The following is a 144179-nucleotide window of genomic DNA, read 5'->3' on the forward strand; positions in this document are numbered from 1 at the left end:
CTTACAACCCAAGACGCACCAGAGAGAGCTAACTTTCTGTGCCAAGAGAAACCAATATTGCATTTAACTTCATTTCTGAAGGGAGGTTGCCAAGTTGTTGCCTGCAAAGGTGATGTCAGAGTGCCATTCAGGTTTAAAGATTGTGCCACATTCCACTCTTTGGTCGCTTCCCCAGCTTTCTGCGCTAACAAATTAGACTCTTGATGATATCCATTAAAGAGAAATGAATTCCTATTTTTCCACAAGTACCACAGGATCCAAGCAAAGTCCGATTTAAAATCATCAGGGAGAGGGACACATCGTTTTAAACTAAGGAGATAATGCAAATTTGCGAATATTGCATTTCCAAAACCCAACACTAGCAATGGTACATTAGATAATGCCCATACCTGTCTTGCAAAAGGACAGAGAAATAATATGTGGTTAATTGACTCACAATCCTCATCACAAAACATACAACCATCAAAAACTCTGAGCCCTTTAGAACGTAATCTATCAAAAACTGGCAGAGCACCTTTGAGAGCTTTCCATAGAAAGAGTTTAATTTTAGGTACTGTTTGTACCTCCCATACAGCTTGAAAGACAGGATTTCTCGATGGCAAAGCATTCTCCTCTTTTAGTCTTATTTTATGCACCTGTCGATACATCAGATCATACCTAGATTTAGCAGAGTAAAGGCCATTTTTTGTTTCCCCCCAACAATAAGCATCCGAAGAACCTATTCTAGGCTTAATGGCTTTAATGAGATTAATCTCAGAATGATGAAACAAAGATCTTAAGAGATTGTCATCCCACTCTCCAGTCAAACGATTAAAAAGATCAGCCACCTTGAGATTGATGTTCATGAGAGAATGAATACCCAAAGGTCTTTTTGGTGAAGATTCATATAACCAGTTGTCTATCCAGACAAAAGTGCTATCTCCATTTCCTATGATTCTCTTGAGACCTTTGCTAAGCAGATTTTTACCAAACTGCAGGCTCCTCCAAGCATAGGATGGTCTTTTACCTGTTGGAGCTGATAAGTACGAGGATGAAACAAAATATCTGCTCTTGAAGAATCTTGAAAACAGACAATCCGGATCATGTAGAAGGCGCCAAGCCTGATTTGCAAGAAGAGACTGGTTGAAAATTGCTAAATCTTTGAAGCCTAAACCTCCTAAAGCCTTGGGAAGGGTTAGCTGATCATAGCTTATCCAATGAATCTTATTCTGAGACTGAGAATTACTCCACCAATAGTTCATCATTACTGAAATCAGTTTAGTAATGGTTCCTTTTGGGAGCTTGAAACACGACATCGCATATACAGGTAAGGCCATAGCTACAGATTTGAGTAATACGTCTTTACCTCCCTGTGATAAATTCTTTGCATACCATCCTGTTAATCTTGATTGAAGTCTATCATTTATGAAGCCTAATAATTGTTTCTTCGATCCACTTACACACTCCGGAAGCCCCAAATACTTCCCAGTGCCTCCTTCTAGCTCAATTTATGTTCGCAGCTTGATCCAATTCCATAAGTTTTTATCTGTTTTGGTTCCAAAGGTGATAGCCGATTTCTGTTTGTTTATCACTTGTCCAGACATCGATTCATATGTCTCTAAAAAATTCATCACCTCATCACATTGCTCTTTATTCATTTTGCAGATGAAGAGACTATCATCAGCAAATAATAAATGAGTTATTGCTGGCCCAGAGGGATGGAATTGTATTCCAGAGATTTTACCTTCACTTTCTGCTTGTTTGAAGAGATGGATCAAGGCTTCTGTGCACAAGACAAAAAGAAAGGGAGAAAGAGGGTCACCTTGACGAATGCCTCTATGGGGTTTGAAATCACCAAAAGCCTGTCCATTTATGATCACAGAATAACTCACAGAAGTTACACAACCCATTATCCATGTTATCCAGCTGTTTTGAAATCCTAAGGCTGGAAGCATTTCTTGTAGAAAATTCCATTCGAGTCTATCATACGCTTTAGACATGTCTGTTTTAATCAACATAGCAGACTGAGAGAAGACTGGATGAGTATGGAGACTATGGACAACCTCATGAGCGATCAGAACATTATCTAAAATAGATCTTTCTGCAACAAAGGCAGCCTGGGTTGGAGACACTATGGAAGGTAGATGTTTCTTCAATCTGTTGACCAGGATTTTCGAAACTATCTTATAGATCACTGCACAGAGACTAATCAGCCTAAGATCAGACATCTTGGTAGGAGCTTTGACTTTTGGTATTAAACATAAGTGAGTATGATTCCAGTTCTTGGGCATACAGCCAGTGGCAAAAAACAATAACACCTCAGAAATCACTTGATCTTTTATAACCGACCAGTACTTTTTGAAGAAAAAGCCTGTAAGACCATCAGGTCCTGGAGCACTTTCACTTTTAATGGAGAAGACAGCATGCCTAATCTCATCAATAGTTACCTGTTTAGAAAATCTTGGTTTATATTCTCCGTGACTCGAGGCTGGAAATTTCTTAAGTGTATCGGAGTCTGTAGTGGTTGGGAAGACTTGAAGAGATCTATGAAGTAATTCACTGCAATCTCACTTTTCCTACCGTCTAAACAATGATCTTCTCCTGTTTCATCTACGAGGTAAGGTAGTGCATTTTTCACTCTGACAGATTTAACCGATGCTTGAAAAAACTTCGTGTTTCTATCTCCATCAAGGAGCCATTTTTCATGGCTTTTGAAAGCAGGGATTGCGAAAGTCAAGCTGAGCAGACAATTCCTGTCTTAGTCTTTTAATTCGATTCTGCGAACTTGACCAAAACTTCATTTTCCAAACACTAATGTCTTTGCTGCACTTGTTGACCCTTGTTAGTAAAGAAGATTCACTATCAGTGCTATCTTTATGCCATGCTTTCTGGATAACCGCTAAGAAGGAGGGGTCATCAGCCCAACGTTTATCAAACCAAAACTTTCGAAGGTATAAAGGCTTCTCACTGCTAAATTTGATCAAGACAGGTTTATGATCAGACCCCAACTTTTCAAGGAACCATTGGTGAACATTCGGGAAACTAGAGAACCAAGCAGGATTACCAAAACCTCTATCCAATTTGCACTGAATCCACTGCTTATTTCTAACACCCCCCCCCCCCCCCAAGTAAAACCATTGCCTGAACTACCAATCTCTGTCATGTCACAAGTTTTCAGCATAGTTCTAAACAGATGGAATGAACTTAGATCACGCAAAGGCCCACCCTTCTTTTCATCATTAGACAGAATAGCATTAAAATCCCCTACCATACACCATGCATCTGTCCTTAACATACCAATACTGATGATTTTATCCCAAACAAAAGGTCGCAAGCTAGTATCTGGGTTTCCATAAACACTAGGCCTGGGCACTAATACCCGTTACCCGTACTCGACCTGTTACTCGGCTCGTACCCGTCTCGAAAAGAAGGGTACCCGCAGCTTTAGGGTCGAGTAAAGGGTATTATAATTATATTACCCGTGAGTAAGGGACGAGTATAGGGTATTAGTTTAGTTTTCAATACCCGTCCCGTTACTCGGCCCTTTACCCGTTTTGCTACTCGACCCGTAAATACCCGTTAATATTTGGTATTATTATTATTATTTATTATTAATTTATAGAGTTAAAGTTAAAACCTAAGTTCAACTTAGCCTAAATGAATTAATATATTATTTTTATTTTCAAAATTTATAATTTTATAATTTTTGGAACTATATATTGCATAAATTTATGAATTTTTCTTTTTCGAGTTTCAGAATATAAAATTATTATTGCGATTATTGACAATTTTTTTATCGGGTACTCGTTTTTCCGGGTAATAATAAAGGGTCGGGTATTTAAAGGGTCAACTATTTTTTACCGGGTACCCGTTTTTCCGAGTACCCGTTATTTAAGGGTCGAGTATGAGTAAAATTTTTCTATTACCCGTTAGGGTCGGGACGAGTAAAGGGTCTGAGAAAATTCAAGGGTACCCGTCCCGTGCCCAGCACTAATAAACACTAGAAAGAAACCAAGACTTTGTTCTTGAAGAAATTTTCATATCTACAAGATTTTTATCCACAAAAAGGAAGTCAACCTCTAAGGTCTCATCCCAAAAAAATTGCTAGACCACCACTGAGACCTAAAGGTTCCACTGTTCTAAGATGATGATATCCTAACCACCCTTTAACTTTTTTAATATAAGGCTCCATGTCTTCGTCTCCATGAGGAAAAGTATATCAGGGAAATGTTCTTTTCTCATTTCCCTGAGGTTTGTAATTGTCCAAGGGTTCCTCAGCCCTTGGCAATTCCAGCTAAGGACGCCTTACTAATTCAGCGGCAGTTCACTAGGAACTACCGTGATTGGATGCAGCTGAGAAAGCTTGATCTCTTCCTGTCTTTTGAATTGTTCTGAGGTCAGTGGAGCAGCTTCTGAGACAATCACTAAAGACCCTAGGATAATTTTCTTATTTTTTCCTTTTCGATCCTTTGAGTTCTTTAAACTAGACCTTGGCCTTTTACAAGTAACTACAACTGGAGGGGAAGACTTTGAAGAACTAGCCACTAAACTACCTCTGTGAAAGGTAGATAAAGGGCTAAAGAGAGATGTACCTGGATCCGACTCCATAGGCAGATTTGCAGAGTTATTTATCACCAAGATTTGAGGGTCAAGATTGGTTCTTGGATCAACTGATGCCTGAACTGAAGGGGAATTACCAAGTGTGCCCAGAGGTTCCAAAACCTTGTTGTTTGCAATATCTATATTGGGAGGAACAGAGCTTTCACCAATCGGTTGTATAAGAAAAGGGCAGTGAGATCTCTCATGCGTCATCCTTTGACAGTGAAAACAACGCTTTCTAATTCTTTCATAATCAATTCCAACAGCAACCATTGATCCATTTGGTAGCTGTAGCTCCTTTGAATTTCTAATTTTCTTGGAGATGTCTAGTAGAACCCTGACCCTAACATAATCATTGCTTTGTGTTTCCTCATCATCAAAAGGGAAATCAAGGATACGACCTTCCGATTCAGCAATCGTTGAGATAGTATCTTTCATATAGTGATTTACCGGGATATTACGCATCCTAATCCATACCGGAAGAAACTTCAAGTAATCCGGGGGAGGATTTTCAACCCATTTTTCCATGACCACTCCCCAATCATCTTGCGTCCAAACTCCTGTTTTCAGAATCGCATCCATATCTTCTTCATATTTAAAGATAAATTGAAACCGATCCCTTGATAAAGCCACCCCTTTAATCCGATCATACAAGCGCCAAATCCTGGGCATCTCTATAATCCACTTGGACATCTTTTGATAATCAGGATTTAAAAACCTACCGAGAAGGCTTCGTTGATTTCTTGCAGAAGAGCTGAATTTAGGTTGATCAGAGATGACTACAGGATGATCTTCTTTTTCTTCAATTGTCATTTCCTGAAGGCACCTATCCAACTGAAAATCCTTATCCGAATCCATACATGCAGAGTAGACTTACTAATTGTAACACAGAGGAAAATTTACTGAAACCGGACTGAAAAAATTGAAATCTCCGGTGATGGCTCTGCTCAGATGAACAATCCAAGAAAGAAGTTCTTAAACCCAGAAGGAATTGGGGCTGCAGCGGTGAAACGGCAGAAAAAAACGGTGAAAGAAGCAACGGTCGAAAAACCAGATAAAAAAGAGAAAAGAGAATTTAGATATTTTTTAGATATTTCTTTTTGTGAAATTACGAGATGATCTTGTAATATGGTTATATATTACTTATTTTTGCTACATGTTTTATTTTAATAAACATAAAATAATTAACAGAATATTTATTATTATGTTAAATTATACATAATGAATTTGACCAGGTAGGTTTAATTTATACTGGATATGTGAAATTCACATCAAATATGTACTCATCCTGACACCTAAACATATGCAGAACGAATATCTAGTGACATGTGTTATGTACTTATGTCTAACATTAAAGATAAAATCGTAATTATTATTTAATATTCAAAGATAATCCTCACCTTTAATATATTCCTATTGATGCACACTATATACTTGACAATAAGAATTAAGATATACTACTATTTTTGCATGTTAATTTTGTTCAGCAAAAGAGAATCGTGAAGTAAACATTTTTTTTTTTCCAGAAAGTCTTCTTTTATATATAACAACAGTGAAAGTACTGCAGGGTTACAAAAATATTACAACTGTGGAAAAACTCCACAAACATTCTGATTATGTTTTGTTACTCTCCATTTAGTAAAGAATACTAAGCATCGTGTTCGTGTGATAGCCTTACGTTGATGTGCGTTGTCATCTAAAAATCTTAACACTCCTCCTCATCCACTTATTTTAAATTGAGAACATTTTTATTCCAAAAATAAATAATTGTTACTTTATTACGCAATATGTTATCCTTTGATGTTTAGTGCATTTGACCAGAGAGCGGATAATCAGAATTCGTATGACACTTGCCAAGGTTTTGCATTCAAAATTTTGTCAAACACAATATTGTAAGCTGCAAAAATGAAAAAAAAAATAATAATAGCAAAATATGATAATGGTGGTGAAAATAGTAAAAATATAATTTGTTACCACCAGTTGGAAGAAAATTGAAAAGTTTATATAATTTTTTTCAATGTGAAATCCTTAAAATTTTGAATTTTTTAAATATAATATTTCTCAGCATCCAAAAAAAAAAATTTGTCTTAAAAAAAACAACCTTAGATATTTCATCATTCGTGAGTGATATGGTTATGGTTGAAAACAAATTTTTGTCTCCGTCTTCTTTTCTTCTATACTATAAAATAATTTGTTTTTTTTACAACAAAAACTAGATTGCTTCAAACAAGCCAATGTGAGAGAACATTGTTTACATAGGTAATCAAACGCGGTTCAAACCGAACACGTCGGATCATTTTGTCTGCATTGCCATTCTGAGTATGGGGAATTAACACCAAAGCAAAAGAGGTAAACTTCTTCTTATCAAGCTGAATCTCGTCCAAATAAGGCTTGAACAATGGACACTCGAAGGGCGAAGACACTATCTTCACCAAATTGGAGCAGTCTATAAGAAAAACGATATCCTTATTGTCCATCCCACTCATATATCTCATCGCCCAGACTAGTGTTTCAACCTCGACATTTAGCGGAGTAAGGCTTCATTAGATTGCCAGCCCCCATTGTTAGAGCCTCCCCCGCCGGTGGAGAACAATACCAACCTCTACCTGCAAATGGATCAGTCGCTTTTCAAGAACCATCTACAAAACACGAATAACTCGTGTTATGTCGACCTAACACCCGGTCACCCCCTCTTCCATGGGATATATCTAAGACACCCTGCACAGTTTCACCCATATCCTCCATTTGTGCTAAAAGCTAACAAATCGGTATTACAGTCATCCAAGCATCGAAAACCCAACTCCCCGTCTCCCTTACTACAACACAATTTATCACACGCCACCCAATGTAGCCCCCGTGATTGCCTAGAAGAACTCCACCAAAAATTAGAGATCGCACTGGTTAATTTGCGTGTTACCATCTTCAGAAGACGGAAAAATGACATAACATAAGTAGGAACTGCCGAAGCCACCGACTTAATCATAACCTCCTTCCCGCCCTTCAATAACAGTCTAGCAGACTACCCATTAACCCTTGTTTGCAAAATTTCTTGGACAAAAGAGAAAATCTTTGTTTTAGAGCCGCCAAAACTCTCAGGTATACCCAAGTAGGAACTCATACCACCCAGATTCATAATCCCCAACATTCCTTTTAAATTCTCTTTGAGAGCATTATCAATTGTATGACCAAATCGAACAGATGATTTCTGAAAATTGATCTATTGGCCGGAAACCCGTTCGTATCGTTTAAGAATACCTAGAACAACCTCACATTGTTCCTTTGTGGCCCGAAAAAAAAGACTATCATCCGCAAATAAAAACTGTGATATCGCAGGACATGCTGTAGACACCTTTTATTTCGGTAATAAGCTTTGCCGCCTCCGCCTTCCGAAAATTTCCATCAATACTTTCGTGCGGAGAATAAAAAGGTAAGGTGATAAGGGATTGTCTTGTCAAAGCCTCGGTGGGGTATTATTAAGTTGCAGGGTTGACCGTTAATTAAAATTTTATATTGGACCGACATAACACACCACATAATCCAAGATATCCAATTTTCACAAAAACCAAACTTGCATAACAAGTGTTCAATGAATGGCCACTCCACTCTATCATATGCTTTACTCATATGCGTTTTGATAGCCATAAAACTTCCCCCTTACAAGAGGAGTTAGTACGAAGCCAATGAAACATTTGCTGTGCAATCAAGATATTATTAGAAATTAAACGCCCCTCAACAAAGGCCGTTTGTGTTCTCGAGACCAAAGACGACAACACGGTGCCAGTGCGAAGTCTTTGACATAAGACCTTTGAAATAATTATATACCCAACATTACACAAACTTATGGACCTTAAATCCATCATTCCTAGTGGATCCACTTTAGGAATCAGACAAATATTTGTCATATTCAATTTTTTATCAAAAGCACCATCCTCTAGAAAAGAGTTCACCATGACTTAATATTACCCCACACCTTCTGAAAGAACAGGACTATCATGCCGTTCGAACCTAGAACCTTGTCCGAATGCATCATAAAAAGCGTTTCTTTAATCTCATTCTCTGTAACAGGTTATGTTAAAAAGACATTAGACTCCCCAGAAATCAATGTCTGAACCTCACTTAGTGTAAGTTTAGAAGTAAAGAAGTATAAGAAGATTCAAGTATGGAACAAAAGAGTTTGAATGTCGTTGAGTATGGTTGCGAGAAAGAGAGAGTGTAAGAGAGAAGTATAGAAGAAGAAAAGAACTTCTTACTCAAAATAGAACATGGTTACAAACTACATATAGACATGTGAACTAATGGAATATTCCTATACAAGATTCTAAATGTAATTAAGACATGAAAGGGACATGTCTCTTTCTTAACAACACATGTGACTTCTACTTCTCCCACTTGCTTGCATCTCTAACGGTTGGAATAGAAGGATCTAGAGACTTTGATTCTTCATGAGACTTGTGGGACACTAAGCGGGCTTCTCTCTTCCAAATGGCTTGATCGTACGGACGGCCCGACTAAGATCGTACGGACGGCCCGATGAGACTTATACGGACAAGGTTGTACGGACAAGTGTGATCAATCTCAATTTATACTTAGTGTCTCTTCAAAATCCAATCGGTCCAAAGAAGTAAATAAACTTTGAAAATAAGATACCGTAGTACGTTGGATATCGTCCTCCTCCGTCGACCATCTACCATGGTCATCATGAAGACTAATAATATGATTCATGGCGCGTTGTTACTTTGTCTGAGCATGAAAATAGTCGGTGTAAATGAATTGTTTTTTTTTTCTTGTTTTTAATAATATTATAAAATAATATAAATTACCAAAATTAATATCTAGTATCATCATTTATAAAAATGTTAAATATCTATTTTTTTGTAATAATTCAATAACCTATCTAAAATCATCTAATTTTCAATAATTAAAAAATACAGAAATTCTTCAAAATTTTACGAATTTACAAATCACATAAAGGAAAACTCGGTGAAGTCAAAAAAAAAAAAAATGACAAAAATAAATAAATAAAGGAAAACTCGGTATAACCGGTTCGATAACTATACATAAGCTTCTTCTATTAACAAAACAGCACAATACAAGTTCGCTCGCATACGCTCTCATCAAAGCTCTCAGAAAGGTTAGGGTTTTCATCTTTATCAATTCAACGCTTTCGCTATTAAATTACTTGGAAATTTCTTAATCGAGTTTCGTGATCATCTTCTTCTTCTTAGGTTTCTCGATCTGTTTGGTTGCTTTACACATCTGTAACTATGGCGACAGAACCGAAGGCGGCGACTGCTGAAGTTGTCAAGGTGGATCTGTTCGAGGACGACGATGAGTTCGAGGAATTCGAAATCAACGAAGGTGAAGTTTTATTTTATTTTCACTCGCTGCTTCTTTGATTTTGAAATTTATGGATGTAGTTAGGAATTGATTGGTGATTAGGTTTTGGTGTTAGATGTAAAGCTTCATATGGCTACGATTTCTTTTGATCAAGTTTTGATTTGAACAGATTATGCTTTGCAAGTCCTCAGATTTAACCTAATAGTTGTAATTGATAAAAGATGGTTCGCTACTGTTATGAAGTTTAGTAGTTCTGATTGTGAAAACAAATCTGTTTGATGTATATGATTATGCTATGATGATGAAGCTACAATCTCTCATAAACTCTACTGATAAAAGACCAGTTCTATCAGCTACTAATTGGTTATTAGGTTTAGTATTAATTGGGAATTGGGAATTGGGAATTTTTTGGGGGCTTTGAGTAGCTTGGAGAGAGTTTGGATCCTCTAGAATTTAGCTGAGGCTACGGCTATTTTGATTTTGGTTTCGGGATTCCTTTTGATTCTGCACTATGTCTTGTGTTACTTGATGATCAGGTTCTGAGTTTTAGTTGAGTCTTCAGATTTAACTAATAGTTGTATTGAAAGAACTGATAAAGGAAGTCTCTATTGTTTTTGTATGAGTTGCGTAATTCTGATGTTGAATGGACCTACTTAAGCGTCATTTTTTATGGTCTCAAGTCAAATATGTAATGGATATTTTCTTATGTTTGGCAGATTGGCTGGAGAAAGAGGAAGTGAAGGAAGTTAGCCAACAGTGGGAAGATGACTGGGATGATGATGATGTCAGTGACGACTTCTCGCGTCAGTTAAGGAAGGAGCTTGAGAATGGTGGTGAGAAGAAATGAGGTCTGAAGAAAGAATGTGAAAAGGGCAGGTCTCCACATTTTGGAAATCTCGTCTTTTTGTTATGATCCAGTACTCAGTTTGAATTGCATCCTTGGTTTATAGTGGCATGTATCAGTATTGGATTCTCCTTTTACTTTGCACCTTTTAACTCTCCCTTGAATGCAAATTTCTTATCTTTGATGATGATATTCTTGAACTGGTAAGAAGATTCTATTTTAGTAATCGCTATCCTTTCACAAAACACCTGTCGAGTAGAGCATTTCTCATAAAATCATCTTCTCAATAAATCCCGAGCATAAAAGACATTCAAAATGACAAATTAGACCACAAAAGAATCCTTCATACTTTGTTTTGACAGGAACCTTAAATCTTTATCCATCAACAGAGATCTATAAACATCACAAAATAACGGTAGAGAAAAAAATCACATAGACATGGTTGTTGTATGTCACATGAAAGAAACAATGGAGAACCACTATTGTTTCTTTCTAACACTCATCGTCTCCTTCGTCGTCATGGCATGCTCTTGTGTAGGATCGATCGATCAAGGATACAATTTTTAAGAGTGATCACAGAGAGTATCCCCCAGTTCCTGTCTTAAATGGTCTTTGGAAATTTTCTAGATTTCTCAGTTCAATCATTAAACACAAGGGTAGCTAGAACGGGAAGATATATTCGTGACAAAGTTGTCGGCGATACTTTAATGTAAATATGGTGTATGATATCTTGGGTGCTCATAGTGCTTACAATTGCTTTATTTCTGTTACGGAGATATGTACTTGTTTTTGAAACTGAAGAGTGTCTTTTGAAAGCTTTTTTCATTGATAGAGTGAAACCGTTTCACCTCTGTTTCCTCTCCAACCATCTTTCCAAAAGTGGTGTGGGGTTGCATTGATTCGGATTCATAAAGTGATAAGAGATAAGAAGGCATCGTATTCCCATAATTGGAGATTACTCATTGTGGTTGAAGTGGTAGCAGTTGTCAAGAGCTATATTAAAGTCTTCTTCCGTTTTGTATTGGAGTGGAACTCTGCCCTTACCCTAACTCAGATTCGACTATACTGAATAACTAGGTGATACCCGTGCTACAGCACCGGATTATATATTTTGTTAGTTATTTTTTTTTGTAATTTGTATTTTTGTAATATAGTTTTTTATTTTGATTTATTTTCTTTATTTATATAGTGTTTATTTGTATATTTGGGGTTATACAGTAAATTAGAAATCCTAATAGAGTAAGTAGTTTGTAAAATGTAGTTTTTCACGGAAACAGACACACCACAATAGTAGATAGTACGTAGTTTTGTAAGAGAATAGACACTCCGCAATATCGGATAGTAGTTTTGTAAGAGGATAGACACACTCTGCTTCCATGGCTTAATTTATAGTTTGATAAAAACACATGTTTTAACGGATTTAACTCAAAAAAATTTTATATTTTAAATTTTTAAGAATTAAAATATTAATATTACTTAAATATTTTATAGATTTTAAATATATTATAATATTTTAAACTTTCGACGGAGTTCAAATATTTATAATAATTTAAACATTCTATAAAAATTTAAATATTTATAATATCTTAAACTTTTTAAAAAACGTAAATATATTATAATATATTATAATATGTTTACTTTTTAAAAGTTTAAATATTTTCAAATATAGAACCAAATTAAACTATTAAATTTGGATACCTGATAAATCAAGCTTCCTGCTCATTTATACTCTAAACATTTTAGTCACATATTTATAGTGATTATGAACCATATTCCAAAATATTTAGTCGATGTGGGATATACAGTACACTTTTTCTGTAAATTAGTTTACAACTTTACATATATATAATTTCTGCGTTTTTAATTCTTTCTATCTATACTACTCACAATTAATTACTATAGTTTTGTTAAGGAAATATTATAATATCGGAAATCAAGCAATTTAGTCAGATTTGGTAACTTGAATATTCGTTTTTAAAGATTTTAACTGAATCACTAAATATTCCTTTTAAAAGATTATCTGTTAAGATCAATCTCGATAATTAAGGAAATATCCGAATTTTTGGTAATTAAAATTTATGGTTTTCATTTAAATACCTTAAAGGAAAATGAAATCAGAGTGTTTGCCTATAACGAATAACTCTGTTTGGGATCTTAAATAACTAATCTTGAATGAAATAATATACTGGATCCGAAAAATATTATTCTGAAGTACAAACAGATCCGCGGGTTTTTTTCCTTCTGTAGTCGGATATGTAAGGATTCGCGTCCCGACCCGGCAATTTTTTAAGTGATCGACCGAAGGCATTTTCGTCATTTAAAGAAATCAAAACTATAGGTTAATTAGATTAAATTTTGTGATTCTCTAATCATTTTTAATGAAAAACCTATCAAAACCAATTCATGGTCCATTTTTACTCTAGAGAGTACTTCTGCTTTAATAGTATAGATATATTATGCTCTAACTTTGGCTGGGAGATTACTTGCCCAAAACAGTAGAAGATCTGGTCATCCATTTGTTTATACTGAAAAAGCTATCTCAAGACAAAATCGGGAGACACCAAAAGATGAATATCATAACATTCTAGAGGTATCAGAAGCAAACATCTTTACAAACAAAATATTATCAAGTTCATCAAGACAAATGTGGACGATACAAGAATACAAAACAAATGCCGATCTCTTTTATTACCGAACCAAACAAAAAACATCCTACACTCAAGCAACCACCAACCGAGGAAAGAGAGGTGGCAGATCTGCTTCACAAACAAAGTTCCAAGAATCCACGAAGTATTGGTTCCCGAGGCTACATACCGCACAAATAAGTTGATCGATAAGCAAGTAGCTGGAAATTTTTGACAATTGGTATTTGTTCCTCATTCTGCTCTGGACTGACCAGCTCGAGAAGATAAGATAATGCCTACAATGAGGCCGTAAAGAGCAAGTGCTTCTGCAAAGATGAGGATAAGAATCATCCCGACAAAGAGTTTAGGCTGTTGAGCATTTGCCCTGAGAGAAATTTCAAAACCAGACAAGTCAAGATACCACATTAATTCAAACATTCAATACAAAAAGGATTATAGCTGCAAGAGAAAAAAACCTAACGCCCGCATCTCCGACAATACCAATGGCCATACCAGCTGAGAGACCAGCAAGACCACAAGCAAGACCAGAGGAAAGGTGTGCATAGCCATCAAAGAGGTAATAAGACTTAGCCTTGGGATTGATACCGGTACTGATGATAACAGCAATAATGAGTCCATAAATACCCAAAACACCAGCCATAACCACAGGGACAATAGACTTCATAACCAATTCAGGTCTCATCACTCCCATAGAAGCCACACCAACACCACTCTTGGCTGTCCCATAAGCAGCTCCCATACCTATAATATAAACCCAATCCAATGAAATTTCAGGCTACAACCAAATACGATCCCTCCAAGTTTCAGGGAATGTAAACAAATCAATACCTAAATCCAGATTCTGATCTAAAAAAGTTAATTTCCTCAGAATTGAGAGCCATATAGGAGGACTATGTTACACATTCTTACACATTACACAGATGATGATGCAATAGCATTGTTCATTTGTTTGAATCATAATTTGATCGAACCGCTAAGAATCACTAATCCATCAATCAATTAGGCCAACGATCTCATACATATAGGTCTGTAACTAGAGAGAAATCATCTGAATCTCATAATGGTTTCCAGTAAACAGGAACATGCTCAGATTAAACGGAATTTGATAACGAATTGAGAAAGAGAAGCAAAATGCTTACAGGAGAAGACGAGAGCGGCTGCAGCGCCAAGGAAGCCGAAGAACGGAGCAGTTTCATCGCCGCTGAACGTAGACATCTCAAAAACTTGGATCGGATCGAGAGAGAGAGAAAGATATTTGGAATTTTGCAGCGACCTCTCTGTGTTTTTTTTTGTTTTCGTTTTTTTTTTTTTTGGATTTTTCAGATGAGTGGAAGGGAACCACGTACAGTAGTACCTTTGTTGTAACACGTTGCAATTGTAATTGGGCCGGGTCTTAACCGTGCTGAAATAAATGCCTTTTTTGCTTTTCACATTAAAAAAATAATATATGAAAAAATAATAAATCAAAACCAATTTTGTGACTATATTAATTAATATTTTGCAATTTTATGAATAGAAAAAAGCTTCCAAATAAAAAAAATTTCTAAACAAAATCTAAATCTACTTTCAAATTTTATATTTTATATTTTATATTTTATATTTTATATTTTATATTTTATATTTTATATTTTGAAAGAGAAGAAATAGTATATAAAAGGTAAGTAATGGTAAGAGACGTAGAGTGGTAGACAAATTAATTTAAGTAGGAATGAGAAATTAACAAGACTGAAAGTAAGAAGAATTGCATAAATTAAAGTAATTTTTAATTTAGAAGATTTAATACGGCTTTCGGAGGAGGTATTAAACTTGTATTTTAGGAGATTTTAGAGTATTCTTAAAATAACTTGTTATTCAATTGATGATTTTTAAAAAATTTCTAAAATTCTATGTTATTCAATTTGGAAACTATATAAATCATTTAAAATAATTTACAATCTCTTGTTATTCAATCAATGATTTACAAAACTTACTTAAAATCTACTGTTATTCAAAATATCACAATTTTTTAAAAAATGTTACTTTGAATGATTCTACAAGACTTTTGTTTTTTTTAGTTGAAAAATATGATTAACAAATCATATCTCCTGAGATAGAATTTTAAAGGATTTCATAAAAAAAAACAGTCAATACAACACATAGATAAACTCTTCCATCGATCCGACAACTCTAATCACCACCGATGACCAGCTTCTTATCCACCTGTCCTCTGTACAATCCTCCGATTCCTATATTATCCAAATCCTCCGATTTGGGGATTTATACTAGTTCAGTATAATTTGGGTTGCAAATAATTTTATAGCTTTGTTTAATCCAAAATCGAACAATGAACCTCTCTTTGCGTTATTACTAGTTCAGTATAATTTGGGTCACAAATTTTTTTATCGATTTGTTTAATAGCTTTGTAGCCTTTGTTTAATCCGAAGATTGAATCTTTTGTTTAATCCAAGATTGAAATTGATAATGATCTCTAGCTGTGAATATAGTAATGTTTTAATTTCTTCACGAACGCCATCAACTCTACTATATTCACAAGTTTTATTCAACTTTGTTTGATTTTTATCTCCCATCTACGTTTCTGCAACTTATATGTGATCTGAATTTTTTTTTCTTTCTCTGATCTCATAGGAAACTCAACGTTGGGTTGGATTAATAGGAAGCTGGTAGTGGTAAGTTCATCAATTCATTCGCAGCCCAAATCAACCTGGAATCTCTCTTTGAAGTTATGTCCTTCATCTCTTGCACCTTCACAAACACATATAAGCGATTGTATAGAATTTTTTTCTTTTTTTCTTTTTTTGTGTTTAAATATTTTAAAATCACAAATTTTACTAATAAAATCTTATAGAATTTCATAGAATCACATTTCATTTTCCTTTTTTTTTAATAGAAAAACTCTAAAACACAATTAAATCTCCTAAAATCTTTCAAAATTCTAAAATATTAAAATCCTATGAAATCTTAAAAAAAACAAATTGAATACCCCCTCAAAGTCTTTTTATTTTTGCGAAAAGAGTAAGTGCTTTTGTTAACTGACTTAATTCATTGACTCAAAAGATAACCGTAAAGTTGACTCGTAAATTAAGTAAAGTACAATAGAACCTCTACAAATTAATACTCTTTAAATTAATAATATCTATAAATTAATAAATTTCTCCGGTCCCAAGTTGGGACTAATGTAATTTTGGACATTATTCGATAATATAATAAAATAATATTTTTTTTGAAACTTCTTTATAAATATATGGTCCCATCAATAATATAAATTAATAATTATATAAAATTATATAATATATGTATATATATACACATTAATTTTTATTGGAATTTATTTTCAATATTTTTACTATATAAAAATTTTTGAGTGCTATCTTCAAAACATGATAATTGTTAGTTTCATTGTAATTGATTTTATAAAAATATTAGTTATAAAGATTAAATCTTATTTTTAATATTTTTTTACCTAATTAGAAAAATCTCTCTATAAATTAATAATTCTTAATTTATCGATAAATTAAAACCTCTATAAATTAATAAAATTTCATGGTCCCGACTTTATTAATTTATAGAGGTTTTACTGTATGTATGGATATGCTTGCTAATTGCAAGTTGCCTTTTTATGTAATAATCCTTATCAAGTCCCCATTTTGCATTTAAGTGAAATCTTATCACGAAAAGTAGTAAGACATTTTGCATTGCACCAAAAAAATAATAATAATCGCACCAGAAAAGTAGTAAGACATTTTGCATTTTTCATGAAAGTCTTGAGAAGAAGATGATAAGCCTATGCAAGTGTATACCAGAAGGAAGAACAGAGGATTTGCAGCACGTGCGGACGAGGAAGGAGACACGTGCGAGTAAATTAGATTGTCATATATAAGCTTGAGTTGTAAATAGCATTCGTTATGTTGTTTGTTGTGAGAAAAACGAGACATTGTGAGTCTTTGTTGGAGAGAATTATGTCTAGCTGCGTCTAGAGTTCTCTGGTTACATTCTGTTAGGATTTGTACATTCATTCTTTCACAGATAATAAAAAGAGAGTCTTTTTCTTATCAAATGGTGCGTTCGTGATCGAGATCGAAGTTATCGCAGGAAATTAGGGTTTCAAATTGGGGATTTGTGGGAAGAATCGAAGAATCAAGAAACGACGATGGTTACATCAATTGGGTTATCACCGGTGCGAGAACTCTCGGAGGAGGAACAACATGACGCGTCTTTAGCTGACGTCTATGATAAATTGGGCGAGGTGCGAAGCTTTGGAAGCAAGATGAAGGATCGAATTGAAACGATAGGTTCACAAATGGGGTCAAAGATCGAATCTTTGGGAAACGAATTGAGGATTCGCGATCAGAAATTGGAAGATCTTGGAAGGAAGCTGGATCTCGTCTTGAGTTATTTACCTGGAATTGTGACGGTTCGCGAAGTGGGTGGCTCAAGTCAATCGGTTCCATCACGACACCAAGATAACAATAACCAGGTACGTTTTTCACCCTTGGAACCATGCCGTAGCAATATTAGGCCAGGGTTACGTGAGAACTTGGTGAAGAATGTAGAAATGGCTGTATTTGATGGAGCTGGAGTGTATGGCTGGGTTGCTCGGGTTGAGCAATTTTTTTGTTTGGGAGGTTATAACGACGAAGAGAAATTAGCTTTGGTGTCAGTGAGTCTTAGCAGAGAAGCTTTAAGTTGGTACAACTGGGTGGTAAACACAAGGCAGTTCGACTGTTGGACGCAGTTTAAGTCAGCCTTGATGTTGCATTTCGGGAACTTGAAGATAAGAGGTCCAAGCCAAAGTCTCTTTTGTATACAACAAACATGTTCAATAGCAGATTACATCCAGAGGTTTGAGGATTTATATTCCCAAGTATCGGGCCTTGATGAACAGAAGTTAGAAGGCATATTCATCAACGGTTTGACTCAAGAAATACAGGAACTGGTGCATATGCAAAAGCCTCGCAATTTGCCAGAAATGGTGGCTGAAGCTAGAGCGATGGAGTCAAGTATTATGCGGAGAGTGGTTAAGAAGGAGTTGTTGTTGGCTAATAAGGAGAATAAGGAGTCATATAATCAGGATTATAGAGGAAACTCTCAGTACAATACTAATTCTTGGAAGATAAAGACCATTGCCGCTGATACAGTACAACCCTTGGAAAAACCAATGCCAAGAATTGATCAACGGCCAAGAAAACACAACACCAATGCAGAGTTAGATGAGAAGAGAAGAAAAGGACTTTGTTTCAAATGTGATGGGCCTTGGTCAAAGGATCATAAATGTCCAAACAGAGAGTTGAGAGTAATGACGGTGTTTAATGGGTTTGAGGTAGAAGTTTTGGATGATAACTGAGAAGAAGAAGTGTTTGCAGAACGTATGGGCGAATGCATGTCGTTATCCTTTCAATCCTTCAGGGGAATATCTGGACCCTCAACTACTAAAGTGAGAGGATCAGTGGGTAAAGACAACATTGTGATCATGCTAGACAGCAGTGCAACACAAAATTACATATCACCTGCTGCTGCAAAGAAGTTGAAGCTGAAGTGTAGAGAAGACCCTAACCTGAATGTGACTTTAGGAACGGGTATAGTGGTGAATGGGTTAGGAGTTTGTGAGAAAGTTACCTTCTCTGTTCAAAATTTGGAGTTTACAACAGATTTTATTGTATTGGAGTTGGGACAGATTAATGTCATCCTTGGAGTTTATTGGCTGAGAACATTGGAAGATTGCGGAGTTAATTGGGAGAAGAATGAGATGTCTTTTATCCACAATGGTCAGATGGTATCTATAAGAGGAGAATCTGACCTACTCATCTCAAAAATGTCATTAAAGTTGTTATCGAGTGGATACAAAATTCAGAAGAAGGGTGTAGAACTGGCATTGTATAATCATCAGTTGATTCAACCGTCTATTGATCAACTCGATATGGGGACCCAAGCGGTTTTAAACTCGTTTGAAGATGTATTTGAGGTTCCTTCCGGATTACCGCCACTTAGAGGAAGAGAACATGCAATCACTTTACTGCCAGGGCATAACACCATTAGTGTGAGACCTTATAAGTACCCTCATGCGCAGAAAGAGATCATGGAGAAGATGGTCAAGGAGATGTTAGATTCGAGAATCATCAGACCCAGTCACAGTCCTTTCTCAAGTCTAGTGTTGCTAGTGAAGAAGAAGGACAATAGTTGGAGGTTTTGCATTGATTATAGAGCATTAAACAGGGTGACAAAGCCTAATAAGTTTCCAATTCCCATGATAGATCAGCTCTTGGATGAGTTAAATGGAGCCATTGTGTTTTCAAAACTAGACCTTCGAGCAGGCTACCATCAGATCATAATGAGGGAACAAGATATTGAAAAGACTGCTTTCAAGACTCACGATGGCCAATACGAATTCTTAGTCATGTCTTTTAGACTAACGAATGCTCCAGCAACTTTCCAGTCTCTAATGAATGAAATTTTTAGGCCATATCTACGGAGATTTGTTTTGGTATTCTTTGATGATATATTGGTCTATAGCAACTCACTCGAAGAACACCAGGAACACCTGAAAGTCGTGATGCAGATCTTAAGGGAGAGTAGACTGTTTGCGAATAAAAAAAAGTGTTCTTTTGCTCAGAAGCAGATTGAATATTTGGGTCATATCATCTCTAGAGAAGGGGTATCTACTGACCCAGTTAAAACACAGGCGATGACAAGATGGGTCACACCAAAGTCAGTTAAAGAATTGAAAGGGTTTCTGGGGCTCACAGGATATTACATGCGTTTTATCAGAGGTTATGGAGTTTTGGCAAAACCTCTAACCAATTTATTGAGGAAAGATAGCTTCGAGTGGACTCCGGAAGCACATAAGGCTTTCGACAAACTCAAACTTGCTATGTCCACAACTCCTGTTTTATCACTGCCAAAATTTGAAGAAACCTTTGTAGTAGAGGCAGATGCATCAGGGTTTGGATTGGGTGCAATATTGATGCAAAGCAGAAAGCCAATCGCATATTTTAGCCACGGATTGACTGCTAAAGAACAATTGAAGCTAGTGTATGAAAGAGAACTTATGGCTATTGTGTTATCGGTTCAGAAGTGGAAGCACTATCTCTTTGGCAGACATTTCGTAGTTCACACTGATCAGAAAAACTTAAAATTTCTACTGGAGCAGAGAGAAGTAACCATGGATTATCAGAAATGGCTCATTAACCTTTTGAACTATGATTTCAAGATATCATATAAACCTGGTGTAGAGAACAAAGCATCTGATGGATTATCGAGAATGGTGCAACCCCAGGGCGTGTTACTATCTCAGTTATTAATGGCTCTGACTATTCCATCAGCTCTCCAACTCCAGGATATATATGAGGCGATTGACAAGGATGAGAAGATACAGAAGGAGATTCAAACATGTTTGGAGAAGAAAAATGAGAATAAGAAGTTTTCAGTGAGGGAGGGCAGGCTGTGGTTTAAAAACAGATTGGTCATCCCAAAGAACTCAAGTTCAATCCCTTTAATTTTGGAGGAGTGTCATAGCGGTGTGGTTGGTGGTCACTCAGGGGTATTAAAAACGGTTAAGAGGGTACAACAATCGTTTCATTGGGATGGTCTGTTTAACGATACACAAAAGTTTGTAGCAGAGTGTGAAACTTGCCAGAGACACAAGTATTCTACATTGTCTCCTGCGGGCCTTTTACAACCTTTACCAATACCACAAAACGTATGGGAAGACATTACAATGGACTTTATCGAAGGTTTACCGACATTACAGGGAAAAAATGTCATTTTGGTCATCGTGGATAGACTGAGTAAATACGGTCACTTCCTGAGTCTGAAACATCCTTTTGAAGCCGCGAATGTTGCCAAATTGTTTGTGAAAGAGGTGGTGAAACTTCACAGTTATCCAGCTACCATCGTATCGGACAGGGGAAGCACATTCTTAAGCAAATTTTGGAAAGATGCTTTCAAACTTTCAGGTACCAAACTCAAATATAGCACGGCGTTTTACCCACAAACCGATGGTCAAACAGAGGTGTTGAACCGGAGTCTAGAAACGTACCTGAGATGTTTTGCGTCAGCACACCCTAAGACGTGGCACCAATATCTGTCGTGGGCTGAGCTGTGGTACAACTCTTCTTATCACACATCGTTGAAAGCAACACCATTTCGTATCTTGTATGGGAGGGATCCTCCGGCTATTTGCGTTTTGAGGAACAGTCAACTAAGATCTTGGAGTTAGAACAGATGATGAAGGAACGTGATCTAATGCTTTCTTAGATTAAGAAGCATCTTACGCATGCACATCAGCTGATGAAAAACAACGCAGATAAGCACCGAAGGGACGTGGAGTTTGACGTGGGAACATGGGTTTTCCTGAAGCTACGACCGTACAGGCAACAGTCAGTAACCAAGAGGGCTTGTCAAAAACTAGCAGCTAAATACTTCGGTCCATATGAGATATTGGAGAGAATTGGGAAAGCAGCTTATCGTCTTAAGCTTCCGGATGGCTCAAAGATTCACCCGGTGTTTCACGTATCTCAACTCAAGAAAGTGTTAGGAGAGCACCATCAGGTTATTTCACCTCCTGATCTTTTCAATTAAGCAGAGGAGATAATTCTTGAGCCAGAGGAGGTGTTGGAAACCCGATACAATGCTAATGGAACGTTGGAAGCTTTGGTTCGTTGGAAGAGTCTACCAGAGTGTGAGAATTCTTGGGAACTATTCAAAGAATTGAAGAAGCAGTTTCCGAGTTTGGCGCTTGAGGACAAGCTTCATTTCGAAGGAGGGGGGGGTATTGATAAGCCTATTAAAGTGTATACTAGAAGGAAGAACAGAGGATTTGCAGCACGTGCGGACGAGGAGGGAGACACGTGCGAGTGAATTAGATTGTCATATATAAGCTTGAGTTGTAAATAGCATTCGTTATGTTGTTTGTTGTGAGAAAAACGAGACATTGTAAGTCTTCGTTGGAAAGAATTATGTCTAGCTGTGTCTAGAGTTCTCTGGTTACATTCTGTTACGATTTGTACATTCATTCTTTCACAGATAATAAAAAGAAAGTATTTTTCTTATCAGAAGACCACCTAAAAGTCTTATACCCGAGACCGAGAGATTCTCAAGACGGTACCATATCAAAAGGAGTTTTACACTTGACGAACTAACCCGATGGTAAAAACTTCTTGCTCTGGAAACTAATTAGAGGTAAGACAACTGATGTAACAATCCAAATTTTTTTAAACAAATAAGCATCAAACAAGTTAAAACCCGCATACAAGTGTTACGGTTAAAGCACTTGGATAAATCCTCTAGAATTTAGCCTAGCTTACGGCTATTTGAATTTTGGTTTCCGGATTCTTTTTGATTCTGCACTATATCTTGTTACTTGATGATCAGGTTCTGATTTTAATTGAGTCTTCAGATTTAACTAAAAGTTGTATTGAATGAATAGGTAAAGTCAAATATGTCATGATGTTCTTTTATGTTTGGCAGATTGGCTGGAGAAAGAGGAAGTGAAGGAAGTTAGCCAACAGTGATCTTGTCTAGGAACGATGGAGCAATCATTGATAGAGGACGACTTAATTGCTTTCAAGTATCTCTAGTGGAAGAGTGAAAACGTTTCACCTCCGTTTCCTCCAACCATGGCTTTAAACGTTTAGATACTTAAAACGGTTTCTTCTTCCAGAAGTGTTGTGGGGTTGCTTTGATTCGGATTCATAAAGTGATAAGAGTTACGAAGGAATCCTATTCATCTAGTTGGAGAATGAATACTCATCATGTGGTTCAAATGGTAACAGTTGTCTAAAGCTAAAGTAGGGTCTTCTGTGTGTATAAATAATGTTTTGTTCAGTAGAAAAATCTATCTCAGGAAAAATTTGAAAGACACCAAAAGATGAATCTATAACACTCAAGATTGGTATCAGAAGCAACCTTCTTTACAAACAAAATAATATCAAGTTCATCAACACAAATGCGGACAATACAAGAATACAAAACAGCTGCCAAGCTCTTTTTTATTACCGAACCATACAAATAACATCCTATACTCAAACAACCATCAACCAAGGAACTAGAGGTGGCAGATCTACTTCCCAAACAAAGTTCCAAGAATCCATGAAATATCCACGAAATATCGGTTCCTGATGCTACATACCGCACAAATAAGTAAGTAGCTGGAGAAGACGAGAGCGGCTGCAGCGCCAAGGAAGCCGAAGAACGGAGCAGTTTCATCGCCGCTGAACGTAGACATCTTCTCAGATCTCAAAAACTTGGATTCAAATCTCTCTCTGTGAGAGATTTGGAATTTTGCAGCGATACACCTCTCTCTGTGATTTTTTTTTTGTTTTTGGATTTTTTTTCAGATGAGTGGAAGAGATCGACGCAGTCGGTTGGGAATATAGTTCTTGTACACGTTGTAACTGGGCCGGGTCTTTACCGTGTTGAATTTAAAGCCCTTTTTGCTTTTCACAATAGTATATGTAAGTTGTTTTGAGAAAAGAAAAGATTTAAGTATTTAACTATATATCAAAAGTCAAAATATATGTTTTTTTTTCCAACATGGCAACATATGTTGTTGTCCAAAAAAAAAAAAAAAAAGGCAACATATGTTGTTTAATGTTGATTGATAAGCCGTATAATGTCTCTAACACTACGGAAGCTGAAGTCGGAGGAGCACGTGAACAGTTTGTTGTATAAACTCTTTGTTTGTCATTGTAGAAGGATTATGTTGTTTGTGAGTAAAAGCAGAGTCGCGTGTGACTTCTAACTTCTAAGAGAGTGAGAGAGTTTTGCTCTAGCTGTGTCTCGAGACTCTTACGGTTACAGATTGTATTGTTACATTTCTAAAGATAATAAAGAGTTTACAGTTTCTTCTTATCATTGATACGGAACCCATTGTCATTAGAGTTTACAATAATAATTGTCTCTGTTTTACACTATAAATATGAACGTATTGGTTCATATTGAAATACACTTCTTCTCTACAATGAAAGATTGAAAGTAAAATCACGCTCTATTATTTCGTTTTCTTTAGATTTTCCATATTTATTTCCATATTTATTTATCATTTGCTACTTGTTGAAATATCTTCCAGATAAAAAGTTGTTGTGACAACGTACGAAGATCTCTAAGGAGTTGAGCGAAGAAGTGACGATCGAGTACACTCATGCAATCATAAACTCATAAGAGATAAAAATTAATCAAAGGTTTTGTTGAGATATGATCCAACTTGAAACAGGAAGTTGTAGTGAATCAGAAGCTTGTCAAAGTTTGTTTAACATGTGCCTGTTTAGTCTGTCAGAAACTGGACCATATATTTGTGTGAAGCCCATACAGGAACCGACTATGTATTAGGTATAAATACATAAAGTCAAATAGATGAAAAAATAAGAGAGAGAGCAAAAAGAGTTGCGCCGAACCCTAGTTCAGGCGGTTCTGAAAAGGTGAACAGAGCTAGAGAGAGATGTAGATTCTCGGTCTATTTAGGCTCAATCTCTTGTTATTCTTTTTTCATATGTTGTTCTTGTGAGACTCGATCTAGGATGTTAGACGAGTACGAGAGGTATGTTGTAACCATAAAACATATGTAACTCTTGATCTATAATGGATGTTGAGGACTCTGTTTTCTCCCTAGACGTAGCTGCTGATGCAGTGAACTGGGTTACCAAATTTCTGTGTTCTCTGTTTATGTGTTCTCTCTATTTCCGTGTTTAAAGCTTGAGTCAGATCCATCAATCAATACTTGATTGAATCCAAAGTTGTTGTATCGATTTACAACAAGTGGTATCAGAGCCTCAGGTTCTTGAGGAGCAAGCTTTGTGAGAAAGCTTCCAGATCTGTGAAGGAAAGTGATAGCTTTATATCGATATGTAGTTGGCAGAGAGAAGGTGATACAATAACATGAAAGAAGAAGATGGTGGCTGTTCTGGGTTTCAGAACATGGATGTTGGAGGAAGGAAGATTCACTGCAGCAGATCCAATAATATCAGAAGATGTCAAGTTTATGAACTCTAAAGGATCTACAGCTTGTCTCCTCCAATGACTCGAGAGTTGAACATCAATGTGAGTTCTGGATCAAGCAATTCACTGGTGATGATGTTGATATCAATTATATGATATATTTCGAGGCTGGTACAAGAATGCTCATCCATAGAGTTTGTTCTTGATTTAAGGTTGTGCAACCAACTGGAGATTAATTTGAGGTGGAGTTAACCTCTACTTGCTTTAGGCTCAAATATTGAAGACGTCAAGTCTGTATCCTCTACAGTCATGATATATCATGGTTTTTGTGGTTTTTAACCATGATATAAAGAGTCTTTTAGTGTCTTTTAATTTGTTTTCTAGGATGTTTTTGAGTCTTTACAGGTTTTCTAGGATTTTGACATGAAAGGAGCAAAGTGGAGCAATTTGGATCGTTTTGGAGCATAAATCTCAGATCAAAGCATGGGCATCGATCGACACCAAGATAGGAGGCATCGATCGACACTCATCTCTGCCGACTCAAGACCCAAGTTTTGGAAAATTTACAAATCTGCCCCAAAGTTTTCCATATTTTCAACATAAGTCCCTGACGTGTTTTAGGACATATAAATAATGTTTTTAGGTTTTTCAAACCCTTAAGTTTTATTCTAGAAAGTTTTATTTTTCTGCAACCCTTTGAGATTTTGAGAGCTTTTGGGAGAGAGATCTGAACTGCTTTGAGAGAAGAATTCTTGAACTCCCTCTTTACTCTTTTAATTTCAATTGCTTATTATTCAGAAAGATGTTTTGTTCTTCATTGATTATGTCTGAGTAGTTTGCTTGTTAGGTTTAGGGTTTTTCACAGGGATTTTATGAATTATTAGATCTGTTTATTTAGGATTCTTTATCTATCTAGATCTTCATCTTAGGTTGTTCTTCATATTAATTCTTGATTGGCCATCTAGAATTAATACTCTAGGAAAATAAATTGATATGAGAATATAATTAATTTTCCTGATAAAACCTTTTGATGAGCAAAAATATTTTTTGCAAAGAGATTTGATTTAATAATTTTGTGAGCAATCTAAACCTGATTTTATTGCTGATTTATTACCTAGAATTTTACAAAGAGATTTGGATTTTCTGGTTTTAAATTTAGATATTATTTGCAGTGAGAACTGATTTAATTTACAAAAGTGTTTAGAGTTCTAGATCTGTTCTTAATTGTTTGAATCCTAATTTATTGATTGATTTAATAATTCATAATTTCCTGAGAAATTCCCTAGGCCTAGCTTTTTGATCTTCTGAATTTACAACAGCTTTATTTAATATTTTGCATTGCTATTTTTAATTCAATTTAATCTGTTTAGCATAATTATAAAACTCTATAATTTATTGTGTAGTCTTGAGTCCTTGTGGAATTCGACCCCTAAGTACTGCATTGACCTCTTAATTTGAGAGAGTAGCTCTAGGGTTAATTTGAGCATATCAAGTCACAAGGTCAAAGTGTGATGTTCTGAAGAGTTGTTTCTACATGTATGTTGTATTAAGATGAACACACCAATCCTTGGTCATATATGTTTATATGTCGTTTTGTATAGTTTAAGAAGTTTCCTTTTGTTGATCTCTTTGTATTCATATAAATAGATTGTAACTAGGTCAATATTTTTTAAGGAATGAGAATATCTCCTTCTCCTTTATTCTAACCTAGCCGCTCTCTCTTTCTCTCTTTTTCTCGTGATCAATCTATCTCATTCTCTATTCTTCTCATACTCATCTGTTTGTAATTCTTACATGGTATCAGAGCAGTAACGCTCCTATTCTACAAAATCTTAGTTTGTTTTCTTTTTACTCCACACCAAATTCAGTTTGAAAATCTTTCATGGATCTAAGCCAAACGTTAATCATTTCGGTTACACTCAAGCGTGGAAACTACTTGCTATGGGCAAGGACTACAAAGACAGTGTTGTGTGGCCGTGGACTTTGGAAGCACATTGAGAAGAATGAAGCTACAAAGGAGATAACGACTACACAAGAAGGAAAGGAGATCGTGGCTTGTGATGGTGACAAATGGTTCCAAGAGAATCAAAGTGTCTTAGCTTTTATCCAAAACTCCTTGGATGCTCCGATCCTCGAGTCGTATTCTTACTGCAAGACAGCTAAGGATCTTTGGGATACCTTGAAAAATGTGTTTGGAAATGACTCAAACCTCAGCCGTGTATTTGAGATTAAGAGAGCCATCAACAACCTTAATCAAGAAGAGATGGAGTTCACCAAACATTTTGGGAAATTCAGATCTCTTTGGGCAGAGTTAGAGATGTTAAGACCTAACTCAGTGGATCCAGTGATCCTAAACGAACGTCGTGAGCAAGATAAAGTGTTTGGTCTTCTCTTGACGTTAAACTCATCTTACAATGATCTCATCAAACATATCCTCCGTTTAGAAAAACTTCCAAGTCTCGAAGATGTGTGTGACCAAATTCAAAAAGAGCATGGCTCGATTCGTCTGTTTGGAGCTAAAGGAGATCTTATCACCGCCAACAAAGCAGAAGTTGCTGTAGCGAACAAGGTTTACTACAAAAATGATGGGAAGAACCGTGTCATATGTGACCATTGTAAGAAACCGGGTCACTTCAAGGATAAATGTTGGAATCTTCATCCTCACCTCCGACCAAGAAGTGTTAATCCAAAGGCAAACCAAACATGTGGATATGGTGAAGGTCAAGCTCAGGTGACGACTCAAACCACTGGAGGTAATGGAGTAGCACTAGCAGCCTCCTCAGAGCTGGTGAGGAGGTCCGATCTCGATGCTCTCATCAAGGCTCTAAAAAAGTCTTCTGGTAACGCTTATCTCACTCTTAATGCTATGAAACCTCTTATTGTGGATTCTGGAGGTTCTCACCATATGATTAGTGATTCTAAGCTAATTAGTGATATCAAACCCACTTTAGGGAATGTGATCATAGCAAATGGAGATAAGATACCGATTAAGGGAATTGGAAATTTAAATTTGTTTGATAGAACCTCTAAAGCGTTTTACATGCCTAGCTTCACTTCGAATTTGTTATCTGTTAAGAAGGTGACTAATGATCTTAATTGTTATGCAATCTTTGGTCCTAATAATGTGTATTTTCAGGATATTGAAACAAGTAAAGTTCTTGGCAAAGGAAGCACCACTTCGAATTTGTTATCTGTTAAGAAGGTGACTAATGATCTTAATTGTTATGCAATCTTTGGTCCTAATAATGTGTATTTTCAGGATATTGAAACAAGTAAAGTTCTTGGCAAAGGAAGCACTAAAGATGATCTTTATGTGCTTGAGGATTCGAATCTCACCACTGCTTTATCTTCTTGCTTTAAGTCAATAATCAATGAGGCAAATGGTTCAATTTGGCATGCTAGACTTGGTCATCCACAATTTCGTGCATTGCATTTAGTTTTACCTAGTTTTTCTTTTTAAAATAATGATTGTGAAGCTTGCATCCTTGGTAAACATTGCAAAACAGTTTTTCCCAACTCTTCTACTATGTATGAGCATTGTTTTGATTTAATTCATTATGATGTTTGGATATCACCATGCTTGTCTCGTGAAAATTAGAAATATTTTCACTTTTATTGATGATAAATAGAAATACACTTGGTTAACTTTGCTTCCATCTAAGGATCGAGTTCTTGAAGCTTTTCTAAACTTTCAGAATTATGTGACTAACCAATTTAATGCTAAGATAAAGATTTTTAGATCAGATAATGGTGGGGAGTACACAAGTCATCTGTTCAAACAACATCTGGCCAAACATGGCAAACAAGTTGCCCCTATACGCCTTAACAAAACGGTGTAGCTGAAAGGAAGAATAGACATCTTATGGAGGTTGCCCGGTCCATGATGTTTCACTCAAATGTACCAAAGAAATTCAGCGGAGATGCAGTCGTCACAGCATGCTATCTGATCAATCGAACCCAACAAAAATACTGGGTGATATCTCTCCATTTGAAGTGCTTAACAAGATTAAACCATCTATTAATCACTTACGTGTGTTTGGCTGTGTATGTTATATCCTAAAACCAGGTGAACAACGTGACAAACTCGATGCTAAGAGTGTCAAGAGCATGTTTATTGGATATTCAACTACACAAAAGAGATATAAATGCTATGAACCAGAAGCTAGAAGAGTCTTGGTCTCAAGGAATGTAAAATTCTTAGACTCCAAGGGGTTCTATGATGAAAAGAACTGGGAAACTTGAAAGATCTCTCTTGTTCTCAAACTGACAGAGCAAACAACCTTCGAATCCTTATAGAGAGGCTTGGAGTTGCTGATTACCAGCCCCAACCGTCACCTATCATCAGTAAATCGCCGAGAGCCTCTAACAACAAACTGATTGAGCTACATCATCCTGAATCAACAACTGAAGATGTGAGTAGTTCAGCAGCAGAACCTCCTCGACAACATCAAGACGAGGATGGAATTAACAATAACCGTGAGGAAACTCTAAACTCACTTGGTACTAATAACAGTGAGGATCGTACATCAGATGATGACCTTACCATAGAAGGAGAAGAAGCCGAAACAGAAGAGGATCCACATCAAGTGGTGGAGACCGATATTATCACACTCCGCAGAAGTGAACGTCCCAAGAAAAATAATCGAGTTTACTACAATAGTCAGGCTGTGACTCATCCTATATAAGCAGTCTGCACTCTTGCACACCTTCATGTCGAACAACAAGTCTTTCTTACTCAAATCGATTCCACAAAGTTATGAGAAAGTTAAAGAACACAAAGTTTGGAGGGATGCTGTGGGAGATGAAACTGACGCAATGGTCAAGAATCATACATGGGATGGAGCTGATTTACCAAAGGGAAAGAAAGCTGTGACATCTCGGTGGATCTTTACTATAAAGTACAAGAGTGATGGGGGGATAGAACGATATAAAGCCAGACTTGTAGCTAGAGGATTTACCCAAACCTATGGAAAAGACTATCTCGAGACATTCGCACCAGTAGCCAAACTTCATACGGTAAGAGTAGTTATGTCACTAGCTGTTAACCTCTCTTGGGAATTGTGGCATATGGATGTGAAGAATGCGTTCCTACAAGGAGAACTAGAGGATGATGTGTATATGAGACCACCACCGGGTCTTGAAGACACTGTTGGACCTAGAAAGGTGTTCAAACTCAAGAAAGCCACCTACGGCTTAAAATAATCTCCAAGGGTCTGGTATCCCCATTGATGTGAGATTTCACTGATTTGATTGTATTGAGATTATAAATAGATAGTTCTCGAGCAGAGGTTGGATCGGTATGTTATTCACCAAGTTTATTAGTGTCACTCCCAACAGTTTTTTTTAGCATAGGTTAGATTTACTATTTTTAGCCAACCTTGGTCCAATTCTTGTCAATGCTAGGCAGGATAGGAGACTTGGCACAATACGTTTCATTCTACTACACTCTTTTCAGCTATCATTTGGTGCTATATTTAGTGTGTATAGAAATGATATGTGGCATTGATATGTGTATAGAAATGATATGCGTATAGAAATGCTACATTTGGCACAATATGTTTCATTCTACTGGTCTTTAGAAATGATATCTTCTATATTTAGTGTGTATAACTTCCAAGTGAATTAAGATGTTAATCTTTTGCCGGACAAACTTATTTTTCATCTGTGAGAGGTCCAAATACCGTTGTTTTTAGCTTTTACTTTACATCCTCGTTAAAAAAAAGATCAATAAAAAAAAGAAACAAATACAACAAATCAAAACCGCAAAATGAATCATTCACAAAACAATTCACAAATAAGATGCTAAAGATATAATGAATCTCTAATTCAACACAAACATACAAAACAACACATAATAAAAAGAAAAAAAAACATACACACAATAATTAAAATTACAAAAAAAAAATACACAAAATCCTCCCTGCTGCGTAGCGTGGGTACTATCCTAGTACCCTTAAAATTACTGCCATCAAAATACCCTTAAAATTTACAGTTAAGGTAATGACATTTTGATGTTTTAATTAAAGTGTGGACGAAACCTTACGTCATTATATTAATTATATTGACTTTATAATAAAACGAATGATTCAGTTTGGGCTGTAATCAATACAATAAAAGAAGAATGTGTTGCTCTCCTTGCGTGACACATCAGTCTTAACATTGAAGTTGGTGTTGACACATCAGTTAAAATGACTAACCAATCAAAATATAACATTAATACAAATCAACTTTTTCTTTGCCTACATAGACACATAATTATCTATGATTCAGAGTTAAATGTTAAATGTATAAACTAAAAAAATACAAAACGTGATTTATCTATTAAAATCAATATTTTAACGTTTAATATTTATAGTTCAGTTTATTTCGCTAACATTTATTTAATTAATTCCGCAATTGATCTAACATAGTAAATATGCTGAAATATATATTTCCAAAATCGTCTAGAAGAAAGTCGATAAAATATTGACTACTTCGGCCGAACTTCACGTGGCAGTCCCATCGCCTTGACCTGCATAACAGGAACTCCAAAGCCTGAGAAATGTGGCTTCCCAAATGATTATACCGAGCAATATTCCACAGTTTAGAATGCACAACCATACATTATGTGCACTAATACTCAAGGTCTATGCAGAACATTACTCTCATGATCAAAGCGACATCAATCAACACTACACTAAAACAAACTTGTAATAACCGAAAGGTTAAAATATAAACAAACTTGGAGTTAAAATCGATTCTCAATGTTAAGATCGATTTCTTCTACTTCCAGTATCGATATCCCACCTCTCTTCGCAGTGCCGGCTTAACAGGGAGGGCGGGCAGTGCGACCGCTCCGGGTACATAGATTAAAGAGGCATATACGTATCAGAAAAGGGGCACAAATTTTTTTTTCTGTAAGTTAAAGAGGCACAAAAAATATATTTTTAATTTAAAGGGGCACAAAAAAAAAATTTGTAAGCTAAAAATGGGCACAAAAAAAAATTATATGAACCAAAAAGACTTTAAAAAAAAATCAGTAAGTTTTTCTATAGGTTAAGGGGCATTTTTTTTTTTGCCCAAGGGCACGTAATATGTTTAAGCCGGCACTGTCTCTTCGGCAAAGTTCTGACTTATAAATAAGAATAAACCCTTATATGTAAAGGTTATGACTTCCACTATCGGTTTTGATCTGGTCTTTAATATATATGTTTTTGTTCTATGTAGCACACAACACGTGTGGGATCAGAACCATGAATAAAACTGAAGAGGAACAAAGGATGATGATAAGAAACTGAAAAAACTCAAGTTCCGGTGGCGCAGCGGAAACTCTAAATTTGGTGATTCGTTAAAATAGAGGTTGATTGATTGGTGATGACGAAGAGTTGATTAACGGTGGAGAAGTAACGACGGAAGCACGATGAAGAAGAAGAATAAGCCATTGTGTTATTCATAGCTCTCTCTCTCTTGGCCCTGTGTATGCTTAAGTAGTTTTCTTCAAAAAGTTTTCGATTCTCACAGGACAGGGTTTAGCGATTCTGACTTCTCGTCGTGAAAGTAAAAGAAGAGATTCCAGAATTTTCTTAAGTAAGCAAAATCAGTAAACAAAAGCCATTGTTCATGAAGATATTGCCTATCCATCAAATTGGGTTAAGTTGGTTTTATGATTTTAATCTCTTTTGATCATGTACGATTGTTGATTTTTAGATAGTGTAGTCATTTGTAGTTAGAAGCGTTGATGAGACCATGTTCTCGCATGAGCTTTCTAATGACCAAACTCTTTAAGACCCTCATTAGTAAATAGCTCATTGAAGGTTTTGTTGTAGTTGTTGTTTGACGATTTGCTATATGCTATTAATTTTGCCTTTGATATAATGTTTTTATTTTCATGTTTCTTCAAAGAGTGTAATGTGGATATATTGGATTAGAAGGTAGCTACTTTAAGCTTAGTTAGGAGTGTATCAACAAAGGAAACATAAACACCTTATATGATCTTGGTAAAAATAAACTTCGTTTGTTGTATTGATGTTTGTGATGCTTTGCCATTCGAATCATGGATTTTGTATTCATTTGTGTATTGATCAATGTTTTGTATTGGTAAACTTGTTCACAAACACAACAAGAAGTGTGTCAGTTTTGTTATAAGAAACAGAAACAAAAAAGTTCCCCGAGTGACAATCCCTTAAGTATATTATCAACTCTGTTTTGTTCAGTTGCTACTCTCAGCCTTTGTCTCTTGGATCGATTGTTGTGTAGGGTTCTGAGTGAAAGCTTGTAGAAACGCATGAAAATGAAACTTGGAGAATAAGCTCTTTTCGTGATATTATTACATCTCACTTTTACAATTACATTGTTATTTTGTATTTAAAGAGAAGACTCTTAAATGATAATAGAACATGTGTCCTCTAACTCATGATTCCAAAATATATCAAATTAAGTTTGTCTAACTCATGATTCTAACTCATGTAAACGCTAGCATACATTAGAGTTAAGCCAAATTATACAATTAAATTTACCTGATTTAAATGTAAACGTTTATAATAACAAATACTATGGAATTACAAAGGGAAAAATGTCATTAAAATCCCCAAGTCTACATTTTCGTTGATTTAAAGCCCGAACTCTTCTTTTAGAGGAAAAAAACACCAATTATTTGTTGACTTCCAAATAAATCGCAAACTCTCGTTGACTTAGCCTTTTGAGGCACAACTTTAAGTGATCGAACGAAGAAATTAAACGGGCTTAATTATCCGTTAACGAGATCCGTTAATAGCAAAACGACGCTGTTTATAACACCCTAAAACTCCCAAATTGAGAAATCGATTTTCAATTTCCCTAATTCACAAACCCTAATCGATCTAACCCTAATCAAACATGATATCTTCGATGACGAGAAGATTCCAGATCTCTTTTTGTTATACACTGGAAGAACTGTCGACCAAGGTTCTCTTCAGTTCTCCATGTAAAGATCGTTACACCGGCTCCACAAACAAACTTCAATGGCACTCCACGGTCGAACGAAGCTACAACTGATGTCTCTGAGCTAGAACTCATCTCGTTAACTCGAAGAAGAAGAGAGAAATCGAAGAAGAAAAGAGAAATTGAACAAGAAAAGATAAATTGAGATCGATTAGGGTTTGTGAATTGGGGAAATGAGAATCGATTTCTTAATTTGGGGGTTTTAAGGTGTTATAAACAGTGTCGTTTTGCTATTAACGGATAATTAACCCCGATTAATCTCTCCGTTTGACCACTTAACGTTGTGCCTCAAAAGGCTAAGTCAACGAGAGTTTGCGATTTATTTGGAAGTCAACAAATAATTGGTGTTTTTTTCCTCCAAAAGCAGAGTTCAGGTTTTAAATCAACGAAAATGTAGACTTGGGGATTTTAATGACATTTTTCCTGAATTACAAATCATTGTTGGCTTAATTTTTATATTTCAGTCTATTTCTATATCTTACCATTGTGTAAATCATAGTTTTCATGATTAATATAATTTCAGAAAACTAAATCATATTTTTAATATCAAATATATTTAAAAATGTATTAAAAAAATCCCGCGGCATCTCGCGGGTCTAACCTAGTAATATTTTAAAACGTTGTATATCGTTGTCATACGTTGTTTCCCTTTTATTAATGAACTCAAAGTTTATCATATACTATACTATACCCTGTTTTCCGAATCACCTCGATCGATTTTTTACTCTTTATTATTATGTATATAAATATTCATTTGTTTACAATTATTATTAGCCAAAATATTACTAGATTAAGCCCGCGTATTAATGCGGATATAAGAAAAATATATGAAATTTTAAGTTGTATTCAAAATATTAATTTTATTTTATTTGTTTTTTTTTTTAAACCGGATTTAAAGTTTACACACATCTTGCAATATAATTTCTTTGTATATTATTACATATATTATTACATGATGATAAAATTAGATTTTAATTCTATGCACTCCATCCCAATGAGTAAATTTATAATTTTCATATCAAAAAATGTGCATTGTATCAAATTTATACCTTACTTAATATTTTATAAAAACTAAAAATTAATAAAACATAATTCTCAAAAAAAAAACCTGAAAACTAATTTTATCTCATATTTGAAAAAAGTAACAATATCTTAAATATATTTGTTTCATATTTTGTAATCTCATAAGTAATAGTTTTACTACTTGTCCAACATTATTATAAATTAATCAAAAATTCAAAAACGTTATTATGAGAAATTTTTTTTTTATGTAAAGGTGAGTAAATAACAGTTAAGTGCCAAATGGAAATGTGAAAATAGTTACATTATGTTAATCACTAATTTTAACACATTATACCTTTTCATATTTTAATCACTTTTATGTATAAATTTATTTTTACTATATGATTATAATAAATAATAATTGCAATTAAATTGCTAATATTTTACTTATTAATTGCACATATTTTCCTATTGAAATTAGTAATTTAATAATAGATTGAAGCCATAGAACTCAAGATCCAAGTTGTGAAGAGTAATCTACAAGAAATCTACAAGGAAGCAAATAACCCCAGCTTAGCAGACAAAGCGTTCATAGCCATCACCGATCCGTTGATTTCAAAGATGGAGGACATTATCATCAGAACTACAGACGTCGAACATTTTCTTCATCGTATTAGGACGCTGGGCCCTTTTGTGGACGAAGATTTTGAGAACTCAAGAGTTTATCTGGATGAAAGACTAAAGGCCTATGCTGCTGTAACGGAAAGGATGCAAGCAAAAAAGGAAGAAGAAGCAAGGAACGATACTGGACGAAGTAACGCATGATGAAGATGACGACGATTCATTCAATATAGTGTGTTTAAGGTAATATACAGTTTCAACGCAGAAGGACGGTGCGTTTTACTTTGGGTGCGAAAAAGGGCGATTTAGGGATTTTTTGCTTTCTCTGCAAGTTTGATGCCGCCGGAGGCTATCCCGCCGGTGGTGGACGGTTCTCCTACGCTTGATGGCTCTACGAGGATGGTAGAGATTGAGGAGGGGGAGCTACCGTTGGTCTGTGATGGTATTAAGGAGGTGAGACAGAAGGTGAGGTTAGTGGAGAGATTTCGACAGAAGCGGGTTTGGGGGATAAAGTCACAAAGGCGGAGAATGGGAGGGGTGGTAGTACTGTGGTGGGGGGGGGGGATCGTACAAAACAAAAGCGATCATGGGTTTCTATGGTAAAGGACCCGGTGGGAATGGAGAAAGTGGATCTGGAGGTTGAGGATGTCGATGGCATGCCCACTGTTCGGTTTCCAGACAGTGTGTTCGAGGATGCTAAGCCCTTATGGGATGATTTTCTGATTGGAAAGTTCTTAGATAAGTCTCCGTCTGTAGGTGGTATTCATGCTCTTGTCAACAAGATTTGGACACTTGGGGATCCTAAAATCAAGATTGAGGTGTTTGTGGTGGATAACTACACAGTAAGATTTCGAATTAAGGATGTGCGTACTCGCGAGAGGGTTTTGCGACGTGGTATGTGGAATCTTTGTGGAGTACCAGTGGTACTTACTAAATGGAGTCCAATTGTGGATACAACACAAGAGGCTCTAACAAAGGTTCCCCTTTGGGTCATAGTGAAGAATATTCCACCAAAGTATTTCTCATGGAAGGTGTTAAGTGCAATTACTAGTCCACTAGGAGTGCCACAGAAGTTGCATCCTGATATAGAGGCATGTAGATCTTTTGAGGAGGCAAAGGTTTTTGTAGAGGTCAACTTAACCAAGAATCTACTGAAACATATGTCTTTTAAATCATGGAAGGGTGGTGATACTATAGTGGAATTTGTTTATCCTTGGTTACCTCCAAGATGCATTGATTGTGCAAAATGGGGTCACTTTAACAAGGATTTTTTAGCCAAAAAGAAGGATGAAGAGATTGTGAAGGCACCAACAGTCGAAGGGAATCTCAATAGTTTGAAGGTCGCTGCTTCGATCATACCGCAGGTAGTGCAAGAGGTTGGTCAACCGGCTTCTTCCACTGATTTCTCTATACCGGATACATAACAGGACTGATGTACGTCGACTAAGGGGGTTCGTAGTCCCCAAAAGCGTTTAGATATGTGTATGAAAGACATCTCACAACTATCTAACTCCTTTTCCTGTCTTAGTGACAAGGAGGAACAGGATGATGATGTTGTGCTTCCTGCTTTGGAACAGAGCACTAGTGATCAAGGAGGTACCGTGTCTAACACATTACCTGTGGAGGTTGCGTTACGACCATCCCTTCCCCGTGCTTCAAAATACGGACATAAGTTCCTCTCGCAAACTAGTTCGCAGAGTACTAGGCCTCCACCTAGTAATTTCCCAACTCGTAAAACTTTCAAAAATCTCTGATGTTTGGTATTTTCTGGAACATCAGAGGGTTTAACAGGCGGGAGAAGCATAGGGTGGTGCGAGAGTGGATGGCTCGTCGTAATTTTGATTTTGATTGCTTGTTAGAGACAAAAGTAAAAGAGCATCATGCTGATAGAGTTGTTGATTCAGTTTTTGCCAACTGGTCTTTCATGTCAAACTATGAAGAGCATAGATTGGGCAGAATTTGGCTAGTTTGGAAGAATAATGTATGTATTACTCCGATTTGCAAGACATCACAGCTGATTACTGAAGATGTAACATTTGCTCAAAAGGGGAACTACTTCAGAAGAACAGAGCACTGATTCAAGAACAGAACATCAGGATGTTTATGTCGGTATTTAACAATCTAGAAGACTTACACAAGAGTAGAAGGTGCAAGAAGCTTCTAGAAGAACAAAGAGTTTCATGTTTACAATAGGAATGTAAACATGAAAGAGGGAAATTTCCTAGATCATAAAGAAAAAGGAAATTGTCCAAATCCTATTAGGATTAGAATAGGCGAAGGTCTAGTTCTATAAATAGGGTGCAAAGGCCGATTGTAAGCCTGAGCACAAACAAGAGAAAGTTAACCTAGCTATTAAGTTTTAGTCCTTAAGAAAAGAGCTAAGAACTTAGAGAGAGCGTGAAGTTTCTTTAAAGAGAGTTTTGAGAGATTAGAAAATTGTTTAGAACAAACTTGTAAACAGATTTTCTATTAATCAAAAGAGAGTTTAAAGAAATCTTTATTTCATTGTTCAGATCATAAGTTCTCACACTTTCAATTGGTATCAGAGCGGCACTTGTTCAGAATATTACGGGTGAGATTCTGCGGACAAGATGGAGAGCTACGGAGATCTGTTCAACAACAATAAAGTCATCATGGATGATGGAAACTATGGGTTTTGGAAGTCAAGGATCAAATCCATCATAGGAGGTATTGATCGTCTTGCTTGGAAGGCTGTTCTAGAAAAGTGGGAGGAACCAACGATCAAAGATGAATCAGGCGAGCGAATTCCAAAACCTGAGGCAGACTGGACTGATAACGAACAAAAGAGATCAAAATACAACTCAAGGGCTTTAAGTGCAATTCATTGCAGTGTTGGGAGAAAACAGTTTGAGTTGATTCAAGGGTGTGAAACTGCTAAAGAAGCATGGGATATCCTTCAAATTCATTATGAAGGTACAACTAAAGTGCAGAGTTCAAGAAAGGATATGTTGGCTTCTAGATTTGAGAATCTAAAGATGGAAGAACATGAATCGATCTCAGATTTTAGTTCAAAGTTGAGTGCTCTAGCACAAGAAGCCTTAACTCTTGGGAAGACGTATAAGGATCAAAAGTTAGTCAAAAAGTTTCTAAGGTGTCTTCCATCTAGGTTCATGGGATACAAAACAGCTTTAACGGTCTCACAAGATTTAGATAATCTCAGTTTTGGTGAAGTAGTAGGAATGCTACAGGCACACGAGATGGAACTTAATGGGATTAAGAAACCAAAAGGAATAGCTCTAGCAGCAAGCAAAGACCTACCTGATCAAGGAGAAGAAGATGCTGTGAGTCTGTTGGTAAGAAGATTTGATCGAGCTCTGAGAAGGATAGAACAAGGTCAAGGTCAAAAGAAGAACAATTCATTCAAGAAGACAAGTGAAGAAAAAAAGGCTGATATGCAGTGTCATGAATGTAAGGGATATGGTCATTTTATTCGAGAGTGTCCAACAATCAAGTTACGAGATGCCAAGTGCACAATCTGTAAAGGAACTGGACACACACATGAGGAATGTGTGAGTAACTCTAAATTCAAGAAAGAAAAATCTATGATTAGCATTGAGAATGAGTCAGATAGTGATAGCAGCAGCGAAGAAGAACTCATTAATTTAGTAGCTATGGTGGGAATCACTGAATTTGAGAATGGGGAAGAAGTAACTGACTCAGAATCAGAAGGAGAAGAAGTTCTTGACATTGTTCAGAGTTACAAAGAAGTGCGAAATACACTTATTTCGCTAGAAAAAGAAAATCAAGGTTTGATTACTGAAAAACTTCGTTTAGAAGCACTTGTTATGTCATTACAGAATGAATTGGTGGATGAGAAAAAGCTGGCTAAAGATTCGCTAGATCTGATGAAAGAGAAGTTGTTCTTATCTGCAAAAGCAGACAAGCTTGAAGAAGAGCTACTTAAAGAAAGAAAAAAATCTACAAAACTACAATCTGAATTAGATCAACAATATAGGAAGATTCATATGTTCGCAGGAACAAAGCAGCTTGACAAAATTTTGAGCTATGGGAGAACTGAGAAAACTCATAGAGGATTGGGATTTACTGAGAACAAGGGAGCTAAATCACAGACAACCAAGTTCGTATCTGCTGGAGCCTATCAGTCTGAGAAGGAGACATCTTATGGTGTTTCTAATGGATCTTTGAGGTGTTATTTTTGTGGGAAAATCGGTCACTACAAACGTTTTTGTTACAAATATTGGCAGAAGGTCTGTACCTTAAAGCAACAAGGAAGATTCTTCTGGAATGGAATTAGAAGACAAGTTTGGATGAAGAAAGCTGACCTATATCAATCGGGATCAATGGTAGCTTCTGGATCTGGGTTTAGATGCAATATGGCCATGATTACTGAAGAACAAGAAGAAACGGAACCAATGTGCGATATGGCTATGATCACTGAAGAACAAGAAGACACAGAGCCTTGGTTCTTTGATAGCGGCTGCTCAAGACATATGACTGGAACCAAGAGTAATCTACAGAAGTTTAAGAAATTGAAAGGAGGTACAGTAACATTTGGAGATGGAAATCATGGTTTCATACAAGGCAAAGGTACAACACGTGATACAGAGCTTCCACAATTGGTGAATGTCTATCTAGTTCAAGGATTACATGCAAATTTAATAAGCATTAGTCAACTCTGTGATGAAGGATTGTCAGTTCTATTCACAAAAATTGATTGCAAATCACTGGATGAGTCGGGTAATGTCAAGTTATACGGTGTAAGATCTGGGAATAATTGTTACATGTGGGAAAAACATTCAATCAAATGCTACAGTGCTCGAGCAAGTATAGATCTATGGCATCAACGACTTGGACACATGAATACAAGAAACCTTGCTACTCTTGTGAATAAAGAGATAATTCGACGAGTACCTAAGCTTAAAGGAGAAGATAATATGGTGTGTGGACCTTTTAACCAGGGAAAGCAAGTCAAAATTCAGCACAAAAAGGTTCCAGATGTCCAGTCAAAATCAGCTCTAGAACTGGTTCACATGGATTTAATGGGACCAATGCAAGTGGAAAGCCTAGCAGGAAAGAAATATGTGTTTGTTTTAGTTGATGATTACTACAGATACACTTGGGTTCGTTTTATTCGTGAGAAGTCAGACACAATCGACAGCTTCAAGATTTTAGCTTTACAGCTACTCAATGAACGAGGAGGAATCAAGAAAATTCGAAGTGATCATGGTGGAGAATTTCAAAATGAGGCTATAAAGGAGTTTTGTGAACAGCATGGGATTGCACATCAATTCTCAGCACCAAGGACACCACAACAGAATGGAGTAGTAGAAAGGAAGAATAGAACTCTTCAGGAAATGGCAAGAGCAATGATACATGGAAATCAAGTTCCTAAGAAATTCTGGGCTGAAGCATTGAACACTGCCTGTTATATAATTAATAGAGTTTATGTCCGAAGAGATACTACAAAAACACCATATGAGTATGGAGAGGCAAAACACCAAATCTGAGTTACTTCCATGTGTTTGAATGCAAATGCTATATCTTAAATGACAAGGATTATCTTGGCAAATTCGACTCCAGAAGTGATGAAGGCATGTTTTTGGGTTATGCGGAGAGTAGTACAGCATTCAGAGTCTATAACAGGCGTACATGTTTAATCATGGAGTCAGTAAATGTAGTCTTTGATGATCAATCTGTTGCTGTACAAGGTGATGATTCAGACAGTGATTCAGAACAGGTAAGCATCACTCAAGCCCACAATGAAGTTTCTGAGTTGGATAGTTCTGTTACAAAACCAGAAGAAGTGCAACGAGTTCATAAGAATCATTCTTCATCTGATGTTATTGGGGACTTAATTGAGAAAATGAAGACTCGAGGAGTGCAGATTGATTTTAAGAAGATGAGAAGTTACTTTACAACTCTAGAAACTGTATCTATGAGTGTTTTGTGTCCATGATCGAACCAAAGAACCATATAGAAGCTGTTCAAGATGATTTTTGGATTATAGCCATGGAAGAAGAACTGGAACAGTTTGAGCGTAATGATGTTTGGAAACTGGTTCGTAGACCAATAGATGTGAATATCATTGGTACTAAGTGGATTTTCAAAAACAAAATAGATGAGAGTGGTGTTGTTGTTCGCAATAAAGAAAGATTAGTTGCACAAGGTTATACTCAGATCGAAGGTGTAGATTTTGAAGAAACTTTTGCACCAGTAGCAAGGCTTGAGTCAATAAGACTGTTTTTAGGAATGGCGTGCATTCTAAATTTTAAGGTGTTTCAGATGGATGTGAAGAGTGCTTTCTTAAATGGGATCTTGCAAGAAGAAGTATATGTTGAACAACCCAAAGGTTTTGAAGATCCAATTAGGCATGAGTATGTGTATAAGCTAAAGAAAGCTCTTTATGGATTGAAGCAAGCTCCAAGAGCTTGGTATGAGAGGCTGACCAGATTTCTTATGGAACAGAACTATATTAGAGGGAGTGTGGACAAGACTCTGTTTATCTTGGAACAAGATGATGACATTATGATGGTTCAAATTTATGTTGATGACATTATCTTTGGAAGCACTTCAAAAGAGTTGGTGGATAGGTTTGTGAGTCGTATGACACAAGAATTTGAAATGAGTCTTGTTGGAGAATTGAATTATTTTCTTGGGTTGCAGATTACTCAGTCAGATCAAGGCATTTTTATTTCACAAAGTACTTATGCTAGACAACTTCTTAAGAAGTTTCAGATGGATAAGTGCAAAGAAGCTGTGATACCTATGAGTACTTCATTGAAATTGTCCAAAGATGTTGATGGTAAGGATGTAGATGTCAAGCAATACAGAGGAATGATTGGGAGCTTACTATATCTTACAGCTAGTAGACCAGATTTGAGTTTTAGTGTGGGTATATGTGCAAGATATCAGTCAAAACCAAAACAGTCTCATCTTGAAGCAGTTAAGAGAATTATCAAGTATGTCAAAGGAACTGTTGAGTTTGGGATTTGGTACTCTAAAGGTTCGAATAAAGGATTGGTTGGTTACTGTGATGCAGATTATGCAGGAAATGTAACAGATCGAAAGAGTACAAGTGGAGGTTGTTTCTTTCTAGGCAATAATTTAATAGCCTGGTTGAGTAAGAAACAAAATTCAGTGTCTCTGTCTACAGCTGAATCAGAATATATAGCTATGGGGAGTTGTTGTACTCAGTTGTTGTGGATGAAGCAGATGTCAGCTGATTATGGTATGGATTCAGGGGAGCTACAAGTATATTGTGATAACAAAAGTGCAATTGATATCTCTAAGAATCCAGTTCAACATTCAAGAACCAAGCACATTGATGTGAGACATCATTTTATCAGAGAACTGGTTGAGAGAAAGCAAGTTCAGATTGATCATGTTGATACTGAAGATCAGTTAGCTGATATATTCACAAAAGCTTTAGATTTTAATCGATTTGCAACATTGAGGAACTCAATTGGGGTGTGTGAGATGTGATTTTGGGTTGAAGCTGGTCGAGGACAAGTATAAAGAATTTCTGGTTTTAGAAATAATTAGTTAAGTAAACCGATTCTATTTGCGGTTTATTTGGGTTTTAATTTTTAGGTTAAAAAGAGGTTTGGTGGTTGTCATCGGGTGTATCGAAAAAGAAGAAAGGAAAAAAAAAACTTGTGTGTATTTTTCTTTGGTTGTATCGAGCGATTGAGAAATTTCAAGAGAGGATGGTGAGAGCAACTCGACAAGGTTTAGTGAGAGGAGGCAACAAATCAAAAGTGATTCGAGATAATGGTGGTTGTAATCGACCACACCTAGTTGATGACTCGAGTAGTAATGAGGATCAAATTCATGATGAATCCGGTGATGATGTTCAACTCAATTCGGTAGAAGGGGAAGATTCCACAGAGAGCAAATCGGAACCAGTTCTTGATGATAAAGAAGTTTCCGACTAATGTGTTTGTCTCAAGAGCTGCTCAAGTCAGGTATTCTCAGCTTATAACTAGAGAATTTACAGCAGAAAGGAATATAGATTTCTCACAACCGGATGAATTTGGGATTCGTGATAAAATCATGGAGTTGGGATTACAAGAGTCAGTTCAAGGGTTATCGTTGTATGTCAAGGAAGTGATATGTGAGTTTTATGCCAATTTACCAAACGAAAAGGCCAAAGATGGGGTTAAGGTGTTCGTTAGAGGGCAGTGGTATGAATTCTCTCCTATGTTGATCAATGAGGCATTTAATCTAGAATATATGACTTTAGATGAGAACAAAGCTAGTAATGCGGTTGATAAGCTGAGTAAGAATGAGCTTGCAGTAGCTTTAAGTGGAAAAGATAAGTTGCCTTGGTCAAAGTTGAAAGTTAAGAATCTTCCTGGAGATGTTGCAGCTCTTTTGATGTTCGCAGCTTTTAACTGGGTTCCATCTGGTCATCCGCATCATCCCTCAGTCAAGCGTGCTCAAGTTGTGTATAAGATGATCAAAGGTATTCGTTTTGATCTCGGACAGCTGATTTATGATCAAATTATGAATATGAAGTGGAGTGATCCTTCGAGGCGTGTAATTTTTCCCCGGACAATTTTTGGCACTCTTAAGATTCAGGATGGTCTGCTTGAGTGGTCAAATGCAGAAGAAGAAGTTACAGCCAAGTTCTACACTAAAGATATTCGAACTGGACTTGCTTATGGGGTTAAACACGGGTTGCTCATTGAGGATGGACATCCTATACCAGTTCAGGATGAACAAACAGATGAGGGATTTTCGTCAGCATCTGAGGTAATTCAGTTGGGTAGCATTCGTGTGCCACATTTAGGTCAAGCAGATGAGGAGAGTTCATATGCAGCTTTGGTCGATACTTCACAGGCTCTTCAGCGACTCACGGAAGTAGTCCAGAGGCTCATACAGAATCATCCACTTTCCAAGATGATTTGAGTTGTTTTTAACTATTGTATTCTCAAGCAGGGGGAGATGGTGAAGAAGCTGGTCTGAGATTCTGGGGGAGCTTAGCTGGTCTGAGATTCTTGGGGAGCTTTGAGCTGATCTGAGATTCTCAAGTGTTCAACTGTTTACAAACTTAGGAAGTTTTTTTTTTTTTTTTGTTTCGGAGATCATTTTGGTTGGATATTTTGACTATGGCTTAATGATTGTTTGGGGTTTATGTTATGAACGATTGACTATGGTTTAAAGCTGTTTGTTTTTTTAAGCCAAATTTATTATGCTTGAGAAACACAAAGTTAAAAAGGAGGAGATTGAAGATGTAACATTTGCTCAAAAGGTGAACTACTTCAGAAGAACAGAGTACTGATTCAAGAACAGAACATCAGGATGTTTATGTCGGTATTTAACAATCTAGAAGACTTACACAAGAGTAGAAGGTGCAAGAAGCTTCTAGAAGAATAAAGAGTTTCATGTTTACAATAGGAATGTAAACATGAAAGAGGGAAATTTCCTAGATTATAAAGAAAAAGGAAATTGTCCAAATCCTATTAGGATTAGAATAGGCGAAGGTCTAGTTCTATAAATAGGGTGCAAAGGCCGATTGTAAGCCTGAGCACAAACAAGAGAAAGTTAACCTAGCTATTAAGTTTTAGTCCTTAAGAAAAGAGCTAAGAACTTAGAAAGAGCGTGAGGTTTCTTTAAAGAGAGTTTTGAGAGATTAGAAAATTGTTTAGAACAAACTTGTAAACAGATTTTCTATTAATCAAAAGAGAGTTTAAAGAAATCTTTATTTCATTGTTCAGATCATAAGTTCTCACACTTTCAATTACAGTTGCAGTATGTATTGAGGGGAAGCGGGATTTTTTTGCTACTTTCGTTTATGCGTCGAACTTAGTTGCAGAGCCAAAGGAGCTTTGGAGTGATCTGCGACATCATTACTCGTCTCCGCTCTTCCATAGTAAAGCTTGGCTGATTTTTTGGGATATCAATGAGATATTGGAGAATGAGGACCACTCTCTTTATGACTCTTCTCCTTTTGTTCCAGCGGGCATGAGGGATTTTCAGGATCTTGTCAATGATTGCGAATTTGTTGATATGAGTTATCTGGGGAAATGTTTCACCTGGTGTAACAAACGGCAGGAGGGGGTCATTTTTAAGAAACTGGATCGCATGTTAGTTAACCAGGAGTGGTTACAACAGTTTGGTCAGTCTTACTCGGTTTTTGAACCAGGCGGGTGTTTGGATCACTTACGATGCCGGCTTTATATTTCTGCGGTAACACCGCCGGTGAAGAAGCCGTTTAAGTTTATTAATGTAGTAACGCAACTTCTCGATTTTCATACGCAACTAGCTGACCGATGGAGAGCCTCACCACCTCTGTTTCATTCAACATCTGCAATGCATCGGTTTTCCAAATCACTTAAGGAGCTCAAACCTTGTCTTCAAGTCATGGGGAAGCAATTGGTAGGGAACATTTCTAAACGCACCAAGGAAGCATATGACTTTCTTTGTGACTTGCAGGGGAGAACTATGACTAATCCGTCTCCGCAGGCAATACGTGACGAAGTAGAAGCATATGCTAAGTGGAGGAGATTGACTGATATTGAAGAGCGTTATCTGCAACAAAAAGCCAAATTGCACTGGCTGAAGGTTGGAGATCAGAACAACAAAGCCTTTTATGCTTCTGCAAAGCTGCAAGAACAAAGAAACAATATCAATGACATTCACTGTGAGGATGGGAGAGTGGTTATGGATCATAACCATATAAAAAATGAAGCTGTGAGATACTTCACTGATTTTCTCACCTATTCTCCTTCTGAGTATGTTGAATGGTCTACTGAGGCTTTGGCGGGCATTTTGGACTTCAAATGTGGTGCTAATGACAAGTCTATGCTTATGAGAGAGGTTTCCAAGGAGGAGATTCGTAAGGTTCTGTTTTCTATGCATACAAACAGATCTCCTGGACCTGATGGGTTCAGTGTGGAGTTTTTTAAAGAATCATGGTCTATAGTGGGGGATGACTTTGCAGTAGCAATCCAATCATTTTTCAGTACAGGTTTTCTCCCAAAGGGTGTTAACTCTACTATTTTAGCTCTAATACCGAAGAAAATAGAAGCAAGAACAATGAAGGATTACAAGTCAATTTCATGTTGCAATGTCTTGTATAAAGTCATACCAATGCTCCTTGCTACACGGCTGGAGCTTATTCTTCCCAAGTTTATCTCTTCAAATCAATCTGCTTTTATTAAAGATAGATTGTTGATGGAGAATGTCCTTCTTGCTACGGAGCTCGTCAAAGATTATCATAAAGATTCTACCTCTCCTCGATGTGCCATGAAAATTGATGTATCCAAAGCATTTGATTCAGTGCAATGGGGGTTTCTTCTCAACACCTTATGGGCACTAGATTTTCCTGAACAGTTTGTTTTATGGATTAAAACATGTGTAACCTCTGCCTCCATTTCAGTTCAAGTGAATGTCGAACTGGCTGGTTACTTTGGTAGCCGAAGAGGATTGCGACAAGGCTGCTCCTTAAGTCCTTATCTGTTCGTGATCTGCATGAATGTTCTCTCTTGTATGCTTGACAAAGCCGCTAAAGCTAAACAGTTTGATTTCCACCCCAAATGTAAATTGCTCAATCTCACTCACCTCTGTTTTGCAGATGATCTCATGGTTTTTGCTGATGGGACAAGACGATCAGTCCAGGGAGTCTTAGAGATTTTTGATGATTTTGCCACTCACTCCGGATTACAAATAAGTCTTGAGAAATCGACTTTGTTCATGGCAGGGATCTCTCAGAGTGAGACGGACGAGATCCTCCAGCTGTTTCCCTTTGCGTCTGGTGAATTACCGGTTCGTTATCTTGGATTGCCCCTTCTCCCCAAAAGAATGACAGCTGCAGATTATCTTCCCCTTCTAGAAAGATACGTTCGGAAATCAGCTCATGGACAGCTAAGACACTCTCATTTGCAGGCTGGTTACAACTGTTGAGTTTGGTGATACTTAGCTTAACAAACTTCTGGATTAATGCTTTTTGACTTCCAAAAGCTTGTATAAGGGAGATTGACAAGTTATGCTTTACCTTCTTATGGTCCGAACCCTCTCTGAACCCAAACAAAGCAAAGGTGGCTTGGAATGAAGTATGCTTACATAAAAAGGAAGGGGGTTTAGGTTTGCATTCTATAAAGGAAGCAAATAAAGTGAGTATTTTGAAATTAATATAGTGAGTTCTCTCTGCTCATGATTCATTATGGGTGGACTGGGTTAACAAGTACCTTATACGGAGTGGTTCTCTGTGGTCCGAGAATCCGGTATCTTCTATAGGTTTCTGGATGTGGAATAAAATCTTGAAATATAGGACTCTCGCTTCTCAGTTTCACCGGGTGGAGGTTACAAAATGGTGAATCAACCTCTTTTTTTGGTTTGATAAATGGTGTCCTATGGGATGTCTTCATGATACTTTTGGAGATAGAGGAATCATTTCTCTCGGAATCTCAAAAACGATGGTTATGACTAGGCAGAGGCGACACAGATAACCTCTACTAAACCAGGTTGAGGAGGAGATACAGAAGCAAACCTTGATCCGCACTGCAGAGAAAGATATTGCTCTGTGAAAATAGAAAGACGGTGTCTATCGTCGAGGTTCAAAACCAAGGAGACTTGGTCTCTCATTCGGACTGCGAAGCTAGATATTCCCCACTACAAAGCGATTTGGTTATCTTACTCTACTCTAAGATATGCTTTTATATCTTGGCTGGTTCAGAAAGATAGGCTCTCCACGGTGATAGAATGCAAAAGTGGAGTTCTACCGCCAATCCATCCTGCATTTTATGCAACCACACCATCGAAACAACTGACCACATGTTTTTTCAATGTTCTTTTTCTGGAAAGGTGTGGGAACAACTCGCTATGGGTCTGCTCTTGAACAAGTACACTGCAAATTGGAGGGAAATCATGGCTCTAGTGGATGGAACTGAGCTTGACAAGACAAAGAGGTTTCTTATTGCCTATACATACCAGAACACATTACATTCCATATGGAGGGAGAGGAATGCTCGGCGCCATGGCGATCACTCGTCTACGGTGGAGAAGCTGGTTCAACTCATTGACAAAAATGTTCGAAACCGGTTAAGCATGATCGGAAATGGAGAGGCTGATACCATTCAAACATGGTTCGCTGCACGACTCTACTAAGATTAGCAACCACATTTTAGAAACAGTTTTGTAAACAAACGATTTTGCATCTGCAATGTAAACACATTTATTTTTCTTGAATCTAATTTAACATTATATTCAATATATATATATCTATATATAGAAGGGTAATGGTATTTTGATGTTTTAATTAAAGTGTGGACGAAACCTTACGTCATTATATTAATTATATCGACTTTGTAATAAAACGAGTGATTCAGTATTTTGGGCTGTAATAATATTTAAAAACGTTGTATATCGTCTGTAGTACGTTGTTTAATTTCCCTTTTATTAATGAACTGAAAGTTTATCTATGTACTATATCCTGTTTTCCGAATCACCTCGATCGATTTGTTACTCTTTATTAGTATGCATATAAATATTCATGTGTTTACAATTATTATTAGCCAAAATATCTATATTATTAGCCACCGGAATTTGAGTTTTTTTCGGCCTAGCTAGGAAATGGGAACTTAAATTAAAAAACTCTTAATATTTTTATGAGTTTTAATTCTTTATAAATCTGTACTTCCAAGAACAAAACAAGTGAAAATGACAACAATCGATTCGTTTTACGTGAGATGGAACTAGGCCTCGAAATCGCAATCATGATGAAGAATACAAAGTAAAGCTTTTATCTATTTGGGTCGTAATTATTTAGAGTTGTAAGTAGCGTATATATGTTAGTTTCCCATTTGTTAAATTAAAGTTATCAAAAAGTCATATACTATTGTTTTTCCAAGTAACTCATTCGTTATACTTTGATTACTAGATTGCTAGAGTACGGTTTGAAATTCATTTTATTTATATTGTAATTTTTATATAAATTATTATTTATGTGATTGTTTTTAAAAGTTGTTGTGAATAAAACATTGTGTAACAAAATCATAAGCTAAATATGAGGATTTGATTTCTTTTTGAGATTTTGTTACTAGTATAATCGAAAATCACTCTTACTTTACGGAAGAGTGATTAATTTTTGAAATTTTGTTTGCCTATATATTATTAATTAAATATTCTGAAGAGATTTTTTTTGTGGAATATAAAAAGAGGATATGAAATTGAGATTTAACTAATGGTTACAACCTATATAACCTATAACCTATCCAATAATTAAATAATAAATCTTATAACTCATACTTATGTCTATAAAAAAAAGTTGTGTACTTCCGTCTTTTTTTTTTTTTTTTGGTAGGAGACAGGAAGACAAAGATCTCCCTGCTATTTATTTAGGAATCATAAAACAATTACAAACGAATGGAACGTGGGACTGCAACCCCTCGAACATCTTCATCAACTAACAAAACCATATCACCCGGAACCAACTCCAGCAATTGAAAACCCAAAGGTAACGTCAAAGCATAGTCGGCTAGGGCATCTGCAAGACGGTTTGCCTCTCTATACACATGTGTGAAATAGATTATCCAGCCCCTAGATAAAAAGCCATCGCACAAGCGTGCCAAGAAAGATAGGAGATGAGACTCACCACCAATTTTGAATCCACCTCAACCTCTAACCTTCGAATGTTCTTCCCCCATGCTATGTGAATTCCATAATAAACCCCGACTATCACGAAACAAGGCTTCAAGGGTGAGCCAGAGATCATGAGCAGTGGAATTGGCTTTGAGAATGGTGTCGAGACCATGTCGGGACCGCTGGCTACCGCGACTGTCACCACGACCGCTCCCACGAATGACAAGCCTTATGGCATCGCCCAGATCCGGGCTTACGTACCGATTCAGCTTGATCTCAAGAAGTTGAACTATGATGTTTGGCGTGAGCTCTTTGAGACTCACTGCAGCAGTTTTGGTGTTCTCGGACACCTTAACAGATCCTCTGCCCCGTCCCCCGACGATGAGAAGCAGTGGAAAGAACGAGACGATCTCGTGAAGATGTGGATCTACGGCACCGTGTCAGAGCAGCTTCTCGACACCATTCTCAAAACCAAGTCCACCGCTCGTGATCTCTGGCTCACCCTTGAAGCCTTGTTTCGTGACAACAAAGAAGCTCAATCAATTCAGTATGACAATGATAGACAGGTTTTCACCCAGGGTATCAATCCCCTATGCAGTTGTATTACAAAGGGTTATCAATCCAAATGGTTGTCTATTGCTAACAGGAAGGATATGATCAGAACAATACAAGTCAAGCCAAGCAGTTAGGGTTTTGGTTCTAACAATCCTAAAATACACAAAATAAAAGAATATAAACAAGTAAACCACACGACCTAAGCACTCGATGCAAGCAATCGAGTACAGGATCGAGTGGGGTGATCGAGTATGCAAGTGAGATATGAACAGCTCGAGGTATTACTCGATTCAGGTTATCGTATACATGATCGGGTAAGTGGTCGAGTAAGTGAAGAAAATGCAAACAATTAAAATACGAAAGTTCCTAAGGATGGGGGTAATCAAATCCTAAGTATTCTAGACCAGTACGGATGCCTTACATGCCTCAAGCAATTATTTCCTAGACAATGAACCTCTAAGACCTTGTCACCACACTTTCGCACTAGCAACAATCAACCTTGAACACATTACCACAATATCGCACTAGCAATATGAACAAGCAGGCATTAAGAATGATTCATTATTGTCAGTAGACTTCAACTCATCTAATTTCTTACTCAGAGTTAAGTAAACCTCTAGCATTGGCTAAATCAAGCATTTTATCTACTCCTTTTGGCCTGTAGAATTTGTAAACGCCCTAGATCTAATCTCAACCTTTCGGTCTATTGACAGCATTAAGAACACTAACCTAGAAGGAAATCTATCAATCATTTACAATCAACTAAAGCATCCTATCCCATCCCTAGAAACTTTACTACACTACTCGGACATAGAAACGAATAACAAAGCAATCAAAATGAATGAAAATGACATTGTATTAAAAGATAGAGTAGAGTAGAAAGAGTATAGGATATAAATCTAAGAAAACTACAAAATAAAAATGCAAAAACGAAAAGAAAAATGTTGAGTCGCTCAGTTCTCTCACAGAAGCTCTCGCTCTCTGGTTTGAGAGTCTGCGGCGTGCTCGTTTGCAAGCTAGGGGAAGAGGGGGTTTATATATGGAAACCGTTTGACCTAGCTTCCCAGACCTGCCCGATGGTCTACTCGATGGGGTACACGAGGGTGAAGTCGGGTTACTCCTCGGGTGGATCTTCGGGTTGCTCTTCATGCTCTTGGATCCTCTTCGATCGTGTTGGGGTTCGGACTTGTTCTTGTAGCTCGATGGCTCCTTCGGGTACATGCTCGAGTTGTCCTTGTTTTTCCCCATTTTTGGCTCTTTAGCACCAGTTTTCATCCAAAATATGCATTGCAGAAATGCAACACCCTAAATGCTCAAAAAGTGAATTCCTACAGTTAATGACCTAAAAATGCTAAGTTATAAGTATGAACAATGCAAATATGGACAAAAATGGATGCTAAAAACATATAAAAAGGAGAGTTATCAGACCCCCAAACTTAAATCTTGCTAGTCCTCTAGCAAGGAAGTAAGAGGGTACGGTTTGAAAGTGGGAACTCATAACCTTAAAAATGCTAAGCGAAGGATTCAAGCTATAGTCCTTAAAGATAGTTTAATGGTGCTAAGATCAATCAACATACTTACAAATATTTTTCTATGCTTATTACCATGCATCGATCTAGTTCAACCTCCAACTAAAGATAAAGAACATCTCTTTCACATTCAATTAAGTGTTTATTGAACTCTTGCAAATGGAAGGTGAATCAAGCTCAATCGGTTTCAAGGGTAAGGCTTTTTAGTAAGGTTGTTTCAAACAAATTCTTTGGGTGGTTTTCTCTCAAAAGATGGAATGCTAGACAATTGTGAAAACTATCTAAGACTGAGAACAATTTGGGCATACAAAGCTTAACTCTTGATGATCTACCCTCTTCTCATTCACTCTTTTTTTTTTTTTTTTTTTTATTTAAACCCCTTAAAATTAAACTACCCACATCCTTGATTTTAAATCTTTTTACTCCCTAAGGTTTAGACTTTTAAACTTTGAATTTATAGCTTTTTCTCTTTTCTCTCTTTTTTTTTCTTTTTCTTTCTTTGCTAAACTCCTAATATAAATACATATCCTTTTCTTTCTTTCTAGGAGACTATAGCAAGAATTTTTTCTTTCTCTTTTTTTTTTTACTTACAGACTTAGAGCTAATTGATTCTAACCTAAGGGATTTTTTCTCTTTTTTTTTATTACACAACCCAACCCCAAATAAACATTCTAACCACATATCTTTTAAAAACGAATCTATTAGCTAGTTCAAATTCTAACTTAGCTAAATCAAGAGGCAGTTCTTTGTCGTTCTCAATACTCTCAAGGTTTCACAATCTATAGCACAATGAAAGAGACATCACTCAACAATTCACAACAAGGTTTGAAAGAAAGGTTTGGGTTCAAGGGTAGGACAAATGAATCGGGTTAAACGAAAAGATTGGTAAAAAGTGGAGTGCTAACCCGAGTTTAGAGTTACCATAAGCAAGACAATTAAAGTTCAAATTAAATCCAATAATATAGAGATGTTCTAATGTTCAAGCAAGTGGAGGAAGCATTCAAACGACACAAAGGGTCTAAGCAAAGATTTTTCATTTTTTTCCAAAGATTGAGCTAGAAACAATGAACTGTGACTAAGGGCTATAGCTTCAATCCTAAGGTTTGATTTTAAACAAGGTGGTTTTAATCATTGTCCCCTAAGATGCATATGCAATAATCCTATATGAAACAAACTAGACTCAATCCTAATATGTAAATGCAACTACATGAACACTCTTTTTTTATATATATTTTTCAAATTTTTTCAAATTTTTTGGGTTTTATAATGCACATAGATGCAAACTCAAATGAATAAAACTAGCATGAGAAAATTTGAAATAATAAAAATAAAAAAATAAAACACAATGTTAAATACATTTTAGGACCCTCCCCCAAACTTAAATTACACAGTCCCTGTGTAAATAAAAGTTGGAAAAGAATCCAAGAATCACACAAAATGAATTAAACTAAATGCAATGGTATATACAAGTGTCGGATGAAATTGGTACCTCATGGATTGGAGAAGAAGGAGGTTGCAGCAGCCTCCATACTCACCAATGTGTAGCCATGGTCGTCGCCAGCTTCAGCAGGTGCCGGTGTTTGCTCGTCAGAGAGCTCAGAAATGCGCACAGATGAGTTACTCGGACCAGCATCCGAGGTGTTGATCGAGGGTGGGATCGCGTAGCTCATCAGGTAGGGGATCGGGTAGTATGACAGAAATGGCGGAAGAGGTCCAGAATGATCACCCGTGTATCCACTCGCATGGTGCATCGTGTACGGCATCATGAATGGCATCTGGCAGGGTGGAGTGAAAATACCAGCATAATCACCCGACTGGGTGCTCTCATAGACCACAAATCTCGCCAGCACGAGGTAATCCGGATCCAGCCATCTTGGTTTTTGCACAATTCCCTTCAAGGGCACATCGCATGCCACTAGGATTGGTGTGACTAGTCCCCCAATAGAGATCTCTCCGCCTCCTTCTCTTCTTTTCACAGCCCACGATTTCAAGTAGAGGAATTGATCGAGTAACACAAACACCATACTAGAATCAGCTACATCTCCTACTAGTGGTGTTCCATCCCTAGCGCTATCCAAAACTCCACACAGTGCAATATCTAACAGCTGAAGCTCATGGTCGTTCACATTCCCAGTCTCTTTTCTAGCAAAAAGAGTGCATGCGAGGGACTTGTGAAAATACCTCTAGACAGGGCTCCTTATTTGAGCAGATTTGGAGCTTGTGGACTTGTAGGGGTTCTTGTCTCCTATTGTCAGCCATAGGGACCTCATCTCCTCCTTGCTAACCTCCATCTCTTCTCCACTACCCGCTTTGAAGCCATACAACTTCCCCATCTCTTTGAAACTGAGTTGGTAGTCCTTGTTCCTCACGGAGAAGGTGATGAACCCGATCCCCCCATCGGGTAGTAGGGTCGGGTGGTCTTCGAAATAATGCAGTTTCAAGGTCGAAAGGAAGTGGACCGTCTCCTCCTCATATGCTTCGAGGTAGGCTCGCATCATCTGGCTCAGGTGGCACATGTCGAACAGAAACTCGACATCCCTTGCGATGCCCAACATCTTCATGGTCTCGCGGTGAGGGTATCGGGTTCTAACAAAGCTCATCTTCCGGAAGACTTTGAATAATCTTGCCGGAGTATCCACCTCCTTCTGCTTTAGCCTTCGCGAGGCTTGGCGGGTCCTCTCCCTCTGCTCCTCTTCTCTCTCTCTTTCCTCCTCCTCGGTGTGTTGATCTTCTTCCTCAACCGCTCTCTCAACTATCTTCTCAGCCTTCTCTGAAGCCGGTCTCTTCCCCCTTGCAACCGCGGCTCTGTTCCTTGATCAAGAGGTTTGGATCTCCCCTTGCTCTTCTCCTCCAGCATCAGAATCGACCTCCATAGGGTCGGTAAGGGTCTTTTCGGACATAGACAGGTCTCTACGTCGAGGAGAACGGCGGATAGCACTCGCCATTGGATTCGGTGAGCGAACTCGGGGGCCTAATCGATCGGTTACTCGAGCATCAGGTCGGGTGGTGGATCGAGTTGTGCATCGAGTTGGGGAGGCAAAACGTCCAGCCAATGGTTGGGAATGTGGAATGTTTCCTCTTCCTTGAGACTCACGAACTTCGACGGCATCATCTCCGGTTGTAGAAGCGGCAGAGGTCAATCTTCTTCCCTTCCTTTGGTAAGTCTCGGCGATTGGCTCCATGTTTGATTCCTTGAGAAGAAAAAGGCTAAGTCTCGAGATTAATAGGGTTAGTCCCAAAGAAATCGAATAGAGCTCGAGTTTGAGAGAGAAGAATTGAAAGTATGGAAGCTAAAAGAACTTTAGGGTTTAGAGAGCTTATCGGTGATAATGAGGGAGAATGGTTCGACACCCTTAAATAGAGTAGGGTTCGGTTGGTGGGCTTCACCGAGAGTGGGCTTCCTTGCTGTATTCGGACTTCACTCGCTATCCAAGCACGGACACGATCAGGCGCGTCGAGTACGGTGTCGGGTTGACCCTCGGGTTCCCCAATTTTCCAATTCTTTTTTTTTTTTTTTTTTTTTTTTTTTTTTTTTTATAAAATTGCAAAAAGAGAAAATTAAATAAAAGTAAATAAAGAAAATAAACTAAAATTAAAAGATACCTTTGGGACTTCTTCCCAAATGAGCTTGTTAAAAGTCACTAAGCTTGACTCTTCATGCTCCTTAAGCATGGGTCCATGTGGAAGAGGTTCTGGAATCCTCTCCACTGTAGCAGACTGGTTCAACAGATCCTCCAGATTTTGTCCAGGTTCTAAGGCAAATGTGGTGTTGACCTCTTCAAGATGTTGCACCTTCCTTTGTTTGGTCTTTGTAGAGAAAGCTTGACCATCAATGGTTGGCCTCTTAATCCCTTTCTTCACATCAAACTCCATCTTAAAATGCTCACCATGCTCTATCTTGATTTTGCCTTGTTTCACTTCGATCACAGCACCAACTGTTGCCAAGAATGGTCTTCCTAGAATCAATGGATCATCCGGTTCCTTGTCCATATCGAGGATCATGAAGTCAGTAGGCACTTCGAGTCTTCCAATCCTGAGAGGCAGATTCTCCAGAATACCAATCGGATGCCTCACCGTTCTATCGGCCAGAACCAAATACAATTTACTTGGTTTAAAATCAGTGAATCCCAGCTTGTTGGCAACTGAAAGTGGCATAATGCTAACCAAAGCTCCAAGGTCACACAAACAGTTCTTGAAGATCCAAAGTCCTATCGAACACGACAAAGTGAAAGAGCCAGGGTCTTCAAGTTTTTTCTCAATCCGCAAATCAGGATCCAAGCATACTCCACTTCTCAGAATCTCAAAACCGATCTTCTTGGCAGCTTCCTTAACCTCATTTTCCAATCGAGCTGCTTCCTTGGCAGCTTCCTTCTGAAGCTCGTGTGGGGGCAAAAGCTTAGGTGGTGGAGCTTTACGCTTAGCCATTCGCTCTGCAAGCGCCTCCAGCTGGATGTCAAGTGCAGCATTGAACCTTTCCTCTAACTCCCCTTCCTTTGTTGCAGGTGGTTGAGGCTGATCTCTCTTTTCAACATCTACTCGATGCATTCATCCAATCAACACTATCGTGTAGGTCATCGGGTTCCACTTCGGGTTGTTCTTCAGTTTGTGATTCTCGAACCAGTGCTCGATCATCAACTCGATCAGTCTCTTCGGGTGCAGGCTCGGGTTCATACTCGGATATATAGTACTTGGCCTCATTTTTCATTGGGTGTTCCACATCCTCCCCAGCTTGATAATCACTGTCCCCAATGAGGTAATCCTCGTAGTCATCATTAAGGAAGATGGCTTGAGCAGTCGCATAGTCCTTGGGGTTTTGAACAGCTTTACCTGAGAGTTGGTTGATCTTTGGGGCTGGTTGGTTGTTATGGTGGCCTTCCAGATATCGAACCTTTGTGTTGAGTGATTCGTACTTGGCATTGAGATCATTGTATCCTGAGTCGATCTTGTTGCTCATTTCGGTGAACCGTTTCGCGATATCCATAGAAGTTGTAGCCTGATTCTGAATCATCTGCTGAATGAGACCGCGTAACTCAGCTTCTTGTGATTGGTTTGGTGGACCTTGTGGTTGTTGGAATCCAGGTGGTTGGTTGTAGGTTGCAGAGTATTGTTTCTTAGGTGCATAGCCTTGGTTGTACTGGACAAAAGGCTTTTGTTGGATTTGGTTCCCTTGTACTGCAGATGGGTAAGTTTGGTCCTGAGGATTCACAACATTCGGGTTTCGATAAGACATATTCAGATTTGGCTTGAAGTTGTTGTACCCTCTGTTGTACCGTCCTTGGTTGTTGATGTAGTTAACATCCTCTAGTTGCATAGTCTCCCCATCTAGTTGTAGAAACTGCTCTTCCTCTGATATAGTATGAACATGCTTCTGCTGGTTGAGGAGCTGATCGAGCTTGTCATTGAGGGCTTTCATGTCCCTCTTGTACTTGGCATCTTCCTCTCCTGTAGATCGCACAGAGCGATCATATTCCTCATTGTAGTTGCCATCAGATTGAGCCAAGTTCTCAACTAGGTCCTAACCTTCATCAACATCCTTGTTGAGGAAGTTACCATGACTTGCGGTGTCCAGCAACATCCGTATCTTGGGGACCACTCCTCTGTATAGTGTGCTCAGCAATGAAGCATTACTGAAGCCGTGATGTGGACATCGAGTAGTGTATCCCTTGAAACATTTCCAAGCTTCATTGAACGTTTCATTGTTCTTCTGTACAAAGCCGGAAATGTCATTTTGCAGCCTTCCGGTTCTAGAGTTGGAGAAGAATTTTGCTAGGAATGCCTTCTTGAACGCTTCCCAAGTGGTGATGGACTCCTTAGGGAGCGATTTCTCCCAGATGTGTACTTTTTCTCCCAAAGAAAATGGGAAAAGCCTGAGCTTGAATCCATCTTCACTGACTCCATTGATCTTAGTGAGGCTACAGAGCCTATCAAATTCATCCAGATGATCCAATGGGTCATCCATTGGCAATCCATGAAACTTATTGCTCTGTATCATCTGGATGAGACTACTCTTGATCTCAAAATTGTTGTTCTGCACATCTGGTTGCATAATGCCATTCCTTTGAGTGTGAGTAGATGGAGCATCTCATGCTCCTATATTGGTCCTTGCTTGAGGAACTGGTGGACCGTTCTGATTATTCATCGTCTCCTCAATGATTGCTGGTTCCAGTTGAACTTGTTGTTGTCTGAGTAGCTGAGGTCTGTCGATGTTGTCAAGGAAAGGACTCAGGTTACGGCTACCTCTGGATCGTGTTTGCATACACAGGTAGGTATTCGAGGGTTGTACCTGAGACACAAAACAAACAATGCCAAAGCAAACAAGTCAGTATCCAAACCAGATATAAACAAACAAACCTGATCTAGCAAGTGCTGAAATCCTAAACGTAGCAAAATTAAAACAACCAAATGGCAACGGCGCCAAATTGATAGACAGGTTTTCACCCAGGGTATCAATCCCCTATGCAGTTGTAGTACAAAGGGTTATCAATCCAAATGGTTGTCTATTGCTAACAGGAAGGATATGATCAGAACAATACAAGTCAAGCCAAGCAGTTAGGGTTTTGGTTCTAACAATCCTAAAATACACAAAATAAAAGAATATAAACAAGTAAACCACACGACCTAAGCACTCGATGCAAGCAATCGAGTACAGGATCGAGTATGCAAGTGAGATATGAACAGCTCAAGGTATTACTCGATGCAGGTTATCGTGTACCTGATCGGGTAGGTGGTCGCGTAAGTGAAGAAAATGCAAACAATTAAAAGACGAAAGTTCCTAAGGATGGGGGTAATCGAATCCTAAGTATTCTAGACCAGTACAGATGCCTAACATGCCTCAAGCAATTATTTCCTAGACAATGAACCTCTAAGACCTTGTCACCACATTTTCGCACTAGCAACAATCAACCTTGAACACATTACCACACTATCGCACTAGCAATATGAACAAGCAGGCATTAAGAACGATTCATTATTGTCAGTAGACTTCAACTCATCTAATTTCTTACTCAGAGTTAAGTAAACCTCTAGCGTTGGCTAAATCAAGCATTTTATCTACTCCTTTTGGCCTGTAGCATTTGTAAATGCCCTAGATCTAATCTCAACCTTTCGGTCTGTTGACAGCATTAAGGTGAATTCCTACAGTTAATGACCTAAAAATGCTAAGTTATAAGTATGAACAATGCAAATATGGACAAAAATGGATGCTAAAAACATATAAAAAGGAGAGTTATCAGACCCCCAAACTTAAATCTTGCTAGTCCTCTAGCAAGGAAGTAAGAGGGTACGGTTTGAAAGTGGGGACTCATAACCTTAAAAATGCTAAGCGAAGGATTCAAGCTATAGTCCTTAAAGATAGTTTAATGGTGCTAAGATCAATCAACATACTTACAAATATTTTTCTATGCTTATTACTATGCATCGATCTAGTTCAACCTCCAACTAAAGATAAAGAACATCTCTTTCATATTCAATTAAGTGTTTGGTGAATTCTTGCAAATGGAAGATGAATCAAGCTCAATCGGTTTCAAGGGTAAGGCTTTTTAGTAAGGTTGTTTCAAACAAATTCTTTGGGTGGTTTTCTCTCAAAAGATGGAATGATAGACAGTTGTGAAAACTATCTAAGACTGAGAACAATTTGGGCATACAAAGCTTAACTCTTGATGATCTACCCTTTTCTCATTCACTCTTTTTTTATTATTATTTAAACCCCCTAGAATTAAACTATCCACATCCTTAATATTACTCTTTTTACTCCCTAAGGTTTAGACTTTTAGACTATAAATTTCTAGCTCTTTCTCTTTTCTCTTTTTTTTTTCTTTCTTTTTTGCTAAACTCCTAATATAAATATATATTATTTTCTTTCTTTCTAGGAGAATATAATGGTAAATACCATTCATAACTCTGTTACGCCACCAACTACAAATGTAACAAGTGCAAAAGCGATAAAAGAGTGGACACTGAAAAATGTCAAATCGGAGTTTGCTTTTAAAAGATTAATTTCCTCGAAAGTATATATTTAGGCTGTGATTGGTGAACACCAAAAAGCGGATTTCAATGCGTTTTTTTGAAAACCGCACTATTAACACCAATCAATACTTTTCATATAATTTGCGTTTTTACAAAAAAAAAAAAAAAACCAGATGCGGTTTTATCCATTGGATAATAGTCTTAGACCGCTTTTCCAAACAAACACATCATTTATCCAGCGGTTTTTTAAAAAAACGCCAATACATCATTTTTTATAAATACTTTACTTATTATAATAATAACTAAATATAAGGGACACACTCCTGGTTTCACCGCAAGGGATACGCACGGTTATTATCCCAATAGTTCACCCATGGCTTCTAGCTCTTTGAACAGCGTACTAGTAATTCCTATGGCTTTTTAATTTTTTTTTTTTTTTTTTATAACATCTCTCTTTAAACCCCCTAAGTTTTGTACTTCAAACTTCCCTTTTGGTAATATATTAAGAGGGAAAAATGCTAAAAAAAACCCGAAGTTATTTTTATTTGGACGTTTAATACCCAATGGTTTTGGATTGGAATAAAAATACATCAAATAATAAAAACATGTCATTTAAAACCCAAAATAATAAGTGTTGTTATTTTCATACCCACGATTTTTTAACAAAATCAAAATTCCAATTTTACCCTAGTAATCTAATTAATTATTAATTTTTAAAAAAAAATTCTCGGTTTTTTGTTAACCATGTCAAACCAGAAATTAACCCGGTTATCTCTCTTCTTCTTTCTCCTCTCTCTAATTCTTATTTTGCTCAAGACAAAGTAAGAATCTGTTTCTCTCTTCTCGATCTCCTCTCATCTCCCCTCCCTACGAACTCCTTCTTCCAATCGGTCTCATCTCTCTCCATCTCATACCCATCTCTCTCCCACAAATCTGCTTTCTTCTACGAAGCTTTCAACGCCGACATCGCCATCAACAATACCGCAGCCAAAAACACAAGAATCTGCCAAGAACCATAAACATAAACGCAAGAATAGTTTCTGTGTTTCTGTGTTTGGATGTGTTTATTACAAGGAGTTGAAACTGACCCGAGTTTGAATCGAATGAAACTGTTGAAACTTACCGTTCGTTGTTGCTTTGAATCTAACTCCGGCTTTGTGGAGATCTGAGACTGATGGGATTGCAAGCTCTTCTACAAGAGGAGGCTTTTCGATATCCGGATCCAAAACCGATGTTGCTATTGTTGCTGCCTCGTGTTCTTGTCTTGTGACGAGATAATCAGCTGAAAGTTTCAGAGCCATGAAGCCAGGAAGATTTGATATGATTCTCCACTGGAATCTCAAGATTAGATCCACAGTTTGAGACGCGAAAACCCATTTGAATTGATGCTTAATCTCTCTCAGAAACATGATTGCTCTGTTTCCGCCATTGTCGTTTACTCTGTCTTCTTCTTCCTCGAGTTCTTCTTCGATTCTCGGAAATACAAAAAATCTAAGATATGATTACACTCATGAAACTGAGCCTTTAAAATCTCATCATCTTCACCGATCAATCTGATCAAAGACGGCATCTCTTCAATCAACTGCGGTGGTGGGTTTTCGAATCAATCATGGTTTTTGGGTATGATCCGATTAAAGAGGAGAAAGAAGAGAGATAGCCGGGTTAATTTCTGGTTTGACTTGGTTAACAGAAAACCGAGAATTTTTATATTAAAAATTAATAATTAATTAGATAACCAGGGTAAAATTGGAATTTTGATTTTGTTAAAAAATCGTGGGTATGAAAATAACAATATTTATTATTTTAGGTTTTAAATGACACATTTTTATTATTTGATGTATTTTTATTCCAATCCAAAACCATTGGGTATTAAACGTCCAAATAAAAATAACTTCGGGTTTTTTAGTACTTTTTTCTTTTTTTTCATTCAAGTATCCATAATTATTTAAAAATATTTTTCTTAGTACATGGAGTATATTATGTATTGTAAGAAAAGTTTGATTTAATCATATTTACTAATTTATTCATACAAATAGTATTATAGTAGACAAAATATACAAATCCAAGTAAAATATAATTTCTTGAGTAACACATCCAAACAGTCATTTAAATAATCTATAAGAAATTTTTATTAGAGTTATTAGGTTTTATACAATTATGTTTACTTATGTAAAATATATATTTTGTACAAAATCTATGAAAAATAAATTACAATTATACACTATATTAAATATATATACAAAAATAAAATATTTATTTATTAATACAAAATAAATTAAAATATATAAGTATAATAGGTATTTATAAAAAAAATATGAAATCTGCACTGCAAATATATTTTTGTAACATCCGCGAACCAATTTTTAAGGTTTTGGTGTGGGTGTCGATCGACACCCTTGGTGTATCGATCGACACCATGTTTTCTGGTTTGGTCCGGTTCGTTTTAATTGCTGTTTGGTTCGGTTTGGTTCAAGGAAAATGCCTAAATCGTGTTATAAGTGGAGAAGCGACAAATTAAAGTTTTTAGGATGTCTTGTCGCCGTTTTCAGAGATAGAGAGAGAGGAGAGAGCCTATTGTGGTGTGAAGGAGATTAAAGGAAAAAGATCAGAATCGTTAGGGTTTGGGAGGAAACAGTTTCGGCATATCAAATCGTTCTCAAAGGTAATGAAATTTGGTAGGTTTATTCCCAAGTCTTTCATCGTCATTCGCCTTTTTACAGAAGTAGATTTGGATTTAAACTCGATGAGTTATTGGCAGTTTCGTGAGACACGTTTTCTCAGACGCGAGTTGGGACCATCGGAGATTGTAACTGAGATCGTGGTCTCGTGTGGTGCCCGATCGTGCTGAAATTTTGTGGGAAGCTTCGTGACGTCTAGGGGTAGCTGTTCACCGGAGCGATTTGATAGTTAACGGTTGGTTTGTATTTTAGAGTTTCGTCTTTGAGACTGTTCTTTTCTGATGTTTCTGTCCAGTTTTGTTATAAGTCGTTTTTGGTTGTGTGGCTTGTTGTAGGGCGTTCCTGGGCTGTTTCAGACGTTAGGAGGGTCTCAACTGGTTGTATTTGTTGTTATAATCAGTTGATAAGGTGAGTGCATGACCATGGCTTATCTAAGCCTGAGAATCCTTTGTTGTTCTTGCTTGATTGGTGGTGCTTTGTGGTGTTGTTCTTGCTTGATTGGTTGTGTTAGTGGTGTTGTTCTTGCTTGTGGTGGTTGTGTTATGGTTCTTATAGGTTCCTGAAGGTTTTGGGTGAGGTTGGAACGGATTGGAGATGATTGGAAACGGAGATTCGTCGTTCGGATTCGTGCAGTTCGCGTCTGCGAAGGGAGTGTCGATCGACACCAGTTAGGTGTCGGTCGACACCATGTTTGGTCAGTGTCGATCGACACCTCTCTGGTGTCGGTCGACACCAAGTTGCTTGTTTCGTGATTTTTCCTGGTTTGTTGTGTTTGGTTGTCATTTGTTAAGCATTGGAATCTCAGTTGCTTGTGTGTATAGCCCAGTAGATGGGAGGATTGCCTCACTAAGTATTTGTGATAATACTTACGCATCTCAATTGTTGTTTGTGGTGTGCAGGTTTGTGACATGGAATCATGGCAATGAGGAGGAGGATGATCTAGGGTCTCGTTTGTGTGTTATTGGATTTGTTGGTTATGTTGTTGGAACCTTGGTTAGTGTTATGTTAGGTTGCCGGATAGAATGGTTAGGAATGTTATTGTATTGATGATGTTGTTGGTTTTGTATTATTGGTATGTTTCCGCTGTGCTTAATGTTATTGCTGGTTTAATGTTGAGTTGTGGTTTGGGTTGGTTAATTAAGTAGTATGGGATGCTTAATTATACATTGTATTTAATTGTTAAAAAAAAAAAAAGGGGTCGGGTTGTTTCATTTTGGTATCAGAGCCTTTACGGTTCTAGGATGGTTAAATGGATGGTTAGAGCGGTTAGGAATTTAATTGGGTGAATTATTTTCCTTTTGCTTGATGCATGATGTTGTGTGATGGAATTGATTATGAGTAGTTAGTAAATTTGTCTGCGGTATGGAGTCCTAGTATCATCCTCTTCGAGCCTTCAATGAGATTCCACGGTGAGTTATTGTTATGTTTCTTTGTGTGGTATTGATTTGTTTTCTGCTTGTTAGCCTCTGTTCTTGGAAGATCAGTGGTTAAGGTGTTTGAGTAGTTGGTCGTGGACGGGGACGTGGTCGTGGTCATTGTCGGGCGGGTTCCGAGGCTAGCGAGTGTGTGGTCCAGAGTTCCACGAGGAGGTACGTCAGAGGGTCGCAAGCGTATCAGGAGGGACCAGAGGGGATTAGCCGGTGAGCGTGCCGGGGGTGCTGGGAACCCAGGTGTGGGGTTGCAGCAGGTGGAGCCCAGGGTCGAGATGATTGCTTGGCGGATCTGTTGGCGTGCTGTTGGAGCGGTTACCGAGAGAGGTACCAGTGTAGGCTCCAGTTTTGCCGCATGTGGCGGGGTGCAGTCGAGGGCTGCGGATGTTGAGGACTTTCCACCTTATGTTAAGAGGATGGAGCGGTTGTAGATGACCGGTATGAGATTATTCTCAAGAGGTATCGGGCCTAGAGAGGCGGATAGGTGGACATATGCAGTTGGAGCAGATATTTCTCTGCTTGGTGGTTAATCCAGTTGGATATAAGTTGAGTGGGTAGGTGTAACATTGCAATGTTATACTCGGACCACAGGAGGTAGTTGTGTCGAGAGATGTTTATAGTCGTTAAGGATTGTTGCTCCTGAGGGGATGGTGATTCCCCTGAATACCGATAGCTCGAGGGGCTGAGGGCTCCGAGAGTGGCAGAGGGGATGTTGTTCTCCTGAGGGGATGAGTAGTTCCCCTGATATCGAGATCTTGAGGATTGTGGGCCAAGAGTGAGACGGTATAACTCGAAGACGCTGGTCTGAGAGTGAGATCGGTATGACTCGAAGGTTGCGACCTAAGAGTGGAAGAGTTGGGAGCAAGCAATTCCTAGGACGTGAGTATAAACATAATGATTGAATGTAGACCTTGAGAGATTGACGGTGGTTTAATCTCGGGTTTTGAATGTGTTGACTTTTGGGACAAGGTTTTATGACCATAGCGTTTATGAATGTTTGGCTGTGTGCCAGGATTGTGAGGCCAGTGGTGCCGGAGTCCCAGGAAGGGGAGTTACTGCAGGATTGAGCTGGGAGAGGCATATTTGCCAGATACATAAGTTCACGAAAAGCCTTCATGGCAGGATAAACTAATCGTTGTAACGATGCTGGATGAAGTTCATTGGAGTTGGACAGGGTTGCTAGATCCAAGGTTTTGGTAAACTTGTTGGAGGGAATAAGTCAAGTGGTTTGAGTTAGCTGCCTGCAAAGCATTTGACGCGGTGAATCAGAATATGCGAACGTATGGTACTTGTTTGTTTTATTACGCTCGTATTGATGATTTACTGTGGAGAATTGCCAAGTGGAAAAGCTATTTCTGGAATAATTTATCTTGGAAAAGTTTCCCTAAGTGGCAAGTTACTAGAGGTTCTTGGACGAACGAGAGGGTTGATATTTAAGTGGCGGCGAGTTGATGTCGGCATACTTGAGTATTTGTTTAGTTGAGCTGAGGAAGCAACTAGAGGATTTATGGTGCAAGGGATTTATACGTTCTAGTGTATCACCGTGGAGAGCCCTGGTGTTATTTATTAAGAAGAAGGATGGGAGTTTCCGCTTGTGCATTGACTAATGGGGTTTGAACCGGGTCACTGTCAAGAACAAGTACCCTCTTCCCAGGATTGATGAGTTGTTGAATCAGCTGGGAGGTGCTACTCGGTTCTCTAAGGTAGATCTGGCGTTGGGTTATCATCAGATACCGATAGATGAGGCAGATGTGACGAAGACTGCTTTCAGGACGAGCTATGGGCACTATGAGTTTGTGGTGATGCCTTTCGGATTGACTAACGCGCCAGCAGCGTTTATGAGATTGATGAACAGTGTGTTTCAGGAGTTTTTGGATGTATCTATCATCATTTTCATCGACAATATCCTGGTTTATTCTAAGAGTCCTGAGGAGTATGCAGTGTTTTTGAGGGCAGTTATGGAGAAGCTGCGGCAGCAGAAGTTGTTTGCTAAGTGGAGCAAGTACAGTTTTTAACAGCGTGAGATGGGCTTTCTGGGTCACATTGTTTCTGCATAGTGAGTTCCTGTAGATCCGGAGAAGATTCAGGCTATCAGGGATTGGCCTAGACAACAGAATGTCACTAAGATCAAGAGTTTCCTTGGTTTGACAGGTTACTACAGGACCATGAGATGTAGTCTCTGGTAGAAGAGGATAGTGTGTTGAGCTTGTGCGTGGTTTCTCGAGAACCATTGGGTTAGGAGGCGGCTTATGGAGCGGATCTTCTGAGCAGGGTGTGGTTGGCTCAGGAGAAGGATTTGGGGCTGGTGAATGTCTCTAAAGATGTTGATTCAGAGTATCAGGTCTCAACTAATGGTACTATCTTGGTGCACGGTCGGATTTGTGTGCCCAAGGATGAGGATTTGAGATAGGAGATCTTGAGGGAGGCTCATGCGAGCATGTTTTTCTATTCATCCAGGAGCGACTAAGATGTACCGTGACCTCAAGAGGTATTATCATTAGGTCGGGATGAAGAAGGTTGTAGCTAGTTGGGTCGCGAGGTGCGACGTGTGTCAGCTGGTGAAGGCTGAGCATCAGGTTCCAAGCAGATTACTAAAGAGTCTACCCATTTCAGAGTGGAAGTGGGATATGATCACGATGGATTTTGTGGTAGGATTGCCAGTGTCACGAACTTTTGATGTTATTTGGGTCATTGTGGACCGGTTGACTAAGTCAGCATATTTTCTATCCATTAAGAAGATTGATGGAGCAGCGGTCTTGGCTAAGAAGTATGTGAGAGAGATAGTCAGATTGCATGGGATGCCAGCGAGCATTGTGTTTGACAGGGATTCTAAGTTCACTTCGGTGTTCTGGAAGGTATTTCAGGCAGAGATGGGCACTAAGGTGCATATGAGTACAACTTATCATCCCCAGACAGATGGACAGTCTGAGAGGACGATCCAGACGCTGGAGGATTTGTGTGTTGGATTGGGGTGGCCATTGGGCAGATCACCTGAACCTGGTAGAGTTTGCTTACAACAACAGTTATCTGGCAAGTATTAAGATGGCTCCTTATAAGGCTTTGTATGGGAGACCATGTCGTACACCGTTATGTTGGACTCAGGTGAGGGAGAGGAGCATATATGGTGCGGATTTTGTTCAGGAGACCTCAGAGAAGATTCGGGTTCTGAGGCTGAACATGAGGGAGGCTGAGGATCGGCAGAAGAGCTATGCTGATAAGAGGAGAAAGGATCTTGAGTTTCAGGTTGACGATAGAGTGTACCTCAAGATGGCTATGTTGCGGGGTCCGAACAGGTCATTGTCAGAGACTAAGTTGAGTCTGAGGTACATGGGTCCGTGCAGAGAGGTTGAGCGGGTGGGACCAGTGGCATATCGGCTGGAGTTGCCTGAGGTTATGCGTGCGTTCCACAAGGTATTTCATGTGTCGATTCTGAGGAAGTGTCTTCACGAGGGTGACCGGCTGTTGCCTAAGATTCCTGAGGATCTTCAGCCCAAAATGACGTTGGAGGCGAGACCGTTGAGGGTACTCGGGAGGAGAGTCAAGGAACTTCGGAAGAAGAAGATTCCTTTGATGAGAGTCCTGTAGGACTGTGACGAAGTAGAGGAGCAGACTTGGGAGCCTGAGGCGAGGATGAAGGCAAGGTTTAAGAAGTGGTTTGAGAAGCAGGCCGCGACTTGAGCTTGTCTAGCCGGGTCTGAGTTGTAGTCCGTGGCTGGAGCGGGTACGGAGTATTCCAGCCCATCTCTCTTGATACTTGGTCGCTTAGGGGTGGTTGGTTGTGCGACTCAGTACTAAGATGAGGTGGTGCTCGGAATGCGGGTTGATGGATTGGATCGTTGTATCTTATTGTTTCTGTTGTATTTTCGTTGAAGTTGTAATGATTATGACATTTTAAGATTAATAAGATGAGTATTTTTCTTTATGTTTGACTGTTGTCGTCATGGGAAAAAGAGAAATAGCTCGGGTTTCTATTTTTGGAAGTTTCTATAAATAGAAAGTTTCCACAAAAGGAAAGTTTCCAGAATTAGAAGTTTCTAAAAGGGGAATTTTTGTGGGAAGTTTTGAGGTAGATCTAGCCGGGAGATACTCGATGGCATCAGGTTTGTTTTTGCTCAAGGCCGTGCGGGCCCAACTCACGTGATACCGATAGCTCGATGGACTTTGTGGCCAGAGAGTGGGAGTGGTATATGTTGCTTCGGATGACGATCCGAGAGCGCGCTTGAGGATGACGACCCAAGAGCGGGATATGTGAGGCTCCCTGGATACCGTAGCTGTGAGCCGTGGCTCGGCAGTGAGCCGGTATGTCTCGAGGGTTGCGACCCGAGAGCGGGGGGAGTGGGCGTGTGAGACTCCCTGGATACCGTAGCTGTAGGCTGTGGCCTGGCAGTGAGCCGGTATGACTCAAAGGTTGCGACCTGAGAGCGGGGGGAGTGTGTGTGTGAGTGACTTCCTAGATGCCGTAGCTTAAGGCGGTTGGCCTGATAGCGAGCCGGCATGATTCGTTGGTTGCGACCACGGACGGGGGAAGCACTGAGTTGTGAGCAAATAGTGTTTATGATGCGAGTATATTGGCTAGAGGGAGACCTCGAGGGTCAGTCGGAGGTGTGCGGGCTGTTGCGACAGTGGCATGGGAAACCTTGGCTGACGGTATTTAGTCCGGTCGGGGACGTGCGGGCCGTGTTGACGGTGGCATGGAGGTCCTTGACAGTTGGACGGTTTTGCAGGATTCAAGGACGAATCCTTGTTGGTGGGAGAGAATTGTAAGATCCGCGAACCAATTTTTAAGGTTTTGGTGTGGGTGTCGATCGACACCCTTGGTGTATCGATCGACACCATGTTTTCTGGTTTGGTCCGGTTCGTTTTAATTGCTGTTTGGTTCGGTTTGGTTCAAGGAAAATCCCTAAATCGTGTTATAAGTGGAGAAGCGACAAATTAAAGTTTTTAGGATGTCTTGTCGCCGTTTTCAGAGATAGAGAGAGAGGAGAGAGCCTATTGTGGTGTGAAGGAGATTAAAGGAGAAAGATCAGAATCGTTAGGGTTTGGGAGGAAACAGTTTCGGCATATCAAATCGTTCTCAAAGGTAATGAAATTTGGTAGGTTTATTCCCAAGTGTTTCATCGTCATTCGCCTTTTTACAGAAGTAGATTTGGATTTAAACTCGATGAGTTATTGGCAGTTTCGTGAGACACGTTTTCTCAGACGCGAGTTGGGACCATCGGAGATTGTAACTGAGATCGTGGTCTCGTGTGGTGTCTGATCGTGCTGAAATTTTGTGGGAAGCTTCGTGACGTCTAGGGGTAGCTTTTCACCGGAGCGATTTGATAGTTAACGGTTTGTTTGTATTTTAGAGTTTCGTCTTTGAGACTGTTCTTTTCTGATGTTTCTGTCCAGTTTTGTTATAAGTCGTTTTTGGTTGTGTGGCTTGTTGTAGGGCGTTCCTGGGCTGTTTCAGACGTTAGGAGGATCTCAACTGGTTGTATTTGTTGTTATAATCAGTTGATAAGGTGAGTGCATGACCATGGCTTATCTAAGCCTGAGAATCCTTTGTTGTTCTTGCTTGATTGGTGGTGCTTTGTGGTGTTGTTCTTGCTTGATTGGTTGTGTTAGTGGTGTTGTTCTTGCTTGTGGTGGTTGTGTTATGGTTCTTATAGGTTCCTGAAGGTTTTGGGTGAGGTTGGAACGGATTGGAGATGATTGGAAACGGAGATTCGTCGTTCGGATTCGTGCAGTTCGCGTCTGCGAAGGGAGTGTCGATCGACACCAATTAGGTGTCGGTCGACACCATGTTTGATCAGTGTCGATCGACACCTCTCTGGTGTCGGTCGACACCAAGTTGCTTGTTTCGTGATTTTTCCTGGTTTGTTGTGTTTGGTTGTCATTTGTTAAGCATTGGAATCTCAGTTGCTTGTGTGTATAGCCCAGTAGATGGGAGGATTACCTCACTAAGTATTTGTGATAATACTTACGCATCTCAATTGTTGTTTGTGGTGTGCAGGTTTGTGACATGGAATCATGGCAATGAGGAGGAGGATGATCTAGGGTCTCGTTTGTGTGTTATTGGATTTGTTGGTTATGTTGTTGGAACCTTGGTTAGTGTTATGTTAGGTTGCCGGATAGAATGGTTAGGAATGTTATTGTATTGATGATGTTGTTGGTTTTGTATTATTGGTATGTTTCCGCTGTGCTTAATGTTATTGCTGGTTTAATGTTGAGTTGTGGTTTGGGTTGGTTAATTAAGTAGTATGGGATGCTTAATTATACATTGTATTTAATTGTTAAAAAAAAAAAAAAGGGGTCGGGTTGTTTCAATTTTCACCAATCGAACATTGTTTTGTACCGCTTATTTTCTATAAACCGCACTTGTCCCGCAAATATATTTGTCCTGCACGTACCGCAGTTCAACCGTACCGTACTATCAAATCGGTTGTCCCGCACTATCAAATCCGCTGTTACCATTCGGACCCTTAAGCATGTCTGAAGATATACATCCGCTAGTTTGATTTGACAGGTAACAGCGTTAGATCAATTGTTCAACAAAATAAATGAGGGTATATCTTCTTATAGCAGTTTCCATTCTTTTTGTTGAACAATTGTTCTAAGCTGAATAATTGGATGGAATAAACTCTTAGCAGTTTTCATTCGAATAGGCCAAAATTACGAAATTAGATTTTTCCACCAAAGATTTTAAAATTTATACCTTACAAAAACCTTGTAAACTCTTTTAAAAATCTTATAAAAACCTTGTAAATGCTTTTACAAGGTTTTTAAAAGGGTTTTAAAATATTTTTAAAAAGTTGTTTTATAAGGCATTTACAAATTTTTTATAAGACTTTTAGAAATTTTATAAAAATCTTTTAAAAGCCTTATAAATAAATTTAAATCGTTTAAAACCTTTTAAAAACATTGTAAATTTTTTTTTGTCAAAAATAAAAAAACATTTTGGCGGAAAATTTTTTTAGAACTTTTTTGGCGGGAAAATATGTCGGAAATTTTGGTGGCCGGAAAATTTTTTTTTTCATTTTATTGATTAAAATATTTTTCATGTAAAAGTAAAATAGTCATTAAAAATAAAAGAGGACAAAAATGAAAATAGCCAAAAAGAAGGTATTTTTGAAAATGAGTATATCAAAAAAGTTATTTTTAACAAATTACTTTTTTTTTTCTGAACTCAATTATAGTTAATTGAACAATTGCTTAATCTATAATTGCTATTCTATTTTGTGAAGTGTCTTTCTGAACATAATTACTATTCTATTTTGAAGACATAAATTAACATGTTGTTAGTATTTTGGTTTTTTTTACTTATTTTTACTTATGTTTTATTTATATTTTATATAGATTTTGCTTATTTTTTTGTTAATTTTTTTTTTCATATTAAACATATATATAAACTAAACATATATGTAAAAATGTGAACTTTTCATATTGGATCATGGGGTTATGTATTTATTAAACCGTTTTAGATTTGTTATCATTTTAGCAGTAAATATAATATAATAAATTGATTATAATATCTTGCATTTTAAATATAACTTCTTTTTTTTTTTTTTTTTTTTTTTTTTTTTTTTTGATATCTTGCATTTAAATATCTTGCATTTTAAATATAACTTTGTGACAACATAACGATATAAAGTATGGGTTAAAAAAAATGGCTATGTGTAAATTAGTTCTCCTTACAAAACGAGTAAAGCTTTTATCTATTTGGGTCGTAATTATAATTATTTAGAGTTGTAAGTAGTGTATATATGTTAGTTTCCCGTCAGAATATGGCTATGTGTAAAATGGCTTTACTCGCCGTCACTAGTGCCATATCGGAGTCCATGTTCACAAGTATACCTTTCAAGTTGTTGGATGTCTTAGTGTTCGCCGCCGCCGGAGAGTACATCGATCATAGAGAGCGCCACGCCGCCGAAGAGTACATCGAATCCCATGATCACGTGGTATATCCTCATGTAAATTAAAAAAAAAATATAAGAATTAAAAAGAGAGAGATATATGCATAAGGCTGTCAATAGACTACGTACCCCGTATATCCATAATCCATGCAACTTAAAAATAAAATTATAAGATATTGAAGTTATTGAGGTTATTATTTAGTATGGTAATTTGTTATCATAATTATTAATTTTCTACATCTTTTTAGCTTCATTGCTTATCAATTTCATTTCGTTTATAATTTCAATTAATTTACAACAGCGAAATCAGACTATGTATATATACCTAGTTAATATATATATATATATATATATATATATATATATATATCGAGCTATTTCCTGTTTTAAAAATAATTGAACCGCTCAGAAAATTACATTACTGTATATCTATACTGTTAACATGACTTTGTTTTGATAGTTTTTATATAAAATGGTTAGTACTCAATAATTATTAATACATTAGTATATCATGGTATTAAAATTTTCTAACCATTCAAATTAAGTCGGGTCCGTGTGGGTCACTTAATACCCAATTAGTTGATCCAATTTTCTCATCAAATCTATTTATTATGTATTAAATCAACCGTATTTTTGCCCAAATCTTAATCTGTTAAAATATTTAATTAATAAAATATATACATCAGAATTAAATAAGGAAAATGTTTAAATATATATAAATAAAATTTAAATTTTGTGATTCATTATAAACATTTTACGAAAAATGAAAAAAATTACAACTAATATTTGTGTATTTTTTTCTTCACAGTTTTATGAACAAATAAATAAATCCAGTTTAATTTTGAATAACAATCTAAAATAAAAATTAAATTACTTTAAAAAATATTTTAATATAGTAAAGTATTCATCATAGCCTTAATAATATAAAGTTAATTAATACAGAAGATATGTGAAATTAATAAAAATCAATTCAAATTTATTTTAATGGATATATAAAATACATCTAAAATCAACTTATTTGTAAATACTCTCTAAAACACAAGATATGCAAGAAATATCTTTTTTTTTCTTCCACAAAATGCAATTTTATTTCACTTAAGGAGAGTCATTACAAATGGATTGCCGCAGCCATTCCGGTAAAGTAACAGAATCACAGTAGAAAGAATTGTCTCTACAGCCATATTTTGCTAAATTATGATCAGCAATATTACATTCTCTCTTTGAAAACAAGAAGGATATTGAGGCAAATTTGGATACCCAAAATTGAATATCATTCAGCAAATTTGATAGGGATCTGTTTATTTGGACACCATTTAATATCTTGATGAGATTCTCGCAGTCCCCTTCAAATATAACATATGTGTAGCCCCTTGTCCACGCATGATGTAATCCAACAAGTAGTGCTTTAGTCTCAGCCTCCAGGGGTGAATCGGTATGTCCTAGTGTAGTAGAGCCCCAGCTGAGGGGTAAACCATAATTGTTACGAATTCTCCATCCTCCTATAGCTTGCAAAGTATTCCTATCAAAAGCAGCATCAAAATTACATTTAACCATTGAGCTTGGTGGCACTGTCCATTGAAGAACCTGATGATAAGAAGTTTGGATGTTTGAACGGTTTTCTTTTACATCAATCCATTCTTTTGTTTCAGCTTGAGCCTGTAAGATCGTTTTTGTTGCACTTTCCCTATAGTTGTTAAAAACAGAGTTGTTTCTAGCCTTCCAAATCCTCCAGAGTAACCATAGTGGTAGTAGGGCTGTCTGACGAGGGATATCCTGCCTTGTTGAAAATTCAATTATGTTTAGTAGATTTTCCTCTGCATTATCTGACAAACCATTAACATTGAGGGCCGGAGTATTAGAGAGCCGCCAGACTGAAATAGCAAAAGGGCATGTAAACAGGGCATGGTTTATAGTTTCATCATGTTGTCTGCATCTCGAGCATGTTGATTCTATATTCATTCCTCTAGACCGAAGTCTTGTGGTTGTAGGTAGAGCTAGAGAGATTGTACGCCAGATAAAATGTTTGATTTTTGGCATTAAATTCAGTCTCCACAGCTTATTCTTAAGTTCAACAGAGCCATGTGGAATGGGATGAGGAAATAGGTCAGAGGGGTCATGTGTTAGTAGCCAATAACCTGATCTTACTGTATAGTCCCCAGAAAAAGTATAGTTCCATATTAAACGATCACTACTGGCCTTTGATAAGTAAATGTTTTTGATGATATCACGGTCCTCTGGTACAATCAAGGAGTCAAGTTTACTCAAGTTCCACGATCAGTTATGCTCATGATTATTGATCAACTCCTGTAGCAGGAAAGAATCTTCTGGTTTTATGGTGTTTATTGGTCGGGGCGGATGAGAGTTTACAATGTTATCTAGGCCTGCACGAATCTGTTTTCCATCACCAACAATGAATCGTGACCCTTTTTTAATGAGAGCTATGCCGGTTAGAAGAGATGACCAACCATAGGATTGGGATCGTTTTGGAGTTGCATCAAGTAAGGAACCATCCGGGTAATATCTAGCCTTCATCACTCGAGCAAAAAGAGAGTCCAAAAATTGTATAAGTCGCCATGCCTGTTTTGCTAACAGGGCATCATTAAATTTTTCTAAATCTCGGAAGCCAAGACCGCCTTCCTTCTTTGACATTTGAAGTTTTTTCCAAGATATCCATGGAATCTTGCGATGATTTGAGCTCCTTTCCCACCAAAAGTTTATTAACAAAGATTCAAGTTCAGTTGTGATCTCTTTTGGCAATTTGAAACAGGACATAGCATAAACCGGCATAGAGACAGCCACAGATTTCAACATTACTTCTTTTCCAGCAGGAGAGAGTTTCTTAGAAGTCCAGTGTGAGGTTCTGTTTTTAACTCTGTCAATTATATACTCAAACATCTCATTCTTTTTTCGCCCAAACTGCTCAGGTAAGGCAAGATATTTACCTCCTCCACCCTGGTTCGGTATCTTTAAAATGGTCTTTAATCTTTCTTGAGTGGAACCATAAACATTTAAACCAAAGGTGATCATTGATTTATCCGTATTGATTTTTTGGCCTGAATAATGTTCATAAACATCAAAGACATCTCGTAGTGCTTGGCAATTCTTTCTGTTCGCTTGACAGAAGAAGAGAGAATCATCCGCGAACTGTAAGTGAGTGATACGAGGAACGCCATTACCAATGTTCACACCCTTTATGTCTCAATCTTTTGCATATGATGTTATAAGATGGCTTAAAATGTCTGAGCAGAGTATAAAAAGATATGGGGAAAGGGGATCTCCTTGACGGATTCCCCTTTCTGGTTGAATGAATCCCTTAGGTGAGCCATTTATCAGGACTGAATATGTGGGAGAACACACAACAGACATGATCCAACTAATCCAACGATCGCAGAAACCAAAGAGTCTGAGGGTAGTTTCCAGAAAGTTCCATTCGACTCTGTCGTAGGCTTTGCTAACATCGGTTTTCACAGCCATATAAGTTTGAGACACACGTTTTCGAGATTTCAGAGCATGCATGACTTCATGTGCTATCATGACATTATCTTGAATGATTCTGCCCGGAATAAAAGCAGCTTGTGAATCAGATACAATGCTATCGAGATGGGGTTTGAGTCGTTTTACAAGGCATTTAGAGATAATCTTATATAAGACATTGCAGAGAGCAATCGGTCCATAATCTGAAAGAAATTATGGATTATCTATCTTTGGAATCATGCATATGTTAGTGTGGTTAATGCCTTTTGTCATGGTGGAAGTCTTGAAAAAATGTTGTACTTCATTTACCACATCATGACCAACAATCGACCAACATTGTTTGTAAAAACGTGCAGTAAGTCCGTCTGGTCCTGGAGCTCGGTCATCTCCAATCAAACATACAGCATCATAGATCTCTTTTTCAGAAAAGTCTCTAGTTAGGTTAGAGTTTATTTCATCTGTGACAGTTGCTTCAAAGTCAGCAAAATCTGTTGGAGTTACTGAATGACCACTACTGGTAAACATTTTGGTGAAAAAGTCTTGTGCATGATCACCAATATCCTTTTCGCTATGAATGAGTTGTCCTTGGTTAGTATAGATGGAATTTATTCTGTTCTTAGAAGATCTAGTCTTTGCACAAGCATGAAAGTAGCTAGTGTTTTGGTCCCCCTCTGCAATGAAATGATTTCTGCTTTTTTGTTTCCAGTGTCGTTCTTCATCAGAGTAAGCTTTCGTAAGAGCACTCTGTATCTCTGTTACACGCTGTCTCTCTGATTGCAGGTTGCTCTTCATTGCAGAGTTCAGTTGCGAATGAAGTGCCTTAATCCTTGTTTCTGCATTTAGCTGCGACTTATGTTTCAATGTAGACATACTCCTTCAACAATTAGCAATCTGTGATGTAACTGTTGTTGGTGAAGCAGAATTCGTCCCTTGCCAACCTTCGCGAACAGTGTCATAAAAATTTGGAAGCTCACATAACCGTTTGTCTAAGAAAAAACGTCTGTTACGCATTTCTTGCCTCACGTTTAGTTGCAGAGATAATGGTCTATGATCTGAACCACAGAAATCAATGAATTCAATAAAAGCATTTGGAAAGGTTCCAGCTCCCACACTATTGATCATACACCGGTCAAGACAACTTCGAACTGTATCTGTATAACGTTCACCAACCCATGTGAATTTGCCTCCTCTTGAGTTAATGTCATCCAAGTCATAGTGTGATATCATGTGTCGAAAGTTCCTAAAGGACCATTCTTCTTTTAGAGGACCACCTCTTTTCTCATGATTTAATCTGATTTCATTGAAATCCCCAATGAGGATCCAAGGATAAATACGATGAGAGGATAATAGTTTAAGATGGTCCCATAATATATGTCGTTCACTTTGTCTTGGATGACCATAAACACAAGATAAGTAGAAATTATTGTTCTTATAATTTGCAGAAACATCAATAAGTCTCTCATCCTTTGAAATCAGGGATAAGGACACATTGTTGTTCCACATAAGACAAACTGAAACAACCTAAATCATCCTAAATCATCCTTTAGTTTACAAACCACATCACACTTATTTAGTGTTTCAACAAGAAATAAAACATCACACCTAGTTAATTTACATAATCGTTTTATAGCAGCAGATGTCAGCGGCGAACAGAGGCCCTGACAGTTCCAGGACACCATCTTCATGGAGGCTGTGGGGGTACCGGCCCCCCGCGCCTCCGGTGAATCCGTTTGTGGCAGAGCACAAACCAACAGAACTGTCTCTCTTCGCTTGTTTTCGGATATGGCTCAGGACCGCCATCTCCTCTGCAGCATCCGCGTTGTTAAATGCAGTTTCAAAACTGACTCGTTTACGTTTGAGGAAGATGAAATCTCGAGTAGCATTGTCAGTGTTTTCCTCGAGAAAGTCCTCATGTGCTTGGGAGATGGCCGCTTCTCTCACGTGTTTGGCATGGAGATAACACAATCTCTCTGCTGTTAACTCTGTGTCTTCAAAAACACTAGGCACATCAGAGGAGACAGTAGTGGTAGGAGTCGTTTCATGAATTTGGAGCCCCGGGATAGCCATCGGAGCATGTATAGAATTAGTACCATCAGTGGCATCAATGTTGTTATCTCCATCATGCTGATCATCACCATCACTCTCATCATCAGAAAAGTTATGATCACCATCATCAAAGTTCATAGGACATTTCTTGACATCATGTTTCAGCGATCCACATTGAGTACATAAGTTGCAAAGTCTCTCAAAGCGAAAGCGGACAATGGTATTCTCTCCAGGCATAAACTGAACATTTTTCTGGAAACGGAGAGGATTGTCGATGTTCCAATCTATCTTAACCCTTATAGAACCAACTTGGCTAACATTTTCATCATAATCCACTTCAGTTACATAGCCTAGACTATTACCAACCCTTCTAGCCATGACATTTGTTAAGTAAAGAATTGGAATACCTTGGATTTGGATCCAAAAGGGTATGATCTTCAAGTCTTCTTCAGCAATGTTCGGGGTAGCAACGATGCGTCGTTACCATCCAGTCGTTAAAAGACCATGGACCCCGACGGAGAACCAAGTTCATCGTTTCCTCAGATTGGAAACAAAATTGGACTCTCCCACCATCGATTATTCTTCCAACACACTCTTCTGCGAATCCCCAAACCCTTGGCATCTGGCGGATAAGTGCCCTCAAATTCTGCTTACGAGGATTGACAAGAGTGACCACCAATGAGAAGCGGTTTATCGCAGCCGCTCGGGAAACGAAATCCGGTGGGAGAGTAATCGGGGCATCATCAATGCCCAGATCAAGATCCTGGACAGATTTTCTTAGATAATCGCTCATTGTTTGGATAGTGGAGGTTGAATGGTAATGGGAAAATGGATGAGAAGAAAAAAACTGAGGGAAAAGGAGGAATTTATACTGAAGGATCCATGGTGGTTTTAAGAAACGGTTATCACCCGCAGAAAGGGGAGAAAGTAAACTGTCGGGTTTCTCCAACAGAAAAAAACCGCCAACTGTAATAGAACTGAGATTGATAGTTTTGTCGGTGGAAAATGGACTCCAAATCGGAGAAAAACACTGACCATGCCGGACAGTTACCCAGTGGCGAGAATCACCAAGACAATCGCCCTCAGAGAGAGACGCCATAAGTTTTTTTTATGCAAGAAATATCTTTAAAAAGATCTTATGTAACTAATATATTTTGTAATCATAAAGAAAAATAATATATATTTATGAAAATAAACTATTTCATGGATTACATTATTTGTTTAAGAAAAATTATAAAAAATTATTTTAAAAAAACAAAAAAAAAGCAAAGAAATTTCAGTTTATATTTGTATTTCTAAATAGTAATTACCCTAAAATAAGTATTTAAAACTCTAAATTGGTTGACTATATTGTATCACTATATATTTATGCAAAATTTAATATTAATAAGTAGCTTTTTAATTTATTTACTATGAACAAATCTTCTATTGCAGAAGGAAATAAATTATATGTAAAAAAATGTGAGAAAAGCATCAAATTTAGTTATGTTCTTATCCAAAAAATTTGGAGTTATGGGACATAAAAAATTGACGAGTAGGGATGAGATTAAACAAGACGGGACAAAACAATACGGGATGGGACGAGATGTCTTTGATAGTTACGTGTATGTTATATACGTGCAATAGTCCAAACTAAAACCACATTAAAATCTGATATATGAATTTAACACCTTTAAGCATACCACTATTGATTAAAAACTGTAAAACGATCATTGTATATCTGTTAACACTAACACTATTTAAAATTTTGAAATTATAAAAACACATAAACCAAAACATTTTATGTATTTGAAATATACATAAATTAATTACAATATGTGTCATCCCGTGCTGTAGCACCCCTTTTCTATATTTCTGTATACCCCGACTACATTTCTATATCAATAAAACAAAATGATGGCTCACCCTTTTTCTTTCACTTCCTTGAAATCCATCATCTTTAAAAACTACTATCCGAGATAGCGGTGTGTCTGTTTCTGTGAAAACTTACATTCTGTAAACAACTTACTCTATCAAAATTTCTAATTTACCGTATATCACCAAATATACAGCTCAACACTATATAAACAAAGGAAATAAGTTTTTTTTTTTTAAAACTACCTTACAAAAATTCAAATTACAAAAAATTACTAACAAAATATATAATTATGTGCTGTAGTACGAATTCTCTCCTAGTTACAATTTAATTAAAGAGCACTGTGAGAATATGAATTTGGCTAAAGAGTATATCTAACGCTGTCACCTGCCAAATCAAACTAGCGGATGTATATCTTCAGACATGCTTAAATATATACTTTCGAGGAAATTTATCTTTTAAAAAGCGAACTTCGATTTGACATTCTCTTCGATTTGACATTCTTCAGTGTCCCCTTTTTTTTATCGCTTTTGCACTTGTTACATCTGTAGTTGGTGGCGTAACCGATAAACCAAAAAGAAAAATCCAAAAATATATAGGGAAAAATGCCAAAATAAACCCGAAGTTATTTTTATTTGGACGTTTAATACCCAATGGTTTTGGATTGGAATAAAAATACACCAAATAATAAAAACGTGTCATTTAAAACCCAAAATAATAAGTGTTGTTATTTCCATACACACGATTTTTCAACAAAATTAAAATTCCAATTTTACCCTGGTTAATAAATTAATTATTAATTTTTAATATATAAATTCTCGGTTTTCTGTTAACCATATCAAACCGAATTAAACTTCTTTCTCTCTTCTTCCTCTTCTTCTTAATCAAAATCTCTAAAGTGATAGAAGCAAAAAGAGATTTTGTTCGTTTTGAGATTTTATCTCAGTTCAATGGCGTCAAACACCAGCAACGATAATTTCCTGCACATACCACGATAAAGAAACGGACCGCCTCCGACGCGGCGACGAGGAAGAAGCCCACCGCCTCCGTCTCGTGACCAGCCACAGTAGCAGGCGCCACAGGAGAAGAGGAAACTGGTGTTCGTGAAGGTGGATCAACTAAAACCAGGAACGAGCGGAGACTGTCATAAACCTGGTGATGCTTCTTCCTCTCATCTCCGACCTGCTCGGATCTCTGAGGGTCTCGTTGGTGATGACTGATGAGACTGCTTATATCTTCTTCACTGCTTGCAACAATAAAGGCGACTTCATCTGATTCCTCTTGCAATGTGGCTTTTAATTTTTTTTTAATTTTTGGTTAATTCTTTTGTTTGAATTACCTTTTGATCTCTTTAGAAAATTTCCAGAAACAAGAGGACGACGAAGATGAAAGAAATAGATTAAACCGGGGTTTAATCCCGGTTTGATATGGTTAACAGAAAACCGAGAATTTATATATTAAAAATTAATAATTATTTAGATAACCGGGGTAAAATTGGAATTTTAATTTTGTTGAAATATCGTGTATATAGAAATAACAAAACTTAGTATTTTAGGTTTTAAATGACACGTTTTTATTATTTGGTGTATTTTTATTCCAATCCAAAACCATTGGATATTAAACGTCCAAATAAAAATAACTTTGGGTTTTTTTTGGCATTTTTCCCAAAATATATATAGGATGAATACTCTTCTTTTTGAAGTTTCTTTATTTCACTTGTTCAACCTAGTACAAATGCGAGAGGGAGAGAAACTATTTATAGGCTTAGCAGTTTCCATTCGAATAGACTAGAGTGGAGTACATGCCGCGTGATTGGGTCGAACTCATGCACCTGTAAAAGACGGCTAAGTGCCGAAGTCACCACACTGAGACACTCTTGTTTGTGTGAAAATACATTCTTCAAATGAAGAAAACGAACATCACCACAAAGATCTTCAGAAAATTATCATTTACAGAAACTAGGGGTGGGCATTTCGGTTTAAGTTCGGGTTCGGTTTGGGTTTGGTTCGGTTTCGGTTTATTCGGTTTTGGTAAAACTCTAACCAAACTCAACCAAAGTTAGTTTGGTTTGGTTTGTGTTCGGGTCGGTTTATGTTTGGTTCGGTTCGGTTCGGTTTGGTTTTTGTATGGTTCGGTTTAATTCGGTTTAAAAATCAATTAATGTAACAAAATGAAATTGATTATGGTTTTATAATAGTTAATTAATCAAATAAATTAGAAAATTAAAATTAAATACCTAACATTAACCATAATTAAATCTATATTTATATTTAGTTAATTTATTAGAAATTTAAAATAAAGTAAAATAGAAACCAAATGCAAGCGTTTGTAGGTAAGATCACATATTTATATTTTTAATAGTATTATTAATTAATTTAAAAAACAGATTGGGTTATTAGTTCGGTTCGGTTTGAAACCGAACCGAACCGAACCATTTGGGTTGGGAAGAAACATAACCGAATGGTTGGAGTGTAGGATTGGGTTTGGTTTGGGTCGGTTTGGGTTCGGTTGGTTCGGTTCGGTTTAAATGTCCACCCCTAACAGAAACATAAAAATTCAAACATTGTACAAACTTGGCAAAGTTGTGTTCTATCTCTCAACCATTTTAGTAGACATAAGGGAAAATAGCATGCCGATTAGCCGGATAATTCTCAAACTTCCGGAGATACCAGCGGTGTGTTTCTCCAGCGGCGTATGTCAGATTAGCCGCCTACAAAAGAAAAAGACGTAAATACACTTTCTCATAAACAAAGCATTCCATTAGTGATCATGCAAATAAGAGAATGAACCGTACCACGAAACCAAAGAGTAACCAGATGTTTATGTCTGTTCCTCCACTCGCAATCAGTAAGCCCGCATATAAAACCTGAATTTTATAGCAATCATATCATTGAAAGAAGAGCTGAGAAATATAGAAGAGAGTTAAAGATATCTACTAGGGAGAGTTTATTACGATTTCTGCCAAGAAATGGGGACAAGAGACCATCCCAAACCAATCCCCATATGGAATTATATACTCTTTAGCTTGGCTTGGGTTTTCCCGGAGTGATCCCTACATTAACGTTTTTGTATGTCTTAGTATCATAAACATTAAACAATGAGCAAAAAAACTAGTTGTTAAAACTTACAAGAATGGCGTGACAGCGGCGCTGATGTATCCATCCCCATAGAAAAATAGCTCCACCAATCCACTGGAGTGATCCAAGCTTCGTCAGTGAGCTTATAGACAATAACAAATTAACTTCAGGGGATGAAGTATGACTTTTCCCATTAGCAATGAACTCAGCCACTTGATTTCCGGTGAATCTTGCTACCTCTGGAGCAATGTTTGAGCAGAGTGACAAAGGCGCTGTTACATAGAAACTAGAAACACAAATTAAAAGCCAAGCAAAAAAAAAAAAAAACAATATATCAAACTAAAGAGTTTCTTGAGAAACTTACAACAAACCAGCAAAATAACCGAGGAAGTGCATCCGAGCGGTAGGGCTATATTTGAATACATAGATTGACTCTATAAGCCGTCTCAAGACATGTATCTCCATCAGAAGAAGTAGAAACACCGCTCGCCACGCTTTGAACCGATGCTCAACGGGAGTCATATGAGATTTATGAATGGAGAAAACATGGGAACCTCCGGCTAAATGGCTTGCAATGTCTGATAACTGGAACTCACCAGAAGATAAAGGCGCCATTTCGTAAGCATACATCCAAGTTGCAGCAAGCAGGAGAGTCGTCCACACCACTCCAATAACATAAAAGTGAGCAAAGTATTTCTGAGGAATTGTAAACTTCTGCACAGAGAAATTACACAACAACAACTGAGACAAGGTTTAAGCCCAAAAAACGAAAACAGAACATGTCTGAACTTAAAACTAAAAAGTGTTCTGCTTTCTCGTTTCCTCAATCAGACTATGAGAACAAAAATTTCAAATCTTTTTCACATCTAACGTTAAAAATTTCAGAGAAATTGGGTAAAGTTACAAACTTTAGACGAATATACCTGAGAGGATGGGTGAAGAATCTTGCCTCTTCCAGCGAAACTCAAAACGAGATCACGAAAAGAGTCAAGCTTTGAAGTGGGTATTGAAGCAATCAACAAAGGAAGTATAGAGACGACCCAAACGGTGATCCAAGCGACTCTAACCAACCACACAATCTCCAAATCCATACTTTCTTCTCTCTGAATCACAAATAGGGTGAAAAGTATAATAAGTTGCAATAAATTGGAGAAACAGTTTTGATTTGAGAAGTAAAAGAATTCTTACTATTTTCTTCAATTTTCGTGGGAGGGAAAACAAAGCAGTTGTGAAGTCAATGGGTTGAGTCCTCCTCAATTTTGTGACTTTGGCTTTGATCACTGTCGATCTAACTGATAATCTCCAATTTAAGGTCAATGAACGCTTAATTATGTAATTAGGGGTAAAGAACAAAATCAATAATTGACTCGGTTTAGTTTTGGTTTAGCAAGTTGTGGTCCTTACCGGGCTGATTGTACTTAACCGTTGCCTAGCAATTTGGCTTGGCAATGCACGATATACTCTGTATCCAACTTTGGCTATCGTATCGACGAGCAACTCTTACCAATCTGGCTCACAATTGATTTTGCGACTCACCGAGGAGAAAGCAACGTCGACTTGGCCTCTTCCATCTTCACAGACCTCTCCGTTGGGTCTGATCTCAACCCAAAACGATGGTTTACAGGTTTAGTCATATTTTGGGCTTATATGATAACTTATGGTGGTTATCCGATTAGAAGGAAGAGGTCTGAAGAAGAAGAAAGAGATTTGTTGTATCATTTCGATAACCAATCCTGGAATTGGGCAGTCTCCTTTTTATGTTCAGTGTCTGTTGTAACTTCGTTTAGCTCTTTACTTGGTCTGTTACTTAATCTATTGTGTTTGATGTTTGCACGTTAGAATAAGAAGTAAAGAGACAGAGGATTTACGAGTTCCCAAGGCTTAGACCAGCCAAGGTACGTCTCGGTGAGCTTGACCGCGCTCACTAGAGGTTCCACTATGAACAAAGAACAGAGTACAACCCGAGAATCACACACCCTTACAGAAAGCTTAAACCCTTAAGAAGAAAGAAGGAAGATGATGAAGAACTCTCACCAAAACCCCAAAACCCTCTCAAACTCTCTCTGAACAAAAGGTAACTCTCTTTGTTGTCTTATCTTCTGTCTGATTGTCCTTCCCCTTAAAACCTCCTTGTCCCCTCTATTAATTCTCGTTTTTACCCTGTAGCAGTCTCTCTTGAGCTCCACGCTGAAGCTTGTCGCGATCTGCTACTCGACAGGATGCAGAGTCCTGTGTTCGTACAAGTTGTGGACCACTTCACTCTAAACCGACTTCTTAATAGGCTCAACACAGCAAGGCCCATTTACGGTTTAAGTCCACCAGCCCAAAACCATAATCGTTTTGACATTCTCCACCTCGATTGTGGTTAGGGCACAAACCCGAGAAACTCTACCGTCTCTCCTCCTTTCCCCGACATTAACCTGCCGAATCTGACCTACGACATTTACCTGCCGGATCCATCCTCCGACATTTACCTGTCGGAACAATAGCTCCTCAACCGGAGCCAATTCAGTCTCTGAGCAATCTCAGACGACTTAAAGCTTCTTCAAACTTCCACACCGTTACTGATTTTGTGAGAATATCAGCCAGATTCTCCAAAGTCCCGATCTTAGTCACAACCACGAGTCCATCCGCCACCACGTCTCGAATGAAGTTAAGACGAATAGCCATATGCTTAGTCTTCGAATGGAACACGCTATTCTTTGCCAAGCAGATCGCACTTTGAGAATCACTGCAGATTTCTACACTCTTTTGAGGAAATCCCAATTCCCTGGTAATTCCCTTTAACCACAACGCTTCTTTCCCTGCTTCTACTAGAGCCATGTACTCAGCTTCCGTTGATGACATAGCTACTACCTGTTGCAGTCCAGAGCACCAGCTGATTGTGTTTCCTCCTGCCTGAAACACATAACCAGTGATCGAACGACTTCTATCACGGTCAGCTCCATAATCACTATCGCAGTACCCTTTTAATTTAAATTTCTCAGATTTCTTGAATGTCATACTCAAGTCTTTAGAGTCTCTTATGTATCTGAGTATCCATTTAACAGCTTCCCAATGTTTTTCATTAGGTGCTCCCATAAAGCGACTGACCATATTGATTGCATAAGCAAGGGGATCCCACCATCGCGTACATCAAACTCCCAACAACACTAGAGTAAGGTACGTTCTTCATCCTAGCTTCAGTCTTAGCTTGATCTGCTTCCTTTGTACTGCATAGTTTAAAATGACAACCGAAAGGTGTTTGAACTGGCGTAAACTTGTCCATCCTAAACTTCTTAAGAACCTTTTCCAAATAGCCTTGCTGTGACAACTTCAACACACCTTTGCTTCTGTCCCTCGAAATGTCCATGCCTAGTATTCTACTTGCTGCTCCTAGGTCTTTTATTTCAAATTCACTGCTTAGGACTGTCTTTAGTTTGACAATCTCTGACATATCCTCAGCAGCCACCAGCATATCATCTACATAGAGTAGTAGATACACAAAACCATCCTCCTTGTAACACTTGAAGTACACACACGTATCAAATTGACTTCTTGTATACCCTTGTGACTTCATAAACTGATCAAACCTCAAATTCCATTGTCTTAGAGATTTTTTTAACCCATACAGAGATCTCTGTAACAAACACACCTCATTATCACCCTCTGAAAAACCTTCCGGTGGTTCCATAAGTATCCTTTCATCTAACCTTCCATGTAAGAAAGCCGTTTTCACATCTAACTGTTCCAACTCCATATCACGATCTACTACCATCGATAAAAACAGCCTTATAGTGACATGTTTAACCACTGGTGAGAAAACCTCATGATAATCAACTCCCTCAATCTGTGAAAAGCCTTTAGCAACCAACCTTGCTTTGAACCTAGGCTCCTCAACCCCTGGAATCCCTGGTTTGAACTTGAATACCCACTTGCAACCCACTGTTCTTTGCTTCTCAGACCTTGAAATAGATTTCCAAGTGTGATTCTTCTTATGAGATTCCATCTCCTCTTTCATTGCTTCTATCCATTGCTCCCTGTACGGTCCACTGATAGCTTCTAGATAGGTATTAGGCTCATCATCCATCAGTTCCGCAGCACTTAGAGCATAAGCAATTATATCAGCCTCGATATACCTACTTGGCTTCTTGACGTTTCTTCTTACTCTATCTCTTGCCAATAGGTAGTTATCAAGGGGTGAATTTGAGACTTCATATTCAGACTCTTCTCCCGAGTCTTCTTCTTCCTCTTCTTGATCAGAAACTTGCACCTTCACCAGAAGTTTCTCCTGTAGTACTTGACTCACCAGCATTGTCTTCCTCAGGGAGTTCAAATGTGACTTTCTTTTTCCCTTTTAGGTCTGATATCTTGTCTAGCTCAGTAGACTGATTCCAGATATCCTTGTAAACAATATCCTCACAGAAGATAGTGTCACGACTGACAATGCATTTCTTGTCTTCTAGACTCCAGATTCTATAACCTTTCACACCTTGAGGATAGCCCATGAAGACTCCCTTCTTAGCTCTAGGTTTGAGCTTGATCAACATGGTAATAGACTAGACATCCAAACCTCCTCATATGTGAATAATCTGGTTCTTTCCCAGACCACACTTCTTCTGGAATTTCAAAGTTTAGTGGTGTAGATGGTGTTCGATTGATCATGTACACCATAGTAGATGTAGCTTCAGCCCAGAAGGATTCACCCAGTCCAGTCTCAATCAAGAGACTTCTTACTTTCTCCAGTATGGTCTGATTTAACCTCTCAGCGACTCCATTTTGTTGAGGGGTGTACGGACACATCTTGTGCCTTAGGATCCCATGAAGCTTACAATGGTCGTCGAAGGTCTTGTTGCAGTATTCAAGACCATTATCCGTCCTTAAGGCTTTCAACTTCTTTCCACACTGATTCTCAGTGATTGTCTTCCACTCAACAAATCTCTCATAAGCTTCATCCTTAGTCTTGAGAAAAAAGACCCATACCTTTCTTGAGAAATCATCAACAAATGACATGTAGTATTGGGACTTAGACAAACTTGGAGTGACATTAGGAGATCCCCACAAATCCGAATGGACATACTCCAAAGGTTCTTTGGAAGTATGAGTTCCTGTCTTGAATGATTTCCTGTGAGCCTTACCAAGAATGCAACATTCACACTGTTTAAAGTCTTTAAACGTGCTTGAGCTTATTAGCTCCTTCCTGACTAACTGCTGTAGTCCTCTTGCACTCAAATGGCCCAGTCTACTGTGCCACAAGTCGGTTGTATTTACTGACTTGACAGCCGCATTAGCCTGCTCCACCTCAGGTTTACCATCTAGAAAGTAAAGAGTGTCCTTGTAATCACCAGCTAACACTTCTCTCTCTTTATAGAAAACTTGCATCCAGAAGTTTCTTGACTGAAACCAACACCCGAGTATTTCTAATTGTCCCAGAGAGATCAGGTTCCTCCTAGCTGTTGCTGAATACCTGACTTGCGTTAATACAACTGATGTGCCGTTGTAATTAACAATCTTTACTTTCCCAATCGCTGTTACTTCACAATAGGAATCATTTCCCATTAGGATTCTCCCTCCATCGATTTCTTTCACATCAAACATCAAGTCTTTTCTGAATGTCAGATGGTATGAACATGCTGAATCCAGAATCCACTCTTCTCTAGCAACATTTACCGAGACTGATAGCATCACAGGTTCTGCCCATTCAGCTTTTGCAACACTAGCTTCTCCAACCTCGTGTTTACTATTGTTTGATGACTGCTTCTTCTTAGGACAATCCTTTTTAAAATGTCCTTCTTCTCCACATATCCAACACTCTCTGCCTTTAGGCCTTGACTTAGACCTACTGTTGTTTTGCTTTCCTTTACCTTTCGTCTCTGTTCTTCCTCTTGCCTGAATGACCAACCCTTCACTCTCTGACTGCAGTTTGTATATCCCTTTATCCTTCAGCTCCAACTCAATAGAATCGGCTGCTCTGATAACTTCCTTCTTGGTGGTAGTACTTCTTCCACTGCTGTACTTGAGAGTGTGAACCAGGCTTTCAAACTGCTTCGGCAAGCTGTTCATGAGAATTGCTGCATGATCCTCGTCACTCATCTCAACATGCACACTCGACAAATCTGATATCAGTTTGTTAAACACGTCTAGGTTCTTGTCGAGATTCTTTGAACTATCCATCTTAAAGCTGTAAAACCTTTGCTTCAAGTAAAACCTGTGAGGTAGTGTCTTAACTTGATACTCAGATTCCAGTGCATTCCACATATCGTATGCTGTAGGTTCCTTCATGACCTTTCTCAGAACAATATCGTGTAGGCTCATGCTCAAGAGATTCCTCTCCCTCTGATCCTTCTCAAGCCACTTTGGATCAGATCTAACTCGTTCTTCTGCTTGTTTTTCATCTTCCCCCTCCTTAACGTTGTCCTTATCGTCTCCAGCTTTTACAAACGCCGAGGCAGGTAACAAGGCAGATTCGAGTCCCAAAATCTCTAACTGAGCATGAATCTTATGTTTCCACAAAGCAAAATCTCCTTCTCCATCAAACTTTTCTACTTCAAACCTTCCTTGAGTGGGTTCCATACTCACCTAGTTCTTCTACCAGATAACTAAGTGAATAACTTCCACTACAACCCAGGAGTTACCGATCTACAAACCTTTATAGATCTACTACCCAGAAAACCCACAATGTTCGCACCTTTCTTAGATTTAGTACCTTAGACACGCTTGAGCTGCAACCTGAAGCTCTGATACCACTTGTTGTAACTTCATTTAGCTCTTTACTTGGTCTGTTACTTAATCTATGTTGTGTTTGATGTTTGCAGGTTAGAATAAGAAGTAAAGAGACAGAGGATTTACGAGTTCCCAAGGCTTAGACCAGCCAAGGTACGTCTCGGTGAGCTTGACCGCTCACTAGAGGTTCCACTATGAACAAAGAACAGAGTACAACCCGAGAATCACACACCCTTACAGAAAGCTTAAACCCTTAAGAAGAAAGAAGGAAGATGATGAAGAACTCTCACCAAAACCCCAAAACCCTCTCAAACTCTCTCTGAACAAAAGGTAACTCTCTTTGTTGTCTTATCTTCTGTCTGATTGTCCTTCCCCTTAAAACCTCCTTGTCCCCTCTGTTAATTCCCATTTTTACCCTGTAGCAGTCTCTCTTGAGCTCCACGCTAAAGCTTGTCGCGATCTGCTACTCGACAGGATGCATAGTCCTGTGTTCGTACAAGTTGTGGACCACTTCACTCTAAACCGACTTCTTAATGGGCTCAACACAGCAAGGCCCATTTACTGTTTAAGTCCACCAGCCCAAAACCATAATCGTTTTGACAGTGCCAGACTTAAACGACAACGTAGGGATAATTACATTCTTTATTTAAATCGACAACGTAATAGAGCACCACATCGTCGTTTTCTTCTTAAACTGCTTTTCGTGAACTACTCTTTCTCCTCTCCAGGCGACACAAAGGGCGATAAAGCAAAACATATATCTTCTGTAAGGAGTATCACTGAAATCACTGAAATCACTGAAATCACTGAAATCACTGAAATCACTGAAAACTCAATCCAACAAATAAAGTTGGGCCTTGAAGAAATGATCAAGCCCACTGCAGTTTGTTTATTCATCTTGGTCTCCAACGGTAACAAGGAAAAGGTGTTCACCCCATGTGCTCGGACTCGACACCAAATACAGTTCACACTATGGTCCAAATAAGGAACCAATTCTTTGCTCTTGCCTCATCAATCTTGTGCAACTAATGGAGACACTTGTCAGACATCTACCTACCTTTATAATCATTAGGTTATCATGTATTCTCCTATATAAAGACAAATGATTTAATCAGAAAACTAATCAATGAAGAAATATCTTTGAGCCGCTCTTTCTCTGTTTCTAACCTAGAGCTTCAGCTCTTGCTTTCATGGTATCAAAGCTCTGGTAGTACGCCTCAATGGCTACAACAGAGTCTTTTTCTTCCGCTCCTCTCTCTATCTCTCAGGTTGTGACTCTCAAACTTACAGAGTCCAACTATCTGCTATGGAAGACTCAGTTTGAGTCTTTTCTCTCACCACAAATGCTGCTCGGCTATGTCAATGGCTCAATCTCTCGTCCGGAACCTACTCACTATGTTACTGGTGCTGCTGGAATCACTACAGAGCCAAATCTGGAGTTTACTAATAGGATTCGCAATGATCAGCTTGTCATGGCGTGGATCTTCGGTTCTCTGTATGAACCTGCTTTGAGGGTGGTCTATGGTATGCAATCTGCAAAAGAGGTATGGAATGCTTTCGCTAATAAGTTTAATAGGGTTTCCACCACTAGGAAGTTTGAACTTCAGAACTGCCTGCGTGCTTGTATTAAGTTAGGGAGAACTATGGAAGAGTATCTTAGTGAACTTAAGCAAATCTTCGATTAGCTTGACTTTATTGGATTTCCTATGACTGATTTGGAAAAGATTCACGGTTTATTGTCTGGCTTGGGAAAAGAATACGAATATGTTTCCATGGTCATTGAGCACTCTATGGACTATGTTCCTGGTCCTTGCTATGAGGATGTGGTGTTCAAAGGCACAGCCTTTGACGATAAGCTCAAGACTTATCCTCTGCTTTTGCTTTTACTCCTCATCTAGCTTTTTAGGCTGAGAAAAGTTACTTTGATAGAGGAGGTTCATGCAACCGAGGTGGCAGATCTGGTGGAGGTTACAGAGGTCGAGGTAACTACTCTACTCAAGGTCGTGGCTTTCAACAACATAGTCGGGGTACACCATGACAAGACAGTCAGAATAAGACGACAGGATCTTCTAGACCAACCTGTCAAATTTGTGGCAAGTATGGTCACAATGTGTATGACTGCTACAACCGCTTCAATGAAGACTATGTCCGACAAATAACTACTGCCTTAGCTGCCATGCGTAACTCTGAGGGTGATTCTCACAATAACGGTACTGAGTGGCTACCTGACAGCCGACTTGCGGTCACAGAAAAGACGCATTGGTTGTGTATGCGAGACACCTAGATCGTGCATAACCCGTTTCAGCCACTTGAGTTCTTTAGTGATATACGCCATGGCACGATATTCTGCTTCTGCTGAAGACATACTCACAATCTTTTGTTTCTTCGTTTTCCAAGAGATTGGTGAAGAACCAACTTTTATGAAATAGCCAAAAACAGATCACCTAGTTTGAGTAATCAGAATCACACCATCCTGTGATCTGAAAATCGGTGTGAGCTTTGAGCAAAATACCTTGGCCAGGATTACCTTTTAAATAACGAACAACATGCAACACATCATCCCAATGATCTTCTCGTGGCGTTTACATAAATTAAGCAAGAAAGTGGACACAAAATGCCAAGTCGGGGCGTGTGGCGACCAAGTAGATGAGACGGCCAAGTAGACGGCGATAAGATTCAGGCGCAAGTAGAATAGGAGAGGTAGACACGACCAGTTTATGAATCTGTTCGAGAGGGAAAGCATCCGGTTTGCAACCCATCAGACCTCCATCAGCAACAATCTCAAGAGCGTATTTTCTGTGACTAAGATAAAACCCTTGAGAACTGCGAGGCACCTCTATACCCAAAAAATACTTCAAAGGACCCAGGTCTTTCATCTTAAAACATGTTGCTAAGTAGCATTTGAAGATAGTGAGTGCCTCATTTGAATTACTAGTGACAATCATGTCATCAACATAGATAAGTATATTGATTCGAATGCCTCCTTTATCAAAGAAAAACAAAGAGTAATCTGAAAGGGACTGCAAAAATCCATATTCTCGTAAAGCACCAGTTAGTTTTTCAAACCAGCAGCGAAGTGCCTGCTTTAAACCGTACAGAGATTTGTGTAGACGACATACCTTCTTCTCATCATTGGTGAAATATCCAGGTGGGGGCTTCATATAAACTTCCTCTGTTAAATCTCCGTGCAAAAACGTATTATGTACATCCATTTGATGCACAGACCAGTCGTTACCTGCAGCAAGTTCCAAAAACATTTGAACTGTCTGCATTCGAGCCACCGGGGCAAAAGTTTCAACGTAATCCACAACCTTGATTTATTTGTTGCCAAGAGCAACCAAACACGCCTTGTATCGTTCAATTATCCCATCTGAATTGTGTTTAATTTTGTAGACCCAATCGCTTTCTTCCCAGGAGGCAGATCCTCAATCATCCAAGTATGATTATCTTCCAAAGCATCAACTTTAGAACCCATTGCATTTTTCCACACATCTTCTCTTGACAGCTTGATTAAATGTTTTAGGTTTGATATGCTCAAATTTACCCGGAGCTACTCTCTCAAATTAAGAGATCACTGTAATACTTAGGGGTCGAATTCCACAAGGACTCAAGTCTACACAATAAATTATAGAGTTTTATAATTATGCTAAACAAATTGATTTAAATAAAGAAAAGCAATGCAAAATATTAAATAAAACCTGTTGTAAATTCAGAAGATCAAAAAGCTAGGCCTAGAGAATTTCTCAGGAAATTATGAATTATAAATCAATCAATAAATTAGGATTCAAGCAATTAAGAACAGATCTAGAACTCTATACACTTTTGTAAATTAAATCAGTTCTCACTGCAAATAATATCTAAATTTAAAACCAGAAAATCCAAATCTCTTTGTAAAATTCTAGGTAATAAATCAGCAATAAAATCAGGTTTAGATTGTTCACAAAATTATTAAATCAAATCTCTTTGCAAGAAATAATTTTGCTCATCAAAAGGTTTTATCAGGAAAACAATTATATTCTCATATCAATTTATTTTCCTAAAGTATTAATTCTAGATGGCCAATCAAGGATTAATATGAAGAACAACCTAAGATGAAGATCTAGATAGATGATGAATCCTAAATAATCAGATCTAATAATTCATAAAATCCCTGTGAAAAACCCTAAACCTAACAAGCAAACTACTCAGACATAATCAATGAAGAACAAGACATGATTCTGAATAATAAGCAATAGAGATTAAAAGAGTAAGAAAGGAGTTTAAGAATTCTTCTCTCAAAGCAGTTCAGATCTCTCTCTCCAATAGCTCTCAAAAATCTCTCAGGGTTGCAGAAAAATAAAACTTGCTAGAATAAAACTTAAGGGTTTGGAAAACCTAAAAACTATATATATATATATGTATGTCCTAAAACACGTCAGGGACTTATGTTGCAAATATGGAAAGCTTCGGGCAACTTTGTAAAACTTCCAAATTTGGCTCTCTCGTCGGTTTGGACTGGGTGTCGATCGATGCTAAGGCAGTGTCGATCGACACTCCCTCTCTGTTCTGAATCCAAGTTCTTTTCCTCCGAATTATTGCTCCAAACTGATCCAAATCACTCCACTTTGCTCTATCCATGCTAAAAACCTGTAAAGACTCAAAAACAATCTAGAAACAAATGAAAAGACACTAAAAGACTCCTTATATCATGGTTAAAAACCATAAAAACCATGATATATCAACTCCCCCAGACTTAGCCTTTGCTTGCCCTCAAGCAAAACAGAAACTTAGACCTGTGAAAGAGGTTTGAAAACAGGGAACTCACTCAACTGCATGATCATTCTTATTCACACTCTTCATTTACCTGACTCAAGAACTTACTTCTTATACTCAACCATGATAAGCATCAACATTCCTTACTCAAATCCCACAATCCTATGGAATCTCTGAAATCTCCATTGTCATCTCATTAGTCAATATTAAAGCATAAATAAAGTGAATTCTTACCTTGGGTGTAATGATCAGTGGCATGTGGATTCTCTTCAGGCCAAGACATTCTTCTTACATCTCCTTTCCTCTCCCTTTTCTCACTTCCATTCTTTTTTTTTCTTTTTTTTTTCAAAGGTGTAAGCGAATACCGAGGTCATCGGTAATTTACCTACCCCTCGCTTCCAAGCTTTGTGTGATCATTTGACTCAAGAGTAGAATAATGAGGTCACTGGTAATTTACCTACCTCTCTAAACTGATCAAAATCATCTCATCTTTTATTCTCTTTTTTTTTTAAAGCACTGAAAGGAAGAGAGAGGGGAGACATACTTTGAAAAATTGCATTGTCTTGTATGGCCTGAAGAAGAAGTCTAGTCCACTGATTTCCAACCCCAAAGTAAGAGATTAAGTCCGGTTAAAATCCTGATAAAAGTTGAGACAACGTTAGATCAATCAGATATCCATTGAATAAGGGCTTTCAGGATTGTTGATAAGGCTCATAGTCTTTCTAAGCTTCAGTTCTGAGATCAAGCATAAACACGTAATCATTAGAGTGTTAGCCAAATAAGAGAAATCATTAATCAAGATCATAATTCCCAAAGACAAAAAGAAAAATTTTGAAAAATTTGACTCAAACTTTATGGTTTTGACTGACACAACTGAAACTCAAAAACAGAAATCATAGTTAGTAACTAACCTCCCCCAGACTTAAACAACACTGTCCCTAGTGTTATCAAGTAAGAGGAAAGCAAAAATAGAAATAAAATAAACAAAAATCAATCAAAAGAAAAAGAAAAACCTACCAGTGGGTTGCCTCCCACTAAGCGCTTGTTTTCAGTCATTAGCTTGACTGTGGTGGAGTTCAGGCATCCGTAGGATCAGAACATGGCATTGAGGTCCTCTTCATCCAAGGTGGTGTATAAGCTTTAGGTGCATGAGGTTTTCCAAGGATGTGAGGAACAAGACCATGGCGAAACTTAGGTATGGGAGGATATCTCTTCTGTTCTGCAAAATCATCAACAGAAGAAACAAGCACTCTATGATAATCTTGTGGCTTGGTTAACTGCAAAACAGTTTTTCTCTCTTTGAAATTCTTGTTGATGATAGGAGGAGGATTAGGTGCAGAAGAGGTGTACCTTTGCCTTACCTGAGGACTCTGGAGGGTGGAATGGGAGACTTTTTGTTTGGGAACAGGTTTCTGTCTTGGAGCTTCAACTTTGGACAAACTTTGTCTCGAATGTGGAGGGGTGTCGATCGATGCCTCCTTGTTGGTGTCGATCGACACTGAGCCTGATGCCCGTGTTGCAGAAACTTTTTCAGCAGAAAAAGTCTGTCTATCAATAGTAGGAGCCCTCCTCAGCTTATCCATCTCAAAATGCATACTCAATCCATCCACATTCAGTGTTATGTGTCCCTTCTGCACATCTATGATGGCACCAGCTGTAGCCAAGAAAGATCTTCCTAAGATGAGAGGATCTTTAGGCTCTTGATCATACTTTAGCACCACAAAGTCAGTGGGAATCATGAAGTTGCCAACCTTAACTGGAATATCCTCTAAAACACCTTCAGGAGTTCTTCGAGAGCGATCAGCCAAGATAAGAGAAATCTGAGTTGGCTTGAATTCTGTCATTCCAAGTTCACAGCAACAGAATGTGGCATCAAGTTGATGTTAGAGCCAAGGTCACAAAGTGAGTGAGAAAACCTTCCTGCTGAGATTGAGCAATCAAGTACAAAGCTTCCAGGATCTGGTAACTTCTTAGCAGTCCTACATTGAATGATTGCACTCACTTCCTTAGAGACAACCACCTCTTGCTTCCTCTCTTTCTTCCTCTGTGAAGGTTGGTTTAACAAAATTGCACTGACATCCTTAGTAAGCAGTGCTCCTTCTTCAGGGCTCAAACCATTGGATACCATTCTCTTGACATAGCGCTTAAGAGGTGGTGAAAGCTTCACTGCATCAATTAAAGGCATCTCAATCATCACCTTGTCCATCATTGCTTTGCATCTAGCTTCCTCCATCTCTTGCTTAGACTTTCTTGGCTTGGGAAAAGGAACCTTAGGCTTGTAGACCCTTTCAGCAGCTGGAACCTGAGATTTTGCAGTTTCTGGGTTCGTCTGAGAGGAGTGTCGACCGACACCCAGGTGGTGTCGATCGACACCATCATCTGAAGTCGAGGATTTGGTCGATTTTTCACCCAGTTCGGCAGAAGCAATTTCAACATCATCTTCATCCCTCACATATATGGCATTACAAGCATGCTTGGGGTTTGACTCAGTTCTTCCAGGAAGAAAACCCTCTTGTCGTTTGACAGACCCAGCAGTCTGAATAACCTGATTCTCCAACTTCTTGACATGAATGTTCAATGCTTCAATCTTTCCATTCAGCTCAGTGTAGACATTGTCAATCTTTCCATTGAATGTCACTGTCAAATTCTCTTGACCTTGTAGAAGCTGCTCAAGCATGGCCTCCATTCTACTCTCAGAAGAAGTCTTAGGAGGTGGAGACTGATAAGATGAGTTCCCATATGTCCTTGTATAGCCATTGCTCTGTTGTTGCTGCTGATACTCTGGCTTGGAAGTGTAGCCTGAAGAGTTCCCACTGTAAGGCCTATTGCCTTGCTGATTTCCAAACCGCTGTCCCTGATTCCCATACACATAGTTCACATCTTCCTCTTGGTGTCCTTGATCAGGTTCTAGCTCATATGTCTCAACCTCAGCAGCAAAATGAACAGATTTCTTACCCATAAGGAGATTATGCACTGAATCCAGCTTAGCATTAAGAGAAGCTAACTGGTTTGAATCAAATCCTCCATGCAATCTCTTCCTTTCAGCATCTGCTCCCTTAGTGCTATTGCTAGAAGCCAAATTCTCAATCAAAACTTCAGCATCTTCTGGAAATCTTGTTTTGAAATTCCCATGACTTGCAGCATCCAAAGCTAACTGATACTTCCAGTCACACCCTCTGAAAAAGATACTCAGCAATTGTACCTTTGAAAAACCATGGTGTGGACAATCCCTTTGGTAAGCCTTGAATCTCACCCAAGCTGCTTTGAAGGCTTCATCTGGTCTTTGCTTGAAAGTGGATAGCTTGACTCTCAACTCATCTGACATTGCATCATCATAGAAATGGTTGAGGAAAGCCACTTTGACTTGTTGCCAAGATGTCAAAGATCCAGCTGGCAACTGTTTCAACAACTGAGATGCCTCTCCCGCAAGTGAGTAAGGGAAGAGCTTGCAGAATATGAAGTCCTCAGTCACTCCATTAGCCTTGATACTTGTCACAAGATCCTCAAAATGCTCAATATGGTCTAGAGGCTTCTCATTGGGCAAAGCAGAGAAAGGTCTCTGCCCAACTAGCTGAAAGTAAGCAGGCTTCAGCTCAAAATCATTCCTCTGAAAAGGGGGAGGAACAATAGCGGACCGGTTCTCATACACCAGATCAGCCCGGTTGTAGTCAGCAATGGTCCGGATTAGATCCCGGTTGTTCTTCTGTCGTCGAACTGGGTTCTGTACGTGGTTGGCAGCTCCACGCACGTCTGCAGCTGGGTGTCGATCGATGCCACCTGGTTGGTGTCGATCGACACCAAGATCCGGCTCATCAACGACACCAGCTTGCTGGTTCACGACAGCCTGCTCGTTGACAACAGGTTCAGGAATCACGTTTCCTTCTGCATCAAGCTTTTGGCCCTGCTCATTGCGCAAGTGGCCCTCTTGATCCCTCAAAACACCAGCCTCATCACGCATCAGAATGATCGTATTAACCATCTTCAGAGATTTGGCTGCTTTTCCGTTCTCACGCTCAAGTTTTCCCAACTCTTGGTTTGAAAGCTTCAGAATTGGACCAGTCTTGTTGCTCCTTGTGTTAGGCTTATTAGGCATACACCTGAAACACACAAGAGAGAAGAAAACAAAAGCGTGTTAGTTTGAAAATAAAAAGAAAAATTTAGACAAAATCTAAAACTCAAATCTAATGGTAGATCAAAGAGTCCCCGGCAACAGCGCCAAAATTTGATATGCTCAAATTTACCCTGAGCTACTCTCTCAAATTAAGAGATCACTGTAATACTTAGGGGTCGAATTCCACAAGGACTCAAGTCTACACAATAAATTATAGAGTTTTATAATTATGCTAAACAAATTGATTTAAATAAAGAAAAGCAATGCAAAATATTAAATAAAACCTGTTGTAAATTCAGAAGATCAAAAAGCTAGGCATAGAGAATTTCTCAGGAAATTATGAATTATAAATCAATCAATAAATTAGGATTCAAGCAATTAAGAACAGATCTAGAACTCTATACACTTTTGTAAATTAAATCAGTTCTCACTGCAAATAATATCTAAATTTAAAACCAGAAAATCCAAATCTCTTTGTAAAATTCTAGGTAATAAATCAGCAATAAAATCAGGTTTAGATTGTTCACAAAATTATTAAATCAAATCTCTTTGCAAGAAATAATTTTGCTCATCAAAAGGTTTTATCAGGAAAACAATTATATTCTCATATCAATTTATTTTCCTAAAGTATTAATTCTAGATGGCCAATCAAAGATTAATATGAAGAACAACCTAAGATGAAGATCTAGATAGATGATGAATCCTAAATAATCAGATCTAATAATTCATAAAATCCATGTGAAAAACCCTAAACCTAACAAGATAAACTACTCAGACATAATCAATGAAGAACAAGACATGATTCTGAATAATAAGCAATAGAGATTAAAAGAGTAAGAAAGGAGTTTAAGAATTCTTCTCTCAAAGCAGTTCAGATCTCTCTCTCCAATAGCTCTCAAAAATCTCTCAGGGTTGCAGAAAAATAAAACTTGCTAGAATAAAACTTAAGGGTTTGGAAAACCTAAAAACTATATATATATGTATGTCCTAAAACACGTCAGGGACTTATGTTGCAAATATGGAAAACTTCGGGCAACTTTATAAAACTTCCAAATTTGGCTCTCTCGTCGGTTTGGACTGGGTGTCGATCGATGCTAAGGCAGTGTCGATCGACACTCCCTCTCTGTTCTGAATCCAAGTTCTTTTCCTCCGAATTATTGCTCCAAACTGATCCAAATCGCTCCACTTTGCTCTATCCATGCTAAAAACCTGTAAAGACTCAAAAACAATCTAGAAACAAATGAAAAGACACTAAAAGACTCCTTATATCATGGTTAAAAACCATAAAAACCATGATATATCAAGGTTCAACCACATCTGTTATGGCCACCAAATATGCACGATGGGTGGTTGAGAAACGAGTACAGCCCACATAACTTTTAATTGGATAGAGAGATGTAGATGTACCCAAGAACCGTGTTTGTGCGGTGTTCGTCTGATAGTCTTGGAGTTTAACCGGAGGGTTGCGATGGCGTTGACCGCAAGGAAGCGGAAGGACCTCCGGTACCGGAGCAGGTTGATCCGGTGAGGAGGACGAACACGGAGTCGGTGCCGGAGTAGATTCGAGAGTCGGTAGCGGAGTGGATTCAGTAGTCGGAGGCCGGGAAATCGAGTTTGTCGGAGATTGTGCTGCATCGTAGTCGAGGATGAAGATGTGTCTGCTGTTGAAGACAAACTACCGGGTATTGGTAATGGGTCAGGGGATATTGTTGGGCCTGGAACCGGAGAAAGCTTAACGGGCTGAGGACCTTCATCAGAAACCGGGCCAAGAGTATTGGTAACCCAAAGAGCTTCATCTTCTTCGTTTTCTTGGTTGAGACCATTCCAAACAATAGAGGGTTGGAACGGAAACTCAGTTTCACAGAACCAAACATCACGTGATGTGAAAGATTCATCGCGATCAAGATCATAGAGTCGCCAAGCCTTTTTGCCATATGGATATCCCATGAAGATACTTACGGCTTCGTGAAGCAAATTTATCACCCTTATGCGATTGATTGGTCTCATAGCATAGACTGCCGAAAACCCTGGGATGATCATAAGTTGGGGCTGTGCAGTGTAATTTCTCATACGGAGTGAGCCCATTCAAGACTGAACTTGGCGTTCGGTTGATCAAATAACCAGCAGTTAAAACACATTCGCCCCAAAATTTTATTGGAAGATTTGCTTGAAAACGCAGAGCTCTAGCGATGTTCAAGATGTGTCTATGTTTTCTCTCAACGCGGGCATTCTGCTGAGGAGTTGCGACGCAGGAGGTTTCATGGATGATGCCATCACTGTGAAAGAAAGCACTCATACTCATGAACTCGGTACCATTATCACTTCGAAATCGTTGTACTTGTTTCAGAAATTGTCAACGCGCCATTGAAATCAATTTTTTGAGATTTTGAGCTGTTTGAGTTTTTTCATGTTGAAGACAAATCCAAACACTGCTGGAAAAATAGTCAACTATAGTAAGAAAATAGCGAGCACCAGAGGAAGAGGAAGTGTGATATGGTCCCCAAAGATCAACGTGGATGTGTTAAAAAATAGACTTCGTTTTATTATCACTGATTGGAAAACAAGACCTTGTTTGCTTAGCGCGGAAACAGACATCACACGCCTTATTAATAAGTGTAAAATCAATAGAAACAGAAACATGCGGAAGTGAACCAACTACTCTAGTAGACGGATGTCCCATCCTGTGATGCCACAACTCATAACTTTGGACCTCCTTTGATGTGACTAAGGCGACAAACTCCGTTCTGCAAAAGCAAAAAATGCCACGCTCACGCTTACCCGCTCCAATCATCATCCTCGAAGCGCGGTCCTGAATGACAAGAAACTGATCAGCCATTTGGACGACACAATGGTTCTCATCCATCAACTGTCCCACTGAAATAAGATCTGACTGTAATTGGTCTACAAATAAAACTGATTTCAAAACCAGATTTGAACCTAGCACAACAGTGCCCTTTTGACAAGCTATGCGTTGGTGACCATCTGCCAATATTATTAAAACTGGTTTCGTAGTATGTACATTTTCAAGCATATCAAAATTTCCCGTTAAGTGGTGGGAAGCTCTTGTATCTAATATCCAAGAAGCAGAACACTTACCGAAGAGTTTTTTGTTGCTTGAGCTAGCACCACCAGTTGACCGACCGTTCAGAAGCTTCACCAGATACTGCCACTGGATATCACTGAGTCCACTCACACCATCACGGTCTTTCTCCGTAATCACATAGTTGACATGTTCCTCAGGAGGAACCGGTGGAACATGAACAACATTCGAATAGCTCACACTACGAGGTTTGGGAAGTGGAGTAGAGCCACGTCCTTTGCCTAGAAAGAGGCGACTGCGAGGGCGATCTCCCCACCATTCAGGATATCCAATTAATTAAGCTGTCCGAGGTATGACCGTCGTGGTTACAGTGTTTGCACACGGTCGAGACATCAGTAGGTCAAGGGGAAGGAAGAGTACAAGATCGTTGATGAGCTGCATATGCGGAGACTTCAGCAACCACGTCACTCTTGTGAACATTGAGTTTGAGATCTTCCTCCTGACGAACCACATTGTAAACCTCTTCCATGGGTTGTATTGGTATACGAGATACCAAACTCGACCGTACTATCTGGAAACCATCATCAAGACCCGCAAGAAACTCATGGACTTTATCTTCCTCACGGTCTTGCTCTTGTAGTGCCGTTAGATTACATTCACATTTACCGCACTTATAGAGACGCAATAGCCCGTGGTTTTCCATGCTATCCCATATGCGATTCAACTTGCCATAGTAGGCTTCAATCACAAGACCTCGTAGCTTGCAACAAGCAAGCTCGGCCTTCAGTTGTTGGACACAGGGTCCATTAGTCACTGAGAAACGCTTCTTCAGATGATCCCACAAATCTTTGGCTATGTCCTGATGAGAGATGTTGGAATGCAGAGACGGATGTAAAATAAATATGAATCTATTGTATATTATATATATATATATATATATATATATGTGTGTCTCAAATTTGTATCAAAGAAAAAAGTAGTTCGAAATTGTTATCCATACAAGCATATGACTCTACCTTACACAATCAGCACTAATTAAGAATCGAACTACCACCAAAGCAAGCTTAGCTAACGACCACATAATGGTTAATTAATATGGATCATTTGATGACTTCTTAAACTTGTGTGATACCACATGCAAACAAAAACAAAAAATAACTCTTGATCGTTCCACCATACAACTCGTCGTCGGAAAATCGGTAATTTCATACCCCAGCTAAGGGGATATGTTCAATTCCTACACCATGTTTAATATTGTGCTAATCCATACACTAAATTTAATAAAATTCAAATTCATAGCCCCAACTCGTAAAACAGTGTTAAAACATACATAAACCCCTAACGGTGTTAAGAGTCCTTCAACGGTTGCTTACATGGATGCCACATATGAAACGACGTCGTTTTGAAAATAAAAAAAGAGCTTCTTTTGTTAAAATGACGTATTTTTCCTTTTCTTCTTCCTTCTCTTTTCTTCCTCCTATCTTTTCGGCCTAATACTTCTCTGATTCTCTGAGAATTCTCATCGAAACCACTGCTCCCACTAGACAGGAAGTCATGATTCAGATCCGAGTTGGGAAGATTACAAAGGATGAGAGGCGGACAACGACCTCGAGAGAAGCGAGAAGAGAACTGTGTTACCAGAGGGTGATGCACATCAAGCTTGATATCGGAGCTCTGAAATCCGGCTTCACCAAAGATTTGGTTCACAATCGGATCGTCGAGGATCGATAGTATGAAATACTTCAACTCAACTTTCAAAATCGTCGTTTGACATCCTTCGCCGTTACTGGCATGGATCTGCTGGAGGTGGCATCCGCCGCTGTTACTAGCATGGATCTACTAAAGGTGATAAGACTCTAGATGCCATCTCTGATTCACTTGAGAGCGTTTGATCGCTGCCATGAGCGAATTCGAAACCAGAGGATCTTCTTCCACCGCCGGAGACTTCGACGAGGGGAGCCTATTGAGAGAAACACCGACGCAGAGCTTCAGAGGAGAGAAACAGAAAGGGAACGAAGGAGGAAGAAAAAAAGAGAAGGAAAAGAGAAAGAAGATAGAAACAACGTCGTTTTAACAAAAGAAGCTCTTTTTGTTGTTTTTCAAAACAATGTCGTTTCATATGTGAACGTCCACGTAAGCAACCGTTGACGGTCTCTTAACACCATTAGGATTTATGTATGTTTTAACACTGTTTTACGAGTTGGGGTTGTGAATTTAAATTTTATTAAACTTAATGTATGGATTCGCACAGGATTAAACATGGTGTAGGAATTGAACATATCCCCTTAGCTGGGGTATGAAATTATCGATTCTCCCCTAATCGTCCATATATCAATCAATCTCCAACAGAAAAAAAGTTAGAGATGAGCAAATATGGTATACTAATTACGATGCATCCTCCCTTATACTAATTATAAATAGCACATTAATTGTGCTTCAAGAATAAGCCACTTTTTTCGTTTACACACATATATAGTGAGTATGATGGATAGTGACAGACAAACATCAAAAGCTAAATGTGACTTTAAGCTATGTATAAATACAGAGAGCTTGATTAATGTATCGCTTCATCTGAGTTTTCTTTTGAGAAAAAAAAAATTAGTGATATTTTGAGGAATTCCTCTATAATCAAATTAATTTTCTTCTCTCCTATTTTCAAAGGGAGAGATGCCGATCATACTCTTTTTTCCAACAACAGTTCAGAAAACTCATACGTTTTATTAAAGAGAACTAATTTACACATAGCCATTTTTTTAACTCATACTTTATGTCATTATGTTTTCATAAACTTAAACATTTAAAATGCAAGATATCATAATCAATGCAATATATTATATTTACTGCTAAAACGATAACAAATCTACAAACGTTTTAATAAATACATAATTCCATGGTCTTTTTTTTTCTTTTTTGTCAATAAAATATTAGCTCAGATGAGCCAATTTGAAGGAAAATTGTTTATATATAGAACATGATGCGGAGAAGTGCGTGCATAGCGTGCCAAAATATCCGCTTTTACATTTGCATTTCTAGGAATAAAAGAAAAGAAAAAAGAAGTAAACTCCTCCCTGTCTATCTTAATATCATCGAGGTATGTCGAGAACGCCGGCCAGTCGTGTGGCGAAGACACCATCTTCACCAAATTAGCACAGTCGGAGTAGAACGCCACATCACGGTAATAATGTCCGATCATGCAACGCATTGCCCAAATGAAAGTTTTAACTTCAGCGTGTAAGGGGGAAAGACTCCGTCGGAAATTGGTAGCTCCCATGTTTGGCGTCGTATCCTGAGACTGGGTACAAAACCATCCGGCTCCTGCAAAAAGATTGCCTGACTTCCAAGAGCCATCACCGAAGCAGCGGTAGCCTGAAAAGAACATGGGAAGGGAAGTGACTGGCCCCCATAACCGAGAGATGGCAACCGTTGACTGGATAGTTGAATCCGCATCTTCACCCTCCTCCTGAGCCTGTTGCTAGGACAAAGCCTCACCTTCAGCTACCCGAATAACCTCCTCTTGCCGCTCAGTGATATTTTCAAAAACCTTTGCATTACGCGCTTTCCATAAATACCACAAAATCCACGGGAAGGCTGACACATGGGTTCCCGGGCTTTCAGGGTCCAAGAAATGATCCACATTAGCATAAACAGACTCCACCGGAAAACAATGTGATCCTACCGGTACCTGAGATAAAGCCCACACCTGACGCGCTGGTGGACAAAGAAACAGAGCATGATTAACTGTTTCCTCCGCGGCACCACAACGTGAACAACCCAAATCACACGCGATGCCACGCCCACCGCAAGTTTCTTGACACCGGAATACACCCAGACAGTACTTGCCACATAAAGTGTTGGAGTTTTGGTGGGCAACGAACCTTCCAAACACTAGCTAGGAGAGAGGTAATCTCTGGCCCGTCACCAAGCGCCTTAAAAGGCCCGGAGATCGTCATACGTGCCGTGTGATAACCAGACTTAACCGCATTCTTCATAAAATGCCAACCAAGAGAATCCGCCTTTGGACAACTACCTAAAGGTAAAGCCCCTATCAATGCAACATCAACAGGATCAAAGTGCTCAGTAAGCACATCCATCCGCCACGAATTTGTATGACACTCAATTAAGTGAGAAATTTTAAGAGAAGGGTCCTTAAACGGACCCTTACTGAGAGCTGGTCTCGAGGATTGAGCTGGTATCGAGGGATTGGTCCATACAGAAATGGACTCTCCAGATCCAAAATGTACCAGAGAGCGAGCTGAAACTATACTCCCCCACCCGTAAGAGGGAGAGTATAAACGAATCGGTTCCATGGGATTCAAATTCCTATAATACCTACCTTTAAAAACCCTAGCGAACAAAGAATCGGGATAATCAATTAGCCTCCATAGTTGTTTTGCCAACAAAGCAGTATTAAAATCATCAACATTCCAAAAACCTAAACCGCCCAGTTGTTTGCTACAACATAGTTTCTCCCAAGCTAACCAATGCATACCACCCGTCCTACCATCCGTACTCCACCAAAAATTTGCCACAGCACTGGTGAGTTTGGATGTAATTGTTTTTGGTAGCCGAAAACAAGAAATCACAAACGTCGGGACCGCAGTTGCGATAGACTTGATCATCACCTCCTTTCCCCCTTTAGAAAGCAGTTTCGCCGACCAGCCAATCGTACGTCCCTGCAGTCTTTCCTGGACAAACGAAAAGACCTTTGTTTTAGAACCACCTAAACTCTCAGGCAACCCGAGGTATGAACCCATGCCTCCCAGGTTTGTGATGCCAATAATCCCCTGGAGCTCCGTTTTTGTGTCTTCAGCAACCGTATGACCAAATTGAATAGAAGATTTCGCAAAATTGATTTGTTGGCCCAAGGCAGCCTCATATTTCTGTAAAATACCCAAAATGACCTTATATTGTACTTTGTCGACCTTACAAAAGAATAAACTATCATCCGCAAATAAAAGATGTGTGATTGGCGGGCATTGATTAGCCACTTTGATCCCTGTAGTCAATTTATTCTCCTCTGCTTTCTGAATATTGGCAATTAAAGCTTCCGTGCATAGGATAAACAGATAAAGAGATAGAGGATCCCCCTGTCGTAAACCCCTTTCCGGTATAATCAAACCATTAGGTTGACCATTCAGAAGAACCTTATACTCAACCGAGCTAACACAAAACATAATCCAGCCAATCCATCTTGCATCAAAACCCATTTTGTGGAGTAACTTTTCAATAAACCCTCACTCCACCCGGTCATATGCCTTGCTCATATCTGTTTTTATTGCCATAAATTTTCCTTTACATGACGGATTAGTCCATAGACTGTGAAACATTTCCTGAGCAATCAGAATGTTATCTGAAATTAGGCGGCCATAAATAAAAGCCGATTGAGTTTCTGAAATAAGCCTTGGTAAAATCGTCTTAAGCCGTTGACACATGATCTTAGAAATAATTTTATACCCCCACATTACACAAACTAATTGGGCGCAGCTCTGTCATCCGGGTTGGCTTTCCCACCTTCGGAATGAGACAAATTTGCGTGGTATTTAAACCCCTATCAAACACTCCGTCCACAAAAAAACCATTAACCAACGAGACAAGGTCCCCTTTAACAACCTGCCACGCCTTTTGGTAAAACAAAGCGGTTATCCCGTCTGGGCCAGGAGCCTTATCCGGGTGCATCATAAATAAAGCCGCGCGAACCTCTGTCTCTGTAACCGGAGCCGTTAACTGGGCATTGACCTCATCTGTAATGACTGTGCGTACCTCACATAAGACCTCACCAAAATTTGTCGGTTGCAGCGTTTTAAACAGATCTGCAAAGTATGACACTGCAGTATTACAGATATCGACATCCTCCGTAGACCAAACCACATTCTTATCAAAAAGACCTGTAATCCGATTGCGGGCCCGTCGCTGCTTTGTCTGGGCATTAAAATATTTAGAATTCTGATCCCCCACCTGCATTCATCTATCACAGCTCTTCAAGTACCAATATACCTCTTCATCCCTATAGGCTTCCCGTAATCGGGCATTTAAATCGGAGATTACCGAAGATGGAGTTGTGTCATCGGCCTGAGCCACAACCAGCTGGCTCTTTAAAGCCTCAATTGTATCCCGGCCAAAAGGAACTTGCGTCTTACGCCACCGAGAAATAGCCCGTCGACAATTTACAGTTTTGTCTAAAAATGTGGGTGAACTCTGAGAGTGTCCCCCATCCCAGCCCGCCGAGATTGCCTCCATTAAACCTTCCTTCCCAACCCACCGGCAGTCAAACATAAAGCGTCGCTACCCCGCGGCCTTTTTGCCCCTATATTAATCATAATAGGCTTGTGATCAGAGGCAATCATAGGTGAATATTCTATAACTGTATCAGGCAATAACTCATGCCAATCCTCATTACCAAGTGCCCTATCCAACCGACAACGAATAGGTTTTTTATCCCGCCAATCCCGCCAAGACAAACAATCTCCAAGATAGGGAAAATCCAGAAAGCCACAATCTTGAATCATTCCATTAAAAGGAAGAAACGAAGAGGCATGCCGAAGCTTGCCTCCTCTTTTTTCATGGTTACCAGTTAACTGATTGAAATCACCTGCAGCGAACCAAGGTGATGACTGAGACACATCAATCCGCAGTAGTCATTCCCACACCATGTCACGGTTCTTAGGAACAGGATCACCATAAACAAATGTTAAGTAGATGACCCGTCCTTTATAAACCGCTTCAACATCAATTAACCGATTAGACTCCAATAAAATAGAGACGTTAAAATCCTCTTGATTATAAAAAAATGCCAAACCGCCACTGCAACCAATAGGGTCAATTGTGGTTAAATTTTTGTACCCAAAATGCCCTACATATTTTTCCAAAACAATACGAGGTTGTTTTGTTTCCATCAAGAATAAAAAATCAGGCCGATGTTTATGCCATAAATCCCGAAGAATACCAATGGTCGCCTTATTACCCAAGCCTTGACAGTTCCAACTAATAATATTCATAAATAAAAATCCCAATGTTGTGGGAAAAAACCACACAAGTCTACCCGCCCAGTCCTCTGGGAGATAAACAGAGTAAGAAGCCCTAAAACAACCACAAAACAGTCCAGAAACCAACAAAAACCGAAAATATTCAAGGAGTCCAAAACCAAAAAAATCCAACTAGGCCCAAATAGAAGGCCAAGCTCAGCATACCACGAGCCCAGTAGTAGCCATGAAACCTGAAACAAAAATTTCCAATAGCAGAAAATCGGTGAAAACCACCAAACGGACCAATAGTCTCGTGATAGATCAAAATCTAAACGGCACATATGAACCAAATGAAAGCGAGAATATGTTCCAAAACAGACCAAAAACCAGTGGCAATAGTGATAGACAGCAGAAAGATAAGAAAAAAGCCAGCAAGGTTTTATTAATTTCCTGATAAAAGTAGTACAACCACAACTAGTCGAACCAATACAAAACCACCCAAGTAAGGGGATCAACATCAACCAACAAAAACGAAACAACGGAGCACCCATTGTAAATTTATTCCATATATGAAAATGAAAAATAATCAGAAAAACCAAAGGAGGCTAGAACAAAGCCTGCTTGCAAACTAAAAACCATAATCGAGTGGGTTGAAACGAGGCCACACCCCCTTGCCAGCTCGTACAGACAACTAACATCAACTAGTCGAGTTGCTTGGAGGCTTCCCTCCTTGATTAGGACCTGCTTTCCCCTGCAGACCCATTCCCTTGTTACCAACCTTCTTACGCGGCGAAGATAAGGTGTACAAGTTCCGCTTCTTTGTGCTAGCCCCTGGTAGAACCCCATTGCTCTTAACCTGCTTAGACCGAGGTGGTGGATCCTTAACCTGGGCTGCTAAACCCTGCACAATAGTCTCTGTATCACCTTCTACAACAACAGTACCAGCCTCCCCTGGAAGTCTTGACCAGGAGAAGCACCGTAACAACTCTCCTTGTTCACAAAAGTCACCTCCTCCTCTGCTAAGAAAGAATCCACCTCAGAGGACATCCCTGATTCGATCACTGGCTCCTCCAAAATAGGGGCCATAATTCCTAAGGTTCGAGTATCAGGAAGAGGATAATCCTGGTCTAACAACTCACTCAGTGCATCTGAGAAAAGAACCTCCTGCTGGACCAACTCCATGGAACCAGGAGCTGTTACATTTGGTGCTTCAGAGCCGGGAAACAGGTTCTTACACACCCGTTTGTCCACACTTGGCAAGGAGCTATACTCTGCAACCATAGGCGGAGCAACCGGAACCAAAGGCTAAGCAACCGGAGCCACACTCCCCTCCGTAGTTGAACCCAAAAAAGCATCAAGCATCGTTTGCTCCATGTCAGAGAGATGAATTCCCACTTCCCCACCATGTTCCTTTTTAGTACCAACTCCCGATCCAGCAACCTGGAGACTAGTACTAGCATATGCCGGAGAAGAGACCTGCTGCACTAACTGCTCCTTAGGGTGGGAATCCCTACGACCCTTCTTTGACTTATACCCAAAACCCTGTTTGTGACGATGGTTGACAGCCTGAGAGCCACCTGCACCGCGTCCATTTCCTGCACCAGAGCCCTGATGAGGAACCCCTGGCTTGTCCCCACCACGCAAACCAAAACCATTCCCAGGATTTACACCATTAGCCGCTGCTCCCTTATAGCTCTGAAGCTTATCCTCAGGTCGAGGATCCGACCCATCACCCATTGGTTGTTTTCCATTATTGCCAAATGAAGGACAACGTGAGACGTCATGGCACAAGTTATAGCATCTCCGACAATACCCATACAACCGCTCATACCGCAAAGACACAGATGTTTCCTCCCCCACTGTGAAACTCCACCGAAGCTTCAAACACTAAGGGTTTAAAACCATCAAGCAAAACCTGAACCTGACCATTATCAAGATCAACCTCCTCAACCTTCCCCAAGTCAGATGCGATGCTACGAAAAGTTTCATCAGCCCAAAAATGTAGCGGGACTCCCATGACTCGAACCCAGAACTTAATGATGCAAGGGTACTTTGGATCCACCACTGGCTCCCACCTAACCAGAGAAAGCATCCAATGATCAAAATGGTAAGGCTCCATTTTCTAGACCTCCTGGATATCTTCTTCTTGATCAAAATCAAACTGAAATCACCCCAATCCCAGATCAGCACCCACCACCCTCTCTTCGATCTTCCAAATTTTTGTCAGCATGAACAGCAACACCTTCATGTCCTGCATCGCAGGGTTCATGCAGCGACCAATGAGGGTCTTAGAATACCCTTCAATTAACGCAGAGTTATCAAACCGTGGGATCTTAATCTTGAGCTTACCACCAGCCCCTGACAAATTCTCAGAAGACACCTGAGGAATCAACAAACCACGCTGAGCCATAACCTATGTGATAACAAAAGAATAAAAGCAAAAAAGGCAGAGAAGCCAGGAACCCCGAGAACACTCAACTAGAAACCGAAAGAAACTGAGAGAAAGAACGAGGAGACAGAAAGAAGGATGAAAACTAACCACGAACCTGGGCTCCATTTTATATACAGGTTCCGACCCTAGTGTTACTAAATGCCACAACCACCAAAGGAAGCGAAGAGTTTATCCCGCAATCTCCCTGACCATGATATCGTGATTTACAAGCTGAAATCGAGCCCCCTTTGAAGCCAGATAAGGGAACTGTAAAATCCTGCAGATCCCCCATGACCATAACCCAAAGCCCCGTAATCATAGCTGAAGTCCTCCATTCCAATCGGATCAAAGCCGACAGAGCCAGTCCGCAATCAACGCCAGAGAAAACCCAATCCAGAGATCTTCTTGCAAAGTCTCCATTTCCCAATCTCCCTCCCAACAAATCACAAAAGAAATCCCACTGAAAATCCAAGATCCCTAACAAGGAAAAACTCAGATCCACCACCATTAAACCGAAATCTAAAAGATCACCATGGTCCAATATGACAATTTCACATTTTACATATATATTTAATATAAAAAATTAATAAAAAAATAAGCAAAATCATGTAAAATATAAATAAAACATAAGTAAAAAATAAGCAAAAAAACTAAAATATTAACAACATGTTAATTTATGTCATTTCTTCAAAATAGAATAACAATTATGTAGCAACCCAAACATTATGTGGGCTAACATCTAGTTGACAATATGACATTATGACACGTTCCACATGATATAGTCATTAGTGTCTTTACTGATTTTTGTGTTTGTTTTAGTCAAGCGGGCGTTTCAAATTCATTTTCAAATTAGGATGGACAAAGACTAGTAGTTTAATTTAGTTTATATCCATTTTGTGTGTAAGGACAAATCTTCTTAAAGCAATATGACTGACCGTCAATAAAATGGTGTAGCTCTTAAGATAAAGGTGACATTAAGCGTGTATATCGACTAGCCCATTGATCAACCATATTGATCAACCAACCATGTATCCGTCAATAAAATACTTTTGGCTGCTACCAGTTGCCAGTCTGCTTTAGCAGAGAGCTGTTGCAAAAGATACACCACTATCGAGCGTATTACCCACTGAATCCAGACCGACAAGAATTGCCGATGGTGCGGTGGTGGGTCTTTGGCGTTGGCAAGCTTGCTGTCGGCTTTAATGTTGGCATCGGCACCGTCAAGCTCGGTGTAGGCTTCAGTGTTGGCATCGTTGTCGTCAGCTATTCTATATATACTGATATTTGATATGCTCAAATTTATTCTATAGCTTTTTTTTTTTTTTTGGGCAAAACCCTATAGCTAGTCTCTCAAATTAAGAGATCTCTGTAGTATTTAGGGATCAAATCCACAAGGACTTTAGACTCACACAATAGATTTAATAATCTTTTAATTATACTAAACAAGAAGAAATATTAAAATTGCAATGCAAAAAGAAAATAAAAGTTTTAGAAATTCAGATGGATTAAACGCTATGTCTAGGAAAATTCACAGAAAATTATGGATAATCAGATCAATCAATCAAGCAAGCAGGATTCAACAATTAAACATCATTCTTGAACTCTAAACACAATTGTGAAATAAATCAGTTTTCAATACAAATATTATTTAAGTTTAAAACCCGAGAATCCAAATCTCTTTACGAAATTCAATTTAAAACCCAGCTTTGAAAACAAGTTAGGTTTCTTCACAGAATTACTAAATCAAATCTCTTTATAAAAAGTAATTTTGCTCACCAAAGGTTTTTATCAGGAAAATTAATTATATTCTTATATGAATCAATAATTCTAAGATCTAAATGCAGATGACTAATCAAAGATCTAGCTTTAAGAACAACCTATGATGAAGAACAAGAAAGATAATGAATCCAAATAATCAATCAATCTAACAATCCATGAAATTCCTAACGAGAATCCCTAAACCTAACAAGCAGATCTACTGAGACATAATCAATGAAGAATACATCATAGACTGAATAAATTGCATTCAGAAAGTAAAAGAATAAGTAAATGAGTTCTGAATCTCTCTGAATCTTGATACTTCTCTCCAAAAGCTCTCTAAAAATCTCTCAGGGTTTTGCAAAAATAAAGCGTAAGGGTTTCCAAGACCCTAATATCCTTTATATATATATATATCTAAAAGACGTCTGGGACTTAATATTACAAATAAAGAAAACTTTAGGGCAGCTTTGCAAAACTTCAAAACTTGAGAAACTTGGACTCGTCTTGTGTTACATATTGCCTCGATTGATGCAGTCTTCTAAATTCGTATCCAAAATTCCAATTTTCAGCCTCAATGCTCGAACGTTCTTTAGATCTTCCTATTTTGCGACACTCTTGAGTTTTTTTTTCCAAAAATAGCACAAAAGTTTTTTTTCCAAAATACCACAAACACAAAAAATTGATTGTTAAGGTGTAGAATTTTTTTTTATGTTTGGATTGACAAATTTAGTTTTGGGGTGCTTGCAAAACTAGACCCCTAACTTGAGTCAATTGCAAAACTGACTATCTCTTTTTCTCTCTCTAACATTTGCCACTTTCTCCCAATTAAATCCTTATGTGTTCATTGTATTCACAAAAATGCCATTATTTCTAATTTATTTAAATTTCTTGCGAAAATATTTATTACATCCATATCCTCATCTTCTTCTTTTATTTACGGTTGTGCCACCGCCATCAATTATCCAACAACCAAATTTGAAGCTCTTAATGCTTCAACAACCTGAATTTGTGAGCTTAAATAACACCCAATGCTATGGGAACTTCATTTTCTTTCATCTCCTCTCTATTTTAATCCAAGAAAATTTGCAAGTGTGTTCATCTTGTTATATGTCGTGATTATTGGATAGTGATTAAATTGGTGATGGGTTTCTTCCTTGGTGACTAAAGACGACGTCCTCGGCTGCTTGACATTGCAAAACAACCACCCATAAGGTTATTTTCCGGTAGATTTTGTGATTTTTCTTGATTTTTTGCGAAATTAGACTTCATTTGTTAGTATAACCGTCATATTATCATGTAAAGTCTACTATGTGGTTAGTTTTGCAATTAAAAAATTTATCGTGTTTTGAGCCCGTAAACTGAAATTTTAGTCTCCTTAATTTCATTTGAAAACAAAAAAAATATGATTCAGACTGCATTATAACCTTTATATAGGATCTGGGAAAAATCAGATCTGAAGAAGGAGGAGTTGAGAGAAGACGAGAAAAGGTGACGAAGATGATGAAGAAACGAGGAGAAGAAGTGGGAGGAAGGAGATGAAGAAGAAAATGAAAGATTTGTGAGAAGTAGAACTAAATTAGATGTAGAATTTGTCATTAAAAAAAAACAAATATTTTTAGAGAGAAAAAAGAAAGAAAGGAGACTTTTCAATATCAGAATTTTTTAGAGAGAGAGATCACATAAAAAGATAGGTTTGACTTATAGAGAGAAGTATATATATGGTAAATTATCCGGTTAGGTTAAAATTAAGGAATCGGTATGCATTCGGTTAAATTCAGCTATCGGTTTGGTTAAATTATCGGTGAAATTAAGATAATATAATATTAATGGTTGATGGCATAACAAAGTCAACCACCAATAGTCTACAGAGAAGTCTACTTAAGCAAACTCTAAATCAAATAATTTTAGCCTAATCAACATTTCCTTGTTTAATTTGACTCGTTTATATGTAAATTTATTTTATTTCAATGTAGGAAGTCTATGTGGTTATTATTTGATCAATAGGTTTATCAAATTATTTTTTATAATTTTTTAATTAAAAATTAAACTATAATTAAGGAGTAGACGTCTTTTTATGTCTTTTTGTTGACGTCAATTTGTAATCCACCTTAAGAAATCTGTTGCAGACTTCCTCAGGTTATATCTGTCATTTTGGCTTCTGTTTTTTGTTTGGTCGTAAGGGAGTCATCTGTAATTTCAGTACCCTTAGTGGTTATGTTTCTCAAATATCGAATATGGGGTCTAGTTTTGCATTCAACACCAAATAAAGGTATACAAAATGCAATTGCCCCGTTAGTATTTAGGGTATAGTTTTTAGGAGTAGGACTTAGGAATTAGTTTTTAGTATTAGAACTTTAGTTCAATTTTGTGGTAACATCTAAAGTGTGGTATTTTTTGAAAAAAAAATCTATTTTAATGGTATTTAAGATAATTGCCCTTGATTATATATATATATATATATATATATATGTGTGTGTGTGTGTATGCATGCTAGATATTCTTAAGTGTTACAATCAAAGCATATAATTAAATATATTTTTTCCTATAAAATAAATAAGTATCTTATTATATAAAGCTTGGCTCTCAAAGTAAGTAACTCACCAGATCGTGACACATGTTAGTTTTAACGTTCAGAGATCAAAGTTCAAAACTCACCAGATCGTGACATATGTCAGTTTGAACGATTAAATATCCAGTTAGTAATCATCAGATCGTGACACGTGTCAATTTTAACGATCATAAATCACATATCAAATGTCAATTTTAACAATCAGAAATCACAGTTTTCAAGCTTGGTAAAATGATGCATAAGATATTTTTTTTTTTGTCAACAAAAGATTAGCTCAAACGAGCCAATTTGGTGGGAAATTGTTTACATACAAAACATGATACGGGAGGTACGCGCTTGGCATGCCAGAGAGTCCGCACTTACATTTGTGTTTCTAGAGATCAGCGATAAAGAGAAAGTCGAAAATTCTGCCCTGTCTACCTGTATGTCGTCTAGGTACACCGAGAAAGCTGGCCAGTCCGAAGGAGAAGACACCATCTTCACCAAGTCTGAGCATTCTGTATAGAACGCTACATCTCTGAAGTCATATCCGATCATGCACCGCATTGCCCAAATGAAAGGTTCAACTACAGCATGTAAGGGAGAGAGATTTCGTCGGAAATTAGTAGCTCCTTTTGTTAGCGTCGGGTCCTGAGACGATGAACAAACCCAACCCGCACCAGCAAGCGGATCAGTCGGTTTTCAAGATCCATCTACGAAGCAGCGATACCCCGTAAAAAACACAGGGAGAGTAGCGGCGGGCACCCTCCGCCGGGGCTCTGATGCAATTGCAGCTGAGGTCGAATCCATAATATCACCCTCCACTTGCGCCTGCTGCCATGACGAAGCCTCACCCTCTGCAACCAAAACAATCTCCTCGGGCCGCTCGTCAATATTCTCATAAACTCGTGCATTCCAAGCTTTCCAAATATACCACATAAGCCAGGGAAACGTTAAAACCTGAGATGCATGACTATTATATTAAGAAAAACTTTGTTAATCTTAAAAGGGAAAGGATTATAAATACCCCTCTATATAAGCAAAAGAGATGATGACATATTTTTCACCAAACAAAATAATTTCGGCTAGCTTTGTTTTTCTTGGTAAAATTTTCTTCTTTGTTTTTTATTAACCTTTTGTTTGACACATCATTGTTCTTGAACAAGTCTTGAAGGCAATTTGTTTGTTGTCTAATCGAAGCAACTATATAAAAATATTCCTAGATATTACCAAGAAAGTGGGAAGCAAAATTTTTTTAAAAAAACAATGAGTTCATTGAAATAAATTTTCTCGTAAAATAGAAAAGGGGTTAAGGAAAGTATACAGAAAATTATTAATTCTAACAAATGTAAATACCCACTCCTATATAAACATAAATCGTCTCATATTATTTATCTAACAAAATAATTTATTCAAAAATATTGTTTTCAACTTTGTTCTATTGGTCAAACTTTTTTAATGGGATGACAATTTTTCTTCTGTTTTTAAACCAAAATATATTCCTACTTTCTACTTTTTCAGTTTGGAATATAGGTAAGATTTAATATGTTGATCCAAAAAAATGGAAGATATGCATCTTCTTTTTCTAATACTGTATTTTAAAATTTATTGTAGTAGTTTGAGATTGTTTTATTTAATTTATATTTCATATTTGAATTATTTGAGATTCATTTATTATTGTGCTTATAATTTTCTATTATTTCATTAATTATGTCAAATTATTTTTTTTCTAATTTCTCAACCTTGATTGGTTGGTCATAGACCCTTTTCTTTTGTGCAAACATAATTGATACTATTCGTTCAATCTCAAAAGAGGATAAAGAGGAGATGGTCATCAACCTAATGGTTGGATAAAATAGGCTAATCAAACACAAGTCTACAACAAACATAGATAGATTGGAAAAACATAAATCAGTGTTCATAGATCCATAGGACCTTGAAGACAGAGGCTACATCATGGTGTGTCAAAGAAACTTCCATGAATACATTGGGAAATTTATCATTAGTTACTATCAAAAGATTTTGTGACATTGGGAAAAAGGTATTTAGTTTTATTGGTTGCTGGAGCAAGTCACTTTGAGATAGCTAAAAGACGTGAACATGTTCTCTCCACACAAGAGGACGGCAGAGCCGAGATTCTCTCTATGGTGGAGGAGGTTGGACGCAAGGTTATCTCCCCAAGGAAGGAAGGTAGGGGAGGTTGGACAAAAGGTTATCTCCCCAAGTGAGGAAGGTGGAGCTAAGGTTCTCTCTATAGTGGAGGAGGTTGGACGCAAGGTTCTCTCCATAAGGGAGGAGTGCAGAACCGAGGTTCTCTCTATGGTTAGTCATACACTATTGAGATGTAATTTATTTTTTATTCAAAATATTTTTTGAGCCAATAATTTTAGTGATTAAAGAAACTATGCAAAATAGAAAGTAAAGAGGCATATAATAGTTGGCTTAATTTGTTCATATAGACATTTTCCAGGTGGTGGTAAATAATATTTTTGTAATATACAATATACCTAGGTGTAAAAAATACACTTTTAATGGTAACATACATAAAAGATTTGTATATGGATATAAATCAGTGCATTATAGCAAAAAAAAAATTATAAATAATGTACAATAAAATTTAATATGTTTTTATTAAAATTTATTTTATTTACAAAACTTTAAATCCGCACATCGGACGGGTCCTTATCTAGTAGTTTATAATCTATCCTAATAATCTACTTCATGTATCTAAATCGATTTATCAGTGTTTTTAAATTTAAAATTCTAATCAAAAATTGTTGGACGATCAGAAGCAACAAAAAATATATATGATGGACGATCAGAAGCAACAAGAGATATATATATATATATATACAATTATCTGATCGACCATCATATATATATACGATCTGCGACAAGTTTCTACCCAAAAAGTCACAAATAAATCCCAAATCAGTCACAGCAATATATGGGACTGAGTAATTCCCGCTTATAATTTTGTTTCAATATTTCACCAAATTGAAGTTGTTACAAACTGGTCGCAAAATGCTGACTCCTTTGCGACGAGATTTGGCTACTTATAAATAATTAAGTAGTGGCAACATGGTCACATACATAGTGAGTAGAAAAATAGTTACAAATTTAAGAAGATGGTAGCAAAGTAGTCGCAAACTGTAACCTATTTGTCACTATTGTACATATCACAAACGTATATATGTAAAAATTATATATATATATATATATATACATATATATGACTCTATGATCTTTCATATTCGGATTTTAAAGTAAAAGTTTGTCCATGTACACATCCCTGTAAATATAGTCGGAAAAAAAATGTTGAAGAAAAAAGTGTATATATAATGTGTCCTAGTGTCCTAATTTCTCTACCAAACTGTCTTCAAAACACCAAAAAACACCAACTCTCTATTTTTGTTTGCTCTACTTCAAAATTCAAAGATGGATTTGAACGATGTAGAATTTAAAGCCTCATCTGCGAAACGTAACCTTCGAATAATGGAACAGATGCGCGCTGAAACTAACAATGCCGGTTTAGTAGACGCAGCGTTCATAGGGGTCGCCAATCGATATAAACTAAATTAAACTACTAGTCTTTGTCCATCCTAATTTGAGAATGAATTTGAAACGCCCGCTTGACTAAAACAAACACAAAAATCAGTAAAGGCACTAATGACTATATCATGTGGAACGTGTCATAATGTCATATTGTCAACTAGATGTTAGCCCACATAACGTTTGAGTTGTTACATAATTGCTATTCTATTTTGAAGAATTGACATAAATTAACATGTTGTTAATATTTTAGTTTTTTTGCTTATTTTTTACTTATATTTTATTTCTATTTTACATAGATTTTTCTTTTTTTTTATTAAATTATTTTTCATTAAAAACATATATGTAAACTAAACATATATGTAAAAATGTGAACTTGTCATATTGGACCATTGGGTTATGTATTTGTTAAACCGTTTTAGATTTGTTATCGTTTCAGCAGTAAATATAATATATTGCATTGATTATGGTATCTTGTATTTTAAATGTTTAACTTTATGACAACATAACAACATAAAGTATGAGTTAAAAAAAAGGAAAAAAGATGGCTAGCTACATGAAGTATAGGTGAATACATGGTCACACATACCAACTATACTATTGTATATTCAACTACACAAAGTATATGTATTACATGGCCACATGCATGAGCTATATGACGTCATGTGTTCAACACCATAGACATACAATCTGGTACACTGATTGATTAATTCGGGTGAAAACCAGTGTTGACTCCGGCGTTGACCAAAAAAAAATTTCTAAAATAAAAAATAAAAAATAAAAAATAAAAATTTATTATATTAAATCATTTATGGTTTTTATTAATTAAAAAATATTCTATTCAATATCTAAATATTTTTTATATATTTCCTAAATATATCTTAAATGTAAAATAGAGAACCCAAACCTTAAAAAAATTTCTAAAAAATAATTTAACATATTGTAATTGTGTAAAAGAGGGTAAAAATGAAAATGTTCATATGTTAAAAATAGATATTGTGAATTTTTTGTTGTTTTTTATATGTTAATTCAATATCTAAAGATATTTTTAATATATTTCCTAAATATATCCTAAATGTAATATAGAGAACCCAAACTTGAAAAAAATTTTCTAAAAATTAATTTAACATATTGTAATTGTGTAAAAGAGAGTAAAAATGAAAATGTTTATATGTTAAAAGTAAATATTGTTAACTTTTTGTTGTTTATATGTTATTTTGAGTATGTAAATTTTAAAGAAAAGAGTGTCTAAATTTTTTTATAACAATTACCATGCAAAATTTAGAGTAAAGAGTCATATACTCAATCTTTTGCATATTATTTTCTAATGAAAGTAGTTGAATTTGATTTTATTGATTTTGTAGTAATTAAACAATCTGATTATGAGAGATTTATATATATATATATATATATATATATATATATATATATATCTTGAAAATAATTAGAAATTTTTATATCTTGAACATAATTATAAATGATTTTATATTTTGAAGATTATTATAAATGACTTTTTATATCTTGAAAATAATTATAAATGATTTTTATTTAACTATTTACTTTAGCTTGAAAAATAAAAAGTAATTAATTATAAGATGAATATATTAGAGATATATAAAAAATATTTGGATATTGAATAGAAAATGTCTTTTAATCATGAAAACCCATAAATAATTTACTATAATAATTTTTTTTAATTTAGAATTTTCTTTTTAAGTGTTGGTCAACGCTGGAGTCAACGCCGGTCTTTGCCGGAGTTAATTGACCGGTGTACTGGATTATATGTCTATGATGTTGACCGCATAACGTCATATAGTTCATGCATGTGGTCATGTAATACATATACTCTGTGTAGTTGAATATACAATAGTATACTTGGCATGTGTGACTATGTATTTACCAATACTTCGTGTAGCTAGCCATCTTGCTATGTGTAATATAGTTCTCCTTACAAAATCAGTTAATAAAATGTATGAGTTTTCTGAACTGTTGTTGGAAAAAAGAGTATGATCAGTATCTCTCCCTCTGAAAGTAGAAGAGAAAAAAATTAATTTGATTATAGAGGAATTCATCAAAATACTACTATTTTTTTTTCTAAAAATACCACTCTTTAGTTTCTTTTTCCAAAATACCACAAACACAAAAAATTGATTTTTAAGGTGTTTTTTTTTTAGGTATGGATTGACAAATTTAGTTTTAGGGTATAGTTTTTAGGAGTAGGGTTTAGTATTTAGGATTTAGGAATTAGTTGTTAATATTAGAACTTTAGTTCAATTATATGGTAGTAACTAAAGTGTGGTATTTTTTGAGAAAAATATATTTAAAGGTATTTAAGAGAATTGCCCTTCATATATATATATATATATATGTATATGTGTGTTACAGCATAATATACACAGCACGATTCAGGTACTTGTACACCTAACACTAACATTATTTCATCAGTGTTACAAAATCAGCTTAATATGTACATCATCCCATCCACAAAAATATCATCAACAAGAGTAATCTATCACAAGTATTAGAACAACCTATCATCCATAAAATTATGTCAATATGATATACTTCTCAAGTGTTAAGAAATATTCTAGTAGGACTCCAACTTTGTAAACCTTTGTTTATGGATCTAACACCACAATCCGAAAATGTGCGGTTCTTTGCTTCACTTAGACTAAAAAGGATCCTCATTAAACTCGTTTTCACAAAATAAGCTAATCTCTAAACTCTAAACCAAACAAAGATTAACCCTTATTAGAGAAGAACATGAGAATGAGAGGTGTCTACAAATAAGATTGGATTCATAAAAGGACCCGCTGTGAGATCAAAATCTTTCAAGATTCAAACAAAACAAATATCTAAATATGACTATAATGTCAAACTGATAAAATAAAATAAAAAACAAAGCATACACTTAAGAATCTACTAAAGATCTTTTCACCACCATTAGTCTCTCGTTACCGAACCCAACCTGCTTCGATGTTTTCGAAGCTACCAACGAGACCGTCATCAATGAAATCCCCTCCTCCTCGTTTCACCTTAACTTCTGTCGGCTTCACGGGATAGTCACCTGTGAAGCACGCATAGCAGAAGCTCTTTGAGTCTTTCCCTAAGTGTTTCTTCAAGGTATCGAACGACAGAAACGCAAGAGAGTCACTCCCGATGAACTCGCTAATCTCCTCAACACTCAATCTGTTGGATATCAACTCCTCTGAGCTAGGTGTGTCCACTCCATAGTAACAAGAAGCCACAATAGGAGGACTAGCAATCCTCATATGAACCTCTTTCGCACCCGCTTCTCTCAGTAAACGCACAATCTTAGACGAAGTGGTGCCCCTCACAATCGAATCATCCACCACAACAACTCTCTTCCCTTCTAAAACCCCACGAACAGGAGACAGCTTAAGCTTCACACCAAAGTCTCTGATCTTCTGAGACGGCTCAATGAACGTCCTCCCTACATAATGAGACCTAATCAGTCCCTGCTGAAACGGCACACCCGATTTCGCAGCGTACCCGAGAGCAGCCACAACGCCAGAGTCAGGCACAGCGATCACAACATCGCACTCAACAGGGGACTCTGTCGCCAAAATCTCACCAAAGACATGCCTAGATTCATACACAGATCGACCAAACACAATCGAGTTAGGCAAAGAGAAGTAGATGTGTTCGAAAATACATTGCTTGATCTCAGGACGAGGCATCAAACACTGAGACTTCACACCATCCTTGTCCACAACCAAAACCTCACCAGGATAAACCTCTCTCTCATAAGTAGCTTCAATCAAATCAAGAGCACAAGTCTCGGAAGCAAAAACAACAGCTCCGTTACTTCTCCTACCCATAACTAATGGCCTAAACCCATATGGGTCACGAACAGCAACAAGCTTATCCTCAGTAACAAACACCATCGAATAAGCACCTTGAAGCTTCTCACAAGCATCAATGATTCTCATAAAAAAGGGTCTAGCTTTAGAAATCGCAATCAAATGAAGCACAACCTCAGTATCAGAGCTAGTATTGAATATGGAACCGTTCTCTTCAAGCATAGCTCTCAAAGTCTTGTAATTTACTAAATTACCATTGTGGGCAACACCGATTGAACCAAATCGGTAACCCGCGACGAAAGGCTGAACGTTCTTGAGCATTGAAGATCCGGCGGTTGAGTAACGGACATGGCCGATTGCGAATTCACCAGGTAACTGATCGAGTTTGGATTCGTTGAAAACCTCAGAGACTAAACCAACACCTGTAATGGTTTGAAGAACCTTTTCACTGCTAACAGTTACAATACCTGCACCTTCTTGGCCACGATGTTGAAGCGCGTGGAGAGCTAAGTAACAGAGCCGTGAAGCCTCTGGGTCGCCGTAGATTCCGACGACGCCGCACTCTTCTCGAGGCTTTTCGTCGTCGTCTTCGTTGTTGTAAATAAAAGGGGTTTGAGAACGGTCTTCGGCTGGTGAGGGAGATGAGAAGTAGGAGGAGACTCCATCGATGAGTGAAGGAAAAGAAGAGGAGATGGAAGAAGGAAGGAGAGAGAGATGGGGAGGTTTAAGGAAGGGTTTGGGGAAGAGAGGAAGAGGTTTATTGATGGTGTGAGGATTGTTTGGTTTAGGGATTAAAGAGAGAGAAGAGGAGGAGAAGCTTGTGGCCGCCATGGAAGACAAAAAAGGGTTCGTAGGTTTTTTTTGTTCTTGTTGTTGTTGTTTGGTCTGATTTTGGGATTAAGCTGTTTGTGTCTGTGTGAAAGCGATGGTGGCTTTAAGGGTTTTGATTTTTTTTGACTGTGTGTCGCCTCCTGAGAATCTTTTCTTTTGCTTTCCAAAGGGTTTATTGGGGTTTTCAAAAATTTAAGATAAGAAATAGGTAGAGAAAACAAAAACAAAATAAAATAAATTTTAAAGAGTATAAATAAAGAAAACAAAATAATCTTCATCTCTCAACAAAATAATCTCCATCTCTCAAAAATAAATACATCATTTTAAGAATATTACGAAATTTTTTTTTATCATCTGAAATATAAGATGGAATACAAGGTAGGATTCGTCGGTAGGATTTTAACCTCAAGAAACTAAGCCGACTAGACTTTACTACTCCGGAAAACAACCCGCCAAGATTTAAAGTTCTTGGAAACTAAAACTCAAACTCGGGGAGACAAACAAGGAAAAGAAACAGATCTAAACAGGATAATCGATTGTACAAAAAGAAACAAAATCTTCTTTTTGCCCGAACAAACCAATATCACAAGAACTAGAAGGCTAAGGACACCGGAGCTGAACACTACTTAAAGACCTTGGAGTCGACATCACGAAGCCTATCACGATGCATTGTGATAATGAAGCAGCCATTCATATCGCAACCAACTCGGTATTCCACGAGAGAACGAAGTATATTGAGGTTGATTGTCACAAAGTCCGAGAGCAAATCCAACTAGGCGTAACCCTTCCTTGCCACACCGAGAGCTCCGAGCAACTGGCCGATGCATTCACCAAGGCAGCAAGCCCTCAAGTATGTGAGTACATACACTCAAAGCTTTGACTCATGGACCTCACCAAACCTTGAGAGCCTACACTCTTTTTCCCTTAAGTATAGTTTTTCCCAAGTGGTTTTCTATACTAAGGTTTTTAATGAGGTAGGTGATCAATGGTTCAAGCTTGTGTCATGGGGTCCAATGACTAAGCTTGAGGGGGAGTATAAATTGGGATTATGATCACCATGTTCGTACAGCCACCGTCCGTACAACCTCCACCGGGCCGTCCGTACAAACTCGTGTAGAAGCCCACTCGAAGCCTTACAAGACTTATGTGAGGCTCAAGCATTGTCTCCAGATCCTTCTCATATGACCGTTGGCGACTTGAAGCAAGTGGGAGGAGAGAAGTCAACCATTAGTCACATGTTGTGTTAAGAGTCTTAGATGTCACTTTCATCATGTAAATCGTGTAGCATCTTGTATAGAATATTCTCTAGCTTTATGTCTATATTAGGATTGTAACCATGAACTAAATCAAGTAAGAAGTTCTTTTCTTCTTCTAAACTTTCTCTCTTACACTCTCACTCACATACTCTCTCGATCACACTCAACCTCTCTTGTTCTATACACTCAATCGGTTCACTTTCTCTTTGTTTCTAAACTTACAGTTTTGGGAAAGCCCTAAACTCGACTTTAATTGGGAAAAATGTCGACTTCTCTTTTCTCTCAGCCGTTTCTCGTTCCAGAGAGAGAAAGAAAGAGAGAAAAGCTTTCCAGTGAGTTCTTGTGAGTTTCCTTGGTTGTTCTTGAGAGATTTGTGCTTGGGGAGTGTGATCTGAGGCTAAGGACGTGAAAGGAGCTTGCTATGGAGGTTTCTGGTCATGAGTTGGTCGATTTCCTCTTTGATTTGCAAAGGTGCGTGCATGACCATGGCTTATCTAAGCTGAGATCTCTGTTTCTGTGATTTTGTGTGTTGTGTGGTTACTTCTGTTGGTTGTTTGTGAGTTTTTCGTAGCTCCTGAGGCTTGGACTCGTTCCTGGGATCGTGGGGAACGAAAAAGAGAAGCTTGGAGGCAAAATTTGGAGTTTCTGTTCGAAGGAAATCGATGCTCGGCATCGGTGTCGATCGACACCAGTTGGGGGTCGGTCAAAACCAGCGCGAGGATGACTCGGGGACTTAGCGAGTGTCGGTCGACACCATGTGGAGGTGTCGGTCGACACCATGTGGAGGTGTCGGTTGACACCGTTAGGGATTTGGGAATTGTCGAGCAGTGTTGATCGACACCACTTGTGGTATCGGTCGACACTAGATGACAAGTGTCGGTCGACACCCTTTAGCAGTGATCGATTTATGTCGTGTTGCTTTGTGCATGTTCCTGGTTTGTTTTATTATTTTTGTTTGTGGGATGAGAGATCATATTGCTTGTGTGTATAGCCCAGTAGATAGAAGGATTGCCTCACTAAGTATTTTTGGTAATACTTACGCCTCTCTTTAGTGTTGTGGCGCAGGTAAAGGCAAAGTGTGATTGTAGAATCAAGGTTATGAAGAGGAGGATGTTTTAGAGGCTCGGTTGTTTGCTCTGTGTCTTCGTTAGGATGCTAGAGTGGAACTTAGTGGTCTAGAACGGATGTTAGGATTGCTGGTTTTATGATTGATTTATGTTCTGGATTATTGTTGGAATTGATTTGATGTTATTTCTTTAATGGTTATTGGTTATTGGTTTTATTGTACAACAAATATGAAAGTTTCTCTCCATGAACACATCTTGAAACTTCCATTCAAGATGTTCATCTAGCTCAGTAGCAGCCACTTGGGTTGTCTAAGTCGGCCTCAAGATTCTGTACTGAAACTCATTAATCAGCTTCTTGTACTACTTCTTATATTAACGTTGGAACTAGTACAAGAACCGCTTCAGCCATTTGATACATCCTTTGATATATCTAAGTGCAAGTTCCTTGATTCAACACAACATATTCTCTGCTTTGTGTCAATTACTATGTCAGCACAATTATCAAGTGCTACTTTTTCTTTGCTCTACCAGCATATGTATCAAGTAATACTTCATCCTCTGTATCAGCTATGTCCATTGTCTTTGTCTCAACTGTTGCACCATTACCGAGACATCTATGATGTATCTCTGTATCCATGTCTCATCCATTACAGTCATGTAGTAGAGATTTCACAAAATATTCTAAACCTTATAAAGCTTCAATCAACACAACATTTTCAATCTCTCCTTTGATGATTGAGTTTTACAATTCATGCACCTATTAGAACTAGTTAACTCAACATCTTCAATCTCTCCCTAAATGATTGACTTTTCAGTTCCACACATCTTATAAAACCAGTCATCACAATGTTGTCAATCTCTCCCTTGCGTTTTAGAACCCAAGCACACACTCAATGCTTTGTGTTGCATCATCTATATGTTTGCTTTGTGTTATATCATGCAATAGACTTGTATGATCAAACATCTTCATTCTCCCCATTTTTAATTAGTTTGATACTCAAGCACATCCTTTAATCACTAGTAGAACTCCCCCATAATTTTTGCTATTACTAACATCAGACTTGACATTCTCTTCTCCCCCAGCCTGAGTGCTAACTAAGTTAAAAACAACTAACATATTAATTCCACCCTCTTGAGTGCTTCAGCTTTGCACAACATCTTAACTAGTCTTGAATTAACCCGCTTATAATCATGCCTTTAATGCACCCAACTTTATAAATAAACATTGATTTTACTTGAAACAATCTCTGTAGTCCTGCAACTATCTTCTGTTTCAGTGATCTTTGTGAGCTGATGTTTCAGTTCTTACATCATCCCAAGCTGATTGTAACATCACACATCCGAACCAACAACTCTCTTCTACATTAACATCATGAATTAATAAACCTTGAAATTTGCAGATCCTTAACTTCTCTGAGCTTTGATATCTTCATCTTTCTCTTCTTTTGTAATTCTCTCTCTTTCAAAGTCTCATCTAAAAATGCATTTCAGAATTCTTTATAGATTCCAGCATGCTCCCATAATATGTTTCAACATTTATGCTCTTCGCCTCTCATGTTGGCAGAAATTCATTGTTGCGCAGACTTAGAATCAGCTGATCTGAAATATCATCATTCTACTGTGTTTCCAAACTCCAAAACCAGTTCTCTTCTACCACAGTTTAGTTCAACATGTCTACAGTAACTCTGCCAAGTTTCATCCCATGTCGAGTTCATTTGGTCGTCCGTTTAATGTTTTCATCGAAACTGGTCAAATCTGAAACTTCAGATGAAGTGTGCCTCAATCACAAAGCAACCATCAATATCTCAATCCCACCGTTGAAACTCAAGACAACATTACCACAAAGGTTTCATGCACTTGGTAATGTTGCCTTGAATCAGACATCTCAAAACTGTTTTCTCCTTTCTTTTCTAATCTGATAACCATATAGTTGGACATTGATGATGCAGTTTTATTCTCCTCTTCCCTTTCTTCTCCCCCATGGGTGCAACTCTCTCTTCCTCAGTGATCTCTATTTATCTCTTTATACAACCTTTGTCAGAAGGCTTGGTACTATCACAACCACTTTCTTTAAGCAAAACCTGATTCATAACATCATTTTGTCTCGAATGACACTAGAGATGTCAATTGAGCTTAGAGACCATGGGTTGTCCATGTCCAAATTAACTTGGACTGGTTATGGTCATAACCAAATTTGAAACGGTCAAATGGACGTAAAACTATTTTAGCCCACTAATAAATGGTCCTAACTCATCTGGACATGGACTGTCCAATAATTCTTCAAAACTAGGGATTGTAAAATTTGGGAGCAATTTTTTTTTTCATTTTGTCAAAAATTAGGGATTCTATCTTTCTCTCTCTCGCGAGTCGCGATTTCCTCTGCTTCTCTTCATCATCTTCTTCTTCCTCTTCTGATTTGTGTTTGTGATTGTGATTCAATCATCTTCTTCTTCCTCTTCCTCTTCAGATCGAAAAGCTTGAAGGTTCAATCAGATTCAATCATCTTCTTCGCAAGCTTTTGAAAACCTTAGAGGTAAATTTCGTTTATGGGTTTACTCTAATTACTGGGTTTGTGGGTTTACTCTGATTTGTGTGATTTGTGTTGTAACTCGATTTGTGATGATAAGTCTAATTTTGTTACTCTGATTTGTGATGATGATTTTGTTTTTTGTGTAAATATTCATTGTCTAATTACTGTTTTTGTAATGTCTCTTCTTTGGATCCTTCTTCTTGTTCTTCCAAAACCAAACCTTTATAATTATGAGTTTATGAAACTTTAGTAAATAATGAGCCTTCATCAGTTGATCCTTTATGAACCTTTAGTAAATTATGAGTTTTATGATGAACTTTAGTAAATTTTGCTTCAATTATGAGTTTAATGATGAATTTATGAGTTTTGTATGAACTTAGTAGTTAGTATAAACTTATGTGAATGGCTTGATATGTGTTGAATTTATGAGTTTATAATGAAACTTTAGTAAATTTTTCTTCAATCTGCAACCAATGGACAAACCAATTGGTCATAGTCCTATTTGTTTTGGACATATTTGGGTATGGGTCTATTTGAGCCTTGACCATAAATGACCATAAAATGTATGTGTCCAATTGGGCATGCCCATTTGGACATGGGCATGGACAGACCAATTTACACCTCTAAATGACACAACATTGGACTTCTTTATGTATTGCTGTTATTTTCAATAGAGCACTCCATCAAGCTGTTAAACCATGATCTTAGATATTCTTCATACACTTATCACCATGACTCCACACCAGAATGTCATAAAGTACTTGTTTGTCTCACTAGAAGTCTAAACAAAGTTTTCTTTTAGCCCACTCACAAACAGTCACAAGAAAACTTTCGTACTGCTTGATAACCTTCTCATTTGCAGCCATGAATTCACTTCTCTTCATGAGAACCAAAATAATTCTCTTTCATCTTTGTGAGAAGATCTCTTCTAATCTCATGGACCCATATAACCTCAATCAACCCTGAAGCAGAACACTACTTTTTCCTTCTGCAAACAACTCTTCTTTTCATCAACAAAACTCCTTTTGAACACAAAGGAGCACAAACCCTGCGGACACATCAAACTTCGACAATGCAACCACATTATTACTAATTTACTATGATGAAAGCTAACTCTGTCAGCCACATATTCTTTTAAAACACACTAAGGCTTCATGCATGTTGTAATAGTCACTTAGAAAATAACAGATTATCGTTCTTGACTCTTAACTGACCAAACTTTATCAACATCTCTGCTAAATCCAAGGAGGACGTCCATCCTTCTAAATCACACTGAAACAGATGACTTTCCATGAACGAACACTAAGAAGATAGACATTTCATTTTTCAGCTCCAACACTCTCAATTCCATGATATTTCAAACCACTGATTAATCACATAAACTTTACAATAATTTTTATTATTATTATAAATTTTGGAAAAATATTGATTCGTGCTTTATAGCACGTTGAAGAATCTCCCACATTAGTTCTCAACAATAAATTACCCAACTTGTAGATAAACATTCACATTAATAAATATTTGATAATTACAAAATACTCAATAATATTTAAATATATACATAGTCACATAATTTAACGTGTATTATGATTCTTACCTAAAATACTTGTTTTCTTTATTTAGAAAAACAAACTTTAAGTGGTAGAGAAAATTAATGTTGATTTGGTATCTCATGTTTACCGCAAAAAAAAAAAAAAACTAATTAAACTAATATTAATTGTAACTAATTTAGTATACATGGTAAAAGAAAATATATTTGATATCATATTATTCAATATTTATACTTCAAAGAAATCTAAAATGAAATTAACTTTCTGTTATGTGAATACTTTATGAATTTTAGTTAGTTGATTTATTTGTCCATTTAATAAGTGGACACATGTCAAATTTTCTTATAAAAGAATGGAGAATTGATGCATATTTTTGTTTTTGTAACTAAAACTAATAAAAATAATATGTGTCAAGCTCTAGAGAGAGTTTTTGAAATATTTTGTATATATGCTTAAAATTTGCTTACATTCAAAATATTATAAACTTATTCCACATTTTAATAAAAAAAGATAATTTTCAAATAAACGAAAATTTTCAGACTAAGAACGTAATTTATAATTACCAGTCAAATCTTTCATATTCTTGTTTTTAGAATTATTTTTGTACTTTTAATTTACTCAATCTTTTGTTACGGCTTTAATTGATTGCGACACCAAACATGATTAAGGGTCCGAAATTTTGGATACAGCTAAATATTTGTTGAAAAGGTTTGGACACAACCACTACTCTTCATCACCATGATTCATTTTCTTTTGCTTTATGTTTATATTAATACATCCTTCCTTTACTATAGTTTCCTTCCTTCATTTCATATAATATTAGGTTATGTAACATAAAGGCAATATACCTTTTCTAAACGAGAAGATTTTGTTACAATTCACTTATCATCATGCACGTTGACAAACCCATGGGCAAAGATAAGACAAGAAAAAAAAATTAAGAAATGGATTAAGAACAGCTACCACACGGACTACAGAACAAACCCGTGAGTTGGCAAAACAACAAAAGAGGTAAAATTAAAATTAATTATTCTTGTGACCGGTAATTCAAATGTTATAGGAACTCTTTTTTTTTTTGGTATTCATAGTAAAACACTTCGGTATTCGTGTGTTTCAGTGATCATGAAATTAGTTTTAAGTGAATCGAAAAAAAAATTACAGTATTGAAGATTCCGTAAGTTGTCGAAGTACTTGACCAACCCATGTTTGAAGTACTGTATATATGCAATTCATAAAATATAGGAAAAAAGATGGCTAGCTACCTGAAATATTGGAGAATGCATGGTCATACATGCCAAGTATAATATTGTATCATCAACTACACGAAGTATATGTATTGCATGGCCACATGCATGAACTATATGACGTTATGTGGTCAACACCATAGACATACAATCCGGTACACCGGTCGAATGATTCCGGCAAAGACCGGCATTGACTCCGGCGTTGACTAACATTGACCAAAAAAAATTGTATTTTAATATTTTCTATTAAAAAACAAAATCATAAATTATTATATTAAATTATATATGGGTTTTCATGATTAGAAAACACATTCTATTCAATATCTAATTATTTCTATATCTCTAATGTATTCATTCTTATAATTAGTTACTTTTATTTTTGAAGCTAAACTAATAGTTAAATAAAATTATTAATAATTATTTTCAAGAAATATATATATATATATATATATATAACATATGTAATTATTAATGATTTTATATATATAAATCTCTGATCATCATATTATTTAAAATTTTAAATACTACAAGAATCAATAAAATCAAATTCAACTATTTTCATTAGAAAATAATATGCAAAAGATTTGAGTATATGACTCTTTACTTTAAAATTTGCATGGTAAAGAGTATACAAAATTTTAGATACTCTTTGGTATTAAAAAAATTTACATACTCCTAATAACATGTAAACAATAACAAAAAAATTAACACTATTTACTTTTAATAGATAAAATATAATGATACATAATTATTTTCAATATATAACATAAGGGCATTTGCAAAAATCCTCTTATTCTATATCCTTTTGCAAACATATCCTAAAATCAAGATAAAATCTATTAATATCTTGAAAATAATTATTAATTATTTTTATTTAACTATTATTTTAGCTTTAAAAAAAAATTAATTAATTATAAGAATAAATACATTAGAGATACCTAAGATATTTAGATATTGAATAGAATGTTTTCTAATCATGAAAATTCATAAATAATTTAATATAGTAATTTATTATTTTGTTTTTTCATAGAAAAAATTAAAATACAATTTTTTTTGGTCAATGTTGGTCAACGCCGGAATCAACGTCGGTCTTAACCGGAATTATTCGACCGGTGTACCAGATTGTATGTCTATGGTGTTGACCACATAACGTCATATAGTTCATACATGTGGTCATGCAATACATATACTTCGTGTAGTTGAGGATACAATATTATACTTGGTATGTGTGACCATGTATTCTCCAATACTTCGTGTAGTTAGCCATCTTTTTTCCTTAAAATATATATGTCTCTCTACCCAAAGGTTTGGTAACAAGCTTTCGGTTTCACATGACTTGGTTTTACTAAAGTATTGTGTATAGAAAGAGATAACTGATGTATGAATCTTACCATAGTCTTACTAGACTGTCAGATAAATTTGATTGTGAACTACTTTCTTACCATAGTCTTAGTAGATGTATGAATCTTAAGATTCAAATTTCAATTGTTTATCTCCAAAAAAGACTAATGTATTCGAGATAGTATTCAACAAAAAAATAAACATTCTTATTTCACCTTTTAAATTTCGGTAAGAACTCTAACCTTAAGCATACTTAGCAACTAAAGATCTCTTTGCTAGAAAATAATGTTTTGGCCTTTAGTCTCTTTTCTTTCACATTGGCTCTTAATGTAAGTTTTTACATTTTTTTTCCTTAGAATGAAGTTTTTCTTACACTTTTTACATGTAACTTAACTATTTTTCTTGTATGAAGTTTTGCACAAGAAGTACCTACATTTCTTTAGTATAGTAGATGTAATAGTAAAGATATATTAATCATCAAATATCCTAATTAACCTCTCTCACAAGTTCAATAACAAACCAAATATCCGTGAGGAAATACAAGCTATCTTGACAGATCTCAACCCAAAAAAATTTCATATCGTGGGTTTTTTTTTGTTAGCCGAGTCAAATTTATTGACCCGTAAAAAAGACCCAAGATGAGCTTAAAAATAGAACCAAAAAAAAGAAAAAAAAAAAACAGAGAGAATATAGGAAAGACATCGAAGAGTCATTAAACTAAAGAAAAGAGAGAGGATGTTTTAAAAAAAGAAAGAAGCTAATAGAAAACCAAAAAAAAAAACTTCATCTTTAACCATCTCGATCTCAGTCTTTAGCTTACTTCTTCTTCTTCTTCTTCTTCTTCTTAGTTTTGTTCTTAGAACTTTTGAGATCTCATCGGATCATAGAAGTCAGATCTTGAAAGAAGAGTTCGTCACAAGGAATGGTGAGACCCATGTCATGATCAAAACCAAACTCTTCCTCAGCTCTTCTAAGGAGACATTGGAAATCAAGATTGGTCAAGAAGGAGATAGGAACTATGTATCTGCTCCTGTTGTTTCCTACGTAGACAGGGAAGTGTCCCTTTGGTACATCAAGCGGGAGATCACCTTCTTCATATCCTCCTCCTCCGTTCTTCTTACCCAAGCTTGAACATCTCTTCAGAATCTGCCTAAGCATTGCTGTTTGAGCGAGTTTTGTAGATTTCTTGAGGATAGCCATTTTTTTGTGTTTGGGTGAATTTGAGAGAGATGCTTTTGGTTGTGTTTGGAGAGAGAGAGAAAGAGAGTTGGGTGGGTATTGATGGGCGAGGTGTAAATATTTATAAAGACATGCATGTGTTGTGTAATGTCTATGAGATATGTGTGGAAGCCACAATGCCAAAAGACATTAGAGGCTATAACCATTTTGTTGTTGGTCCTCTTATGACATTATGGTCCCTTTGATCCTACACCTGGTTTGTAACAAGATAACCCATAAATGCTATGTACCTTTAGCATAATATATGGACTTGGAAGTTTAAAACATATGTACACTACTTTAGTGATGTTAAAAGTGGATTCTAACTCTGTGACTTGGAATTGATTAATTATGTTTTAGTATGGCCTAATCTTTAATTAATACAGTTTTGGAAAGAAAAAGAAATTGAAATGAATTTAGACCGGACGTGCCAAGCTAGCATATGGCCGCTACTTATTCATCCTCATTATCACAAAACTTATTTAAAACCGCACATTGGATATGGATAACGGTTATTGTAGATTTAATCAGTTATACACTCCCAAACTATACTATGAAGTCATAACTCATAACCATTGGTCCATTGAGTTATGATAGTATATTTGGAGTTTCAAAAAAAAGTTTCTATATAACTCCCGTTGTAGTGTTGGAAAAGACATACGCAGATGATAGATTTTTATATATATAGATCGATGATAGATTTTCACAAAAATGACCAGTCTTCTTCTCATCCCACTCCCTCGGTCTCTCAAAGATTGATGTTTAAGGGATTTCACACAAATTAAAAAATAATGATTATTAATTTTAAATACAATATTGTTTTCCTACTAAAAAGTATTATATATTTATAAACCAATAACTATTGAATTTTCTTAATGATCACTTCTTGAAATTTACAAAAGTTTAATATTAATTAATTAAAAATGGTAAAACATTAATTTTTGTCCCACACGTCAAACATTGACTATATTAAACAATGACTATACTCTTACTAGGAGTACACCAATATACTACGAGTCTAGGAGTAACACACGTCAAACAAGAACTATATTAAACAATGACTATACTCTTTTAATTGGAAAATACTAGTTCCTCTTAATATTGGGACGTTTTTCAAATTGCCCTTTGATTTCACTAATTTTTTTAAAAAAATATAATTTTAATTTTTTCGAAGAAAAAGAAACAAAAAGAAAAATTTATAAGTTTTGTGTAATTTATCCATAAACAAAAGAAAAATAAATTAGTATTGTAATTCTATTATATTAATTGGGAAGTACAAATATGAAACTAACCTTAAAATGTGTAAAATATTACATTAAATTACCATTAGAAAATTTTAATTAAGCTTAATTAATTAATTTAAATAAATATAATTAATTAAAAAAACAAAAAACACTCACAGATCAAATATAAAAGAATCTAGAAAAAATATATTTTATTACTCTAATAAATTATGAACGAAATTACTAAATATTTTTTTAAAAAATATATAAACCAATCAGAATTTTAAAAACTAAGATTTTATATCCAAATATACAATATAATTATTTTTAATAACTAAATTTCAAAAATTTTGTTAAGATTTCAAATTATGATTCTCCTATCATCTTTATTTGATTTTATTTACAAATTGTTTGGAATTTTCATATAATACTTATGATTAATAAAGTGCAGATTTTTTTCTGCATATGTGATTTGAATTTTTAAAAACGAAATATATTAATCAATCTATGAAAAATGTATGTTTTAATTTCCACATTGGCGGGTTGGTAAAACTAAATTTATATAGATGATAAATTAATAATTTTTATTTTCCCACAATTATAATATTAAAGTTACTACTTTATATTTCACAAAATAATGAAACAAATATAACAAACAAACAATATAAAACTGTAATACTATACGTCAAAAATAAAATACTATAATATTCCAAAATACTTACTATTCAAATAGACTAATAGATTTATAGAACAATTTAAAAAAAAAATTATTTCAAACAAAATAATTTTTTAAAAATAATAACAATAACTTTTATTATTATATTATAGTTTTTTAAAAAGTGTTGATCCATGCTTAAAGCACGGGTATCTTCTAGTATTTAATTATTATGGACGTACTGTCTATTTTACATGTAATTTTTCATCCATCATTTTACCTTGGAACTTTTAGTTTTTTTAACATTTAACCTTCCTTTATCATATACAAACATTTACCCTTAAAAAATATTCTTAAAAGTTACTAATTTATTAGATATTCAGTTTTCAAAAATAAGTAACTGTTTTTTATTATCCATTTTTGTTTGTTTGTTGAAAGAACATTTTAAGATGTGTCAATCAATTCGTGTCTCTCTACCTGCAGAGCAGAGGCGTCGTTAAAGTGCGTAAATCACGGACTTTGGAAACAGCAATGTACTGAATAGTACAAAGAAGGGCAGGACTTGTGGTCAGGAAGAGCTTGTGACACTTTCAAACAAATTTTTTATGTTTCAGTTACTATTTTAACTTCCCTTCTGCACACACCCCCCATGTGCTCTCCTCCATTGATTTCTCTTTATTTTGTTATGGTTCATCTTTTTCCAAGCTTAGGTTTCAGTGATTCCCTAAATTTCAGCCCATTAAGGATAGGACTAATATCCTGCATCCAATCTGAAAACTGGATATCCGGGACGGCTGGATCCGAATAATAATTTTACAATCTAGAAAATAGAAACAATAGATGGGGATCATTTAATTATCTTAAAATTTTTATCATATTAATTTTTGAAATATATTGATATTTATATAAAACAGTTGAATAAAATAAAAATTTTATGAAAATTATTGTCTTGTTATTTTTAATATTATAATTATTTTATTTTATTTTTAGTATTTTTTATGGATTTAATTCTAATACCTGCGGACATCTTAATGTTTGTGCGTATATTCTGAAGTCATGAATCCGGATACCCTACACTAAATATTTAATATAGTTACAAAAACAAAATTATACAGTAAGTGACTTTTTTTTTTTGACAATCCCAGTAAGTGACTTTTTTTTTTAAACAGATTAGTTAAAATTCACTCAAATATTTTAGAATTTCAAAATGATGTTGATTCGCTTTCTCTCAGTTTGTTTCCTGTTCGATATTTTTGGTTCCGGTTCACTTGTCCGAGACTACCTTAATGTACATCTCTTTAACATACTAAACAACTAATACGTGGATAAACATATCTTTATAGAAAAGGAGTGCTTGTGCGCTTATAGTTTTCAATGAAAATATACATATGTGCGTTTGAATAAATAACTATATCAAAGATATCGCTTTTTAGAATTGAAAGAGAAGATATACCGAGGAATAGACCGCAAATTCCATAATCAAAGGAGCTGATTTGGTCAAAAAGGCATCTGATGAACGGTTTAAAGGTAGAGGATTGTCATAATCTAAAACAAGTATATGAATTTTCAACATTTACATCTGCATTTCTCTTGGGAGCTATGTCCCCATGTGTTAAGGAGGGCCACCTATGTCTCTTAGCTCAACTTTTGTTGTTATGTTAACTATTTATTCTTTTTTTTTTTCTTTCTAAAATATACTATTTTTTATTATTATTGAACAATTAGGTAGATAGCATATTTAATCATTTCACTTGGTCAGATAATGTCGTCACAAAATTTTATCTAATAATTAACAGTTTAAACTTTAAACTATTTATTTCCAAAAATAGAATCACTTCACAAAATTGTAATGCTTAGATTTTGAGTGATGCAAACCAAAAATCTTCACAAGCTTTTGGAATATTTTAAAACATTTACAAACTTTAGAATGTTGTTTTTAAAGCATATATTGTTTTCAGTCATTTTAAATGGTTACAACAAAAAACTACTGTTACGGTAATAAGTAAAAAAAATAAAAATTTATTTGTTAAATTGTTATCAAAAATAAAAAATAATATCTAATAAATAGATATTTTAACTGATCAGTGGTGCAAAGTTATTAATTTATATTTTTCTTTTAAAGGTGAATTATTAGTATAGATATTGTTATAATTTTCTTATTTTTTTAATCTTCTTGCATTTCTTATACAGCGGGAACACTAAAAATTACAAATAAAATGACAGAAGAATTAATATGTAATATTTGGACAGTTGAATCAAACGAAAGAGATCACTAGAGAGAATCTGAATAAAAAAGAATTCATCAAATGAAATCAACTGTCTTTTATGAACCAAATGGCTTTCAAATCCCATAATGCAAAGACAGACACGTCCGGAGCTGGTCGGAAGGCAGATCGCATACACGTTTTCGGTTGTTTTCCTCTTTCAGTATTTCCTTTTTTGTTACTGTTTCAAACTCCAAATTTGTTAAGAATTTTTCTTATTTTTTTTTGTTAGATAAATTACCTAAGTAAAAACAGACTGAAATTGACCACGTATTATGAAATCATCAGTCGAAACAATTTATCCAAGTACTTATGACGGATCTGAGCGACAAAGCTAGATTTACATTTCATGAAATGTTGACATATGTTATATTAGTCCTTAACCTAAAATCCAAAAACATTTTTGTTTTCTTTATGAAAACTAATTACTAGTCATTTATTGAATAATTGCAAATTTTTTGTTTAGTGACAGAAACTGGCTCAAAGGACATGATTCCATTTTGTTGTTATTTTTATTTTATGTCAATACTTCCTTGCAAATCTATTGAGCACTTCATTTTTTTCTTGACAATTTTGTTAGTATTACCTGGTTTCGGTAGCTCAACCGGCGTATCGTCATCACTTGGTCACTGAAATTGAGAAAGTTAGGAAAATCGGAATCCAAGCGCAGAAAATGCATAGAGTTGTAAAACTAATTATGGTCTCTGACTTCGAAAATTGTGGTTAATTAGGCCAAAAGTTCTTGGCTAAATAAGAAAATGTTGGTCTAATTTTGGTGGTTTTGTAGGATGATGACATTAATTGGGCTTGAGGGTAACTAGCTGTGAGCACATGAACGCCATGTTACTCTTCACCCGATTTTCTTTTACTTAAGAATTTTTTTTAATGTGTATTTATCGATTCTTCACTCTTTATAGCTTCTAGAAATGTTAGATACCTAACTCGATCGGCCTTATCTCTAATTACTAGTAGTAGCATAAGCTATTAAAGCAAAACAAGAAAAACAAAATTATTGGTGTAACTGTACGCCCATGGTTTGTGACATTTTTTATGCTGTAAGCTTGCCATGTATGGTTTTTAGAACGAATATAGTTACGGTGCACGTTCATGATGTCATATACTATCAATTAGTGGTCTTTCAGTTTCATCTTTTGGACCATATATTTTCTTGAACCATGCATGTGTCTCTTATGTTACGTTCCCTTAAACATATATTAAACTCATGGTTACGAATCAAGACCCATTTTTTTTTTATAAATCAAATATATAGTTTTAAATTTTTAACCCATAAAAACGGGTAATGGAAAAGTACATTTGAATAAATAAGATTATGTACATATACAATTTAGGGTTTAATTTTCAGGATTTGTTTAAGAGTGTGTAAGTTTAAATCAGTAAAATCTTGTATGTATATGGCTTAGGATTTAGTTGTTTTGGTTGGTGTAGGGGTTTTGTATCAAGTTAAGATAACCATCATTGACCTCATCTTACTTCTTGTATAAACTTCATTTTTCAAAATTAACATCAAATGTCCTTAAATATCCCGACCGCCATCTCTTTTAGTGGGCTTCATGTTCATTCCCAGTCCATAGGCCCACCTTTCTTAATGGATCTCACGTCCTCCCACTAGGTTTCTGAGCTCATCCATATCCGATGGTCAGTTTGCTATGTCTGGGAGATTTTAAAAACTTGTTTACCGTCTCTACAAATCACTACATGATCTTTCCCTGTATTTTGTCCTCACTCGCACAGTTCCAATAGTCACTTCCCGGAAGGTCACCCATCCTGAGACTACTCCAGCATAAGCACGCTTAACTGTGGATTTCTCTCAATACTTTTGACCAAAAAAAATAAGTGCACTTTGGTGACATAGGTAGCCAAATTATTTTCTTTTTTAAAACATGTCTGCATGTCCCTGAAACCAAGGTGTCACATGCCCGAATCAAAACGCTTTTAAAATGTTCATTGTAGTAAATAAAACTAGGAAAGTACATAACATAACTGCAAGTAGAGAAAGATACAACAAAACATATGTGATGAACAATGTACAAGATGTTGATGTAAAGAATACAATAATTGAGAAGACTTGCATAAATCTTATATCATAACATAAATTAAAGTGTGCATGTTTACAAGATTGTGTATTTTAGTGGTCATTTTTTGGTGTAGGTGTACTCGGTTAGATTATTTTGTTTAGTGTATGTTGCAGTTTTATATACGTACATAACTAATTTCTTTTGTTTAGTGTACGTCTATAAATCTGTTTTCAATGAAGGGCATGATTATAAATGAGTATCTTCTTCTATAAACCTAGTTAATATTGTGGCTCTCATTCACAGTTTTCTCATAATTTTCTTTTATATATATTTTAATTGAATGTTTTATATAGAAATTTTGTAATATAGTATATATTATTCGGAGAACTAAAAATTATGAGTTTTTCAAATCTTTTTGGTGGTTTAAGTCGATTACATCAAAAATAATCATGATGAACGTGACAGTTAACTCTAATTTTCTGATTAGAACTCTACTCATTCGAAAACAATTTTATGGTTTCGACTGTTCCCTACGAAGATGAAGAACAATTAATGTCTATATTATCTGACGGCTGCAAACACTTGCTTACTCTGCTTGTACTCTTGGCCGGCTCGGCCGGCTTTATTATGGGCTCGATTATGACCTTATCATATTACTAGACAGCTAATGACCTTATCACGTGAAAGCGGTTAAAATCAACGTGAACAATTTGTGAGATACTCTTTTATACATGAATTTTCATCGAATGATTGTTTCTTACCTAAACTGATAAAATATTTAAATATTAGATTTTATACCCATGTACATTTGAATCCGCCTGATTAAATATCCATGTAAACAATTACACCCGTAAATTAATCTATTTAATTAAATAATTAATTGTTTTAATTACCCAATCCTATCTTTTTTTGTATTATTTCTAATGGCATTTCAATGTAATTTTTTACACTTTTTAAGATTAGTTTAATTTTTGCATTTCTCACTTGATATGGTAGGATGCTAGATTGACAACACCAAATATTATGCTTTTTTCTACCTAAAATTATTTCAGCTTTTTTTTTTTTTTTAATGTAAATTTTTTTCAACAAAAAAACATTTATATAATGAATGCAAAATTGAGAGTTGAAAGTAAAGTCTAATGAGCTAAATTTTATGGCTAAAGGTTACAACAATATAAGTAGCTTAGGACCGCCTTATGTGAAACCAATAGCGGAGACCGTCGGCGTACGCACCTTGGTGATGGTGCTGAATGTTATTGTCAATAAGCTTGGTAAGAGTAGCACTGGTGGTAGGTGAGTCACCATGCCTTCGGCTATTCCGCTCCTTCGACAAACTGTGGAGTGTTATTTGGAAAAATATCTTAAAGTGAAGAGCTAAAGTTTAGGCTGAGAAGTGTCGAGTAGGCGGGGATTGATATGATTCCAACTGGTTGTATATCCACTCTTGAGGATTCAACTATTGATCTCCAGATTACACACCTCCGGAGATCCTCGCAAACTATACTCTGTTTTCTTTCAGAAATTTATGGGAGGAAGAAGAAGAGACGAAAAATGTTATGTCTTGTTTACGTCAAGTGATGTGTTTATATATTACCCCAAACGTTGTTTCTACAACCGACGTATATGTCTTTTCTAATCGACGCATACAAAGAGTGAAGGTACGTGTATTGTAGAGGATATAGATCCAACAGACAAAGATCCAACATCTTTGTTGGGCCTTGCCAATCCAATATCACCTGAAGCCCAAATACAAAACAAACAGAAGAAGACAAAGACTAAAGCAGTCTCTCTTTCAAAGCAGAGGAACATTGGTACGGTGAAGGAGCTCCACTCCAGTCCAAATATCTCCAACGTTCTGCAACCTCTAAATCGATGAGTCACACACTACAGCTGGAGGATAAGGTTTACTTTAGGAGCTCTAGATTGTTCTACTCTTGTATATAAAAGAAGAGATGTAAAGATCAAATGTAATCAGTCAAGTAAATACAAAAGTATTATTCAAAGTTCCTCTTTGGTTTTCAAATCCGTTCATGGTATCAGAGCTTTTGTAAACCTTCACAGGTGAAGCAATGGCGACTTATCCTTTCCCGGATAATGTTCATGTCTCTAGTTTCGTTACCCTGAAGCTTAACGACACCAACTACTTACTGTGGAAGACACAGTTTGAGTCCCTTCTGTCCAGTCAAATGCTCATTGGGTTCGTCAATGGAGCAGTCACAGCCCCAGCCCAAACACGTCTTGTTGCCAACGGTGAAGTCAACACCGAAGTTCCGAATGCTGAGTACGAAGCCTGGTTTTGCACAGACCAGCTTGTCAGGTCTTGGTTATTTGGTACTCTGTCAGAAGAAGTCCTCGGTCATGTCCACAATCTAGCCACGTCTCGTCAAATCTGGATATCCCTTGCCGAGAACTTCAACAAGAGCAGCGTTGCCAGAGAGTTTTCTCTTCGTCGGAGTCTCCAGCTGCTGTCAAAAAGAGATAAGTCTCTGTCGGCTTACGGTCGTGAGTTTAAAACCATCTACGACTCTCTTAGCTCCATTGGGAAACCGGTTGATGAGTCTATGAAGATATTTGGGTTCCTCAATGGTCTAGGAAGAGATTACGACCCAATCACGACAGTGATACAAAGCTCTCTGAGCAAACTTCCAACACCGACTTTCAATGATGTTATCTCTGAGGTTCAAGGATTTGACAGCAAGCTTCAGTCTTATGAGACCACAGATGCAACAACGCCTCATCTTGTCTTCAACACTCAAAAGACGAATCCTTGTGACCCACAATACTCGTCTTCACAGCGTGGGAGAGGCGGTCGTTTCAATCAAAGCAGAGGCAGAGGAGGTTATTCAAGCAGAGGTCGAGGTTTCACTCAGCATCAATCCTCTTCTCAACCTAATGGACAAAGACCAGTCTGTCAAATCTGCGGTCGTGTAGGACACACAGCCATAAAGTGCTACAACAGGTTTGACAACAACTATCAAGCTGAGGCTCATGAAGCCTTCTCGTCCCTGCAAATCTCTGATAACACAGGTAAAGAGTGGCATCCTGACTCTGGTGCGTCTGCTCACATAACATCATCTACCGACATGCTCCACTCTGCTTCCGCATACACTGGTAATGACACTGTTCAGGTTGGTGATGGAACCTTCCTCCCTATCACTCATACTGGATCAACTACCATCTCTTCTTCGAAAGGTACCATTCCTTTAAATGATGTTCTAGTTTGTCCAGATATAAAGAAGTCTCTCCTTTCTGTGTCAAAGCTCTGTGATGATTATCCATGTGGAGTATACTTTGACTCTAATAAAGTATGTGTTATTGATCTAAATACTCAGAAGGTAGTGTCCAGGGGTCCTCGCAGTAGTGGTCTGTATGTGTTGGTGAATCAAGTGCTTCAAACGTTCTACTCCAATCGACAATGTGCAGCTAGTGAAGAAGTCTGGCATCATCGACTTGGTCATTCTAACAACAAGATTCTGCAACAACTTCAATCAAGCAAGGATATTCAAGTCAATAAGAGCAGAACATCCTCCATTTGTGAGCCTTGCCAGATGGGGAAGAACTCTAGATTAAGTTTTGTATCTTCTGATTCTCGTGTTTTAAATCCCTTAGATCGAATCCACTGTGATCTCTGGGGTCCTTCACCGGTTGTATCAAACCAAGGATTTAAATACTATGTGGTTTTTGTTGATGAGTTCTCTCGTTTCTCCTGGTTTTATCCATTACGAGCCAAGTCTGAGTTTTTTACAGTCTTTACTGCTTTCCAAAGATTAGTCGAGAATCAGCTCAACACTCGTATAAAGGAGTTTCAGAGTGACGGTGGTGGAGAGTTTACAAGCAATCAGCTTAAAGCACATTTCAGTGAACATGGCATACATCACAGGATTTCATGTCCCTATACGCCGCAACAGAATGGCATTGCAGAGAGAAAGCATCGCCATTTGGTTGAACTAGGGTTGTCAATGATGTTTCATAGTCACACCCCTCAAAAATTCTGGGTAGAGGCGTTCTACACTGCAAATCACATCATCAACATGCTTCCGACTGTTGCTCTAAAGAATATGAGTCCCTCTGAAACTCTGTTTCATCAGAAACAAGACTATTCATATCTGCGTGTCTTCGGGTCTGCGTGCTATCCATGTTTGAGGCCACTTGCTGAGAACAAGTTTGATCCCCGATCATTACAGTGTGTTTTCATCGGCTATCACATTCAATACAAGGGCTACAGATGCCTTTACCCTCCAACCGGCAAAGTATACATTTCAAGGCATGTTGTGTTTGATGAAGAGGTTATTCCTTTCA

The 144179-nt window shown here is 37.3% G+C and overlaps 10 protein-coding genes, 3 long non-coding RNA genes, 1 other non-coding gene and 2 pseudogenes across 15 annotated transcripts; 7 read left to right on the forward strand and 9 right to left on the reverse strand.

Moving 5' to 3' along the window:
• Positions 1-4287: 4287 nt before the first annotated feature.
• On the reverse strand, positions 4288-5436 carry LOC147927163 (uncharacterized). Its single transcript, XM_087487334.1, has one exon. It carries the CDS (start codon positions 5434-5436, stop codon positions 4288-4290), a length of 1149 nt encoding a protein of 382 aa, XP_087343460.1.
• A 4226-nt stretch (positions 5437-9662) lies between these two features.
• LOC104747446 (protein DELETION OF SUV3 SUPPRESSOR 1(I)-like) lies at positions 9663-10951 on the forward strand. Its single transcript, XM_010469079.3, has 3 exons — positions 9663-9709; positions 9804-9936; positions 10632-10951. Exons 2-3 carry the CDS (start codon positions 9843-9845, stop codon positions 10760-10762), a joined length of 225 nt encoding a protein of 74 aa, XP_010467381.1. The 5' UTR covers positions 9663-9709; positions 9804-9842; the 3' UTR covers positions 10763-10951.
• Positions 10952-13315: 2364 nt separating this feature from the next.
• Positions 13316-14800, reverse strand: LOC104747447 (V-type proton ATPase subunit c1). The gene is made up of 3 exons (XM_010469080.2): positions 14544-14800; positions 13860-14145; positions 13316-13768 (listed from the first exon to the last, which is right to left on the reverse strand). The coding sequence occupies exons 1-3, from the start codon at positions 14617-14619 to the stop codon at positions 13636-13638; spliced, it is 495 nt and encodes a 164-aa protein (XP_010467382.1). The 5' UTR covers positions 14620-14800; the 3' UTR covers positions 13316-13635.
• Positions 14801-38504: 23704 nt separating this feature from the next.
• Positions 38505-41851, forward strand: LOC104748751 (uncharacterized). The gene is made up of 3 exons (XM_087487335.1): positions 38505-39793; positions 39890-41384; positions 41450-41851. Exons 1-3 carry the CDS (start codon positions 38505-38507, stop codon positions 41849-41851), a joined length of 3186 nt encoding a protein of 1061 aa, XP_087343461.1.
• Positions 41852-50648: 8797 nt separating this feature from the next.
• LOC104748752 (uncharacterized) lies at positions 50649-51351 on the forward strand. Its single transcript, XM_087487336.1, has 2 exons — positions 50649-51044; positions 51328-51351. The coding sequence occupies exons 1-2, from the start codon at positions 50649-50651 to the stop codon at positions 51349-51351; spliced, it is 420 nt and encodes a 139-aa protein (XP_087343462.1).
• Positions 51352-58192: 6841 nt separating this feature from the next.
• LOC147927164 (small nucleolar RNA R71) lies at positions 58193-58299 on the forward strand. Its single transcript, XR_015583142.1, has one exon. It is a non-coding gene; the product is annotated as a small nucleolar RNA R71 (small nucleolar RNA).
• Positions 58300-61115: 2816 nt separating this feature from the next.
• LOC104747448 (putative UPF0481 protein At3g02645) lies at positions 61116-62151 on the reverse strand. Its single transcript, XM_010469081.2, has 2 exons — positions 61651-62151; positions 61116-61530 (listed from the first exon to the last, which is right to left on the reverse strand). The coding sequence occupies exons 1-2, from the start codon at positions 61934-61936 to the stop codon at positions 61436-61438; spliced, it is 381 nt and encodes a 126-aa protein (XP_010467383.1). The 5' UTR covers positions 61937-62151; the 3' UTR covers positions 61116-61435.
• An 898-nt stretch (positions 62152-63049) lies between these two features.
• On the forward strand, positions 63050-64414 carry LOC147927165 (uncharacterized). The gene is made up of 4 exons (XR_015581568.1): positions 63050-63189; positions 63286-63440; positions 63541-63613; positions 64105-64414. It is a non-coding gene; the product is annotated as an uncharacterized LOC147927165 (long non-coding RNA).
• A 5164-nt stretch (positions 64415-69578) lies between these two features.
• On the forward strand, positions 69579-70820 carry LOC147927166 (uncharacterized). The gene is made up of 4 exons (XR_015581567.1): positions 69579-69715; positions 69812-69966; positions 70067-70139; positions 70631-70820. It is a non-coding gene; the product is annotated as an uncharacterized LOC147927166 (long non-coding RNA).
• A 2805-nt stretch (positions 70821-73625) lies between these two features.
• On the reverse strand, positions 73626-74489 carry LOC147927167 (uncharacterized). The gene has a single exon (XM_087487337.1). The coding sequence runs from the start codon at positions 74487-74489 to the stop codon at positions 73626-73628; it is 864 nt and encodes a 287-aa protein (XP_087343463.1).
• Positions 74490-77392: 2903 nt separating this feature from the next.
• On the reverse strand, positions 77393-79125 carry LOC147927168 (uncharacterized; annotated as a pseudogene).
• A 3297-nt stretch (positions 79126-82422) lies between these two features.
• LOC104747449 (polyprenal reductase 2) lies at positions 82423-84294 on the reverse strand. Its single transcript, XM_010469082.3, has 7 exons — positions 84171-84294; positions 83906-84085; positions 83347-83696; positions 83034-83268; positions 82859-82957; positions 82700-82771; positions 82423-82615 (listed from the first exon to the last, which is right to left on the reverse strand). The coding sequence occupies exons 2-7, from the start codon at positions 84071-84073 to the stop codon at positions 82511-82513; spliced, it is 1029 nt and encodes a 342-aa protein (XP_010467384.1). The 5' UTR covers positions 84074-84085; positions 84171-84294; the 3' UTR covers positions 82423-82510.
• A 13351-nt stretch (positions 84295-97645) lies between these two features.
• LOC147927169 (small nucleolar RNA R71) lies at positions 97646-97746 on the forward strand (annotated as a pseudogene).
• An 11218-nt stretch (positions 97747-108964) lies between these two features.
• LOC147927170 (uncharacterized) lies at positions 108965-111728 on the reverse strand. 2 transcript variants are annotated; one of them, XR_015582630.1, is made up of 2 exons: positions 111089-111728; positions 108965-110929 (listed from the first exon to the last, which is right to left on the reverse strand). It is a non-coding gene; the product is annotated as an uncharacterized LOC147927170 (long non-coding RNA). The 2 variants fall into 2 exon arrangements; XR_015582631.1 differs by having other exon boundaries at positions 111096-111656.
• A 9890-nt stretch (positions 111729-121618) lies between these two features.
• Positions 121619-123633, reverse strand: LOC104747451 (amidophosphoribosyltransferase 1, chloroplastic). The gene has a single exon (XM_010469083.3). The coding sequence runs from the start codon at positions 123494-123496 to the stop codon at positions 121796-121798; it is 1701 nt and encodes a 566-aa protein (XP_010467385.2). The 5' UTR covers positions 123497-123633; the 3' UTR covers positions 121619-121795.
• A 9299-nt stretch (positions 123634-132932) lies between these two features.
• On the reverse strand, positions 132933-133913 carry LOC104747452 (protein SMALL AUXIN UP-REGULATED RNA 8). The gene has a single exon (XM_010469084.3). The coding sequence runs from the start codon at positions 133682-133684 to the stop codon at positions 133358-133360; it is 327 nt and encodes a 108-aa protein (XP_010467386.1). The 5' UTR covers positions 133685-133913; the 3' UTR covers positions 132933-133357.
• Positions 133914-144179: the final 10266 nt, after the last annotated feature.

Source organism: Camelina sativa, chromosome 15, assembly GCF_030686135.1.
Source record: "Camelina sativa cultivar CO46 ecotype springtype chromosome 15, ASM3068613v1".
Classification (NCBI taxonomy): domain Eukaryota; kingdom Viridiplantae; phylum Streptophyta; class Magnoliopsida; order Brassicales; family Brassicaceae; genus Camelina; species Camelina sativa.

What these genes read in the sequence shown, in the direction of transcription:
- LOC104748752 (XM_087487336.1), top strand. Translation starts at nt 50,649, where the DNA reads ATGTCGGGACCGCTGGCTACCGCGACTGTCACCACGACCGCTCCCACG. An exon ending in AGTATGACAATGATAGACAG is followed by an intron (nt 51,045 to 51,327) that starts GTTTTCACCCAG and finishes TACTCGATTCAG; the next exon opens with GTTATCGTATACATGATCGG.
- LOC104747452 (XM_010469084.3), bottom strand. Translation starts at nt 133,684, where the DNA reads ATGGCTATCCTCAAGAAATCTACAAAACTCGCTCAAACAGCAATGCTT.
- LOC104747451 (XM_010469083.3), bottom strand. Translation starts at nt 123,496, where the DNA reads ATGGCGGCCACAAGCTTCTCCTCCTCTTCTCTCTCTTTAATCCCTAAA.
- LOC104747447 (XM_010469080.2), bottom strand. Translation starts at nt 14,619, where the DNA reads ATGTCTACGTTCAGCGGCGATGAAACTGCTCCGTTCTTCGGCTTCCTT. An exon ending in AGCCGCTCTCGTCTTCTCCT is followed by an intron (nt 14,146 to 14,543) that starts GTAAGCATTTTG and finishes TTTATATTATAG; the next exon opens with GTATGGGAGCTGCTTATGGG. An exon ending in GTCGGAGATGCGGGCGTTAG is followed by an intron (nt 13,769 to 13,859) that starts GTTTTTTTCTCT and finishes AATTTCTCTCAG; the next exon opens with GGCAAATGCTCAACAGCCTA.
- LOC104748751 (XM_087487335.1), top strand. Translation starts at nt 38,505, where the DNA reads ATGGAGAGCTACGGAGATCTGTTCAACAACAATAAAGTCATCATGGAT. An exon ending in GATCTGATGAAAGAGAAGTT is followed by an intron (nt 39,794 to 39,889) that starts GTTCTTATCTGC and finishes TCAACAATATAG; the next exon opens with GAAGATTCATATGTTCGCAG. An exon ending in CACCATATGAGTATGGAGAG is followed by an intron (nt 41,385 to 41,449) that starts GCAAAACACCAA and finishes TTAAATGACAAG; the next exon opens with GATTATCTTGGCAAATTCGA.
- LOC147927167 (XM_087487337.1), bottom strand. Translation starts at nt 74,489, where the DNA reads ATGAATATAGAATCAACATGCTCGAGATGCAGACAACATGATGAAACT.
- LOC104747448 (XM_010469081.2), bottom strand. Translation starts at nt 61,936, where the DNA reads ATGTTTCTGAGAGAGATTAAGCATCAATTCAAATGGGTTTTCGCGTCT. An exon ending in ATTCAAAGCAACAACGAACG is followed by an intron (nt 61,531 to 61,650) that starts GTAAGTTTCAAC and finishes GGTTCTTGGCAG; the next exon opens with ATTCTTGTGTTTTTGGCTGC.
- LOC104747449 (XM_010469082.3), bottom strand. Translation starts at nt 84,073, where the DNA reads ATGGATTTGGAGATTGTGTGGTTGGTTAGAGTCGCTTGGATCACCGTT. An exon ending in TTCTTCACCCATCCTCTCAG is followed by an intron (nt 83,697 to 83,905) that starts GTATATTCGTCT and finishes TTCTCTGTGCAG; the next exon opens with AAGTTTACAATTCCTCAGAA. An exon ending in GGTTACTCTTTGGTTTCGTG is followed by an intron (nt 82,616 to 82,699) that starts GTACGGTTCATT and finishes TTTCTTTTGTAG; the next exon opens with GCGGCTAATCTGACATACGC.
- LOC147927163 (XM_087487334.1), bottom strand. Translation starts at nt 5,436, where the DNA reads ATGGATTCGGATAAGGATTTTCAGTTGGATAGGTGCCTTCAGGAAATG.
- LOC104747446 (XM_010469079.3), top strand. Translation starts at nt 9,843, where the DNA reads ATGGCGACAGAACCGAAGGCGGCGACTGCTGAAGTTGTCAAGGTGGAT. An exon ending in GGAATTCGAAATCAACGAAG is followed by an intron (nt 9,937 to 10,631) that starts GTGAAGTTTTAT and finishes TATGTTTGGCAG; the next exon opens with ATTGGCTGGAGAAAGAGGAA.